This window comes from Petromyzon marinus, chromosome 58, assembly GCF_048934315.1.
Source record: "Petromyzon marinus isolate PM22_M1 ecotype Great Lakes invasive population chromosome 58, UKy_Petmar_22M1.pri1.0, whole genome shotgun sequence".
Classification (NCBI taxonomy): domain Eukaryota; kingdom Metazoa; phylum Chordata; class Hyperoartia; order Petromyzontiformes; family Petromyzontidae; genus Petromyzon; species Petromyzon marinus.
The window spans coordinates 11,084,264-11,228,442 of record NC_133724.1 but is presented as its reverse complement, the minus strand read 5'-3'; positions in this window follow the sequence as shown (position 1 = coordinate 11,228,442).

Below are 144,179 nucleotides of genomic sequence, written 5' to 3'. Positions count from 1 at the left end.
ACATTTATTCGATGCGACGTTTCTTATGGGAATTAATAAGCAAAAACATTTTGACCCCAAACCTAGAGGATTCTGGGATGTTTGCGTTTTTTTGGTAATAACTCTGGAAGGAAACGTCGGAGACCCATCAAGGTGGTACTCGTACTGCTCGCCTCGTCGAGAGGAATCCAAAGATATAAGTGGTTAAGCTATGGGATATGAAATGGACGAGCGACCAATAAAACAACATGTATTAAGGGGTTGAATGCTTTTTGCTATTCACAAAATTAAACAAAAGCAGTCAGGCAAATATCTGATTTAACACAGCACAGCAAAATCAGTTGCACCATTCAATTCCGCTCGTCCAGACGGGGAGCATTCAATCACATTTATTCGATGCGACGTTTCTTATGGGATTTAATAAGCGACAACATTTTGACCCCAAACCGAGAGGATTCTGGGATGTTTGTGGTTTTTTGGTAATAACTCTGGAAGGAAACGTCGCAGACCCATCAAGGTGGTACTCGTACTGCTCGCCTCGTCGAGAGGAATCCAAAGATATGAGTGGTTTAGCTATGGGATATGAAATGGACGGGGGACCAATAAAACAACATGAATTATGGATTGAATGCTTTTTGCTATTCACAAAATTAAACAAAAGCAGTCATGCAAATATCTGATTTAACACAGCACAGCAAAATCAGTTGCACCATTCAATTCCGCTCGTCCAGACGGGGAGCATTCAATCACATATATTTGATGCGACGTTTCCCATGGGATTTAATAAGCGACAACATTTTGACCCCAAACCGAGAGGATTCTGGGATGTTTGTGGCTTTTTGGTAATAACTCTGGAAGGAAACGTCGCAGACCCTTGAAGGTGGTACTCGTACTGCTCGCCTCGTCGAGAGGAATCCATAGATATGAGTGGTTTAGCTATGGGATATGAAATGGACGGTGGACCAATAAAACAACATGAATTATGGATTGAATGCTTTTTGCTATTCACAAAATTAAACAAAAGCAGTCATGCAAATATCTGAATTAACACAGCACAGCAAAATCAGTTGCACCATTCAATTCCTGCTCATCCAGATGGGGAGAATTCAATCACATTCATTCCCAGCGACGTTTCTTATGGGATTTAATAAGCGACAACATTTTGACCCCAAACCAAGAGGATTCTGGGATGTTTGTGTTTTTTTGGTAATAACTCTGGAAGGAAACGTCGGAGACCCATCAAGGTGGTACTCGTACTGCTCGCCTCGTCGAGAGGAATCAAAAGATATGAGTGGTTAAGCTATGGGATATGAAATGGACGAGCGACCAATAAAACAACATCAATTATGGATTGAATGCTTTTTGCTATTCACAAAATTAAAAAAAGCAGTCATGCAAATATCTGAATTAACACAGCACAGCAAAATCAGTTGCACCATTCAATTCCGCTCGTCCAGACGGGGAGCATTCAATCACATTCATTCGATGCGACCTTTCTTATGGGAATTAATAAGCGACAACATTTTAACCCCAAACCGAGAGGATTCTGGGATTTTTGTGGCTTTTTGGTAATAACTCTGGAAGGAAACGTCGCAGACCCATGAAGGTGGTACTCGTACTGCTCGCCTCGTCGAGAGGAATCCAAAGATATGAGTGGTTTAGCTATGGGATATGAAATGGACGGGGGACCAATAAAACAACATGAATTATGGATTGAATGCTTTTTGCTATTCACATAATTAAACAAAAGCAGTCATGCAAATATCTTAATTAACACAGCACAGCAAAATCAGTTGCACCATTCAATTCCTGCTCGTCCAGATGGGGAGAATTCAATCACATTCATTCCCAGCGACGTTTCTTATGGGATTTAATAAGCGACAACATTTTGACCCCAAACCTAGAGGATTCTGGGATGTCTGTGTTGTTTTGGTAATAACTCTGGAAGGAAACGTCGCAGACCCATCACGGTGGTACTCCTACTGCTCGCCTCGTCGAGAGGAATCCAAAGATCTAAGTGGTTAAGCTATGGGATATGAAATGGACGAGTGACCAATAAAACAACATGTATTAAGGGGTTGAATGCTTTTTGCTATTCACAAAATTAAACAAAAGCAGTCATGCAAATATCTGATTTAACACAGCACAGCAAAATCAGTTGCACCATTCAATTCCGCTCGTCCAGACGGGGAGCATTCAATCACATTTATTCGATGCGACGTTTCTTATGGGAATTAATAAGCAAAAACATTTTGACCCCAAACCTAGAGGATTCTGGGATGTTTGCGTTTTTTTGGTAATAACTCTGGAAGGAAACGTCGGAGACCCATCAAGGTGGTACTCGTACTGCTCGCCTCGTCGAGAGGAATCCAAAGATATAAGTGGTTAAGCTATGGGATATGAAATGGACGAGCGACCAATAAAACAACATGTATTAAGGGGTTGAATGCTTTTTGCTATTCACAAAATTAAACAAAAGCAGTCAGGCAAATATCTGATTTAACACAGCACAGCAAAATCAGTTGCACCATTCAATTCCGCTCGTCCAGACGGGGAGCATTCAATCACATTTATTCGATGCGACGTTTCTTATGGGATTTAATAAGCGACAACATTTTGACCCCAAACCGAGAGGATTCTGGGATGTTTGTGGTTTTTTGGTAATAACTCTGGAAGGAAACGTCGCAGACCCATCAAGGTGGTACTCGTACTGCTCGCCTCGTCGAGAGGAATCCAAAGATATGAGTGGTTTAGCTATGGGATATGAAATGGACGGGGGACCAATAAAACAACATGAATTATGGATTGAATGCTTTTTGCTATTCACAAAATTAAACAAAAGCAGTCATGCAAATATCTGATTTAACACAGCACAGCAAAATCAGTTGCACCATTCAATTCCGCTCGTCCAGACGGGGAGCATTCAATCACATATATTTGATGCGACGTTTCCCATGGGATTTAATAAGCGACAACATTTTGACCCCAAACCGAGAGGATTCTGGGATGTTTGTGGCTTTTTGGTAATAACTCTGGAAGGAAACGTCGCAGACCCTTGAAGGTGGTACTCGTACTGCTCGCCTCGTCGAGAGGAATCCATAGATATGAGTGGTTTAGCTATGGGATATGAAATGGACGGTGGACCAATAAAACAACATGAATTATGGATTGAATGCTTTTTGCTATTCACAAAATTAAACAAAAGCAGTCATGCAAATATCTGAATTAACACAGCACAGCAAAATCAGTTGCACCATTCAATTCCTGCTCATCCAGATGGGGAGAATTCAATCACATTCATTCCCAGCGACGTTTCTTATGGGATTTAATAAGCGACAACATTTTGACCCCAAACCAAGAGGATTCTGGGATGTTTGTGTTTTTTTGGTAATAACTCTGGAAGGAAACGTCGGAGACCCATCAAGGTGGTACTCGTACTGCTCGCCTCGTCGAGAGGAATCAAAAGATATGAGTGGTTAAGCTATGGGATATGAAATGGACGAGCGACCAATAAAAAAACATGTATTATGGGGTTGAATGCTTTTTGCTATTCACAAAATTAAACAAAAGCAGTCATGCAAATATCTGATTTAACACAGCACAGCAAAATCAGTTGCACCATTCAATTCCGCTCGTCCAGACGGGAAGCATTCAATCACATTTATTACGATGCGACGTTTCTTATGGGATTTAATAAGCGACAACATTTTGACCCCAAACCGAGAGGATTCTGGGATATTTGTGGTTTTTTGGTAAAAACTCTGGAAGAAAACGTCGCTGACCCATCAAGGTGGTACTCGTACTGCTCGCCTCGTCGAGAGGAATCCAAAGATATGAGTGGTTTAGCTATGGGATATGAAATGGACGGTGGACCAATAAAACAACATGAATTATGGATTGAATGATTTTTGCTATTCACAAAATTAAACAAAAGCAGTCATGCAAATATCTGATTTAACACAGCACAGCAAAATCAGTTGCACCATTCAATTCCTGCTCGTCCAGATGGGGAGAATTCAATCACATTCATTCCCAGCGACGTTTCTTATGGGATTTAATAAGCGACAACATTTTGACCCCAAGCCTAGAGGATTCTGGGATGTTTGTGTTTTTTTGGTAATAACTCTGGAAGGAAACTTCGGAGACCCATCAAGGTGGTACTCGTACTGCTCGCCTCGTCGAGAGGAATCAAAAGATATGAGTGGTTAAGCTATGGGATATGAAATGGACGAGCGACCAATAAAAAAACATGTATTATGGGGTTGAATGCTTTTTGCTATTCACAAAATTAAACAAAAGCAGTCATGCAAATATCTGATTTAACACAGCACAGCAAAATCAGTTGCACCATTCAATTCCGCTCGTCCAGACGGGAAGCATTCAATCACATTTATTACGATGCGACGTTTCTTATGGGATTTAATAAGCGACAACATTTTGACCCCAAACCGAGAGGATTCTGGGATATTTGTGGTTTTTTGGTAAAAACTCTGGAAGAAAACGTCGCTGACCCATCAAGGTGGTACTCGTACTGCTCGCCTCGTCGAGAGGAATCCAAAGATATGAGTGGTTTAGCTATGGGATATGAAATGGACGGTGGACCAATAAAACAACATGAATTATGGATTGAATGATTTTTGCTATTCACAAAATTAAACAAAAGCAGTCATGCAAATATCTGATTTAACACAGCACAGCAAAATCAGTTGCACCATTCAATTCCTGCTCGTCCAGATGGGGAGAATTCAATCACATTCATTCCCAGCGACGTTTCTTATGGGATTTAATAAGCGACAACATTTTGACCCCAAGCCTAGAGGATTCTGGGATGTTTGTGTTTTTTTGGTAATAACTCTGGAAGGAAACTTCGGAGACCCATCAAGGTGGTACTCGTACTGCTCGCCTCGTCGAGAGGAATCAAAAGATATGAGTGGTTAAGCTATGGGATATGAAATGGACGAGCGACCAATAAAAAAACATGTATTATGGGGTTGAATGCTTTTTGCTATTCACAAAATTAAACAAAAGCAGTCATGCAAATATCTGATTTAACACAGCACAGCAAAATCAGTTGCACCATTCAATTCCGCTCGTCCAGACGGGGAGCATTCAATCACATTTATTCGATGCGACGTTTCTTATGGGAATTAATAAGCAAAAACATTTTGACCCCAAACCTAGAGGATTCTGGGATGTTTGCGTTTTTTTGGTAATAACTCTGGAAGGAAACGTCGGAGACCCATCAAGGTGGTACTCGTACTGCTCGCCTCGTCGAGAGGAATCCAAAGATATAAGTGGTTAAGCTATGGGATATGAAATGGACGAGCGACCAATAAAACAACATGTATTAAGGGGTTGAATGCTTTTTGCTATTCACAAAATTAAACAAAAGCAGTCAGGCAAATATCTGATTTAACACAGCACAGCAAAATCAGTTGCACCATTCAATTCCGCTCGTCCAGACGGGGAGCATTCAATCACATTTATTCGATGCGACGTTTCTTATGGGATTTAATAAGCGACAACATTTTGACCCCAAACCGAGAGGATTCTGGGATGTTTGTGGTTTTTTGGTAATAACTCTGGAAGGAAACGTCGCAGACCCATGAAGGTGGTACTCGTACTGCTCGCCTCGTCGAGAGGAATCCAAAGATATGAGTGGTTTAGCTATGGGATATGAAATGGACGGGGGACCAATAAAACAACATGAATTATGGATTGAATGCTTTTTGCTATTCACAAAATTAAACAAAAGCAGTCATGCAAATATCTGATTTAACACAGCACAGCAAAATCAGTTGCACCATTCAATTCCGCTCGTCCAGACGGGGAGCATTCAATCACATATATTTGATGCGACGTTTCCCATGGGATTTAATAAGCGACAACATTTTGACCCCAAACCGAGAGGATTCTGGGATGTTTGTGGCTTTTTGGTAATAACTCTGGAAGGAAACGTCGCAGACCCTTGAAGGTGGTACTCGTACTGCTCGCCTCGTCGAGAGGAATCCATAGATATGAGTGGTTTAGCTATGGGATATGAAATGGACGGTGGACCAATAAAACAACATGAATTATGGATTGAATGCTTTTTGCTATTCACAAAATTAAACAAAAGCAGTCATGCAAATATCTGAATTAACACAGCACAGCAAAATCAGTTGCACCATTCAATTCCTGCTCATCCAGATGGGGAGAATTCAATCACATTCATTCCCAGCGACGTTTCTTATGGGATTTAATAAGCGACAACATTTTGACCCCAAACCAAGAGGATTCTGGGATGTTTGTGTTTTTTTGGTAATAACTCTGGAAGGAAACGTCGGAGACCCATCAAGGTGGTACTCGTACTGCTCGCCTCGTCGAGAGGAATCAAAAGATATGAGTGGTTAAGCTATGGGATATGAAATGGACGAGCGACCAATAAGAAAACATGTATTATGGGGTTGAATGCTTTTTGCTATTCACAAAATTAAACAAAAGCAGTCATGCAAATATCTGATTTAACACAGCACAGCAAAATCAGTTGCACCATTCAATTCCGCTCGTCCAGACGGGAAGCATTCAATCACATTTATTACGATGCGACGTTTCTTATGGGATTTAATAAGCGACAACATTTTGACCCCAAACCGAGAGGATTCTGGGATATTTGTGGTTTTTTGGTAAAAACTCTGGAAGAAAACGTCGCTGACCCATCAAGGTGGTACTCGTACTGCTCGCCTCGTCGAGAGGAATCCAAAGATATGAGTGGTTTAGCTATGGGATATGAAATGGACGGTGGACCAATAAAACAACATGAATTATGGATTGAATGATTTTTGCTATTCACAAAATTAAACAAAAGCAGTCATGCAAATATCTGATTTAACACAGCACAGCAAAATCAGTTGCACCATTCAATTCCTGCTCGTCCAGATGGGGAGAATTCAATCACATTCATTCCCAGCGACGTTTCTTATGGGATTTAATAAGCGACAACATTTTGACCCCAAGCCTAGAGGATTCTGGGATGTTTGTGTTTTTTTGGTAATAACTCTGGAAGGAAACTTCGGAGACCCATCAAGGTGGTACTCGTACTGCTCGCCTCGTCGAGAGGAATCAAAAGATATGAGTGGTTAAGCTATGGGATATGAAATGGACGAGCGACCAATAAAAAAACATGTATTATGGGGTTGAATGCTTTTTGCTATTCACAAAATTAAACAAAAGCAGTCATGCAAATATCTGATTTAACACAGCACAGCAAAATCAGTTGCACCATTCAATTCCGCTCGTCCAGACGGGAAGCATTCAATCACATTTATTACGATGCGACGTTTCTTATGGGATTTAATAAGCGACAACATTTTGACCCCAAACCGAGAGGATTCTGGGATATTTGTGGTTTTTTGGTAAAAACTCTGGAAGAAAACGTCGCTGACCCATCAAGGTGGTACTCGTACTGCTCGCCTCGTCGAGAGGAATCCAAAGATATGAGTGGTTTAGCTATGGGATATGAAATGGACGGTGGACCAATAAAACAACATGAATTATGGATTGAATGATTTTTGCTATTCACAAAATTAAACAAAAGCAGTCATGCAAATATCTGATTTAACACAGCACAGCAAAATCAGTTGCACCATTCAATTCCTGCTCGTCCAGATGGGGAGAATTCAATCACATTCATTCCCAGCGACGTTTCTTATGGGATTTAATAAGCGACAACATTTTGACCCCAAGCCTAGAGGATTCTGGGATGTTTGTGTTTTTTTGGTAATAACTCTGGAAGGAAACTTCGGAGACCCATCAAGGTGGTACTCGTACTGCTCGCCTCGTCGAGAGGAATCAAAAGATATGAGTGGTTAAGCTATGGGATATGAAATGGACGAGCGACCAATAAAAAAACATGTATTATGGGGTTGAATGCTTTTTGCTATTCACAAAATTAAACAAAAGCAGTCATGCAAATATCTGATTTAACACAGCACAGCAAAATCAGTTGCACCATTCAATTCCGCTCGTCCAGACGGGGAGCATTCAATCACATTTATTCGATGCGACGTTTCTTATGGGAATTAATAAGCAAAAACATTTTGACCCCAAACCTAGAGGATTCTGGGATGTTTGCGTTTTTTTGGTAATAACTCTGGAAGGAAACGTCGGAGACCCATCAAGGTGGTACTCGTACTGCTCGCCTCGTCGAGAGGAATCCAAAGATATAAGTGGTTAAGCTATGGGATATGAAATGGACGAGCGACCAATAAAACAACATGTATTAAGGGGTTGAATGCTTTTTGCTATTCACAAAATTAAACAAAAGCAGTCAGGCAAATATCTGATTTAACACAGCACAGCAAAATCAGTTGCACCATTCAATTCCGCTCGTCCAGACGGGGAGCATTCAATCACATTTATTCGATGCGACGTTTCTTATGGGATTTAATAAGCGACAACATTTTGACCCCAAACCGAGAGGATTCTGGGATGTTTGTGGTTTTTTGGTAATAACTCTGGAAGGAAACGTCGCAGACCCATGAAGGTGGTACTCGTACTGCTCGCCTCGTCGAGAGGAATCCAAAGATATGAGTGGTTTAGCTATGGGATATGAAATGGACGGGGGACCAATAAAACAACATGAATTATGGATTGAATGCTTTTTGCTATTCACAAAATTAAACAAAAGCAGTCATGCAAATATCTGATTTAACACAGCACAGCAAAATCAGTTGCACCATTCAATTCCGCTCGTCCAGACGGGGAGCATTCAATCACATATATTTGATGCGACGTTTCCCATGGGATTTAATAAGCGACAACATTTTGACCCCAAACCGAGAGGATTCTGGGATGTTTGTGGCTTTTTGGTAATAACTCTGGAAGGAAACGTCGCAGACCCTTGAAGGTGGTACTCGTACTGCTCGCCTCGTCGAGAGGAATCCATAGATATGAGTGGTTTAGCTATGGGATATGAAATGGACGGTGGACCAATAAAACAACATGAATTATGGATTGAATGCTTTTTGCTATTCACAAAATTAAACAAAAGCAGTCATGCAAATATCTGAATTAACACAGCACAGCAAAATCAGTTGCACCATTCAATTCCTGCTCATCCAGATGGGGAGAATTCAATCACATTCATTCCCAGCGACGTTTCTTATGGGATTTAATAAGCGACAACATTTTGACCCCAAACCAAGAGGATTCTGGGATGTTTGTGTTTTTTTGGTAATAACTCTGGAAGGAAACGTCGGAGACCCATCAAGGTGGTACTCGTACTGCTCGCCTCGTCGAGAGGAATCAAAAGATATGAGTGGTTAAGCTATGGGATATGAAATGGACGAGCGACCAATAAGAAAACATGTATTATGGGGTTGAATGCTTTTTGCTATTCACAAAATTAAACAAAAGCAGTCATGCAAATATCTGATTTAACACAGCACAGCAAAATCAGTTGCACCATTCAATTCCGCTCGTCCAGACGGGAAGCATTCAATCACATTTATTACGATGCGACGTTTCTTATGGGATTTAATAAGCGACAACATTTTGACCCCAAACCGAGAGGATTCTGGGATATTTGTGGTTTTTTGGTAAAAACTCTGGAAGAAAACGTCGCTGACCCATCAAGGTGGTACTCGTACTGCTCGCCTCGTCGAGAGGAATCCAAAGATATGAGTGGTTTAGCTATGGGATATGAAATGGACGGTGGACCAATAAAACAACATGAATTATGGATTGAATGATTTTTGCTATTCACAAAATTAAACAAAAGCAGTCATGCAAATATCTGATTTAACACAGCACAGCAAAATCAGTTGCACCATTCAATTCCTGCTCGTCCAGATGGGGAGAATTCAATCACATTCATTCCCAGCGACGTTTCTTATGGGATTTAATAAGCGACAACATTTTGACCCCAAGCCTAGAGGATTCTGGGATGTTTGTGTTTTTTTGGTAATAACTCTGGAAGGAAACTTCGGAGACCCATCAAGGTGGTACTCGTACTGCTCGCCTCGTCGAGAGGAATCCAAAGATATAAGTGGTTAAGCTATGGGATATGAAATGGACGAGCGACCAATAAAACAACATGTATTAAGGGGTTGAATGCTTTTTGCTATTCACAAAATTAAACAAAAGCAGTCAGGCAAATATCTGATTTAACACAGCACAGCAAAATCAGTTGCACCATTCAATTCCGCTCGTCCAGACGGGGAGCATTCAATCACATTTATTCGATGCGACGTTTCTTATGGGATTTAATAAGCGACAACATTTTGACCCCAAACCGAGAGGATTCTGGGATGTTTGTGGTTTTTTGGTAATAACTCTGGAAGGAAACGTCGCAGACCCATGAAGGTGGTACTCGTACTGCTCGCCTCGTCGAGAGGAATCCAAAGATATGAGTGGTTTAGCTATGGGATATGAAATGGACGGGGGACCAATAAAACAACATGAATTATGGATTGAATGCTTTTTGCTATTCACAAAATTAAACAAAAGCAGTCATGCAAATATCTGATTTAACACAGCACAGCAAAATCAGTTGCACCATTCAATTCCGCTCGTCCAGACGGGGAGCATTCAATCACATATATTTGATGCGACGTTTCCCATGGGATTTAATAAGCGACAACATTTTGACCCCAAACCGAGAGGATTCTGGGATGTTTGTGGCTTTTTGGTAATAACTCTGGAAGGAAACGTCGCAGACCCTTGAAGGTGGTACTCGTACTGCTCGCCTCGTCGAGAGGAATCCATAGATATGAGTGGTTTAGCTATGGGATATGAAATGGACGGTGGACCAATAAAACAACATGAATTATGGATTGAATGCTTTTTGCTATTCACAAAATTAAACAAAAGCAGTCATGCAAATATCTGAATTAACACAGCACAGCAAAATCAGTTGCACCATTCAATTCCTGCTCATCCAGATGGGGAGAATTCAATCACATTCATTCCCAGCGACGTTTCTTATGGGATTTAATAAGCGACAACATTTTGACCCCAAACCAAGAGGATTCTGGGATGTTTGTGTTTTTTTGGTAATAACTCTGGAAGGAAACGTCGGAGACCCATCAAGGTGGTACTCGTACTGCTCGCCTCGTCGAGAGGAATCAAAAGATATGAGTGGTTAAGCTATGGGATATGAAATGGACGAGCGACCAATAAGAAAACATGTATTATGGGGTTGAATGCTTTTTGCTATTCACAAAATTAAACAAAAGCAGTCATGCAAATATCTGATTTAACACAGCACAGCAAAATCAGTTGCACCATTCAATTCCGCTCGTCCAGACGGGAAGCATTCAATCACATTTATTACGATGCGACGTTTCTTATGGGATTTAATAAGCGACAACATTTTGACTCCAAACCGAGAGGATTCTGGGATATTTGTGGTTTTTTGGTAAAAACTCTGGAAGAAAACGTCGCTGACCCATCAAGGTGGTACTCGTACTGCTCGCCTCGTCGAGAGGAATCCAAAGATATGAGTGGTTTAGCTATGGGATATGAAATGGACGGTGGACCAATAAAACAACATGAATTATGGATTGAATGATTTTTGCTATTCACAAAATTAAACAAAAGCAGTCATGCAAATATCTGATTTAACACAGCACAGCAAAATCAGTTGCACCATTCAATTCCTGCTCGTCCAGATGGGGAGAATTCAATCACATTCATTCCCAGCGACGTTTCTTATGGGATTTAATAAGCGACAACATTTTGACCCCAAGCCTAGAGGATTCTGGGATGTTTGTGTTTTTTTGGTAATAACTCTGGAAGGAAACTTCGGAGACCCATCAAGGTGGTACTCGTACTGCTCGCCTCGTCGAGAGGAATCAAAAGATATGAGTGGTTAAGCTATGGGATATGAAATGGACGAGCGACCAATAAAAAAACATGTATTATGGGGTTGAATGCTTTTTGCTATTCACAAAATTAAACAAAAGCAGTCATGCAAATATCTGATTTAACACAGCACAGCAAAATCAGTTGCACCATTCAATTCCGCTCGTCCAGACGGGGAGCATTCAATCACATTTATTCGATGCGACGTTTCTTATGGGATTTAATAAGCGACAACATTTTGACCCCAAACCGAGAGGATTCTGGGATGTTTGTGGTTTTTTGGTAAAAACTCTGGAAGGAAACGTCGCAGACCCATCAAGGTGGTACTCGTACTGCTCGCCTCGTCGAGAGGAATCCAAAGATATGAGTGGTTTAGCTATGGGATATGAAATGGACGGGGGACCAATAAAACAACATCAATTATGGATTGAATGCTTTTTGCTATTCACAAAATTAAAAAAAGCAGTCATGCAAATATCTGAATTAACACAGCACAGCAAAATCAGTTGCACCATTCAATTCCGCTCGTCCAGACGGGGAGCATTCAATCACATTCATTCGATGCGACCTTTCTTATGGGAATTAATAAGCGACAACATTTTAACCCCAAACCGAGAGGATTCTGGGATTTTTGTGGCTTTTTGGTAATAACTCTGGAAGGAAACGTCGCAGACCCATGAAGGTGGTACTCGTACTGCTCGCCTCGTCGAGAGGAATCCAAAGATATGAGTGGTTTAGCTATGGGATATGAAATGGACGGGGGACCAATAAAACAACATGAATTATGGATTGAATGCTTTTTGCTATTCACAAAATTAAACAAAAGCAGTCATGCAAATATCTTAATTAACACAGCACAGCAAAATCAGTTGCACCATTCAATTCCTGCTCATCCAGATGGGGAGAATTCAATCACATTCATTCCCAGCGACGTTTCTTATGGGATTTAATAAGCGACAACATTTTGACCCCAAACCAAGAGGATTCTGGGATGTTTGTGTTTTTTTGGTAATAACTCTGGAAGGAAACGTCGGAGACCCATCAAGGTGGTACTCGTACTGCTCGCCTCGTCGAGAGGAATCAAAAGATATGAGTGGTTAAGCTATGGGATATGAAATAGACGAGCGACCAATAAAAAAACATGTATTATGGGGTTGAATGCTTTTTGCTATTCACAAAATTAAACAAAAGCAGTCATGCAAATATCTGATTTAACACAGCACAGCAAAATCAGTTGCACCATTCAATTCCGCTCGTCCAGACGGGAAGCATTCAATCACATTTATTACGATGCGACGTTTCTTATGGGATTTAATAAGCGACAACATTTTGACCCCAAACCGAGAGGATTCTGGGATATTTGTGGTTTTTTGGTAAAAACTCTGGAAGAAAACGTTGCTGACCCATCAAGGTGGTACTCGTACTGCTCGCCTCGTCGAGAGGAATCCAAAGATATGAGTGGTTTAGCTATGGGATATGAAATGGACGGTGGACCAATAAAACAACATGAATTATGGATTGAATGATTTTTGCTATTCACAAAATTAAACAAAAGCAGTCATGCAAATATCTGATTTAACACAGCACAGCAAAATCAGTTGCACCATTCAATTCCTGCTCGTCCAGATGGGGAGAATTCAATCACATTCATTCCCAGCGACGTTTCTTATGGGATTTAATAAGCGACAACATTTTGACCCCAAGCCTAGAGGATTCTGGGATGTTTGTGTTTTTTTGGTAATAACTCTGGAAGGAAACTTCGGAGACCCATCAAGGTGGTACTCGTACTGCTCGCCTCGTCGAGAGGAATCAAAAGATATGAGTGGTTAAGCTATGGGATATGAAATGGACGAGCGACCAATAAAAAAACATGTATTATGGGGTTGAATGCTTTTTGCTATTCACAAAATTAAACAAAAGCAGTCATGCAAATATCTGATTTAACACAGCACAGCAAAATCAGTTGCACCATTCAATTCCGCTCGTCCAGACGGGGAGCATTCAATCACATTTATTCGATGCGACGTTTCTTATGGGATTTAATAAGCGACAACATTTTGACCCCAAACCGAGAGGATTCTGGGATGTTTGTGGTTTTTTGGTAAAAACTCTGGAAGGAAACGTCGCAGACCCATCAAGGTGGTACTCGTACTGCTCGCCTCGTCGAGAGGAATCCAAAGATATGAGTGGTTTAGCTATGGGATATGAAATGGACGGGGGACCAATAAAACAACATCAATTATGGATTGAATGCTTTTTGCTATTCACAAAATTAAAAAAAGCAGTCATGCAAATATCTGAATTAACACAGCACAGCAAAATCAGTTGCACCATTCAATTCCGCTCGTCCAGACGGGGAGCATTCAATCACATTCATTCGATGCGACCTTTCTTATGGGAATTAATAAGCGACAACATTTTAACCCCAAACCGAGAGGATTCTGGGATTTTTGTGGCTTTTTGGTAATAACTCTGGAAGGAAACGTCGCAGACCCATGAAGGTGGTACTCGTACTGCTCGCCTCGTCGAGAGGAATCCAAAGATATGAGTGGTTTAGCTATGGGATATGAAATGGACGGGGGACCAATAAAACAACATGAATTATGGATTGAATGCTTTTTGCTATTCACAAAATTAAACAAAAGCAGTCATGCAAATATCTTAATTAACACAGCACAGCAAAATCAGTTGCACCATTCAATTCCTGCTCGTCCAGATGGGGAGAATTCAATCACATTCATTCCCAGCGACGTTTCTTATGGGATTTAATAAGCGACAACATTTTGACCCCAAACCTAGAGGATTCTGGGATGTTTGTGTTTTTTTGGTAATAACTCTGGAAGGAAACGTCGCAGACCCATCACGGTGGTACTCGTACTGCTCGCCTCGTCGAGAGGAATCCAAAGATATAAGTGGTTAAGCTATGGGATATGAAATGGACGAGCGACCAATAAAACAACATGTATTAAGGGGTTGAATGCTTTTTGCTATTCACAAAATTAAACAAAAGCAGTCATGCAAATATCTGATTTAACACAGCACAGCAAAATCAGTTGCACCATTCAATTCCGCTCGTCCAGACGGGGAGCATTCAATCACATTTATTCGATGCGACGTTTCTTATGGGAATTAATAAGCAAAAACATTTTGACCCCAAACCTAGAGGATTCTGGGATGTTTGCGTTTTTTTGGTAATAACTCTGGAAGGAAACGTCGGAGACCCACCAAGGTGTACTCGTACTGCTCGCCTCGTCGAGAGGAATCCAAAGATATAAGTGGTTAAGCTATGGGATATGAAATGGACGAGCGACCAATAAAACAACATGTATTAAGGGGTTGAATGCTTTTTGCTATTCACAAAATTAAACAAAAGCAGTCAGGCAAATATCTGATTTAACACAGCACAGCAAAATCAGTTGCACCATTCAATTCCGCTCGTCCAGACGGGGAGCATTCAATCACATTTATTCGATGCGACGTTTCTTATGGGATTTAATAAGCGACAACATTTTGACCCCAAACCGAGAGGATTCTGGGATGTTTATGGTTTTTTGGTAATAACTCTGGAAGGAAACGTCGCAGACCCATCAAGGTGGTACTCGTACTGCTCGCCTCGTCGAGAGGAATCCAAAGATATGAGTGGTTTAGCTATGGGATATGAAATGGACGGGGGACCAATAAAACAACATGAATTATGGATTGAATGCTTTTTGCTATTCACAAAATTAAACAAAAGCAGTCATGCAAATATCTGAATTAACACAGCACAGCAAAATCAGTTGCACCATTCAATTCCTGCTCGTCCAGATGGGGAAAATTCAATCACATTCATTCCCAGCGACGTTTCTTATGGGATTTAATAAGCGACAACATTTTGACCCCAAACCTAGAGGATTCTGGGATGTTTGTGTTTTTTTTGGTAATAACTCTGGAAGGAAACGTCGCAGACCCATCACGGTGGTACTCGTACTGCTCGCCTCGTCGAGAGGAATCCAAAGATATAAGTGGTTAAGCTATGGGATATGAAATGGACGAGCGACCAATAAAACAACATGTATTAAGGGGTTGAATGCTTTTTGCTATTCACCAAATAAAACAAAAGCAGGCAGGCAAATATCTGATTTAACACAGCACAGCAAAATCAGTTGCACCATTCAATTCCACTCGTCCAGACGCGGAGCATTCAATCACATTTATTCGATGCGACGTTTCTTATGGGATTTAATAAGCGACAACATTTTGACCCCAAACCGAGAGGATTCTGGGATGTTTGTGTTTTTTTGGTAATAACTCTGGAAGGAAACTTCGGAGACCCATCAAGGTGGTACTCGTACTGCTCGCCTCGTCGAGAGGAATCCAAAGATATGAGTGGTTAAGCTATGGGATATGAAATGGACGAGCGACCAATAAAAAAACATGTATTATGGGGTTGAATGCTTTTTGCTATTCACAAAATTAAACAAAAGCAGTCATGCAAATATCTGATTTAACACAGCACAGCAAAATCAGTTGCACCATTCAATTCCGCTCGTCCAGACGGGGAGCATTCAATCACATTTATTCGATGCGACGTTTCTTATGGGATTTAATAAGCGACAACATTTTGACCCCAAACCGAGAGGATTCTGGGATGTTTGTGGTTTTTTGGTAAAAACTCTGGAAGGAAACGTCGCAGACTCATCAAAGTGGTACTCGTACTGCTCGCCTCGTCGAGAGGAATCCAAAGATATGAGTGGTTTAGCTATGGGATATGAAATGGACGGGGGACCAATAAAACAACATGAATTATGGATTGAATGCTTTTTGCTATTCACAAAATTAAAAAAAGCAGTCATGCAAATATCTGAATTGACACAGCACAGCAAAATCAGTTGCACCATTCAATTCCGCTCGTCCAGACGGGGAGCATTCAATCACATTCATTCGATGCGACCTTTCTTATGGGAATTAATAAGCGACAACATTTTGACCCCAAACCGAGAGGATTCTGGGATTTTTGTGGCTTTTTGGTAATAACTCTGGAAGGAAACGTCGCAGACCCATGAAGGTGGTACTCGTACTGCTCGCCTCGTCGAGAGGAATCCAAAGATATGAGTGGTTTAGCTATGGGATATGAAATGGACGGGGGACCAATAAAACAACATGAATTATGGATTGAATGCTTTTTGCTATTCACAAAATTAAACAAAAGCAGTCATGCAAATATCTGAATTAACACAGCACAGCAAAATCAGTTGCACCATTCAATTCCTGCTCGTCCAGATGGGGAGCATTCAATCACATTCATTCGATGCGACCTTTCTTATGGGAATTAATAAGCGACAACATTTTGACCCCAAACCGAGAGGATTCTGGGATTTTTGTGGCTTTTTGGTAATAACTCTGGAAGGAAACGTCGCAGACCCATCACGGTGGTACTCGTACTGCTCGCCTCGTCGAGAGGAATCCAAAGATATAAGTGGTTAAGCTATGGAATATGAAATGGACGAGCGACCAATAAAACAACATGTATTAAGGGGTTGAATGCTTTTTGCTATTCACAAAATAAAACAAAAGCAGGCAGGCAAATATCTGATTTAACACAGCACAGCAAAATCAGTTGCACCATTCAATTCCACTCGTCCAGACGGGGAGCATTCAATCACATTTATTCGATGCGACGTTTCTTATGGGATTTAATAAGCGACAACATTTTGACCCCAAACCGAGAGGATTCTGGGATGTTTGTGTTTTTTTGGTAATAACTCTGGAAGGAAACTTCGGAGACCCATCAAGGTGGTACTCGTACTGCTCGCCTCGTCGAGAGGAATCCAAAGATATGAGTGGTTAAGCTATGGGATATGAAATGGACGAGCGACCAATAAAAAAACATGTATTATGGGGTTGAATGCTTTTTGCTATTCACAAAATTAAACAAAAGCAGTCATGCAAATATCTGATTTAACACAGCACAGCAAAATCAGTTGCACCATTCAATTCCGCTCGTCCAGACGGGGAGCATTCAATCACATTTATTCGATGCGACGTTTCTTATGGGATTTAATAAGCGACAACATTTTGACCCCAAACCGAGAGGATTCTGGGATGTTTGTGGTTTTTTGGTAAAAACTCTGGAAGGAAACGTCGCAGACTCATCAAGGTGGTACTCGTACTGCTCGCCTCGTCGAGAGGAATCCAAAGATATGAGTGGTTTAGCTATGGGATATGAAATGGACGGGGGACCAATAAAACAACATGAATTATGGATTGAATGCTTTTTGCTATTCACAAAATTAAAAAAAGCAGTCATGCAAATATCTGAATTGACACAGCACAGCAAAATCAATTGCACCATTCAATTCCGCTCGTCCAGACGGGGAGCATTCAATCACATTCATTCGATGCGACCTTTCTTATGGGAATTAATAAGCGACAACATTTTGACCCCAAACCGAGAGGATTCTGGGATTTTTGTGGCTTTTTGGTAATAACTCTGGAAGGAAACGTCGCAGACCCATGAAGGTGGTACTCGTACTGCTCGCCTCGTCGAGAGGAATCCAAAGATATAAGTGGTTAAGCTATGGGATATGAAATGGACGAGCGACCAATAAAACAACATGAATTATGGATTGAATGCTTTTTGCTATTCACAAAATTAAACAAAAGCAGTCATGCAAATATCTGATTTAACACAGCACAGCAAAATCAGTTGCACCATTCAATTCCGCTCGTCCAGACGGGGAGCATTCAATCACATTTATTCGATGCGACGTTTCTTATGGGAATTAATCAGCAAAAACATTTTGACCCCAAACCTAGAGGATTCTGGGATGTTTGCGTTTTTTTGGTAATAACTCTGGAAGGAAACGTGGCAGACCCATCACGGTGGTACTTGTACTGCTCGCCTCATCGAGAGGAATCCAAAGATATAAGTGGTTAAGCTATGGGATATGAAATGGACGAGCGACCAATAAAACAACATGTATTAAGGGGTTGAATGCTTTTTGCTATTCACAAAATAAAACAAAAGCAGGCAGGCAAATATCTGATTTAACACAGCACAGCAAAATCAGTTGCACCATTCAATTCCACTCGTCCAGACGGGGAGCATTCAATCACATTTATTCGATGCGACGTTTCTTATGGGATTTAATAAGCGACAACATTTTGACCCCAAACCGAGAGGATTCTGGGATTTTTGTGGCTTTTTGGTAATAACTCTGGAAGGAAACGTCGCAGACCCATGAAGGTGGTACTCGTACTGCTCGCCTCGTCGAGAGGAATCCAAAGATATGAGTGGTTTAGCTATGGGATATGAAATGGACGGGGGACCAATAAAACAACATGAATTATGGATTGAATGCTTTTTGCTATTCACAAAATTAAACAAAAGCAGTCATGCAAATATCTGAATTAACACAGCACAGCAAAATCAGTTGCACCATTCAATTCCTGCTCGTCCAGATGGGGAGAATTCAATCACATTCATTCCCAGCGACGTTTCTTATGGGATTTAATAAGCGACAACATTTTGACCCCAAACCTAGAGGATTCTGGGATGTTTGTGTTTTTTTGGTAATAACTCTGGAAGGAAACTTCGGAGACCCATCAAGGTGGTACTCGTACTGCTCGCCTCGTCGAGAGGAATCCAAAGATATGAGTGGTTAAGCTATGGGATATGAAATGGACGAGCGACCAATAAAAAAACATGTATTATGGGGTTGAATGCTTTTTGCTATTCACAAAATTAAACAAAAGCAGTCATGCAAATATCTGATTTAACACAGCACAGCAAAATCAGTTGCACCATTCAATTCCGCTCGTCCAGACGGGGAGCATTCAATCACATTTATTCGATGCGACGTTTCTTATGGGATTTAATAAGCGACAACATTTTGACCCCAAACCGAGAGGATTCTGGGATGTTTGTGGTTTTTTGGTAAAAACTCTGGAAGGAAACGTCGAAGACTCATCAAGGTGGTACTCGTACTGCTCGCCTCGTCGAGAGGAATCCAAAGATATGAGTGGTTTAGCTATGGGATATGAAATGGACGGGGGACCAATAAAACAACATGAATTATGGATTGAATGCTTTTTGCTATTCACAAAATTAAAAAAAGCAGTCATGCAAATATCTGAATTGACACAGCACAGCAAAATCAATTGCACCATTCAATTCCGCTCGTCCAGACGGGGAGCATTCAATCACATTCATTCGATGCGACCTTTCTTATGGGAATTAATAAGCGACAACATTTTGATCCCAAACCGAGAGGATTCTGGGATTTTTGTGGCTTTTTGGTAATAACTCTGGAAGGAAACGTCGCAGACCCATGAAGGTGGTACTCGTACTGCTCGCCTCGTCGAGAGGAATCCAAAGATATGAGTGGTTTAGCTATGGGATATGAAATGGACGGGGGACCAATAAAACAACATGAATTATGGATTGAATGCTTTTTGCTATTCACAAAATTAAACAAAAGCAGTCATGCAAATATCTGATTTAACACAGCACAGCAAAATCAGTTGCACCATTCAATTCCGCTCGTCCAGACGGGGAGCATTCAATCACATTTATTCGATGCGACGTTTCTTATGGGAATTAATCAGCAAAAACATTTTGACCCCAAACCTAGAGGATTCTGGGATGTTTGCGTTTTTTTGGTAATAACTCTGGAAGGAAACGTCGCAGACCCATCACGGTGGTACTCGTACTGCTCGCCTCGTCGAGAGGAATCCAACGATATAAGTGGTTAAGCTATGGGATATGAAATGGACGAGCGACCAATAAAACAACATGTATTAAGGGGTTGAATGCTTTTTGCTATTCACAAAATTAAACAAAAGCAGTCAGGCAAATATCTGATTTAACATAGCACAGCAAAATCAGTTGCACCATTCAATTCCGCTCGTCCAGACGGGGAGCATTCAATCACATTTATTCGATGCGACGTTTCTTATGGGATTTAATAAGCGACAACATTTTGACCCCAAACCGAGAGGATTCTGGGATGTTTGTGGTTTTTTGGTAATAACTCTGGAAGGAAACGTCGCAGACCCATCAAGATGGTACTCGTACTGCTCGCCTCGTCGAGAGGAATCCAAAGATATGAGTAGTTTAGCTATGGGATATGAAATGGACGGGGGACCAATAAAACAACATGAATTATGGATTGAATGCTTTTTGCTATTCACAAAATTAAACAAAAGCAGTCATGCAAATATCTTAATTAACACAGCACAGCAAAATCAGTTGCACCATTCAATTCCTGCTCGTCCAGATGGGGAGAATTCAATCACATTCATTCCCAGCGAGTTTTCTTATGGGATTTAATAAGCGACAACATTTTGACCCCAAACCTAGAGGATTCTGGGATGTTTGTGTTTTTTTGGTAATAACTCTGGAAGGAAACGTCGCAGACCCATCACGGTGGTACTCGTACTGCTCGCCTCGTCGAGAGGAATCCAAAGATATAAGTGGTTAAGCTATGGGATATGAAATGGACGAGCGACCAATAAAAGAACATGTATTAAGGGGTTGAATGCTTTTTGCTATTCACAAAATTAAACAAAAGCAGTCATGCAAATATCTGATTTAACACAGCACAGCAAAATCAGTTGCACCATTCAATTCCGCTCGTCCAGACGGGGAGCATTCAATCACATTTATTCGATGCGACGTTTCTTATGGGAATTAATCAGCAAAAACATTTTGACCCCAAACCTAGAGGATTCTGGGATGTTTGCGTTTTTTTGGTAATAACTCTGGAAGGAAACGTCGGAGACCCATCAAGGTGGTACTCTTACTGCTCGCCTCATCGAGAGGAATCCAAAGATATAAGTGGTTAAGCTATGGGATATGAAATGGACGAGCGACCAATAAAACAACATGTATTAAGGGGTTGAATGCTTTTTGCTATTCACAAAATAAAACAAAAGCAGGCAGGCAAATATCTGATTTAACACAGCACAGCAAAATCAGTTGCACCATTCAATTCCACTCGTCCAGACGGGGAGCATTCAATCACATTTATTCGATGCGACGTTTCTTATGGGATTTAATAAGCGACAACATTTTGACCCCAAACCGAGAGGATTCTGGGATGTTTGTGTTTTTTTGGTAATAACTCTGGAAGGAAACTTCGGAGACCCATCAAGGTGGTACTCGTACTGCTCGCCTCGTCGAGAGGAATCCAAAGATATGAGTGGTTAAGCTATGGGATATGAAATGGACGAGCGACCAATAAAAAAACATGTATTATGGGGTTGAATGCTTTTTGCTATTCACAAAATTAAACAAAAGCAGTCATGCAAATATCTGATTTAACACAGCACAGCAAAATCAGTTGCACCATTCAATTCCGCTCGTCCAGACGGGGAGCATTCAATCACATTTATTCGATGCGACGTTTCTTATGGGATTTAATAAGCGACAACATTTTGACCCCAAACCGAGAGGATTCTGGGATGTTTGTGGTTTTTTGGTAAAAACTCTGGAAGGAAACGTCGCAGACTCATCAAGGTGATACTCGTACTGCTCGCCTCGTCGAGAGGAATCCAAAGATATGAGTGGTTTAGCTATGGGATATGAAATGGACGGGGGACCAATAAAACAACATGAATTATGGATTGAATGCTTTTTGCTATTCACAAAATTAAAAAAAGCAGTCATGCAAATATCTGAATTGACACAGCACAGCAAAATCAGTTGCACCATTCAATTCCGCTCGTCCAGACGGGGAGCATTCAATCACATTCATTCGATGCGACCTTTCTTATGGGAATTAATAAGCGACAACATTTTGACCCCAAACCGAGAGGATTCTGGGATTTTTGTGGCTTTTTGGTAATAACTCTGGAAGGAAACGTCGCAGACCCATGAAGGTGGTACTCGTACTGCTCGCCTCGTCGAGAGGAATCCAAAGATATGAGTGGTTTAGCTATGGGATATGAAATGGACGGGGGACCAATAAAACAACATGAATTATGGATTGAATGCTTTTTGCTATTCACAAAATTAAACAAAAGCAGTCATGCAAATATCTGAATTAACACAGCACAGCAAAATCAGTTGCACCATTCAATTCCTGCTCGTCCAGATGGGGAGAATTCAATCACATTCATTCCCAGCGACGTTTCTTATGGGATTTAATAAGCGACAACATTTTGACCCCAAACCTAGAGGATTCTGGGATGTTTGTGTTTTTTTGGTAATAACTCTAGAAGGAAACGTCGCAGACCCATCACGGTGGTACTCGTACTGCTCGCCTCGTCGAGAGGAATCCAACGATATAAGTGGTTAAGCTATGGGATATGAAATGGACGAGCGACCAATAAAACAACATGTATTAAGGGGTTGAATGCTTTTTGCTATTCACAAAATTAAACAAAAGCAGTCAGGCAAATATCTGATTTAACATAGCACAGCAAAATCAGTTGCACCATTCAATTCCGCTCGTCCAGACGGGGAGCATTCAATCACATTTATTCGATGCGACGTTTCTTATGGGATTTAATAAGCGACAACATTTTGACCCCAAACCGAGAGGATTCTGGGATGTTTGTGGTTTTTTGGTAATAACTCTGGAAGGAAACGTCGCAGACCCATCAAGGTGGTACTCGTACTGCTCGCCTCGTCGAGAGGAATCCAAAGATATGAGTGGTTTAGCTATGGGATATGAAATGGACGGGGGACCAATAAAACAACATGAATTATGGATTGAATGATTTTTGCTATTCACAAAATTAAACAAAAGCAGTCATGCAAATATCTGATTTAACACAGCACAGCAAAATCAGTTGCACCATTCAATTCCTGCTCGTCCAGATGGGGAGAATTCAATCACATTCATTCCCAGCGACGTTTGTTATGGGATTTAATAAGCGACAACATTTTGACCCCAAGCCTAGAGGATTCTGGGATGTTTGTGTTTTTTTGGTAATAACTCTGGAAGGAAACTTCGGAGACCCATCAAGGTGGTACTCGTACTGCTCGCCTCGTCGAGAGGAATCAAAAGATATGAGTGGTTAAGCTATGGGATATGAAATGGACGAGCGACCAATAAAAAAACATGTATTATGGGGTTGAATGCTTTTTGCTATTCACAAAATTAAACAAAAGCAGTCATGCAAATATCTGATTTAACACAGCACAGCAAAATCAGTTGCACCATTCAATTCCGCTCGTCCAGACGGGGAGCATTCAATCACATTCATTCGATGCGACCTTTCTTATGGGAATTAATAAGCGACAACATTTTGACCCCAAACCGAGAGGATTCTGGGATTTTTGTGGCTTTTTGGTAATAACTCTGGAAGGAAACGTCGCAGACCCATGAAGGTGGTACTCGTACTGCTCGCCTCGTCGAGAGGAATCCAAAGATATGAGTGGTTTAGCTATGGGATATGAAATGGACGGGGGACCAATAAAACAACATGAATTATGGATTGAATGCTTTTTGCTATTCACAAAATTAAACAAAAGCAGTCATGCAAATATCTTAATTAACACAGCACAGCAAAATCAGTTGCACCATTCAATTCCTGCTCGTCCAGATGGGGAGAATTCAATCACATTCATTCCCAGCGAGGTTTCTTATGGGATTTAATAAGCGACAACATTTTGACCCCAAACCTAGAGGATTCTGGGATGTTTGTGTTTTTTTGGTAATAACTCTGGAAGGAAACGTCTGAGACCCATCACGGTGGTACTCGTACTGCTCGCCTCGTCGAGAGGAATCCAAAGATATAAGTGGTTAAGCTATGGGATATGAAATGGACGAGCGACCAATAAAACAACATGTATTAAGGGGTTGAATGCTTTTTGCTATTCACAAAATTAAACAAAAGCAGTCATGCAAATATCTGATTTAACACAGCACAGCAAAATCAGTTGCACCATTCAATTCCGCTCGTCCAGACGGGGAGCATTCAATCACATTTATTCGATGCGACGTTTCTTATGGGAATTAATAAGCAAAAACATTTTGACCCCAAACCTAGAGGATTCTGGGATGTTTGCGTTTTTTTGGTAATAACTCTGGAAGGAAACGTCGGAGACCCATCAAGGTGGTACTCGTACTGCTCGCCTCGTCGAGAGGAATCCAAAGATATAAGTGGTTAAGCTATGGGATATGAAATGGACGAGCGACCAATAAAACAACATGTATTAAGGGGTTGAATGCTTTTTGCTATTCACAAAATTAAACAAAAGCAGTCAGGCAAATATCTGATTTAACACAGCACAGCAAAATCAGTTGCACCATTCAATTCCGCTCGTCCAGACGGGGAGCATTCAATCACATTTATTCGATGCGACGTTTCTTATGGGATTTAATAAGCGACAACATTTTGACCCCAAACCGAGAGGATTCTGGGATGTTTGTGGTTTTTTGGTAATAACTCTGGAAGGAAACGTCGCAGACCCATCAAGGTGGTACCCGTACTGCTCGCCTCGTCGAGAGGAATCCAAAGATATGAGTGGTTTAGCTATGGGATATGAAATGGACGGGGGACCAATAAAACAACATGAATTATGGATTGAATGCTTTTTGCTATTCACAAAATTAAAAAAAGCAGTCATGCAAATATCTGAATTGACACAGCACAGCAAAATCAGTTGCACCATTCAATTCCGCTCGTCCAGACGGGGAGCATTCAATCACATTCATTCGATGCGACCTTTCTTATGGGAATTAATAAGCGACAACATTTTGACCCCAAACCGAGAGGATTCTGGGATTTTTGTGGCTTTTTGGTAATAACTCTGGAAGGAAACGTCGCAGACCCATGAAGGTGGTACTCGTACTGCTCGCCTCGTCGAGAGGAATCCAAAGATATGAGTGGTTTAGCTATGGGATATGAAATGGACGGGGGACCAATAAAACAACATGAATTATGGATTGAATGCTTTTTGCTATTCACAAAATTAAACAAAAGCAGTCATGCAAATATCTGAATTAACACAGCACAGCAAAATCAGTTGCACCATTCAATTCCTGCTCGTCCAGATGGGGAGAATTCAATCACATTCATTCCCAGCGACGTTTCTTATGGGATTTAATAAGCGACAACATTTTGACCCCAAACCTAGAGGATTCTGGGATGTTTGTGTTTTTTTGGTAATAACTCTGGAAGGAAACGTCGCAGACCCATCAAGGTGGTACTCGTACTGCTCGCCTCGTCGAGCGGAATCCAAAGATATGAGTGGTTTAGCTATGGGATATGAAATGGACGGGGGACCAATAAAACAACATGAATTATGGATTGAATGATTTTTGCTATTCACAAAATTAAACAAAAGCAGTCATGCAAATATCTGATTTAACACAGCACAGCAAAATCAGTTGCACCATTCAATTCCTGCTCGTCCAGATGGGGAGAATTCAATCACATTCATTCCCAGCGAGGTTTCTTATGGGATTTAATAAGCGACAACATTTTGACCCCAAACCTAGAGGATTCTGGGATGTTTGTGTTTTTTTGGTAATAACTCTGGAAGGAAACGTCGCAGACCCATCACGGTGGTACTCGTACTACTCTCGCCTCGTCGAGAGGAATCCAAAGATATAAGTGGTTAAGCTATGGGATATGAAATGGACGAGCGACCAATAAAACAACATGTATTAAGGGGTTGAATGCTTTTTGCTATTCACAAAATTAAACAAAAGCAGTCATGCAAATATCTGATTTAACACAGCACAGCAAAATCAGTTGCACCATTCAATTCCGCTCGTCCAGACGGGGAGCATTCAATCACATTTATTCGATGCGACGTTTCTTATGGGAATTAATAAGCAAAAACATTTTGACCCCAAACCTAGAGGATTCTGGGATGTTTGCGGTTTTTTGGTAATAACTCTGGAAGGAAACGTCGGATACCCATCAAGGTGGTACTCGTACTGCTCGCCTCGTCGAGAGGAATCCAAAGATATAAGTGGTTAAGCTATGGGATATGAAATGGACGGGGGACCAATAAAACAACATGAATTATGGATTGAATGCTTTTTGCTATTCACAAAATTAAAAAAAGCAGTCATGCAAATATCTGAATTGACACAGCACAGCAAAATCAGTTGCACCATTCAATTCCGCTCGTCCAGACGGGGAGCATTCAATCACATTCATTCGATGCGACCTCTCTTATGGGAATTAATAAGCGACAACATTTTGACCCCAAACCGAGAGGATTCTGGGATTTTTGTGGCTTTTTGGTAATAACTCTGGAAGGAAACGTCGCAGACCCATCAAGGTGGTACTCGTACTGCTCGCCTCGTCGAGAGGAATCCAAAGATATGAGTGGTTTAGCTATGGGATATGAAATGGACGGGGGACCAATAAAACAACATGAATTATGGATTGAATGATTTTTGCTATTCACAAAATTAAACAAAAGCAGTCATGCAAATATCTGAATTAACACAGCACAGCAAAATCAGTTGCACCATTCAATTCCTGCTCGTCCAGATGGGGAGAATTCAATCACATTCATTCCCAGCGACGTTTCTTATGGGATTTAATAAGCGACAACATTTTGACCCCAAACCTAGAGGATTCTGGGATGTTTGTGTTTTTTTTGTAATAACTCTGGAAGGAAACGTCGCAGACCCATCAAGGTGGTACTCGTACTGCTCGCCTCGTCGAGAGGAATCCAAAGATATGAGTGGTTTAGCTATGGGATATGAAATGGACGGGGGACCAATAAAACAACATGAATTATGGATTGAATGATTTTTGCTATTCACAAAATTAAACAAAAGCAGTCATGCAAATATCTGATTTAACACAGCACAGCAAAATCAGTTGCACCATTCAATTCCTGCTCGTCCAGATGGGGAGAATTCAATCACATTCATTCCCAGCGAGGTTTCTTATGGGATTTAATAAGCGACAACATTTTGACCCCAAACCTAGAGGATTCTGGGATGTTTGTGTTTTTTTGGTAATAACTCTGGAAGGAAACGTCGCAGACCCATCACGGTGGTACTCGTACTGCTCGCCTCGTCGAGAGGAATCCAAAGATATAAGTGGTTAAGCTATGGGATATGAAATGGACGAGCGACCAATAAAACAACATGTATTAAGGGGTTGAATGCTTTTTGCTATTCACAAAATTAAACAAAAGCAGTCATGCAAATATCTGATTTAACACAGCACAGCAAAATCAATTGCACCATTCAATTCCGCTCGTCCAGACGGGGAGCATTCAATCACATTTATTCGATGCGACGTTTCTTATGGGAATTAATAAGCAAAAACATTTTGACCCCAAACCTAGAGGATTCTGGGATGTTTGCGTTTTTTTGGTAATAACTCTGGAAGGAAACGTCGGAGACCCATCAAGGTGGTACTCGTACTGCTCGCCTCGTCGAGAGGAATCCAAAGATATAAGTGGTTAAGCTATGGGATATGAAATGGACGAGCGACCAATAAAACAACATGTATTAAGGGGTTGAATGCTTTTTGCTATTCACAAAATTAAACAAAAGCAGTCAGGCAAATATCTGATTTAACACAGCACAGCAAAATCAGTTGCACCATTCAATTCCGCTCGTCCAGACGGGGAGCATTCAATCACATTTATTCGATGCGACGTTTCTTATGGGATTTAATAAGCGACAACATTTTGACCCCAAACCGAGAGGATTCTGGGATGTTTGTGGTTTTTTGGTAATAACTCTGGAAGGAAACGTCGCAGACCCATCAAGGTGGTACTCGTACTGCTCGCCTCGTCGAGAGGAATCCAAAGATATGAGTGGTTTAGCTATGGGATATGAAATGGACGGGGGACCAATAAAACAACATGAATTATGGATTGAATGATTTTTGCTATTCACAAAATTAAACAAAAGCAGTCATGCAAATATCTGAATTAACACAGCACAGCAAAATCAGTTGCACCATTCAATTCCTGCTCGTCCAGATGGGGAGAATTCAATCACATTCATTCCCAGCGACGTTTCTTATGGGATTTAATAAGCGACAACATTTTGACCCCAAGCCTAGAGGATTCTGGGATGTTTGTGTTTTTTTGGTAATAACTCTGGAAGGAAACGTCGCAGACCCATCACGGTGGTACTCGTACTGCTCGCCTCGTCGAGAGGAATCCAACGATATAAGTGGTTAAGCTATGGGATATGAAATGGACCAGCGACCAATAAAACAACATGTATTAAGGGGTTGAATGCTTTTTGCTATTCACAAAATTAAACAAAAGCAGTCAGGCAAATATCTGATTTAACATAGCACAGCAAAATCAGTTGCACCATTCAATTCCGCTCGTCCAGACGGGGAGCATTCAATCACATTTATTCGATGCGACGTTTCTTATGGGATTTAATAAGCGACAACATTTTGACCCCAAACCGAGAGGATTCTGGGATGTTTGTGGTTTTTTGGTAATAACTCTGGAAGGAAACGTCGCAGACCCATCAAGGTGGTACTCGTACTGCTCGCCTCGTCGAGAGGAATCCAAAGATATGAGTGGTTTAGCTATGGGATATGAAATGGACGGGGGACCAATAAAACAACATGAATTATGGATTGAATGATTTTTGCTATTCACAAAATTAAACAAAAGCAGTCATGCAAATATCTGATTTAGCACAGCACAGCAAAATCAGTTGCACCATTCAATTCCTGCTCGTCCAGATGGGGAGAATTCAATCACATTCATTCCCAGCGACGTTTCTTATGGGATTTAATAAGCGACAACATTTTGACCCCAAGCCTAGAGGATTCTGGGATGTTTGTGTTTTTTTGGTAATAACTCTGGAAGGAAACTTCGGAGACCCATCAAGGTGGTACTCGTACTGCTCGCCTCGTCGAGAGGAATCAAAAGATATGAGTGGTTAAGCTATGGGATATGAAATGGACGAGCGACCAATAAAAAAACATGTATTATGGGGTTGAATGCTTTTTGCTATTCACAAAATTAAACAAAAGCAGTCATGCAAATATCTGATTTAACACAGCACAGCAAAATCAGTTGCACCATTCAATTCCGCTCGTCCAGACGGGGAGCATTCAATCACATTTATTCGATGCGACGTTTCTTATGGGATTTAATAAGCGACAACATTTTGACCCCAAACCGAGAGGATTCTGGGATGTTTGTGGTTTTTTGGTAAAAACTCTGGAAGGAAACGTCGCAGACCCATCAAGGTGGTACTCGTACTGCTCGCCTCGTCGAGAGGAATCCAAAGATATGAGTGGTTTAGCTATGGGATATGAAATGGACGGGGGACCAATAAAACAACATCAATTATGGATTGAATGCTTTTTGCTATTCACAAAATTAAAAAAAGCAGTCATGCAAATATCTGAATTAACACAGCACAGCAAAATCAGTTGCACCATTCAATTCCGCTCGTCCAGACGGGGAGCATTCAATCACATTCATTCGATGCGACCTTTCTTATGGGAATTAATAAGCGACAACATTTTGACCCCAAACCTAGAGGAATCTGGGATGTTTGTGTTTTTTTGGTAATAACTCTGGAAGGAAACGTCGCAGACCCATCACGGTGGTACTCGTACTGCTCGCCTCGTCGAGAGGAATCCAAAGATATAAGTGGTTAAGCTATGGGATATGAAATGGACGGGGGACCAATAAAACAACATGAATTATGGATTGAATGCTTTTTGCTATTCACAAAATTTAAAAAAAGCAGTCATGCAAATATCTGAATTAACACAGCACAGCAAAATCAGTTGCACCATTCAATTCCGCTCGTCCAGACGGGGAGCATTCAATCACATTCATTCGATGCGACCTTTCTTATGGGAATTAATAAGCAACAACATTTTGACCCCAAACCGAGAGGATTCTGGGATTTTTGTGGCTTTTTGGTAATAACTATGGAAAGAAACGTCGCAGACCCATGAAGGTGGTACTCGTACTGCTCGCCTCGTCGAGAGGAATCCAAAGATATGAGTGGTTTAGCTATAGGATATGAAATGGACGAGCGACCAATAAAACAACATGTATTAAGGGGTTGAATGCTTTTTGCTATTCACAAAATAAAACAAAAGCAGGCAGGCAAATATCTGATTTAACACAGCACAGCAAAATCAGTTGCACCATTCAATTCCACTCGTCCAGACGGGGAGCATTCAATCACATTTATTCGATGCGACGTTTCTTATGGGATTTAATAAGCGACAACATTTTGACCCCAAACCGAGAGGATTCTGGGATGTTTGTGTTTTTTTGGTAATAACTCTGGAAGGAAACTTCGGAGACCCATGAAGGTGGTACTCGTACTGCTCGCCTCGTCGAGAGGAATCCAAAGATATGAGTGGTTTAGCTATGGGATATGAAATGGACGGGGGACCAATAAAACAACATGAATTATGGATTGAATGCTTTTTGCTATTCACAAAATTAAACAAAAGCAGTCATGCAAATATCTGCATTAACACAGCACAGCAAAATCAGTTGCACCATTCAATTCCACTCGTCCAGACGGGGAGCATTCAATCACATTTATTCGATGCGACGTTTCTTATGGGATTTAATAAGCGACAACATTTTGACCCCAAACCGAGAGGATTCTTGGATGTTTGTGGTTTTTTGGTAAAAACTCTGGAAGGAAACGTCGCTGACCCATCAAGGTGGTACTCGTACTGCTCGCCTCGTCGAGAGGAATCCAAAGATATGAGTGGTTTAGCTATGGGATATGAAATGGACGGGTGACCAATAAAACAACATGAATTATGGATTGAATGCTTTTTGCTATTCACAAAATTAAACAAAAGCAGTCATGCAAATATCTGAATTAACACAGCACAGCAAAATCAGTTGCACCATTCAATTCCGCTCGTCCAGACGGGGAGCATTCAATCACATTCATTCGATGCGACGTTTCTTATGGGAATTAATAAGCGAAAACATTTTGACCCCAAACCTAGAGGATTCTGGGATGTTTGTGTTTTTTGGAAATAACTCTGGAAGGAAACGTCGGAGACCCATCAAGGTGGTACTCGTACTGCTCGCCTCGTCGAGAGGAATCCAAAGATATAAGTGGTTAAGCTATGGGATATGAAATGGACGAGCGACCAATAAAACAACATGTATTAAGGGGTTGAATGCTTTTTGCTATTCACAAAATAAAACAAAAGCAGGCAGGCAAATATCTGATTTAACACAGCACAGCAAAATCAGTTGCACCATTCAATTCCACTCGTCCAAAACGGGGAGCATTCAATCACATTTATTCGATGCGACGTTTCTTATGGGAATTAATAAGCGAAAACATTTTGACCCCAAACCTAGAGGATTCTGGGATGTTTGTGTTTTTTTGGTAATAACTCTGGAAGGAAACGTCGGAGACCCATCAAGGTGGTACTCGTACTGCTCGGCTCGTCGAGAGGAATCCAAATATATAAGTGGTTAAGCTATGGGATATGAAATGGACGAGCGACCAATAAAACAACATGTATTAAGGGGTTGAATGATTTTTGCAATTCACAAAATAAAACAAAAGCAGGCAGGCAAATATCTGATTTAACACAGCACAGCAAAATCAGTTGCACCATTCAATTCCACTCGTCCAAACGGGGAGCATTCAATCACATTTATTCGATGCGACGTTTCTTATGGGATTTAATAAGCGACAACATTTTGACCCCAAACCGAGAGGATTGTGGGATGTTTGTGGTTTTTTGGTAAAAACTCTGGAACGAAACGTCGCAGACCCATCAAGGTGGTACTCGTACTGCTCGCCTCGTCGAGAGGAATCCAAAGATATGAGTGGTTAAGCTATGGGATATGAAATGGACGAGCGACCAATAAAAAAACATGTATTATGGGGTTGAATGCTTTTTGCTATTCACAAAATTAAACAAAAGCAGTCATGCAAATATCTGATTTAACACAGCACAGCAAAATCAGTTGCACCATTCAATTCCGCTCGTCCAGACGGGGAGCATTCAATCACATTTATTCGATGCGACTTTTCTTATGGGATTTAATAAGCGACAACATTTTGACCCCAAACCGAGAGGATTCTGGGATGTTTGTGGTTTTTTGGTAAAAACTCTGGAAGGAAACGTCGCAGACCCATCAAGGTGGTACTCGTACTGCTCGCCTCGTCGAGAGGAATCCAAAGATATGAGTGGTTTAGCTATGGGATATGAAATGGACGGGGGACCAATAAAACAACATGAATTATGGATTGAATGCTTTTTGCTATTCACAAAATTAAAAAAAGCAGTCATGCAAATATCTGAATTGACACAGCACAGCAAAATCAGTTGCACCATTCAATTCCGCTCGTCCAGACGGGGAGCATTCAATCACATTCATTCGATGCGACCTTTCTTATGGGAATTAATAAGCGACAACATTTTGACCCCAAACCGAGAGGATTCTGGGATTTTTGTGGCTTTTTGGTAATAACTCTGGAAGGAAACGTCGCAGACCCATGAAGGTGGTACTCGTACTGCTCGCCTCGTCGAGAGGAATCCAAAGATATGAGTGGTTTAGCTATGGGATATGAAATGGACGGGGGACCAATAAAACAACATGAATTATGGATTGAATGCTTTTTGCTATTCACAAAATTAAACAAAAGCAGTCATGCAAATATCTGAATTAACACAGCACAGCAAAATCAGTTGCACCATTCAATTCCTGCTCGTCCAGATGGGGAGAATTCAATCACATTCATTCCCAGCGACGTTTCTTATGGGATTTAATAAGCGACAACATTTTGACCCCAAACCGAGAGGATTCTGGGATGTTTGTGTTTTTTTGGTAATAACTCTGGAAGGAAACGTCGGAGACCCATCAAGGTGGTACTCGTACTGCTCGCCTCGTCGAGAGGAATCCAAAGATATGAGTGGTTAAGCTATGGGATATGAAATGGACGAGCGACCAATAAAAAACTTGTATTATGGGGTTGAATGCTTTTTGCTATTCACAAAATTAAACAAAAGCAGTCATGCAAATATCTGATTTAACACAGCACAGCAAAATCAGTTCCACCATTCAATTCCGCTCGTCCAGACGGGGAGCATTCAATCACATTTATTCGATGCGACGTTTCCCATGGGATTTAATAAGCGACAACATTTTGACCCCAAACCGAGAGGATTCTGGGATGTTTGTGGCTTTTTGGTAATAACTCTGGAAGGAAACGTCGCAGACCCATGAAGGTGGTACTCGTACTGCTCGCCTCGTCGAGAGGAATCCAAAAATATGAGTGGTTTAGCTATGGGATATGAAATGGACGGGGGACCAATAAAACAACATGAATTATGGATTGAATGATTTTTGCTATTCACAAAATTAAACAAAAGCAGTCATGCAAATATCTGAATTAACACAGCACAGCAAAATCAGTTGCACCATTCAATTTCTGCTCGTCCAGATGGGGAGAATTCAATCACATTCATTCCCAGCGACGTTTCTTATGAGATTTAATAAGCGACAACATTTTGACCCCAAACCTAGAGGATTCTGGGATGTTTGTGTTTTTTTGGTAATAACTCTGGAAGGAAACGTCGGAGACCCATCAAGGTGGTACTCGTACTGCTCGCCTCGTCGAGAGGAATCCAAAGATATGAGTGGTTAAGCTATGGGATATGAAATGGACGAGCGACCAATAAAAAAAACATGTATTATGGGGTTGAATGCTTTTTGCTATTCACAAAATTAAACAAAAGCAGTCATGCAAATATCTGATTTAACACAGCACAGCAAAATCAGTTGCACCATTCAATTCCACTCGTCCAGACGGGGAGCATTCAATCACATTTATTCGATGCGACGTTTCTTATGGGATTTAATAAGCGACAACATTTTGACCCCAAACCGAGAGGATTCTTGGATGTTTGTGGTTTTTTGGTAAAAACTCTGGAAGGAAACGTCACTGACCCATCAAGGTGGTACTCGTACTGCTCGCCTCGTCGAGAGGAATCCAAAGATATGAGTGCTTTAGCTATGGGATATGAAATGGACGGGTGACCAATAAAACAACATGAATTATGGATTGAATGCTTTTTGCTATTCACAAAATTAAAAAAAGCAGTCATGCAAATATCTGAATTAACACAGCACAGCAAAATCAGTTGCACCATTCAATTCCGCTCGTCCAGACGGGGAGCATTCAATCACATTCATTCGATGCGACGTTTCTTATGGGAATTAATAAGCGAAAACATTTTGACCCCAAACCTAGAGGATTCTGGGATGTTTGTGTTTTTTTGGAAATAACTCTGGAAGGAAACGTCGGAGACCCATCAAGGTGGTACTCGTACTGCACGCCTCGTCGAGAGGAATCCAAAGATATAAGTGGTTAAGCTATGGGATATGAAATGGACGAGCGACCAATAAAACAACATGTATTAAGGGGTTGAATGCTTTTTGCTATTCACAAAATAAAACAAAAGCAGGCAGGCAAATATCTGATTTAACACAGCACAGCAAAATCAGTTGCACCATTCAATTCCACTCGTCCAAAACGGGGAGCATTCAATCACATTTATTCGATGTGACGTTTCTTATGGGAATTAATAAGCGAAAACATTTTGACCCCAAACCTAGAGGATTCTGGGATGTTTGTGTTTTTTTGGTAATAACTCTGGAAGGAAACGTCGGAGACCCATCAAGGTGGTACTCGTACTGCTCGGCTCGTCGAGAGGAATCCAAATATATAAGTGGTTAAGCTATGGGATATGAAATGGACGAGCGACCAATAAAACAACATGTATTAAGGGGTTGAATGCTTTTTGCAATTCACAAAATAAAACAAAAGCAGGCAGGCAAATATCTGATTTAACACAGCACAGCAAAATCAGTTGCACCATTCAATTTCTGCTCGTCCAGATGGGGAGAATTCAATCACATTCATTCCCAGCGACGTTTCTTATGAGATTTAATAAGCGACAACATTTTGACCCCAAACCTAGAGGATTCTGGGATGTTTGTGTTTTTTTCGTAATAACTCTGGAAGGAAACGTCGGAGACCCATCAAGGTGGTACTCGTACTGCTCGCCTCGTCGAGAGGAATCCAAAGATATGAGTGGTTAAGCTATGGGATATGAAATGGACGAGCGACCAATAAAAAAACATGTATTATGGGGTTGAATGCTTTTTGCTATTCACAAAATTAAACAAAAGCAGTCATGCAAATATCTGATTTAACACAGCACAGCAAAATCAGTTGCACCATTCAATTCCACTCGTCCAGACGGGGAGCATTCAATCACATTTATTCGATGCGACGTTTCTTATGGGATTTAATAAGCGACAACATTTTGACCCCAAACCGAGAGGATTCTTGGATGTTTGTGGTTTTTTGGTAAAAACTCTGGAAGGAAACGTCGCTGACCCATCAAGGTGGTACTCGTACTGCTCGCCTCGTCGAGAGGAATCCAAAGATATGAGTGCTTTAGCTATGGGATATGAAATGGACGGGTGACCAATAAAACAACATGAATTATGGATTGAATGCTTTTTGCTATTCACAAAATTAAAAAAAGCAGTCATGCAAATATCTGAATTAACACAGCACAGCAAAATCAGTTGCACCATTCAATTCCGCTCGTCCAGACGGGGAGCATTCAATCACATTCATTCGATGCGACGTTTCTTATGGGAATTAATAAGCGAAAACATTTTGACCCCAAACCTAGAGGATTCTGGGATGTTTGTGTTTTTTTGGAAATAACTCTGGAAGGAAACGTCGGAGACCCATCAAGGTGGTACTCGTACTGCACGCCTCGTCGAGAGGAATCCAAAGATATAATTGGTTAAGCTATGTGATATGAAATGGACGAGCGACCAATAAAACAACATGTATTAAGGGGTTGAATGCTTTTTGCTATTCACAAAATAAAACAAAAGCAGGCAGGCAAATATCTGATTTAACACAGCACAGCAAAATCAGTTGCACCATTCAATTCCACTCGTCCAAACGGGGAGCATTCAATCACATTTATTCGATGCGACGTTTCTTATGGGATTTAATAAGCGACAACATTTTGACCCCAAACCGAGAGGATTGTGGGATGTTTGTGGTTTTTTGGTAAAAACTCTGGAAGGAAACGTCGCTGACCCATCAAGGTGGTACTCGTACTGCTCGCCTCGTCGAGAGGAATCCAAAGATATGACTGGTTTAGCTATGGGATATGAAATGGACGGGGGACCAATAAAACAACATGAATTATGGATTGAATGCTTTTTGCTATTCACAAAATTAAACAAAAGCAGTCATGCAAATATTTGAATTAACACAGCACAGCAAAATCAGTTGCACCATTCAATTCCTGCTCGTCCAGATGGGGAGAATTCAATCACATTTATTCGATGCGACGTTTCTTATGGGATTTAATAAGCGACAACATTTTGACCCCAAACCGAGAGGATTCTTGGATGTTTGTGGTTTTTTGGTAAAAACTCTGGAAGGAAACGTCGCTGACCCATCAAGGTGGTACTCGTACTGCTCGCCTCGTCGAGAGGAATCCAAAGATATGAGTGCTTTAGCTATGGGATATGAAATGGACGGGTGACCAATAAAACAACATGAATTATGGATTGAATGCTTTTTGCTATTCACAAAATTAAAAAAAGCAGTCATGCAAATATCTGAATTAACACAGCACAGCAAAATCAGTTGCACCATTCAATTCCGCTCGTCCAGACGGGGAGCATTCAATCACATTCATTCGATGCGACGTTTCTTATGGGAATTAATAAGCGAAAACATTTTGACCCCAAACCTAGAGGATTCTGGGATGTTTGTGTTTTTTTGGAAATAACTCTGGAAGGAAACGTCGGAGACCCATCAAGGTGGTACTCCTACTGCACGCCTCGTCGAGAGGAATCCAAAGATATAAGTGGTTAAGCTATGGGATATGAAATGGACGAGCGACCAATAAAACAACATGTATTAAGGGGTTGAATGCTTTTTGCTATTCACAAAATAAAACAAAAGCAGGCAGGCAAATATCTGATTTAACACAGCACAGCAAAATCAGTTGCACCATTCAATTCCACTCGTCCAAAACGGGGAGCATTCAATCACATTTATTCGATGCGACGTTTCTTATGGGAATTAATAAGCGAAAACATTTTGACCCCAAACCTAGAGGATTCTGGGATGTTTGTGTTTTTTTGGTAATAACTCTGGAAGGAAACGTCGGAGACCCATCAAGGTGGTACTCGTACTGCTCGGCTCGTCGAGAGGAATCCAAATATATAAGTGGTTAAGCTATGGGATATGAAATGGACGAGCGACCAATAAAACAACATGTATTAAGGGGTTGAATGCTTTTTGCAATTCACAAAATAAAACAAAAGCAGGCAGGCAAATATCTGATTTAACACAGCACAGCAAAATCAGTTGCACCATTCAATTCCACTCGTCCAAACGGGGAGCATTCAATCACATTTATTCGATGCGACGTTTCTTATGGGATTTAATAAGCGACAACATTTTGACCCCAAACCGAGAGGATTGTGGGATGTTTGTGGTTTTTTGGTAAAAACTCTGGAACGAAACGTCGCAGACCCATCAAGGTGGTACTCGTACTGCTCGCCTCGTCGAGAGGAATCCAAAGATATGAGTGGTTTAGCTATGGGATATGAAATGGACGGGGGACCAATAAAACAACATGAATTATGGATTGAATGCTTTTTGCTATTCACAAAATTAAACAAAAGCAGTCATGCAAATATTTGAATTAACACAGCACAGCAAAATCAGTTGCACCATTCAATTCCTGCTCGTCCAGATGGGGAGAATTCAATCACATTCATTCCCAGCAACGTTTCTTATGGGATTTAATAAGCGACAACATTTTGACCCCAAACCTAGAGGATTCTGGGATGTTTGTGGTTTTTTGGTAAAAACTCTGGAAGGAAACGTCGCTGACCCATCAAGGTGGTACTCGTACTGCTCGCCTCGTCGAGAGGAATCCAAAGATATGAGTGGTTTAGCTATGGGATATGAAATGGACGGGTGACCAATAAAACAACATGAATTATGGATTGAATGCTATTTGCTATTCACAAAATAAAAAAAAGCAGTCATGCAAATATCTGAATAAACACAGCACAGCAAAATCAGTTGCACCATTCAATTCCGCTCGTCCAGACGGGGAGCATTCAATCACATTCATTCGATGCGACCTTTCTTATGGGAATTAATAAGCGACAACATTTTGACCCCAAACCGAGAGGATTCTGGGATTTTTGTGGCTTTTTGGTAATAACTCTGGAAGGAAACGTCGCAGACCCATGAAGGTGGTACTCGTACTGCTCGCCTCGTCGAGAGGAATCCAAAGATATGAGTGGTTTAGCTATGGGATATGAAATGGACGGGGGACCAATAAAACAACATGAATTATGTATTGAATGCTTTTTGCTATTCACAAAATTAAACAAAAGCAGTCATGCAAATATCTGAATTAACACAGCACAGCAAAATCAGTTGCACCATTCAATTCCTGCTCGTCCAGATGGGGAGAATTCAATCACATTCATTCCCAGCGACGTTTCTTATGGGATTTAATAAGCGACAACATTTTGACCCCAAACCTAGAGGATTCTGGGATGTTTGTGTTTTTTTGGTAATAACTCTGGAAGGAAACGTCGGAGACCCATCAAGGTGGTACTCGTACTGCTCGCCTCGTCAAGAGGAATCCAAAGATATGAGTGGTTAAGCTATGAGATATGAAATGGACGAGCGACCAATAAAAAACTTGTATTATGGGGTTGAATGCTTTTTGCTATTCACAAAATTAAACAAAAGCAGTCATGCAAATATCTGATTTAACACAGCACAGCAAAATCAGTTGCACCATTCAATTCCGCTCGTCCAGACGGGGAGCATTCAATCACATTTATTCGATGCGACGTTTCCCATGGGATTTAATAAGCGACAACATTTTGACCCCAAATCGAGAGGATTCTGGGATGTTTGTGGCTTTTTGGTAATAACTCTGGAAGGAAACGTCGCAGACCCATGAAGGTGGTACTCGTACTGCTCGCCTCGTCGAGAGGAATCCAAAAATATGAGTGGTTTAGCTATGGGATATGAAATGGACGGGGGACCAATAAAACAACATGAATTATGGATTGAATGATTTTTGCTGTTCACAAAATTAAACAAAAGCAGTCATGCAAATATCTGAATTAACACAGCACAGCAAAATCAGTTGCACCATTCAATTCCTGCTCGTCCAGATGGGGAGAATTCAATCACATTAATTCCCAGCGACGTTTCTTATGGGATTTAATAATCGACAACATTTTGACCCCAAACCGAGAGGATTCTGGGATGTTTGTGGTTTTTTGGTAAAAACTCTGGAAGGAAACGTCGCTGACCCATCAAGGTGGTACTCGTACTGCTCGCCTCGTCGAGAGGAATCCAAAGATATGAGTGGTTTAGCTATGGGATATGAAATGGACGGGTGACCAATAAAACAACATGAATAATGGATTGAATGCTTTTTGCTATTCACAAAATTAAAAAAAGCAGTCATGCAAATATCTGAATTAACACATCACAGCAAAATCAGTTGCACCATTCAATTCCGCTCGTCCAGACGGGGAGCATTCAATCACATTCATTCGATGCGACGTTTCTTATGGGAATTAATAAGCGAAAACATTTTGACCCCAAACCTAGAGGATTCTGGGATGTTTGTGTTTTTTTGGAAATAACTCTGGAAGGAAACGTCGGAGACCCATCAAGGTGGTACTCGTACTGCTCGCCTCGTCGAGAGGAATCCAAAGATATAAGTGGTTAAGCTATGGGATATGAAATGGACGAGCGACCAATAAAACAACATGTATTAAGGGGTTGAATGCTTTTTGCTATTCACAAAATAAAACAAAAGCAGGCAGGCAAATATCTGATTTAACACAGCACAGCAAAATCAGTTGAACCATTCAATTCCACTCGTCCAAACAGGGAGCATTCAATCACATTTATTCGATGCGACGTTTCTTATGGGAATTAATAAGCGAAAACATTTTGACCCCAAACCTAGAGGATTCTGGGATGTTTGTGTTTTTTTGGTAATAACTCTGGAAGGAAACGTCGGAGACCCATCAAGGTGGTACTCGTACTGCTCGCCTCGTCGAGAGGAATCCAAAGATATAAGTGGTTAAGCTATGAGATATGAAATGGACGAGCGACCAATAAAACAACATGTATTAAGGGGTTGAATGCTTTTTGCTATTCACAAAATAAAACAAAAGCAGGCAGGCAAATATCTGATTTAACACAGCACAGCAAAATCAGTTGAACCATTCAATTCCACTTGTCCAAACGGGGAGCATTCAATCACATTTATTCGATGCGACCTTTCTTATGGGAATTAATAAGCGACAACATTTTGACCCCAAACCGAGATGATTCTGGGATTTTTGTGGCTTTTTGGTAATAACTCTGGAAGGAAACGTCGCAGACCCATGAAGGTGGTACTCGTACTGCTCGCCTCGTCGAGAGGAATCCAAAGATATGAGTGGTTTAGCTTTGGGATATGAAATGGACGGGGGACCAATAAAACAACATGAATTATGTATTGAATGCTTTTTGCTATTCACAAAATTAAACAAAAGCAGTCATGCAAATATCTGAATTAACACAGCACAGCAAAATCAGTTGCACCATTCAATTCCTGCTCGTCCAGATGGGGAGAATTCAATCACATTCATTCCCAGCGACGTTTCTTATGGGATTTAATAAGCGACAACATTTTGACCTCAAACCTAGAGGATTCTGGGATGTTTGTGTTTTTTTGGTAATAACTCTGGAAGGAAACGTCGCAGACCCATGAAGGTGGTACTCGTACTGCTCGCCTCGTCGAGAGGAATCCAAAGATATGAGTGGTTAAGCTATGGGATATGAAATGGACGAGCGACCAATAAAAAACTTGTATTATGGGGTTGAATGCTTTTTGCTATTCACAAAATTAAACAAAAGCAGTCATGCAAATATCTGATTTAACACAGCACAGCAAAATCAGTTGCACCATTCAATTCCGCTCGTCCAGACGGGGAGCATTCAATCACATTTATTCGATGCGACGTTTCCCATGGGATTTAATAAGCGACAACATTTTGACCCCAAACCTAGAGGAATCTGGGATGTTTGTGGCTTTTTGGTAATAACTCTGGAAGGAAACGTCGCAGACCCATGAAGGTGGTACTCGTACTGCTCGCCTCGTCGAGAGGAATCCAAAAATATGAGTGGTTTAGCTATGGGATATGAAATGGACGGAGGACCAATAAAACAACATGAATTATGGATTGAATGATTTTTGCTGTTCACAAAATTAAACAAAAGCAGTCATGCAAATATCTGAAATAACACAGCACAGCAAAATCAGTTGCACCATTCAATTCCTGCTCGTCCAGATGGGGAGAATTCAATCACATTCATTCCCAGCGACGTTTCTTATGGGATTTATTAAGCGACAACATTTTGACCCCAAACCAAGAGGATTCTGGGATGTTTGTGTTTTTTTGGTAATAACTCTGGAAGGAAACGTCGGAGACCCATCAAGGTGGTACTCGTACTGCTCGCCTCGTCGAGAGGAATCCAAAGATATGAGTGATTAAGCTATGGGATATGAAATGGACGAGCGACCAATAAAAAAAACATGTATTATGGGGTTGAATGCTTTTTGCTATTCACAAAATTAAACAAAAGCAGTCATGCAAATATCTGATTTAACACAGCACAGCAAAATCAGTTGCACCATTCAATTCCGCTCGTCCAGACGGGGAGCATTCAATCACATTTATTCGAAGCGACGTTTCTTATGGGATTTAATAATCGACAACATTTTGACCCAAACCGAGAGGATTCTGGGATGTTTGTGGTTTTTTGGTAAAAACTCTGGAAGGAAACGTCGCTGACCCATCAAGGTGGTACTCGTACTGCTCGCCTCGTCGAGAGGAATCCAAAGATATGAGTGGTTTAGCTATGGGATATGAAATGGACGGGTGACCAATAAAACAACATGAATAATGGATTGAATGCTTTTTGCTATTCACAAAATTAAAAAAAGCAGTCATGCAAATATCTGAATTAACACATCACAGCAAAATCAGTTGCACCATTCAATTCCGCTCGTCCAGACGGGGAGCATTCAATCACATTCATTCGATGCGACGTTTCTTATGGGAATTAATAAGCGACAACATTTTGACCCCAAACCGAGAGGATTCTGGGATTTTTGTGGCTTTTTGGTAATAACTCTGGAAGGAAACGTCGCAGACCCATGAAGGTGGTACTCGTACTGCTCGCCTCGTCGAGAGGAATCCAAAGATATGAGTGGTTAAGCTATGAGATATGAAATGGACGAGCGACCAATAAAAAACTTGTATTATGGGGTTGAATGCTTTTTGCTATTCACAAAATTAAACAAAAGCAGTCATGCAAATATCTGATTTAACACAGCACAGCAAAATCAGTTGCACCATTCAATTCCGCTCGTCCAGACGGGGAGCATTCAATCACATTCATTCGATGCGACGTTTCTTATGGGAATTAATAAGCGAAAACATTTTGACCCCAAACCTAGAGGATTCTGGGATGTTTGTGTTTTTTGGAAATAACTCTGGAAGGAAACGTCGGAGACCCATCAAGGTGGTACTCGTACTGCTCGCCTCGTCGAGAGGAATCCAAAGATATAAGTGGTTAAGCTATGGGATATGAAATGGACGAGCGACCAATAAAACAACATGTATTAAGGGGTTGAATGCTTTTTGCTATTCACAAAATAAAACAAAAGCAGGCAGGCAAATATCTGATTTAACACAGCACAGCAAAATCAGTTGCACCATTCAATTCCACTCGTCCAAAACGGGGAGCATTCAATCACATTTATTCGATGCGACGTTTCTTATGGGAATTAATAAGCGAAAACATTTTGACCCCAAACCTAGAGGATTCTGGGATGTTTGTGTTTTTTTGGTAATAACTCTGGAAGGAAACTTCGGAGACCCATCAAGGTGGTACTCGTACTGCTCGGCTCGTCGAGAGGAATCCAAATATATAAGTGGTTAAGCTATGGGATATGAAATGGACGAGCGACCAATAAAACAACATGTATTAAGGGGTTGAATGATTTTTGCAATTCACAAAATAAAACAAAAGCAGGCAGGCAAATATCTGATTTAACACAGCACAGCAAAATCAGTTGCACCATTCAATTCCACTCGTCCAAACGGGGAGCATTCAATCACATTTATTCGATGCGACTTTTCTTATGGGATTTAATAAGCGACAACATTTTGACTCCAAACCGAGAGGATTCTGGGATGTTTGTGGTTTTTTGGTAAAAACTCTGGAAGGAAACGTCGCAGACCCATCAAGGTGGTACTCGTACTGCTCGCCTCGTCGAGAGGAATCCAAAGATATGAGTGGTTTAGCTATGGGATATGAAATGGACGGGGGACCAATAAAACAACATGAATTATGGATTGAATGCTTTTTGCTATTCACAAAATTAAAAAAAGCAGTCATGCAAATATCTGAATTGACACAGCACAGCAAAATCAGTTGCACCATTCAATTCCGCTCGTCCAGACGGGGAGCATTCAATCACATTCATTCGATGCGACCTTTCTTATGGGAATTAATAAGCGACAACATTTTGACCCCAAACCGAGAGGATTCTGGGATTTTTGTGGCTTTTTGGTAATAACTCTGGAAGGAAACGTCGCAGACCCATGAAGGTGGTACTCGTACTGCTCGCCTCGTCGAGAGGAATCCAAAGATATGAGTGGTTTAGCTATGGGATATGAAATGGACGGGGGACCAATAAAACAACATGAATTATGGATTGAATGCTTTTTGCTATTCACAAAATTAAACAAAAGCAGTCATGCAAATATCTGAATTAACACAGCACAGCAAAATCAGTTGCACCATTCAATTCCTGCTCGTCCAGATGGGGAGAATTCAATCACATTCATTCCCAGCGACGTTTCTTATGGGATTTAATAAGCGACAACATTTTGACCCCAAACCGAGAATATTCTGGGATGTTTGTGTTTTTTTGGTAATAACTCTGGAAGGAAACGTCGGAGACCCATCAAGGTGGTACTCGTACTGCTCGCCTCGTCGAGAGGAATCCAAAGATATGAGTGGTTAAGCTATGGGATATGAAATGGACGAGCGACCAATAAAAAACTTGTATTATGGGGTTGAATGCTTTTTGCTATTCACAAAATTAAACAAAAGCAGTCATGCAAATATCTGATTTAACACAGCACAGCAAAATCAGTTCCACCATTCAATTCCGCTCGTCCAGACGGGGAGCATTCAATCACATTTATTCGATGCGACGTTTCCCATGGGATTTAATAAGCGACAACATTTTGACCCCAAACCGAGAGGATTCTGGGATGTTTGTGGCTTTTTGGTAATAACTCTGGAAGGAAACGTCGCAGACCCATGAAGGTGGTACTCGTACTGCTCGCCTCGTCGAGAGGAATCCAAAAATATGAGTGGTTTAGCTATGGGATATGAAATGGACGGGGGACCAATAAAACAACATGAATTATGGATTGAATGATTTTTGCTATTCACAAAATTAAACAAAAGCAGTCATGCAAATATCTGAATTAACACAGCACAGCAAAATCAGTTGCACCATTCAATTTCTGCTCGTCCAGATGGGGAGAATTCAATCACATTCATTCCCAGCGACGTTTCTTATGAGATTTAATAAGCGACAACATTTTGACCCCAAACCTAGAGGATTCTGGGATGTTTGTGTTTTTTTGGTAATAACTCTGGAAGGAAACGTCGGAGACCCATCAAGGTGGTACTCGTACTGCTCGCCTCGTCGAGAGGAATCCAAAGATATGAGTGGTTAAGCTATGGGATATGAAATGGACGAGCGACCAATAAAAAAACATGTATTATGGGGTTGAATGCTTTTTGCTATTCACAAAATTAAACAAAAGCAGTCATGCAAATATCTGATTTAACACAGCACAGCAAAATCAGTTGCACCATTCAATTCCACTCGTCCAGACGGGGAGCATTCAATCACATTTATTCGATGCGACGTTTCTTATGGGATTTAATAAGCGACAACATTTTGACCCCAAACCGAGAGGATTCTTGGATGTTTGTGGTTTTTTGGTAAAAACTCTGGAAGGAAACGTCGCTGACCCATCAAGGTGGTACTCGTACTGCTCGCCTCGTCGAGAGGAATCCAAAGATATGAGTGCTTTAGCTATGGGATATGAAATGGACGGGTGACCAATAAAACAACATGAATTATGGATTGAATGCTTTTTGCTATTCACAAAATTAAAAAAAGCAGTCATGCAAATATCTGAATTAACACAGCACAGCAAAATCAGTTGCACCATTCAATTCCGCTCGTCCAGACGGGGAGCATTCAATCACATTCATTCGATGCGACGTTTCTTATGGGAATTAATAAGCGAAAACATTTTGACCCCAAACCTAGAGGATTCTGGGATGTTTGTGTTTTTTTGGAAATAACTCTGGAAGGAAACGTCGGAGACCCATCAAGGTGGTACTCGTACTGCACGCCTCGTCGAGAGGAATCCAAAGATATAAGTGGTTAAGCTATGGGATATGAAATGGACGAGCGACCAATAAAACAACATGTATTAAGGGGTTGAATGCTTTTTGCAATTCACAAAATAAAACAAAAGCAGGCAGGCAAATATCTGATTTAACACAGCACAGCAAAATCAGTTGCACCATTCAATTTCTGCTCGTCCAGATGGGGAGAATTCAATCACATTCATTCCCAGCGACGTTTCTTATGAGATTTAATAAGCGACAACATTTTGACCCCAAACCTAGAGGATTCTGGGATGTTTGTGTTTTTTTGGTAATAACTCTGGAAGGAAACGTCGGAGACCCATCAAGGTGGTACTCGTACTGCTCGCCTCGTCGAGAGGAATCCAAAGATATGAGTGGTTAAGCTATGGGATATGAAATGGACGAGCGACCAATAAAAAAACATGTATTATGGGGTTGAATGCTTTTTGCTATTCACAAAATTAAACAAAAGCAGTCATGCAAATATCTGATTTAACACAGCACAGCAAAATCAGTTGCACCATTCAATTCCACTCGTCCAGACGGGGAGCATTCAATCACATTTATTCGATGCGACGTTTCTTATGGGATTTAATAAGCGACAACATTTTGACCCCAAACCGAGAGGATTCTTGGATGTTTGTGGTTTTTTGGTAAAAACTCTGGAAGGAAACGTCGCTGACCCATCAAGGTGGTACTCGTACTGCTCGCCTCGTCGAGAGGAATCCAAAGATATGAGTGATTTAGCTATGGGATATGAAATGGACGGGTGACCAATAAAACAACATGAATTATGGATTGAATGCTTTTTGCTATTCACAAAATTAAAAAAAGCAGTCATGCAAATATCTGAATTAACACAGCACAGCAAAATCAGTTGCACCATTCAATTCCGCTCGTCCAGACGGGGAGCATTCAATCACATTCATTCGATGCGACGTTTCTTATGGGAATTAATAAGCGAAAACATTTTGACCCCAAACCTAGAGGATTCTGGGATGTTTGTGTTTTTTTGGAAATAACTCTGGAAGGAAACGTCGGAGACCCATCAAGGTGGTACTCGTACTGCACGCCTCGTCGAGAGGAATCCAAAGATATAAGTGGTTAAGCTATGGGATATGAAATGGACGAGCGACCAATAAAACAACATGTATTAAGGGGTTGAATGCTTTTTGCAATTCACAAAATAAAACAAAAGCAGGCAGGCAAATATCTGATTTAACACAGCACAGCAAAATCAGTTGCACCATTCAATTTCTGCTCGTCCAGATGGGGAGAATTCAATCACATTCATTCCCAGCGACGTTTCTTATGAGATTTAATAAGCGACAACATTTTGACCCCAAACCTAGAGGATTCTGGGATGTTTGTGTTTTTTTGGTAATAACTCTGGAAGGAAACGTCGGAGACCCATCAAGGTGGTACTCGTACTGCTCGCCTCGTCGAGAGGAATCCAAAGATATGAGTGGTTAAGCTATGGGATATGAAATGGACGAGCGACCAATAAAAAAACATGTATTATGGGGTTGAATGCTTTTTGCTATTCACAAAATTAAACAAAAGCAGTCATGCAAATATCTGATTTAACACAGCACAGCAAAATCAGTTGCACCATTCAATTCCACTCGTCCAGACGGGGAGCATTCAATCACATTTATTCGATGCGACGTTTCTTATGGGATTTAATAAGCGACAACATTTTGACCCCAAACCGAGAGGATTCTTGGATGTTTGTGGTTTTTTGGTAAAAACTCTGGAAGGAAACGTCGCTGACCCATCAAGGTGGTACTCGTACTGCTCGCCTCGTCGAGAGGAATCCAAAGATATGAGTGCTTTAGCTATGGGATATGAAATGGACGGGTGACCAATAAAACAACATGAATTATGGATTGAATGCTTTTTGCTATTCACAAAATTAAAAAAAGCAGTCATGCAAATATCTGAATTAACACAGCACAGCAAAATCAGTTGCACCATTCAATTCCGCTCGTCCAGACGGGGAGCATTCAATCACATTCATTCGATGCGACGTTTCTTATGGGAATTAATAAGCGAAAACATTTTGACCCCAAACCTAGAGGATTCTGGGATGTTTGTGTTTTTTTGGAAATAACTCTGGAAGGAAACGTCGGAGACCCATCAAGGTGGTACTCGTACTGCACGCCTCGTCGAGAGGAATCCAAAGATATAAGTGGTTAAGCTATGTGATATGAAATGGACGAGCGACCAATAAAACAACATGTATTAAGGGGTTGAATGCTTTTTGCTATTCACAAAATAAAACAAAAGCAGGCAGGCAAATATCTGATTTAACACAGCACAGCAAAATCAGTTGCACCATTCAATTCCACTCGTCCAAAACGGGGAGCATTCAATCACATTTATTCGATGCGACGTTTCTTATGGGAATTAATAAGCGAAAACATTTTGACCCCAAACCTAGAGGATTCTGGGATGTTTGTGTTTTTTTGGTAATAACTCTGGAAGGAAACGTCGGAGACCCATCAAGGTGGTACTCGTACTGCTCGGCTCGTCGAGAGGAATCCAAATATATAAGTGGTTAAGCTATGGGATATGAAATGGACGAGCGACCAATAAAACAACATGTATTAAGGGGTTGAATGCTTTTTGCAATTCACAAAATAAAACAAAAGCAGGCAGGCAAATATCTGATTTAACACAGCACAGCAAAATCAGTTGCACCATTCAATTCCACTCGTCCAAACGGGGAGCATTCAATCACATTTATTCGATGCGACGTTTCTTATGGGATTTAATAAGCGACAACATTTTGACCCCAAACCGAGAGGATTGTGGGATGTTTGTGGTTTTTTGGTAAAAACTCTGGAAGGAAACGTCGCTGACCCATCAAGGTGGTACTCGTACTGCTCGCCTCGTCGAGAGGAATCCAAAGATATGACTGGTTTAGCTATGGGATATGAAATGGACGGGGGACCAATAAAACAACATGAATTATGGATTGAATGCTTTTTGCTATTCACAAAATTAAACAAAAGCAGTCATGCAAATATTTGAATTAACACAGCACAGCAAAATCAGTTGCACCATTCAATTCCTGCTCGTCCAGATGGGGAGAATTCAATCACATTTATTCGATGCGACGTTTCTTATGGGATTTAATAAGCGACAACATTTTGACCCCAAACCGAGAGGATTCTTGGATGTTTGTGGTTTTTTGGTAAAAACTCTGGAAGGAAACGTCGCTGACCCATCAAGGTGGTACTCGTACTGCTCGCCTCGTCGAGAGGAATCCAAAGATATGAGTGCTTTAGCTATGGGATATGAAATGGACGGGTGACCAATAAAACAACATGAATTATGGATTGAATGCTTTTTGCTATTCACAAAATTAAAAAAAGCAGTCATGCAAATATCTGAATTAACACAGCACAGCAAAATCAGTTGCACCATTCAATTCCGCTCGTCCAGACGGGGAGCATTCAATCACATTCATTCGATGCGACGTTTCTTATGGGAATTAATAAGCGAAAACATTTTGACCCCAAACCTAGAGGATTCTGGGATGTTTGTGTTTTTTTGGAAATAACTCTGGAAGGAAACGTCGGAGACCCATCAAGGTGGTACTCGTACTGCACGCCTCGTCGAGAGGAATCCAAAGATATAAGTGGTTAAGCTATGGGATATGAAATGGACGAGCGACCAATAAAACAACATGTATTAAGGGGTTGAATGCTTTTTGCAATTCACAAAATAAAACAAAAGCAGGCAGGCAAATATCTGATTTAACACAGCACAGCAAAATCAGTTGCACCATTCAATTTCTGCTCGTCCAGATGGGGAGAATTCAATCACATTCATTCCCAGCGACGTTTCTTATGAGATTTAATAAGCGACAACATTTTGACCCCAAACCTAGAGGATTCTGGGATGTTTGTGTTTTTTTGGTAATAACTCTGGAAGGAAACGTCGGAGACCCATCAAGGTGGTACTCGTACTGCTCGCCTCGTCGAGAGGAATCCAAAGATATGAGTGGTTAAGCTATGGGATATGAAATGGACGAGCGACCAATAAAAAAACATGTATTATGGGGTTGAATGCTTTTTGCTATTCACAAAATTAAACAAAAGCAGTCATGCAAATATCTGATTTAACACAGCACAGCAAAATCAGTTGCACCATTCAATTCCACTCGTCCAGACGGGGAGCATTCAATCACATTTATTCGATGCGACGTTTCTTATGGGATTTAATAAGCGACAACATTTTGACCCCAAACCGAGAGGATTCTTGGATGTTTGTGGTTTTTTGGTAAAAACTCTGGAAGGAAACGTCGCTGACCCATCAAGGTGGTACTCGTACTGCTCGCCTCGTCGAGAGGAATCCAAAGATATGAGTGCTTTAGCTATGGGATATGAAATGGACGGGTGACCAATAAAACAACATGAATTATGGATTGAATGCTTTTTGCTATTCACAAAATTAAAAAAAGCAGTCATGCAAATATCTGAATTAACACAGCACAGCAAAATCAGTTGCACCATTCAATTCCGCTCGTCCAGACGGGGAGCATTCAATCACATTCATTCGATGCGACGTTTCTTATGGGAATTAATAAGCGAAAACATTTTGACCCCAAACCTAGAGGATTCTGGGATGTTTGTGTTTTTTTGGAAATAACTCTGGAAGGAAACGTCGGAGACCCATCAAGGTGGTACTCGTACTGCACGCCTCGTCGAGAGGAATCCAAAGATATAAGTGGTTAAGCTATGGGATATGAAATGGACGAGCGACCAATAAAACAACATGTATTAAGGGGTTGAATGCTTTTTGCAATTCACAAAATAAAACAAAAGCAGGCAGGCAAATATCTGATTTAACACAGCACAGCAAAATCAGTTGCACCATTCAATTTCTGCTCGTCCAGATGGGGAGAATTCAATCACATTCATTCCCAGCGACGTTTCTTATGAGATTTAATAAGCGACAACATTTTGACCCCAAACCTAGAGGATTCTGGGATGTTTGTGTTTTTTTGGTAATAACTCTGGAAGGAAACGTCGGAGACCCATCAAGGTGGTACTCGTACTGCTCGCCTCGTCGAGAGGAATCCAAAGATATGAGTGGTTAAGCTATGGGATATGAAATGGACGAGCGACCAATAAAAAAACATGTATTATGGGGTTGAATGCTTTTTGCTATTCACAAAATTAAACAAAAGCAGTCATGCAAATATCTGATTTAACACAGCACAGCAAAATCAGTTGCACCATTCAATTCCACTCGTCCAGACGGGGAGCATTCAATCACATTTATTCGATGCGACGTTTCTTATGGGATTTAATAAGCGACAACATTTTGACCCCAAACCGAGAGGATTCTTGGATGTTTGTGGTTTTTTGGTAAAAACTCTGGAAGGAAACGTCGCTGACCCATCAAGGTGGTACTCGTACTGCTCGCCTCGTCGAGAGGAATCCAAAGATATGAGTGCTTTAGCTATGGGATATGAAATGGACGGGTGACCAATAAAACAACATGAATTATGGATTGAATGCTTTTTGCTATTCACAAAATTAAAAAAAGCAGTCATGCAAATATCTGAATTAACACAGCACAGCAAAATCAGTTGCACCATTCAATTCCGCTCGTCCAGACGGGGAGCATTCAATCACATTCATTCGATGCGACGTTTCTTATGGGAATTAATAAGCGAAAACATTTTGACCCCAAACCTAGAGGATTCTGGGATGTTTGTGTTTTTTTGGAAATAACTCTGGAAGGAAACGTCGGAGACCCATCAAGGTGGTACTCGTACTGCACGCCTCGTCGAGAGGAATCCAAAGATATAAGTGGTTAAGCTATGTGATATGAAATGGACGAGCGACCAATAAAACAACATGTATTAAGGGGTTGAATGCTTTTTGCTATTCACAAAATAAAACAAAAGCAGGCAGGCAAATATCTGATTTAACACAGCACAGCAAAATCAGTTGCACCATTCAATTCCACTCGTCCAAAACGGGGAGCATTCAATCACATTTATTCGATGCGACGTTTCTTATGGGAATTAATAAGCGAAAACATTTTGACCCCAAACCTAGAGGATTCTGGGATGTTTGTGTTTTTTTGGTAATAACTCTGGAAGGAAACGTCGGAGACCCATCAAGGTGGTACTCGTACTGCTCGGCTCGTCGAGAGGAATCCAAATATATAAGTGGTTAAGCTATGGGATATGAAATGGACGAGCGACCAATAAAACAACATGTATTAAGGGGTTGAATGCTTTTTGCAATTCACAAAATAAAACAAAAGCAGGCAGGCAAATATCTGATTTAACACAGCACAGCAAAATCAGTTGCACCATTCAATTCCACTCGTCCAAACGGGGAGCATTCAATCACATTTATTCGATGCGACGTTTCTTATGGGATTTAATAAGCGACAACATTTTGACCCCAAACCGAGAGGATTGTGGGATGTTTGTGGTTTTTTGGTAAAAACTCTGGAAGGAAACGTCGCTGACCCATCAAGGTGGTACTCGTACTGCTCGCCTCGTCGAGAGGAATCCAAAGATATGACTGGTTTAGCTATGGGATATGAAATGGACGGGGGACCAATAAAACAACATGAATTATGGATTGAATGCTTTTTGCTATTCACAAAATTAAACAAAAGCAGTCATGCAAATATTTGAATTAACACAGCACAGCAAAATCAGTTGCACCATTCAATTCCTGCTCGTCCAGATGGGGAGAATTCAATCACATTTATTCGATGCGACGTTTCTTATGGGATTTAATAAGCGACAACATTTTGACCCCAAACCGAGAGGATTCTTGGATGTTTGTGGTTTTTTGGTAAAAACTCTGGAAGGAAACGTCGCTGACCCATCAAGGTGGTACTCGTACTGCTCGCCTCGTCGAGAGGAATCCAAAGATATGAGTGCTTTAGCTATGGGATATGAAATGGACGGGTGACCAATAAAACAACATGAATTATGGATTGAATGCTTTTTGCTATTCACAAAATTAAAAAAAGCAGTCATGCAAATATCTGAATTAACACAGCACAGCAAAATCAGTTGCACCATTCAATTCCGCTCGTCCAGACGGGGAGCATTCAATCACATTCATTCGATGCGACGTTTCTTATGGGAATTAATAAGCGAAAACATTTTGACCCCAAACCTAGAGGATTCTGGGATGTTTGTGTTTTTTTGGAAATAACTCTGGAAGAAAACGTCGGAGACCCATCAAGGTGGTACTCGTACTGCACGCCTCGTCGAGAGGAATCCAAAGATATAAGTGGTTAAGCTATGGGATATGAAATGGACGAGCGACCAATAAAACAACATGTATTAAGGGGTTGAATGCTTTTTGCTATTCACAAAATAAAACAAAAGCAGGCAGGCAAATATCTGATTTAACACAGCACAGCAAAATCAGTTGCACCATTCAATTCCACTCGTCCAAAACGGGGAGCATTCAATCACATTTATTCGATGCGACGTTTCTTATGGGAATTAATAAGCGAAAACATTTTGACCCCAAACCTAGAGGATTCTGGGATGTTTGTGTTTTTTTGGTAATAACTCTGGAAGGAAACGTCGGAGACCCATCAAGGTGGTACTCGTACTGCTCGGCTCGTCGAGAGGAATCCAAATATATAAGTGGTTAAGCTATGGGATATGAAATGGACGAGCGACCAATAAAACAACATGTATTAAGGGGTTGAATGCTTTTTGCAATTCACAAAATAAAACAAAAGCAGGCAGGCAAATATCTGATTTAACACAGCACAGCAAAATCAGTTGCACCATTCAATTCCACTCGTCCAAACGGGGAGCATTCAATCACATTTATTCGATGCGACGTTTCTTATGGGATTTAATAAGCGACAACATTTTGACCCCAAACCGAGAGGATTGTGGGATGTTTGTGGTTTTTTGGTAAAAACTCTGGAACGAAACGTCGCAGACCCATCAAGGTGGTACTCGTACTGCTCGCCTCGTCGAGAGGAATCCAAAGATATGAGTGGTTTAGCTATGGGATATGAAATGGACGGGGGACCAATAAAACAACATGAATTATGGATTGAATGCTTTTTGCTATTCACAAAATTAAACAAAAGCAGTCATGCAAATATTTGAATTAACACAGCACAGCAAAATCAGTTGCACCATTCAATTCCTGCTCGTCCAGATGGGGAGAATTCAATCACATTCATTCCCAGCAACGTTTCTTATGGGATTTAATAAGCGACAACATTTTGACCCCAAACCTAGAGGATTCTGGGATGTTTGTGGTTTTTTGGTAAAAACTCTGGAAGGAAACGTCGCTGACCCATCAAGGTGGTACTCGTACTGCTCGCCTCGTCGAGAGGAATCCAAAGATATGAGTGGTTTAGCTATGGGATATGAAATGGACGGGTGACCAATAAAACAACATGAATTATGGATTGAATGCTATTTGCTATTCACAAAATAAAAAAAGCAGTCATGCAAATATCTGAATAAACACAGCACAGCAAAATCAGTTGCACCATTCAATTCCGCTCGTCCAGACGGGGAGCATTCAATCACATTCATTCGATGCGACCTTTCTTATGGGAATTAATAAGCGACAACATTTTGACCCCAAACCGAGAGGATTCTGGGATTTTTGTGGCTTTTTGGTAATAACTCTGGAAGGAAACGTCGCAGACCCATGAAGGTGGTACTCGTACTGCTCGCCTCGTCGAGAGGAATCCAAAGATATGAGTGGTTTAGCTATGGGATATGAAATGGACGGGGGACCAATAAAACAACATGAATTATGTATTGAATGCTTTTTGCTATTCACAAAATTAAACAAAAGCAGTCATGCAAATATCTGAATTAACACAGCACAGCAAAATCAGTTGCACCATTCAATTCCTGCTCGTCCAGATGGGGAGAATTCAATCACATTCATTCCCAGCGACGTTTCTTATGGGATTTAATAAGCGACAACATTTTGACCCCAAACCTAGAGGATTCTGGGATGTTTGTGTTTTTTTGGTAATAACTCTGGAAGGAAACGTCGGAGACCCATCAAGGTGGTACTCGTACTGCTCGCCTCGTCAAGAAGAATCCAAAGATATGAGTGGTTTAGCTATGAGATATGAAATGGACGAGCGACCAATACAAAACTTGTATTATGGGGTTGAATGCTTTTTGCTATTCACAAAATTAAACAAAAGCAGTCATGCAAATATCTGATTTAACACAGCACAGCAAAATCAGTTGCACCATTCAATTCCGCTCGTCCAGACGGGGAGCATTCAATCACATTTATTCGATGCGACGTTTCCCATGGGATTTAATAAGCGACAACATTTTGACCCCAAACCGAGAGGATTCTGGGATGTTTGTGGCTTTTTGGTAATAACTCTGGAAGGAAACGTCGCAGACCCATGAAGGTGGTACTCGTACTGCTCGCCTCGTCGAGAGGAATCCAAAAATATGAGTGGTTTAGCTATGGGATATGAAATGGACGGGGGACCAATAAAACAACATGAATTATGGATTGAATGATTTTTGCTGTTCACAAAATTAAACAAAAGCAGTCATGCAAATATCTGAATTAACACAGCACAGCAAAATCAGTTGCACCATTCAATTCCTGCTCGTCCAGATGGGGAGAATTCAATCACATTCATTCCCAGCAACGTTTCTTATGGGATTTAATAAGCGACAACATTTTGACCCCAAACCTAGAGGATTCTGGGATGTTTGTGGTTTTTTGGTAAAAACTCTGGAAGGAAACGTCGCTGACCCATCAAGGTGGTACTCGTACTGCTCGCCTCGTCGAGAGGAATCCAAAGATATGAGTGGTTTAGCTATGGGATATGAAATGGACGGGTGACCAATAAAACAACATGAATTATGGATTGAATGCTATTTACTATTCACAAAATAAAAAAAAGCAGTCATGCAAATATCTGAATAAACACAGCACAGCAAAATCAGTTGCACCATTAAATTCCGCTCGTCCAGACGGGGAGCATTCAATCACATTCATTCGATGCGACCTTTCTTATGGGAATTAATAAGCGACAACATTTTGACCCCAAACCGAGAGGATTCTGGGATTTTTGTGGCTTTTTGGTAATAACTCTGGAAGGAAACGTCGCAGACCCATGAAGGTGGTACTCGTACTGCTCGCCTCGTCGAGCGGAATCCAAAGATATGAGTGGTTTAGCTATGGGATATGAAATGGACGGGGGACCAATAAAACAACATGAATTATGTATTGAATGCTTTTTGCTATTCACAAAATTAAACAAAAGCAGTCATGCAAATATCTGAATTAACACAGCACAGCAAAATCAGTTGCACCATTCAATTCCTGCTCGTCCAGATGGGGAGAATTCAATCACATTCATTCCCAGCGACGTTTCTTATGGGATTTAATAAGCGACAACATTTTGACCCCAAACCTAGAGGATTCTGGGATGTTTGTGTTTTTTTGGTAATAACTCTGGAAGGAAACGTCGGAGACCCATCAAGGTGGTACTCGTACTGCTCGCCTCGTCAAGAGGAATCCAAAGATATGAGTGGTTAAGCTATGAGATATGAAATGGACGAGCGACCAATAAAAAACTTGTATTATGGGGTTGAATGCTTTTTGCTATTCACAAAATTAAACAAAAGCAGTCATGCAAATATCTGATTTAACACAGCACAGCAAAATCAGTTGCACCATTCAATTCCGCTCGTCCAGACGGGGAGCATTCAATCACATTTATTCGATGCGACGTTTCCCATGGGATTTAATAAGCGACAACATTTTGACCCCAAACCGAGAGGATTCTGGGATGTTTGTGGCTTTTTGGTAATAACTCTGGAAGGAAACGTCGCAGACCCATGAAGGTGGTACTCGTACTGCTCGCCTCGTCGAGAGGAATCCAAAAATATGAGTGGTTTAGCTATGGGATATGAAATGGACGGGGGACCAATAAAACAACATGAATTATGGATTGAATGGTTTTTGCTGTTCACAAAATTAAACAAAAGCAGTCATGCAAATATCTGAATTAACACAGCACAGCAAAATCAGTTGCACCATTCAATTCCTGCTCGTCCAGATGGGGAGAATTCAATCACATTCATTCCCAGCGACGTTTCTTATGGGATTTAATAATCGACAACATTTTGACCCCAAACCGAGAGGATTCTGGGATGTTTGTGGTTTTTTGGTAAAAACTCTGGAAGGAAACGTCGCTGACCCATCAAGGTGGTACTCGTACTGCTCGCCTCGTCGAGAGGAATCCAAAGATATGAGTGGTTTAGCTATGGGATATGAAATGGACGGGTGACCAATAAAACAACATGAATTATGGATTGAATGCTATTTGCTATTCACAAAATAAAAAAAGCAGTCATGCAAATATCTGAATAAACACAGCACAGCAAAATCAGTTGCACCATTCAATTCCGCTCGTCCAGACGGGGAGCCTTCATTCACATTCATTCGATGCGACCTTTCTTATGGGAATTAATAAGCGACAACATTTTGACCCCAAACCGAGAGGATTCTGGGATTTTTGTGGCTTTTTGGTAATAACTCTGGAAGGAAACGTCGCAGACCCATGAAGGTGGTACTCGTACTGCTCGCCTCGTCGAGAGGAATCCAAAGATATGAGTGGTTTAGCTATGGGATATGAAATGGACGGGGGACCAATAAAACAACATGAATTATGTATTGAATGCTTTTTGCTATTCACAAAATTAAACAAAAGCAGTCATGCAAATATCTGAATTAACACAGCACAGCAAAATCAGTTGCACCATTCAATTCCTGCTCGTCCAGATGGGGAGAATTCAATCACATTCATTCCCAGCGACGTTTCTTATGGGATTTAATAAGCGACAACATTTTGACCCCAAACCTAGAGGATTCTGGGATGTTTGTGTTTTTTTGGTAATAACTCTGGAAGGAAACGTCGGAGACCCATCAAGGTGGTACTCGTACTGCTCGCCTCGTCAAGAGGAATCCAAAGATATGAGTGGTTAAGCTATGAGATATGAAATGGACGAGCGACCAATAAAAAACTTGTATTATGGGGTTGAATGCTTTTTGCTATTCACAAAATTAAACAAAAGCAGTCATGCAAATATCTGATTTAACACAGCACAGCAAAATCAGTTGCACCATTCAATTCCGCTCGTCCAGACGGGGAGCATTCAATCACATTTATTCGATGCGACGTTTCCCATGGGATTTAATAAGCGACAACATTTTGACCCCAAATCGAGAGGATTCTGGGATTTTTGTGGCTTTTTGGTAATAACTCTGGAAGGAAACGTCGCAGACCCATGAAGGTGGTACTCGTACTGCTCGCCTCGTCGAGAGGAATCCAAAAATATGAGTGGTTTAGCTATGGGATATGAAATGGACGGGGGACCAATAAAACAACATGAATTATGGATTGAATGATTTTTGCTGTTCACAAAATTAAACAAAAGCAGTCATGCAAATATCTGAATTAACACAGCACAGCAAAATCAGTTGCACCATTCAATTCCTGCTCGTCCAGATGGGGAGAATTCAATCACATTAATTCCCAGCGACGTTTCTTATGGGATTTAATAATCGACAACATTTTGACCCCAAACCGAGAGGATTCTGGGATGTTTGTGGTTTTTTGGTAAAAACTCTGGAAGGAAACGTCGGAGACCCATCAAGGTGGTACTCGTACTGCTCGCCTCGTCGAGAGGAATCCAAAGATATAAGTGGTTAAGCTATGGGATATGAAATGGACGAGCGACCAATAAAACAACATGTATTAAGGGGTTGAATGCTTTTTGCTATTCACAAAATAAAACAAAAGCAGGCAGGCAAATATCTGATTTAACACAGCACAGCAAAATCAGTTGAACCATTCAATTCCACTCGTCCAAACAGGGAGCATTCAATCACATTTATTCGATGCGACGTTTCTTATGGGAATTAATAAGCGAAAACATTTTGACCCCAAACCTAGAGGATTCTGGGATGTTTGTGTTTTTTTGGTAATAACTCTGGAAGGAAACGTCGGAGACCCATCAAGGTGGTACTCGTACTGCTCGCCTCGTCGAGAGGAATCCAAAGATATAAGTGGTTAAGCTATGGGATATGAAATGGACGAGCGACCAATAAAACAACATGTATTAAGGGGTTGAATGCTTTTTGCTATTCACAAAATAAAACAAAAGCAGGCAGGCAAATATCTGATTTAACACAGCACAGCAAAATCAGTTGAACCATTCAATTCCACTTGTCCAAACGGGGAGCATTCAATCACATTTATTCGATGCGACCTTTCTTATGGGAATTAATAAGCGACAACATTTTGACCCCAAACCGAGATGATTCTGGGATTTTTGTGGCTTTTTGGTAATAACTCTGGAAGGAAACGTCGCAGACCCATGAAGGTGGTACTCGTACTGCTCGCCTCGTCGAGAGGAATCCAAAGATATGAGTGGTTTAGCTTTGGGATATGAAATGGACGGGGGACCAATAAAACAACATGAATTATGTATTGAATGCTTTTTGCTATTCACAAAATTAAACAAAAGCAGTCATGCAAATATCTGAATTAACACAGCACAGCAAAATCAGTTGCACCATTCAATTCCTGCTCGTCCAGATGGGGAGAATTCAATCACATTCATTCCCAGCGACGTTTCTTATGGGATTTAATAAGCGACAACATTTTGACCTCAAACCTAGAGGATTCTGGGATGTTTGTGTTTTTTTGGTAATAACTCTGGAAGGAAACGTCGCAGACCCATGAAGGTGGTACTCGTACTGCTCGCCTCGTCGAGAGGAATCCAAAGATATGAGTGGTTAAGCTATGGGATATGAAATGGACGAGCGACCAATAAAAAACTTGTATTATGGGGTTGAATGCTTTTTGCTATTCACAAAATTAAACAAAAGCAGTCATGCAAATATCTGAATTAACACATCACAGCAAAATCAGTTGCACCATTCAATTCCGCTCGTCCAGACGGGGAGCATTCAATCACATTCATTCGATGCGACGTTTCTTATGGGAATTAATAAGCGACAACATTTTGACCCCAAACCGAGAGGATTCTGGGATTTTTGTGGCTTTTTGGTAATAACTCTGGAAGGAAACGTCGCAGACCCATGAAGGTGGTACTCGTACTGCTCGCCTCGTCGAGAGGAATCCAAAAATATGAGTGGTTTAGCTATGGGATATGAAATGGACGGGGGACCAATAAAACAACATGAATTATGGATTGAATGCTTTTTGCTGTTCACAAAATTAAACAAAAGCAGTCATGCAAATATCTGAATTAACACAGCACAGCAAAATCAGTTGCACCATTCAATTCCTGCTCGTCCAGATGGGGAGAATTCAATCACATTCATTCCCAGCAACGTTTCTTATGGGATTTAATAAGCGACAACATTTTGACCCCAAACCTAGAGGATTCTGGGATGTTTGTGGTTTTTTGGTAAAAACTCTGGAAGGAAACGTCGCTGACCCATCAAGGTGGTACTCGTACTGCTCGCCTCGTCGAGAGGAATCCAAAGATATGAGTGGTTTAGCTATGGGATATGAAATGGACGGGTGACCAATAAAACAACATGAATTATGGATTGAATGCTATTTACTATTCACAAAATAAAAAAAAGCAGTCATGCAAATATCTGAATAAACACAGCACAGCAAAATCAGTTGCACCATTAAATTCCGCTCGTCCAGACGGGGAGCATTCAATCACATTCATTCGATGCGACCTTTCTTATGGGAATTAATAAGCGACAACATTTTGACCCCAAACCGAGAGGATTCTGGGATTTTTGTGGCTTTTTGGTAATAACTCTGGAAGGAAACGTCGCAGACCCATGAAGGTGGTACTCGTACTGCTCGCCTCGTCGAGCGGAATCCAAAGATATGAGTGGTTTAGCTATGGGATATGAAATGGACGGGGGACCAATAAAACAACATGAATTATGTATTGAATGCTTTTTGCTATTCACAAAATTAAACAAAAGCAGTCATGCAAATATCTGAATTAACACAGCACAGCAAAATCAGTTGCACCATTCAATTCCTGCTCGTCCAGATGGGGAGAATTCAATCACATTCATTCCCAGCGACGTTTCTTATGGGATTTAATAAGCGACAACATTTTGACCCCAAACCTAGAGGATTCTGGGATGTTTGTGTTTTTTTGGTAATAACTCTGGAAGGAAACGTCGGAGACCCATCAAGGTGGTACTCGTACTGCTCGCCTCGTCAAGAGGAATCCAAAGATATGAGTGGTTAAGCTATGAGATATGAAATGGACGAGCGACCAATAAAAAACTTGTATTATGGGGTTGAATGCTTTTTGCTATTCACAAAATTAAACAAAAGCAGTCATGCAAATATCTGATTTAACACAGCACAGCAAAATCAGTTGCACCATTCAATTCCGCTCGTCCAGACGGGGAGCATTCAATCACATTTATTCGATGCGACGTTTCCCATGGGATTTAATAAGCGACAACATTTTGACCCCAAACCGAGAGGATTCTGGGATGTTTGTGGCTTTTTGGTAATAACTCTGGAAGGAAACGTCGCAGACCCATGAAGGTGGTACTCGTACTGCTCGCCTCGTCGAGAGGAATCCAAAAATATGAGTGGTTTAGCTATGGGATATGAAATGGACGGGGGACCAATAAAACAACATGAATTATGGATTGAATGGTTTTTGCTGTTCACAAAATTAAACAAAAGCAGTCATGCAAATATCTGAATTAACACAGCACAGCAAAATCAGTTGCACCATTCAATTCCTGCTCGTCCAGATGGGGAGAATTCAATCACATTCATTCCCAGCGACGTTTCTTATGGGATTTAATAAGCGACAACATTTTGACCCCAAACCTAGAGGATTCTGGGATGTTTGTGTTTTTTTGGTAATAACTCTGGAAGGAAACGTCGGAGACCCATCAAGGTGGTACTCGTACTGCTCGCCTCGTCAAGAGGAATCCAAAGATATGAGTGGTTAAGCTATGAGATATGAAATGGACGAGCGACCAATAAAAAACTTGTATTATGGGGTTGAATGCTTTTTGCTATTCACAAAATTAAACAAAAGCAGTCATGCAAATATCTGATTTAACACAGCACAGCAAAATCAGTTGCACCATTCAATTCCGCTCGTCCAGACGGGGAGCATTCAATCACATTTATTCGATGCGACGTTTCCCATGGGATTTAATAAGCGACAACATTTTGACCCCAAATCGAGAGGATTCTGGGATTTTTGTGGCTTTTTGGTAATAACTCTGGAAGGAAACGTCGCAGACCCATGAAGGTGGTACTCGTACTGCTCGCCTCGTCGAGAGGAATCCAAAAATATGAGTGGTTTAGCTATGGGATATGAAATGGACGGGGGACCAATAAAACAACATGAATTATGGATTGAATGATTTTTGCTGTTCACAAAATTAAACAAAAGCAGTCATGCAAATATCTGAATTAACACAGCACAGCAAAATCAGTTGCACCATTCAATTCCTGCTCGTCCAGATGGGGAGAATTCAATCACATTAATTCCCAGCGACGTTTCTTATGGGATTTAATAATCGACAACATTTTGACCCCAAACCGAGAGGATTCTGGGATGTTTGTGGTTTTTTGGTAAAAACTCTGGAAGGAAACGTCGGAGACCCATCAAGGTGGTACTCGTACTGCTCGCCTCGTCGAGAGGAATCCAAAGATATAAGTGGTTAAGCTATGGGATATGAAATGGACGAGCGACCAATAAAACAACATGTATTAAGGGGTTGAATGCTTTTTGCTATTCACAAAATAAAACAAAAGCAGGCAGGCAAATATCTGATTTAACACAGCACAGCAAAATCAGTTGAACCATTCAATTCCACTCGTCCAAACAGGGAGCATTCAATCACATTTATTCGATGCGACGTTTCCCATGGGAATTAATAAGCGAAAACATTTTGACCCCAAACCTAGAGGATTCTGGGATGTTTGTGTTTTTTTGGTAATAACTCTGGAAGGAAACGTCGGAGACCCATCAAGGTGGTACTCGTACTGCTCGCCTCGTCGAGAGGAATCCAAAGATATAAGTGGTTAAGCTATGGGATATGAAATGGACGAGCGACCAATAAAACAACATGTATTAAGGGGTTGAATGCTTTTTGCTATTCACAAAATAAAACAAAAGCAGGCAGGCAAATATCTGATTTAACACAGCACAGCAAAATCAGTTGAACCATTCAATTCCACTTGTCCAAACGGGGAGCATTCAATCACATTTATTCGATGCGACCTTTCTTATGGGAATTAATAAGCGACAACATTTTGACCCCAAACCGAGATGATTCTGGGATTTTTGTGGCTTTTTGGTAATAACTCTGGAAGGAAACGTCGCAGACCCATGAAGGTGGTACTCGTACTGCTCGCCTCGTCGAGAGGAATCCAAAGATATGAGTGGTTTAGCTTTGGGATATGAAATGGACGGGGGACCAATAAAACAACATGAATTATGTATTGAATGCTTTTTGCTATTCACAAAATTAAACAAAAGCAGTCATGCAAATATCTGAATTAACACAGCACAGCAAAATCAGTTGCACCATTCAATTCCTGCTCGTCCAGATGGGGAGAATTCAATCACATTCATTCCCAGCGACGTTTCTTATGGGATTTAATAAGCGACAACATTTTGACCTCAAACCTAGAGGATTCTGGGATGTTTGTGTTTTTTTGGTAATAACTCTGGAAGGAAACGTCGCAGACCCATGAAGGTGGTACTCGTACTGCTCGCCTCGTCGAGAGGAATCCAAAGATATGAGTGGTTAAGCTATGGGATATGAAATGGACGAGCGACCAATAAAAAACTTGTATTATGGGGTTGAATGCTTTTTGCTATTCACAAAATTAAACAAAAGCAGTCATGCAAATATCTGAATTAACACATCACAGCAAAATCAGTTGCACCATTCAATTCCGCTCGTCCAGACGGGGAGCATTCAATCACATTCATTCGATGCGACGTTTCTTATGGGAATTAATAAGCGACAACATTTTGACCCCAAACCGAGAGGATTCTGGGATTTTTGTGGCTTTTTGGTAATAACTCTGGAAGGAAACGTCGCAGACCCATGAAGGTGGTACTCGTACTGCTCGCCTCGTCGAGAGGAATCCAAAAATATGAGTGGTTTAGCTATGGGATATGAAATGGACGGGGGACCAATAAAACAACATGAATTATGGATTGAATGCTTTTTGCTGTTCACAAAATTAAACAAAAGCAGTCATGCAAATATCTGAATTAACACAGCACAGCAAAATCAGTTGCACCATTCAATTCCTGCTCGTCCAGATGGGGAGAATTCAATCACATTCATTCCCAGCAACGTTTCTTATGGGATTTAATAAGCGACAACATTTTGACCCCAAACCTAGAGGATTCTGGGATGTTTGTGGTTTTTTGGTAAAAACTCTGGAAGGAAACGTCGCTGACCCATCAAGGTGGTACTCGTACTGCTCGCCTCGTCGAGAGGAATCCAAAGATATGAGTGGTTTAGCTATGGGATATGAAATGGACGGGTGACCAATAAAACAACATGAATTATGGATTGAATGCTATTTACTATTCACAAAATAAAAAAAAGCAGTCATGCAAATATCTGAATAAACACAGCACAGCAAAATCAGTTGCACCATTAAATTCCGCTCGTCCAGACGGGGAGCATTCAATCACATTCATTCGATGCGACCTTTCTTATGGGAATTAATAAGCGACAACATTTTGACCCCAAACCGAGAGGATTCTGGGATTTTTGTGGCTTTTTGGTAATAACTCTGGAAGGAAACGTCGCAGACCCATGAAGGTGGTACTCGTACTGCTCGCCTCGTCGAGCGGAATCCAAAGATATGAGTGGTTTAGCTATGGGATATGAAATGGACGGGGGACCAATAAAACAACATGAATTATGTATTGAATGCTTTTTGCTATTCACAAAATTAAACAAAAGCAGTCATGCAAATATCTGAATTAACACAGCACAGCAAAATCAGTTGCACCATTCAATTCCTGCTCGTCCAGATGGGGAGAATTCAATCACATTCATTCCCAGCGACGTTTCTTATGGGATTTAATAAGCGACAACATTTTGACCCCAAACCTAGAGGATTCTGGGATGTTTGTGTTTTTTTGGTAATAACTCTGGAAGGAAACGTCGGAGACCCATCAAGGTGGTACTCGTACTGCTCGCCTCGTCAAGAGGAATCCAAAGATATGAGTGGTTAAGCTATGAGATATGAAATGGACGAGCGACCAATAAAAAACTTGTATTATGGGGTTGAATGCTTTTTGCTATTCACAAAATTAAACAAAAGCAGTCATGCAAATATCTGATTTAACACAGCACAGCAAAATCAGTTGCACCATTCAATTCCGCTCGTCCAGACGGGGAGCATTCAATCACATTTATTCGATGCGACGTTTCCCATGGGATTTAATAAGCGACAACATTTTGACCCCAAACCGAGAGGATTCTGGGATGTTTGTGGCTTTTTGGTAATAACTCTGGAAGGAAACGTCGCAGACCCATGAAGGTGGTACTCGTACTGCTCGCCTCGTCGAGAGGAATCCAAAAATATGAGTGGTTTAGCTATGGGATATGAAATGGACGGGGGACCAATAAAACAACATGAATTATGGATTGAATGGTTTTTGCTGTTCACAAAATTAAACAAAAGCAGTCATGCAAATATCTGAATTAACACAGCACAGCAAAATCAGTTGCACCATTCAATTCCTGCTCGTCCAGATGGGGAGAATTCAATCACATTCATTCCCAGCGACGTTTCTTATGGGATTTAATAATCGACAACATTTTGACCCCAAACCGAGAGGATTCTGGGATGTTTGTGGTTTTTTGGTAAAAACTCTGGAAGGAAACGTCGCTGACCCATCAAGGTGGTACTCGTACTGCTCGCCTCGTCGAGAGGAATCCAAAGATATGAGTGGTTTAGCTATGGGATATGAAATGGACGGGTGACCAATAAAACAACATGAATTATGGATTGAATGCTATTTGCTATTCACAAAATAAAAAAAGCAGTCATGCAAATATCTGAATAAACACAGCACAGCAAAATCAGTTGCACCATTCAATTCCGCTCGTCCAGACGGGGAGCCTTCATTCACATTCATTCGATGCGACCTTTCTTATGGGAATTAATAAGCGACAACATTTTGACCCCAAACCGAGAGGATTCTGGGATTTTTGTGGCTTTTTGGTAATAACTCTGGAAGGAAACGTCGCAGACCCATGAAGGTGGTACTCGTACTGCTCGCCTCGTCGAGAGGAATCCAAAGATATGAGTGGTTTAGCTATGGGATATGAAATGGACGGGGGACCAATAAAACAACATGAATTATGTATTGAATGCTTTTTGCTATTCACAAAATTAAACAAAAGCAGTCATGCAAATATCTGAATTAACACAGCACAGCAAAATCAGTTGCACCATTCAATTCCTGCTCGTCCAGATGGGGAGAATTCAATCACATTCATTCCCAGCGACGTTTCTTATGGGATTTAATAAGCGACAACATTTTGACCCCAAACCTAGAGGATTCTGGGATGTTTGTGTTTTTTTGGTAATAACTCTGGAAGGAAACGTCGGAGACCCATCAAGGTGGTACTCGTACTGCTCGCCTCGTCAAGAGGAATCCAAAGATATGAGTGGTTAAGCTATGAGATATGAAATGGACGAGCGACCAATAAAAAACTTGTATTATGGGGTTGAATGCTTTTTGCTATTCACAAAATTAAACAAAAGCAGTCATGCAAATATCTGATTTAACACAGCACAGCAAAATCAGTTGCACCATTCAATTCCGCTCGTCCAGACGGGGAGCATTCAATCACATTTATTCGATGCGACGTTTCCCATGGGATTTAATAAGCGACAACATTTTGACCCCAAATCGAGAGGATTCTGGGATTTTTGTGGCTTTTTGGTAATAACTCTGGAAGGAAACGTCGCAGACCCATGAAGGTGGTACTCGTACTGCTCGCCTCGTCGAGAGGAATCCAAAAATATGAGTGGTTTAGCTATGGGATATGAAATGGACGGGGGACCAATAAAACAACATGAATTATGGATTGAATGATTTTTGCTGTTCACAAAATTAAACAAAAGCAGTCATGCAAATATCTGAATTAACACAGCACAGCAAAATCAGTTGCACCATTCAATTCCTGCTCGTCCAGATGGGGAGAATTCAATCACATTAATTCCCAGCGACGTTTCTTATGGGATTTAATAATCGACAACATTTTGACCCCAAACCGAGAGGATTCTGGGATGTTTGTGGTTTTTTGGTAAAAACTCTGGAAGGAAACGTCGGAGACCCATCAAGGTGGTACTCGTACTGCTCGCCTCGTCGAGAGGAATCCAAAGATATAAGTGGTTAAGCTATGGGATATGAAATGGACGAGCGACCAATAAAACAACATGTATTAAGGGGTTGAATGCTTTTTGCTATTCACAAAATAAAACAAAAGCAGGCAGGCAAATATCTGATTTAACACAGCACAGCAAAATCAGTTGAACCATTCAATTCCACTCGTCCAAACAGGGAGCATTCAATCACATTTATTCGATGCGACGTTTCTTATGGGAATTAATAAGCGAAAACATTTTGACCCCAAACCTAGAGGATTCTGGGATGTTTGTGTTTTTTTGGTAATAACTCTGGAAGGAAACGTCGGAGACCCATCAAGGTGGTACTCGTACTGCTCGCCTCGTCGAGAGGAATCCAAAGATATAAGTGGTTAAGCTATGGGATATGAAATGGACGAGCGACCAATAAAACAACATGTATTAAGGGGTTGAATGCTTTTTGCTATTCACAAAATAAAACAAAAGCAGGCAGGCAAATATCTGATTTAACACAGCACAGCAAAATCAGTTGAACCATTCAATTCCACTTGTCCAAACGGGGAGCATTCAATCACATTTATTCGATGCGACCTTTCTTATGGGAATTAATAAGCGACAACATTTTGACCCCAAACCGAGATGATTCTGGGATTTTTGTGGCTTTTTGGTAATAACTCTGGAAGGAAACGTCGCAGACCCATGAAGGTGGTACTCGTACTGCTCGCCTCGTCGAGAGGAATCCAAAGATATGAGTGGTTTAGCTTTGGGATATGAAATGGACGGGGGACCAATAAAACAACATGAATTATGTATTGAATGCTTTTTGCTATTCACAAAATTAAACAAAAGCAGTCATGCAAATATCTGAATTAACACAGCACAGCAAAATCAGTTGCACCATTCAATTCCTGCTCGTCCAGATGGGGAGAATTCAATCACATTCATTCCCAGCGACGTTTCTTATGGGATTTAATAAGCGACAACATTTTGACCTCAAACCTAGAGGATTCTGGGATGTTTGTGTTTTTTTGGTAATAACTCTGGAAGGAAACGTCGCAGACCCATGAAGGTGGTACTCGTACTGCTCGCCTCGTCGAGAGGAATCCAAAGATATGAGTGGTTAAGCTATGGGATATGAAATGGACGAGCGACCAATAAAAAACTTGTATTATGGGGTTGAATGCTTTTTGCTATTCACAAAATTAAACAAAAGCAGTCATGCAAATATCTGATTTAACACAGCACAGCAAAATCAGTTGCACCATTCAATTCCGCTCGTCCAGACGGGGAGCATTCAATCACATTTATTCGATGCGACGTTTCCCATGGGATTTAATAAGCGACAACATTTTGACCCCAAACCTAGAGGAATCTGGGATGTTTGTGGCTTTTTGGTAATAACTCTGGAAGGAAACGTCGCAGACCCATGAAGGTGGTACTCGTACTGCTCGCCTCGTCGAGAGGAATCCAAAAATATGAGTGGTTTAGCTATGGGATATGAAATGGACGGAGGACCAATAAAACAACATGAATTATGGATTGAATGATTTTTGCTGTTCACAAAATTAAACAAAAGCAGTCATGCAAATATCTGAAATAACACAGCACAGCAAAATCAGTTGCACCATTCAATTCCTGCTCGTCCAGATGGGGAGAATTCAATCACATTCATTCCCAGCGACGTTTCTTATGGGATTTATTAAGCGACAACATTTTGACCCCAAACCAAGAGGATTCTGGGATGTTTGTGTTTTTTTGGTAATAACTCTGGAAGGAAACGTCGGAGAACCATCAAGGTGGTACTCGTACTGCTCGCCTCGTCGAGAGGAATCCAAAGATATGAGTGATTAAGCTATGGGATATGAAATGGACGAGCGACCAAAAAAAAACATGTATTATGGGGTTGAATGCTTTTTGCTATTCACAAAATTAAACAAAAGCAGTCATGCAAATATCTGATTTAACACAGCACAGCAAAATCAGTTGCACCATTCAATTCCGCTCGTCCAGACGGGGAGCATTCAATCACATTTATTCGAAGCGACGTTTCTTATGGGATTTAATAATCGACAACATTTTGACCCCAAACCGAGAGGATTCTGGGATGTTTGTGGTTTTTTGGTAAAAACTCTGGAAGGAAACGTCGCTGACCCATCAAGGTGGTACTCGTACTGCTCGCCTCGTCGAGAGGAATCCAAAGATATGAGTGGTTTAGCTATGGGATATGAAATGGACGGGTGACCAATAAAACAACATGAATAATGGATTGAATGCTTTTTGCTATTCACAAAATTAAAAAAAGCAGTCATGCAAATATCTGAATTAACACATCACAGCAAAATCAGTTGCACCATTCAATTCCGCTCGTCCAGACGGGGAGCATTCAATCACATTCATTCGATGCGACGTTTCTTATGGGAATTAATAAGCGACAACATTTTGACCCCAAACCGAGAGGATTCTGGGATTTTTGTGGCTTTTTGGTAATAACTCTGGAAGGAAACGTCGCAGACCCATGAAGGTGGTACTCGTACTGCTCGCCTCGTCGAGAGGAATCCAAAGATATGAGTGGTTTAGCTATGGGATATGAAATGGACGGGGGACCAATAAAACAACATGAATTATGTATTGAATGCTTTTTGCTATTCACAAAATTAAACAAAAGCAGTCATGCAAATATCTGAATTAACACAGCACAGCAAAATCAGTTGCACCATTCAATTCCTGCTCGTCCAGATGGGGAGAATTCAATCACATTCATTCCCAGCGACGTTTCTTATGGGATTTAATAAGCGACAACATTTTGACCCCAAACCTAGAGGATTCTGGGATGTTTGTGTTTTTTTGGTAATAACTCTGGAAGGAAACGTCGGAGACCCATCAAGGTAGTACTCGTACTGCTCGCCTCGTCAAGAGGAATCCAAAGATATGAGTGGTTAAGCTATGAGATATGAAATGGACGAGCGACCAATAAAAAACTTGTATTATGGGGTTGAATGCTTTTTGCTATTCACAAAATTAAACAAAAGCAGTCATGCAAATATCTGATTTAACACAGCACAGCAAAATCAGTTGCACCATTCAATTCCGCTCGTCCAGACGGGGAGCATTCAATCACATTTATTCGATGCGACGTTTCCCATGGGATTTAATAAGCGACAACATTTTGACCCCAAACCGAGAGGATTCTGGGATGTTTGTGGCTTTTTGGTAATAACTCTGGAAGGAAACGTCGCAGACCCATGAAGGTGGTACTCGTACTGCTCGCCTCGTCGAGAGGAATCCAAAAATATGAGTGGTTTAGCTATGGGATATGAAATGGACGGGGGACCAATAAAACAACATGAATTATGGATTGAATGCTTTTTGCTGTTCACAAAATTAAACAAAAGCAGTCATGCAAATATCTGAATTAACACAGCACAGCAAAATCAGTTGCACCATTCAATTCCTGCTCGTCCAGATGGGGAGAATTCAATCACATTCATTCCCAGCAACGTTTCTTATGGGATTTAATAAGCGACAACATTTTGACCCCAAACCTAGAGGATTCTGGGATGTTTGTGGTTTTTTGGTAAAAACTCTGGAAGGAAACGTCGCTGACCCATCAAGGTGGTACTCGTACTGCTCGCCTCGTCGAGAGGAATCCAAAGATATGAGTGGTTTAGCTATGGGATATGAAATGGACGGGTGACCAATAAAACAACATGAATTATGGATTGAATGCTATTTGCTATTCACAAAATAAAAAAAGCAGTCATGCAAATATCTGAATAAACACAGCACAGCAAAATCAGTTGCACCATTCAATTCCGCTCGTCCAGACGGGGAGCATTCAATCACATTCATTCGATGCGACCTTTCTTATGGGAATTAATAAGCGACAACATTTTGACCCCAAACCGAGAGGATTCTGGGATTTTTGTGGCTTTTTGGTAATAACTCTGGAAGGAAACGTCGCAGACCCATGAAGGTGGTACTCGTATTGCTCGCCTCGTCGAGAGGAATCCAAAGATATGAGTGGTTTAGCTATGGGATATGAAATGGACGGGGGACCAATAAAACAACATGAATTATGTATTGAATGCTTTTTGCTATTCACAAAATTAAACAAAAGCAGTCATGCAAATATCTGAATTAACACATCACAGCAAAATCAGTTGCACCATTCAATTCCGCTCGTCCAGACGGGGAGCATTCAATCACATTCATTCGATGCGACGTTTCTTATGGGAATTAATAAGCGACAACATTTTGACCCCAAACCGAGAGGATTCTGGGATTTTTGTGGCTTTTTGGTAATAACTCTGGAAGGAAACGTCGCAGACCCATGAAGGTGGTACTCGTACTGCTCGCCTCGTCGAGACGAATCCAAAGATATGAGTGGTTTAGCTATGGGATATGAAATGGACGGGGGACCAATAAAACAACATGAATTATGTATTGAATGCTTTTTGCTATTCACAAAATTAAACAAAAGCAGTCATGCAAATATCTGAATTAACACAGCACAGCAAAATCAGTTGCACCATTCAATTCCTGCTCGTCCAGATGGGGAGAATTCAATCACATTCATTCCCAGCGACGTTTCTTATGGGATTTAATAAGCGACAACATTTTGACCCCAAACCTAGAGGATTCTGGGATGTTTGTGTTTTTTTGGTAATAACTCTGGAAGGAAACGTCGGAGACCCATCAAGGTGGTACTCGTACTGCTCGCCTCGTCAAGAGGAATCCAAAGATATGAGTGGTTAAGCTATGAGATATGAAATGGACGAGCGACCAATAAAAAACTTGTATTATGGGGTTGAATGCTTTTTGCTATTCACAAAATTAAACAAAAGCAGTCATGCAAATATTTGATTTAACACAGCACAGCAAAATCAGTTGCACCATTCAATTCCGCTCGTCCAGACGGGGAGCATTCAATCACATTCATTCCCAGCGACGTTTCTTATGGGATTTAATAAGCGACAACATTTTGACCCCAAACCTAGAGGATTCTGGGATGTTTGTGTTTTTTTGGTAATAACTCTGGAAGGAAACGTCGGAGACCCATCAAGGTGGTCCTCGTACTGCTCGCCTCGTCAAGCGGAATCCAAAGATATGAGTGGTTAAGCTATGGGATATGAAATGGACGGGGGACCAATAAAACAACATGAATTATGGATTGAATGATTTTTGCTGTTCACAAAATTAAACAAAAGCAGTCATGCAAATATCTGAATTAACACAGCACAGCAAAATCAGTTGCACCATTCAATTCCTGCTCGTCCAGATGGGGAGAATTCAATCACATTCATTCCCAGCGACGTTTCTTATGGGATTTAATAATCGACAACATTTTGACCCCAAACCGAGAGGATTCTAGGATGTTTGTGGTTTTTTGGTAAAAACTCTGGAAGGAAACGTCGGTGACCCATCAAGGTGGTACTCGTACTGCTCGCCTCGTCGAGAGGAATCCAAAGATATGAGTGGTTTAGCTATGGGATATGAAATGGACGGGTGACCAATAAAACAACATGAATAATGGATTGAATGCTTTTTGCTATTCACAAAATTAAAAAAAGCAGTCATGCAAATATCTGAATTAACACATCACAGCAAAATCAGTTGCACCATTCAATTCCGCTCGTCCAGACGGGGAGCATTCAATCACATTCATTCGATGCGACGTTTCTTATGGGAATTAATAAGCGAAAACATTTTGACCCCAAACCTAGAGGATTCTGGGATGTTTGTGTTTTTTTGGAAATAACTCTGGAAGGAAACGTCGGAGACCCATCAAGGTGGTACTCGTACTGCTCGCCTCGTCGAGAGGAATCCAAAGATATAAGTGGTTAAGCTATGGGATATGAAATGGACGAGCGACCAATAAAACAACATGTATTAAGGGGTTGAATGCTTTTTGCTATTCACAAAATAAAACAAAAGCAGGCAGGCAAATATCTGATTTAACACAGCACAGCAAAATCAGTTGAACCATTCAATTCCACTCGTCCAAACAGGGAGCATTCAATCACATTTATTCGATGCGACGTTTCTTATGGGAATTAATAAGCGAAAACATTTTGACCCCAAACCTAGAGGATTCTGGGATATTTGTGTTTTTTTGGTAATAACTCTGGAAGGAAACGTCGCAGACCCATGAAGGTGGTACTCGTACTGCTCGCCTCGTCGAGAGGAATCCAAAAATATGAGTGGTTTAGCTATGGGATATGAAATGGACGGGGGACCAATAAAACAACATGAATTATGGATTGAATGATTTTTGCTGTTCACAAAATTAAACAAAAGCAGTCATGCAAATATCTGAAATAACACAGCACAGCAAAATCAGTTGCACCATTCAATTCCTGCTCGTTCAGATGGGGAGAATTCAATCACATTCATTCCCAGCGACGTTTCTTATGGGATTTATTAAGCGACAACATTTTGACCCCAAACCAAGAGGATTCTGGGATGTTTGTGTTTTTTTGGTAATAACTCTGGAAGGAAACGTCGGAGACCCATCAAGGTGGTACTCGTACTGCTCGCCTCGTCGAGAGGAATCCAAAGATATGAGTGATTAAGCTATGGGATATGAAATGGACGAGCGACCAATAAAAAAACATGTATTATGGGGTTGAATGCTTTTTGCTATTCACAAAATTAAACAAAAGCAGTCATGCAAATATCTGATTTAACACAGCACAGCAAAATCAGTTGCACCATTCAATTCCGCTCGTCCAGACGGGGAGCATTCAATCACATTTATTCGAAGCGACGTTTCTTATGGGATTTAATAATCGACAACATTTTGACCCCAAACCGAGAGGATTCTTGGATGTTTGTGGTTTTTTGGTAAAAACTCTGGAAGGAAACGTCGCTGACCCATCAAGGTGGTACTCGTACTGCTCGCCTCGTCGAGAGGAATCCAAAGATATGAGTGGTTTAGCTATGGGATATGAAATGGACGGGTGACCAATAAAACAACATGAATAATGGATTGAATGCTTTTTGCTATTCACAAAATTAAAAAAAGCAGTCATGCAAATATCTGAATTAACACATCACAGCAAAATCAGTTGCACCATTCAATTCCGCTCGTCCAGACGGGGAGCATTCAATCACATTCATTCGATGCGACGTTTCTTATTGGAATTAATAAGCGAAAACATTTTGACCCCAAACCTAGAGGATTCTGGGATGTTTGTGTTTTTTTGGAAATAACTCTGGAAGGAAACGTCGGAGACCCATCAAGGTGGTACTCGTACTGCTCGCCTCGTCGAGAGGAATCCAAAGATATAAGTGGTTAAGCTATGGGATATGAAATGGACGAGCGACCAATCAAACAACATGTATTAAGGGGTTGAATGCTTTTTGCTATTCACAAAATAAAACAAAAGCAGGCAGGCAAATATCTGATTTAACACAGCACAGCAAAATCAGTTGAACCATTCAATTCCACTCGTCCAAACAGGGAGCATTCAATCACATTTATTCGATGCGACGTTTCTTATGGGAATTAATAAGCGAAAACATTTTGACCCCAAACCTAGAGGATTCTGGGATGTTTGTGTTTTTTTGGTAATAACTCTGGAAGGAAACGTCGGAGACCCATCAAGGTGGTATTCGTACTGCTCGCCTCGTCGAGAGGAATCCAAAGATATAAGTGGTTAAGCTATGGGATATGAAATGGACGAGCGACCAATAAAACAACATGTATTAAGGGGTTGAATGCTTTTTGCTATTCACAAAATAAAACAAAAGCAGGCAGGCAAATATCTGATTTAACACAGCACAGCAAAATCAGTTGAACCATTCAATTCCACTGGTCCAAACGGGGAGCATTCAATCACATTTATTCGATGCGACCTTTCTTATGGGAATTAATAAGCGACAACATTTTGACCCCAAACCGAGAGGATTCTGGGATTTTTGTGGCTTTTTGGTAATAACTCTGGAAGGAAACGTCGCAGACCCATGAAGGTGGTACTCGTACTGCTCGCCTCGTCGAGAGGAATCCAAAGATATGAGTGGTTTAGCTATGGGATATGAAATGGACGGGGGACCAATAAAACAACATGAATTATGTATTGAATGCTTTTTGCTATTCACAAAATTAAACAAAAGCAGTCATGCAAATATCTGAATTAACACAGCACAGCAAAATCAGTTGCACCATTCAATTCCTGCTCGTCCAGATGGGGAGAATTCAATCACATTCATTCCCAGCGACGTTTCTTATGGGATTTAATAAGCGACAACATTTTGACCCCAAACCTAGAGGATTCTGGGATGTTTGTGTTTTATTGGTAATAACTCTGGAAGGAAACGTCGCAGACCCATGAAGGTGGTACTCGTACTGCTCGCCTCGTCGAGAGGAATCCAAAAATATGAGTGGTTTAGCTATGGGATATGAAATGGACGGGGGACCAATAAAACAACATGAATTATGGATTGAATGATTTTTGCTGTTCACAAAATTAAACAAAAGCAGTCATGCAAATATCTGAATTAACACAGCACAGCAAAATCAGTTGCACCATTCAATTCCTGCTCGTCCAGATGGGGAGAATTCAATCACATTCATTCCCAGCGACGTTTCTTATGGGATTTAATAAGCGACAACATTTTGACCCCAAACCTAGAGGATTCTGGGATGTTTGTGTTTTTTTGGTAATAACTCTGGAAGGAAACGTCGGAGACCCATCAAGGTGGTACTCGTACTGCTCGCCTCGTCGAGAGGAATCCAAAGATATGAGTGATTAAGCTATGGGATATGAAATGGACGAGCGACCAATAAAAAAACATGTATTATGGGGTTGAATGCTTTTTGCTATTCACAAAATTAAACAAAAGCAGTCATGCAAATATCTGATTTAACACAGCACAGCAAAATCAGTTGCACCATTCAATTCCGCTCGTCCAGACGGGGAGCATTCAATCACATTTATTCGAAGCGACGTTTCTTATGGGATTTAATAATCGACAACATTTTGACCCCAAACCGAGAGGATTCTGGGATGTTTGTGGTTTTTTGGTAAAAACTCTGGAAGGAAACGTCGCTGACCCATCAAGGTGGTACTGGTATTGCTCGCCTCGTCGAGAGGAATCCAAAGATATGAGTGGTTTAGCTATGGGATATGAAATGGACGGGTGACCAATAAAACAACATGAATAATGGATTGAATGCTTTTTGCTATTCACAAAATTAAAAAAAAGCAGTCATGCAAATATCTGAATTAACACAGCACAGCAAAATCAGTTACACCATTCAATTCAGCTCGTCCAGACGGGGAGCATTCAATCACATTCATTCGATGCGACGTTTCTTATGGGAATTAATAAGCGAAAACATTTTGACCCCAAACCTAGAGGATTCTGGGATGTTTGTGTTTTTTTGGAAATAACTCTGGAAGGAAACGTCGGAGACCCATCAAGGTGGTACTCGTACTGCTCGCCTCGTCGAGAGGAATCCAAAGATATAAGTGGTTAAGCTATGGGATATGAAATGGACGAGCGACCAATAAAACAACATGTATTAAGGGGTTGAATGCTTTTTGCTATTCACAAAATAAAACAAAAGCAGGCAGGCAAATATCTGATTTAACACAGCACAGCAAAATCAGTTGCACCATTCAATTCCACTCGTCCAAACGGGGAGCATTCAATCACATTTATTCGATGCGACGTTTCTTATGGGATTTAATAAGCGACAACATTTTGACCCCAAACCGAGAGGATTCTGGGATGTTTGTGGTTTTTTGGTAAAAACTCTGGAACGAAACGTCGCAGACCCATCAAGGTGGTACTCGTACTGCTCGCCTCGTCGAGAGGAATCCAAAGATATGAGTGGTTTAGCTATGGGATATGAAATGGACGGGGGACCAATAAAACAACATAAATTATGGATTGAATGCTTTTTGCTATTCACAAACTTAAACAAAAGCAGTCATGCAAATATTTGAATTAACACAGCACAGCAAAATCAGTTGCACCATTCAATTCCTGCTCGTCCAGATGGGGAGAATTCAATCACATTCATTCCCAGCGACGTTTCTTATGGGATTTAATAAGCGACAACATTTTGACCCCAAACCTAGAGGATTCTGGGATGTTTGTGTTTTTTTGGTAATAACTCTGGAAGGAAACGTCGAAGACCCATCAAGGTGGTACTCGTACTGCTCGCCTCGTCGAGAGGAATCCAAAGATATAAGTGGTTAAGCTATGGGATATGAAATGGACGAGCGACCAATAAAACAACATATATTAAGGGGTTGAATGCTTTTTGCTATTCACAAAATAAAACAAAAGCAGGCAGGCAAATATCTGATTTAACACAGCACAGCAAAATCAGTTGCACCATTCAATTCCACTCGTCCAAACGGGGAGCATTCAATCACATTTATTCGATGCGACGTTTCTTATGGGATTTAATAAGCGACAACATTTTGACCCCAAACCGAGAGGATTCTGGGATGTTTGTGGTTTTTTCGTAAAAACTCTGGAACGAAACGTCGCAGACCCATCAAGGTGGTACTCGTACTGCTCGCCTCGTCGAGAGGAATCCAAAGATATGAGTGGTTTAGCTATGGGATATGAAATGGACGGGGGACCAATAAAACAACATGAATTATGTATTGAATGCTTTTTGCTATTCACAAAATTAAACAAAAGCAGTCATGCAAATATCTGAATTAACACAGCACAGCAAAATCAGTTGCACCATTCAATTCCTGCTCGTCCAGATGGGGAGAATTCAATCACATTCATTCCCAGCGACGTTTCTTATGGGATTTAATAAGCGACAACATTTTGACCCCAAACCTAGAGGATTCTGGGATGTTTGTGTTTTATTGGTAATAACTCTGGAAGGAAACGTCGCAGACCCATGAAGGTGGTACTCGTACTGCTCGCCTCGTCGAGAGGAATCCAAAAATATGAGTGGTTTAGCTATGGGATATGAAATGGACGGGGGACCAATAAAACAACATGAATTATGGATTGACTGATTTTTGCTGTTCACAAAATTAAACAAAAGCAGTCATGCAAATATCTGAATTAACACAGCACAGCAAAATCAGTTGCACCATTCAATTCCTGCTCGTCCAGATGGGGAGAATTCAATCACATTCATTCCCAGCGACGTTTCTTATGGGATTTAATAAGCGACAACATTTTGACCCCAAACCTAGAGGATTCTGGGATGTTTGTGTTTTTTTGGTAATAACTCTGGAAGGAAACGTCGGAGACCCATCAAGGTGGTACTCGTACTGCTCGCCTCGTCGAGAGGAATCCAAAGATATGAGTGATTAAGCTATGGGATATGAAATGGACGAGCGACCAATAAAAAAACATGTATTATGGGGTTGAATGCTTTTTGCTATTCACAAAATTAAACAAAAGCAGTCATGCAAATATCTGATTTAACACAGCACAGCAAAATCAGTTGCACCATTCAATTCCGCTCGTCCAGACGGGGAGCATTCAATCACATTTATTCGAAGCGACGTTTCTTATGGGATTTAATAATCGACAACATTTTGACCCCAAACCGAGAGGATTCTGGGATGTTTGTGGTTTTTTGGTAAAAACTCTGGAAGGAAACGTCGCTGACCCATCAAGGTGGTACTGGTATTGCTCGCCTCGTCGAGAGGAATCCAAAGATATGAGTGGTTTAGCTATGGGATATGAAATGGACGGGTGACCAATAAAACAACATGAATAATGGATTGAATGCTTTTTGCTATTCACAAAATTAAAAAAAAGCAGTCATGCAAATATCTGAATTAACACAGCACAGCAAAATCAGTTACACCATTCAATTCAGCTCGTCCAGACGGGGAGCATTCAATCACATTCATTCGATGCGACGTTTCTTATGGGAATTAATAAGCGAAAACATTTTGACCCCAAACCTAGAGGATTCTGGGATGTTTGTGTTTTTTTGGAAATAACTCTGGAAGGAAACGTCGGAGACCCATCAAGGTGGTACTCGTACTGCTCGCCTCGTCGAGAGGAATCCAAAGATATAAGTGGTTAAGCTATGGGATATGAAATGGACGAGCGACCAATAAAACAACATGTATTAAGGGGTTGAATGCTTTTTGCTATTCACAAAATAAAACAAAAGCAGGCAGGCAAATATCTGATTTAACACAGCACAGCAAAATCAGTTGCACCATTCAATTCCACTCGTCCAAACGGGGAGCATTCAATCACATTTATTCGATGCGACGTTTCTTATGGGATTTAATAAGCGACAACATTTTGACCCCAAACCGAGAGGATTCTGGGATGTTTGTGGTTTTTTGGTAAAAACTCTGGAACGAAACGTCGCAGACCCATCAAGGTGGTACTCGTACTGCTCGCCTCGTCGAGAGGAATCCAAAGATATGAGTGGTTTAGCTATGGGATATGAAATGGACGGGGGACCAATAAAACAACATAAATTATGGATTGAATGCTTTTTGCTATTCACAAAATTAAACAAAAGCAGTCATGCAAATATTTGAATTAACACAGCACAGCAAAATCAGTTGCACCATTCAATTCCTGCTCGTCCAGATGGGGAGAATTCAATCACATTCATTCCCAGCGACGTTTCTTATGGGATTTAATAAGCGACAACATTTTGACCCCAAACCTAGAGGATTCTGGGATGTTTGTGTTTTTTTGGTAATAACTCTGGAAGGAAACGTCGAAGACCCATCAAGGTGGTACTCGTACTGCTCGCCTCGTCGAGAGGAATCCAAAGATATAAGTGGTTAAGCTATGGGATATGAAATGGACGAGCGACCAATAAAACAACATATATTAAGGGGTTGAATGCTTTTTGCTATTCACAAAATAAAACAAAAGCAGGCAGGCAAATATCTGATTTAACACAGCACAGCAAAATCAGTTGCACCATTCAATTCCACTCGTCCAAACGGGGAGCATTCAATCACATTTATTCGATGCGACGTTTCTTATGGGATTTAATAAGCGACAACATTTTGACCCCAAACCGAGAGGATTCTGGGATGTTTGTGGTTTTTTCGTAAAAACTCTGGAACGAAACGTCGCAGACCCATCAAGGTGGTACTCGTACTGCTCGCCTCGTCGAGAGGAATCCAAAGATATGAGTGGTTTAGCTATGGGATATGAAATGGACGGGGGACCAATAAAACAACATGAATTATGGATTGAATGCTTTTTGCTATTCACAAAATTAAACAAAAGCAGTCATGCAAATATTTGAATTAACACAGCACAGCAAAATCAGTTGCACCATTCAATTCCTGCTCGTCCAGATGGGGAGAATTCAATCACATTCATTCCCAGCGACGTTTCTTATGGGATTTAATAAGCGACAACATTTTGACCCCAAACCTAGAGGATTCTGGGATGTTTGTGTTTTTTTGGTAATAACTCTGGAAGGAAACGTCGGAGACCCAGCAAGGTGGTACTGGTACTGCTCGCCTCGTCGAGAGGAATCCAAAGATATGAGTGGTTAAGCTATGGGATATGAAATGGACGAGCGACCAATAAAAAAAAACATGTATTATGGGGTTGAATGCTTTTTGCTATTCACAAAATTAAACAAAAGCAGTCATGCAAATATTTGAATTAACACAGCACAGCAAAATCAGTTGCACCATTCAATTCCTGCTCGTCCAGATGGGGAGAATTCAATCACATTCATTCCCAGCGACGTTTCTTATGGGATTTAATAAGCGACAACATTTTGACCCCAAACCTAGAGGATTCTGGGATGTTTGTGTTTTTTTGGTAATAACTCTGGAAGGAAACGTCGGAGACCCATAAAGGTGGTACTGGTACTGCTCGCCTCGTCGAGAGGAATCCAAAGATATGAGTGGTTAAGCTATGGGATATGAAATGGACGAGCGACCAATAAAAAAAGCATGTATTATGGGGTTGAATGCTTTTTGCTATTCACAAAATTAAACAAAAGCAGTCATGCAAATATTTGAATTAACACAGCACAGCAAAATCAGTTGCACCATTCAATTCCATTCGTCCAGACGGAGAGCATTCAATTACATTCATTCGATGCGACGTTTCTTATGGGAATTAATAAGCGACAACATTTTGACCCCAAACCGAGAGGATTCTGGGATGTTTGTGGCTTTTTGGTAATAACTCTGGAAGGAAACGTCGCAGACCCATGAAGCTGGTACTCGTACTGCTCGCCTCGTCGAGAGGAATCCAAAGATATGAGTGGTTTAGCTATGGGATATGAAATGGACGGGGGACCAATAAATCAACATGAATTATGGATTGAATGCTTTTTGCTATTCACAAAATTAAACAAAAGCAGTCATGCAAATATTTGAATTAACACAGCACAGCAAAATCAGTTGCACCATTCAATTCCTGCTCGTCCAGATGGGGAGAATTCAATCACATTCATTCCCAGCGACGTTTCTTATGGGATTTAATAAGCGACAACATTTTGACCCCAAACCTAGAGGATTCTGGGATGTTTGTGTTTTTTTGGTAATAACTCTGGAAGGAAACGTCGGAGACCCATCAAGGTGGTACTGGTACTGCTCGCCTCGTCGAGAGGAATCCAAAGATATGAGTGGTTAAGCTATGGGATATGAAATGGACGAGCGACCAATAAAAAAAACATGTATTATGGGGTTGAATGCTTTTTGCTATTCACAAAATTAAACAAAAGCAGTCATGCAAATATTTGAATTAACACAGCACAGCAAAATCAGTTGCACCATTCAATTCCATTCGTCCAGACGGAGAGCATTCAATTACATTCATTCGATGCGACGTTTCTTATGGGAATTAATAAGCGACAACATTTTGACCCCAAACCGAGAGGATTCTGGGATGTTTGTGGCTTTTTGGTAATAACTCTGGAAGGAAACGTCGCAGACCCATGAAGCTGGTACTCGTACTGCTCGCCTCGTCGAGAGGAATCCAAAGATATGAGTGGTTTAGCTATGGGATATGAAATGGACGGGGGACCAATAAAACAACATGAATTATGGATTGAATGCTTTTTGCTATTCACAAAATTAAACAAAAGCAGTCATGCAAATATCTGAATTAACACAGCACAGCAAAATCAGTTGAACCATTCAATTCCACTCGTCCAAACGGGGAGCATTCAATCACATTTATTCGATGCGACGTTTCTTATGGGAATTAATAAGCGAAAACATTTTGACCCCAAACCTAGAGGATTCTGGGATGTTTGTGTTTTTTTGGTAATAACTCTGGAAGGAAACGTCGGAGACCCATCAAGGTGGTACTCGTACTGCTCGCCTCGTCGAGAGGAATCCAAAGATATGAGTGGTTAAGCTATGGGATATGAAATGGACGAGCGACCAATAAAAAAAACATGTATTATGGGGTTGAATGCTTTTTGCTATTCACAAAATTAAACAAAAGCAGTCATGCAAATATCTGATTTAACACAGCACAGCAAAATCAGTTGCACCATTCAATTCCGCTCGTCCAGACGGGGAGCATTCAATCACATTTATTCAAAGCGACGTTTCTTATGGGATTTAATAATCGACAACATTTTGACCCCAAACCGAGAGGATTCTGGGATGTTTGTGGTTTTTTGGTAAAAACTCTGGAAGGAAACGTCGCTGACCCATCAAGGTGGTACTCGTACTGCTCGCCTCGTCGAGAGGAATCCAAAGATATGAGTGGTTTAGCTATGGGATATAAAATGGACGGGTGACCAATAAAACAACATGAATTATGGATTGAATGCTTTTTGCTATTCACAAAATTAAAAAAAGCAGTCATGCAAATATCTGAATTAACACAGCACAGCAAAATCAGTTGCACCATTCAATTCCGCTCGTCCAGACGGGGAGCATTCAATCACATTCATTCGATGCGACGTTTCTTATGGGAATTAATAAGCGAAAACATTTTGACCCCAAACCTAGAGGATTCTGGGATGTTTGTGTTTTTTTGGAAATAACTTTGGAAGGAAACGTCGGAGACCCATCAAGGTGGTACTCGTACTGCTCGCCTCGTCGAGAGGAATCCAAAGATATAAGTGGTTAAGCTATGGGATATGAAATGGACGGGGGACCAATAAAACAACATGAATTATGTATTGAATGCTTTTTGCTATTCACAAAATTAAACAAAAGCAGTCATGCAAATATCTGAATTAACACAGCACAGCAAAATCAGTTGCACCATTCAATTCCTGCTCGTCCAGATGGGGAGAATTCAATCACATTCATTCCCAGCGACGTTTCTTATGGGATTTAATAAGCGACAACATTTTGACCCCAAACCTAGAGGATTCTGGGATGTTTGTGTTTTTTTGGTAATAACTCTGGAAGGAAACGTCGGAGACCCATCAAGGTGGTACTCGTACTGCTCGCCTCGTCAAGAGGAATCCAAAGATATGAGTGGTTAAGCTATGGGATATGAAATGGACGAGCGACCAATAAAAAACTTGTATTATGGGGTTGAATGCTTTTTGCTATTCACAAAATTAAACAAAAGCAGTCATGCAAATATCTGATTTAACACAGCACAGCAAAATCAGTTGCACCATTCAATTCCGCTCGTCCAGACGGGGAGCATTCAATCACATTTATTCGATGCGACGTTTCCCATGGGATTTAATAAGCGACAACATTTTGACCCCAAACCGAGAGGAATCTGGGATGTTTGTGGCTTTTTGGTAATAACTCTGGAAGGAAACGTCGCTGACCCATCAAGGTGGTACTCGTACTGCTCGCCTCGTCGAGAGGAATCCAAAAATATGAGTGGTTTGGCTATGGGATATGAAATGGACGGGGGACCAATAAAACAACATGAATTATGGATTGAATGATTTTTGCTGTTCACAAAATTAAACAAAAGCAGTCATGCAAATATCTGAAATAACACAGCACAGCAAAATCAGTTGCACCATTCAATTCCGCTCGTCCAGACGGGGAGCATTCAATCACATTTATTCGAAGCGACGTTTCTTATGGGATTTAATAATCGACAACATTTTGACCCCAAACCGAGAGGATTCTGGGATGTTTGTGGTTTTTTGGTAAAAACTCTGGAAGGAAACGTCGCTGACCCATCAAGGTGGTACTCGTACTGCTCGCCTCGTCGAGAGGAATCCAAAGATATGAGTGGTTTAGCTATGGGATATGAAATGGACGGATGACCAATAAAACAACATGAATAATGGATTGAATGCTTTTTGCTATTCACAAAATTAAAAAAAGCAGTCATGCAAATATCTGAATTAACACATCACAGCAAAATCAGTTGCACCATTCAATTCCGCTCGTCCAGACGGGGAGCATTCAATCACATTCATTCGATGCGACGTTTCTTATGGGAATTAATAAGCGAAAACATTTTGACCCCAAACCTAGAGGATTCTGGGATGTTTGTGTTTTTTTGGAAATAACTTTGGAAGGAAACGTCGGAGACCCATCAAGGTGGTACTCGTACTGCTCGCCTGGTCGAGAGGAATCCAAAGATATAAGTGGTTAAGCTATGGGATATGAAATGGACGAGCGACCAATAAAACAACATGTATTAAGGGGTTGAATGCTTTTTGCTATTCACAAAATAAAACAAAAGCAGGCAGGCAAATATCTGATTTAACACAGCACAGCAAAATCAGTTGAACCATTCAATTCCACTCGTCCAAACGGGGAGCATTCAATCACATTTATTCGATGCGACCTTTCTTATGGGAATTAATAAGCGACAACATTTTGACCCCAAACCGAGAGGATTCTGGGATTTTTGTGGCTTTTTGGTAATAACTCTGGAAGGAAACGTCGCAGACCCATGAAGGTGGTACTCGTACTGCTCGCCTCGTCGAGAGGAATCCAAAGATATGAGTGGTTTAGCTATGGGTATGAAATGGACGGGGGACCAATAAAACAACATGAATTATGTATTGAATGCTTTTTGCTATTCACAAAATTAAACAAAAGCAGTCATGCAAATATCTGAATTAACACAGCACAGCAAAATCAGTTGCACCATTCAATTCCTGCTCGTCCAGATGGGGAGAATTCAATCACATTCATTCCCAGCGACGTTTCTTATGGGATTTAATAAGCGACAACATTTTGACCCCAAACCTAGAGGATTCTGGGATGTTTGTGTTTTTTTGGTAATAACTCTGGAAGGAAACGTCGGAGACCCATCAAGGTGGTACTCGTACTGCTCGCCTCGTCAAGAGGAATCCAAAGATATGAGTGGTTAAGCTATGGGATATGAAATGGACGAGCGACCAATAAAAAACTTGTATTATGGGGTTGAATGCTTTTTGCTATTCACAAAATTAAACAAAAGCAGTCATGCAAATATCTGATTTAACACAGCACAGCAAAAGCAGTTGCACCATTCAATTCCGCTCGTCCAGACGGGGAGCATTCAATCACATTTATTCGATGCGACGTTTCCCATGGGATTTAATAAGCGACAACATTTTGACCCCAAACCGAGAGGAATCTGGGATGTTTGTGGCTTTTTGGTAATAACTCTGGAAGGAAACGTCGCAGACCCATGAAGGTGGTACTCGTACTGCTCGCCTCGTCGAGAGGAATCCAAAGATATGAGTGGTTTAGCTATGGGATATGAAATGGACGGGTGACCAATAAAACAACATGAATTATGGATTGAATGCTTTTTGCTATTCACAAAATTAAAAAAAGCAGTCATGCAAATATCTGAATTAACACAGCACAGCAAAATCAGTTGCACCATTCAATTCCTGCTCGTCCAGATGGGGAGAATTCAATCACATTCATTCCCAGCGACGTTTCTTATGGGATTTAATAAGCGACAACATTTTGACCCCAAACCTAGAGGATTCTGGGATGTTTGTGTTTTTTTGGTAATAACTCCGGAAGGAAACGTCGGAGACCCATCAAGGTGGTACTCGTACTGCTCGCCTCGTTGAGAGGAATCCAAAGATATGAGTGATTAAGCTATGGGATATGAAATGGACGAGCGACCAATAAAAAAACATGTATTATGGGGTTGAATGCTTTTTGATATTCACAAAATTAAACAAAAGCAGTCATGCAAATATCTGATTTAACACAGCACAGCAAAATCAGTTGCACCATTCAATTCCGCTCGTCCAGACGGGGAGCATTCAATCACATTTATTCGAAGCGACGTTTCTTATGGGATTTAATAATCGACAACATTTTGACCCCAAACCGAGAGGATTCTGGGATGTTTGTGGTTTTTTGGTAAAAACTCTGGAAGGAAACGTCGCTGACCCATCAAGGTGGTACTGGTACTGCTCGCCTCGTCGAGCGGAATCCAAAGATATGAGTGGTTTAGCTATGGGATATGAAATGGACGGGTGACCAATAAAACAACATGAATAATGGATTGAATGCTTTTTGCTATTCACAAAATTAAAAAAAAAGCAGTCATGCAAATATCTGAATTAACACAGCACAGCAAAATCAGTTACACCATTCAATTCCGCTCGTCCAGACGGGGAGCATTCAATCACATTCATTCGATGCGACGTTTCTTATGGGAATTAATAAGCGAAAACATTTTGACCCCAAACCTAGAGGATTCTGGGATGTTTGTGTTTTTTTGGAAATAACTCTGGAAGGAAACGTCGGAGACCCATCAAGGTGGTACTCGTACTGCTCGTCTCCTCGAGAGGAATCCAAAGATATAAGTGGTTAAGCTATGGGATATGAAATGGACGAGCGACCAATAAAACAACATGTATTAAGGGGTTGAATGCTTTTTGCTATTCACAAAATAAAACAAAAGCAGGCAGGCAAATATCTGATTTAACACAGCACAGCAAAATCAGTTGAACCATTCAATTCCACTCGTCCAAACAGGGAGCATTCAATCACATGTATTCGATGCGACGTTTCTTATGGGAATTAATAAGCGAAAACATTTTGACCCCAAACCTAGAGGATTCTGGGATGTTTGTGTTTTTTTGGTAATAACTCTGGAAGGAAACGTCGAAGACCCATCAAGGTGGTACTCGTACTGCTCGCCTCGTCGAGAGGAATCCAAAGATATAAGTGGTTAAGCTATGGGATATGAAATGGACGAGCGACCAATAAAACAACATATATTAAGGGGTTGAATGCTTTTTGCTATTCACAAAATAAAACAAAAGCAGGCAGGCAAATATCTGATTTAACACAGCACAGCAAAATCAGTTGCACCATTCAATTCCACTCGTCCAAACGGGGAGCATTCAATCACATTTATTCGATGCGACGTTTCTTATGGGATTTAATAAGCGACAACATTTTGACCCCAAACCGAGAGGATTCTGGGATGTTTGTGGTTTTTTGGTAAAAACTCTGGAACGAAACGTCGCAGACCCATCAAGGTGGTACTCGTACTGCTCGCCTCGTCGAGAGGAATCCAAAGATATGAGTGGTTTAGCTATGGGATATGAAATGGACGGGGGACCAATAAAACAACATGAATTATGGATTGAATGCTTTTTGCTATTCACAAAATTAAACAAAAGCAGTCATGCAAATATTTGAATTAACACAGCACAGCAAAATCAGTTGCACCATTCAATTCCTGCTCGTCCAGATGGGGAGAATTCAATCACATTCATTCCCAGCGACGTTTCTTATGGGATTTAATAAGCGACAACATTTTGACCCCAAACCTAGAGGATTCTGGGATGTTTGTGTTTTTTTGGTAATAACTCTGGAAGGAAACGTCGGAGACCCATCAAGGTGGTACTGGTACTGCTCGCCTCGTCGAGAGGAATCCAAAGATATGAGTGGTTAAGCTATGGGATATGAAATGGACGAGCGACCAATAAAAAAAACATGTATTATGGGGTTGAATGCTTTTTGCTATTCACAAAATTAAACAAAAGCAGTCATGCAAATATTTGAATTAACACAGCACAGCAAAATCAGTTGAACCATTCAATTCCATTCGTCCAGACGGAGAGCATTCAATTACATTCATTCGATGCGACGTTTCTTATGGGAATTAATAAGCGACAACATTTTGACCCCAAACCGAGAGGATTCTGGGATGTTTGTGGCTTTTTGGTAATAACTCTGGAAGGAAACGTCGCAGACCCATGAAGCTGGTACTCGTACTGCTCGCCTCTTCGAGAGGAATCCAAAGATATGAGTGGTTAAGCTATGGGATATGAAATGGACGAGCGACCAATAAAAAAAACATGTATTATGGGGTTGAATGCTTTTTGCTATTCACAAAATTAAACAAAAGCAGTCATGCAAATATCTGATTTAACACAGCACAGCAAAATCAGTTGCACCATTCAATTCCGCTCGTCCAGACGGGGAGCATTCAATCACATTTATTCAAAGCGACGTTTCTTATGGGATTTAATAATCGACAACATTTTGACCCCAAACCGAGAGGATTCTGGGATGTTTGTGGTTTTTTGGTAAAAACTCTGGAAGGAAACGTCGCTGACCCATCAAGGTGGTACTCGTACTGCTCGCCTCCTCGAGAGGAATCCAAAGATATAAGTGGTTAAGCTATGGGATATGAAATGGACGAGCGACCAATAAAACAACATGTATTAAGGGGTTGAATGCTTTTTGCTATTCACAAAATAAAACAAAAGCAGGCAGGCAAATATCTGATTTAACACAGCACAGCAAAATCAGTTGAACCATTCAATTCCACTCGTCCAAACAGGGAGCATTCAATCACATGTATTCGATGCGACGTTTCTTATGGGAATTAATAAGCGAAAACATTTTGACCCCAAACCTAGAGGATTCTGGGATGTTTGTGTTTTTTTGGTAATAACTCTGGAAGGAAACGTCGAAGACCCATCAAGGTGGTACTCGTACTGCTCGCCTCGTCGAGAGGAATCCAAAGATATAAGTGGTTAAGCTATGGGATATGAAATGGACGAGCGACCAATAAAACAACATATATTAAGGGGTTGAATGCTTTTTGCTATTCACAAAATAAAACAAAAGCAGGCAGGCAAATATCTGATTTAACACAGCACAGCAAAATCAGTTGCACCATTCAATTCCACTCGTCCAAACGGGGAGCATTCAATCACATTTATTCGATGCGACGTTTCTTATGGGATTTAATAAGCGACAACATTTTGACCCCAAACCGAGAGGATTCTGGGATGTTTGTGGTTTTTTGGTAAAAACTCTGGAAGGAAACGTCGCAGACCCATCAAGGTGGTACTCGTACTGCTCGCCTCGTCGAGAGGAATCCAAAGATATGAGTGGTTTAGCTATGGGATATGAAATGGACGGGGGACCAATAAAACAACATGAATTATGGATTGAATGCTTTTTGCTATTCACAAAATTAAACAAAAGCAGTCATGCAAATATTTGAATTAACACAGCACAGCAAAATCAGTTGCACCATTCAATTCCTGCTCGTCCAGATGGGGAGAATTCAATCACATTCATTCCCAGCGACGTTTCTTATGGGATTTAATAAGCGACAACATTTTGACCCCAAACCTAGAGGATTCTGGGATGTTTGTGTTTTTTTGGTAATAACTCTGGAAGGAAACGTCGGAGACCCATCAAGGTGGTACTGGTACTGCTCGCCTCGTCGAGAGGAATCCAAAGATATGAGTGGTTAAGCTATGGGATATGAAATGGACGAGCGACCAATAAAAAAAACATGTATTATGGGGTTGAATGCTTTTTGCTATTCACAAAATTAAACAAAAGCAGTCATGCAAATATTTGAATTAACACAGCACAGCAAAATCAGTTGCACCATTCAATTCCATTCGTCCAGACGGAGAGCATTCAATTACATTCATTCGATGCGACGTTTCTTATGGGAATTAATAAGCGACAACATTTTGACCCCAAACCGAGAGGATTCTGGGATGTTTGTGGCTTTTTGGTAATAACTCTGGAAGGAAACGTCGCAGACCCATGAAGCTGGTACTCGTACTGCTCGCCTCTTCGAGAGGAATCCAAAGATATGAGTGGTTAAGCTATGGGATATGAAATGGACGAGCGACCAATAAAAAAAACATGTATTATGGGGTTGAATGCTTTTTGCTATTCACAAAATTAAACAAAAGCAGTCATGCAAATATCTGATTTAACACAGCACAGCAAAATCAGTTGCACCATTCAATTCCGCTCGTCCAGACGGGGAGCATTCAATCACATTTATTCAAAGCGACGTTTCTTATGGGATTTAATAATCGACAACATTTTGACCCCAAACCGAGAGGATTCTGGGATGTTTGTGGTTTTTTGGTAATAACTCTGGAAGGAAACGTCGAAGACCCATCAAGGTGGTACTCGTACTGCTCGCCTCGTCGAGAGGAATCCAAAGATATAAGTGGTTAAGCTATGGGATATGAAATGGACGAGCGACCAATAAAACAACATATATTAAGGGGTTGAATGCTTTTTGCTATTCACAAAATAAAACAAAAGCAGGCAGGCAAATATCTGATTTAACACAGCACAGCAAAATCAGTTGCACCATTCAATTCCACTCGTCCAAACGGGGAGCATTCAATCACATTTATTCGATGCAACGTTTCTTATGGGATTTAATAAGCGACAACATTTTGACCCCAAACCGAGAGGATTCTGGGATGTTTGTGGTTTTTTGGTAAAAACTCTGGAACGAAACGTCGCAGACCCATCAAGGTGGTACTCGTACTGCTCGCCTCGTCGAGAGGAATCCAAAGATATGAGTGGTTTAGCTATGGGATATGAAATGGACGGGGGACCAATAAAACAACATGAATTATGGATTGAATGCTTTTTGCTATTCACAAAATTAAACAAAAGCAGTCATGCAAATATTTGAATTAACACAGCACAGCAAAACCAGTTGCACCATTCAATTCCTGCTCGTCCAGATGGGGAGAATTCAATCACATTCATTCCCAGCGACGTTTCTTATGGGATTTAATAAGCGACAACATTTTGACCCCAAACCTAGAGGATTCTGGGATGTTTGTGTTTTTTTGGTAATAACTCTGGAAGGAAACGTCGGAGACCCATCAAGGTGGTACTGGTACTGCTCGCCTCGTCGAGAGGAATCCAAAGATATGAGTGTTTAAGCTATGGGATATGAAATGGACGAGCGACCAATAAAAAAAACATGTATTATGGGGTTGAATGCTTTTTGCTATTCACAAAATTAAACAAAAGCAGTCATGCAAATATTTGAATTAACACAGCACAGCAAAATCAGTTGCACCATTCAATTCCATTCGTCCAGACGGAGAGCATTCAATTACATTCATTCGATGCGACGTTTCTTATGGGAATTAATAAGCGACAACATTTTGACCCCAAACCGAGAGGATTCTGGGATGTTTGTGGCTTTTTGGTAATAACTCTGGAAGGAAACGTCGCAGACCCATGAAGCTGGTACTCGTACTGCTCGCCTCTTCGAGAGGAATCCAAAGATATGAGTGGTTAAGCTATGGGATATGAAATGGACGAGCGACCAATAAAAAAAACATGTATTATGGGGTTGAATGCTTTTTGCTATTCACAAAATTAAACAAAAGCAGTCATGCAAATATCTGATTTAACACAGCACAGCAAAATCAGTTGCACCATTCAATTCCGCTCGTCCAGACGGGGAGCATTCAATCACATTTATTCAAAGCGACGTTTCTTATGGGATTTAATAATCGACAACATTTTGACCCCAAACCGAGAGGATTCTGGGATGTTTGTGGTTTTTTGGTAAAAACTCTGGAAGGAAACGTCGCTGACCCATCAAGGTGGTACTCGTACTGCTCGCCTCGTCGAGAGGAATCCAAAGATATGAGTGGTTTAGCTATGGGATATGAAATGGACGGGTGACCAATAAAACAACATGAATTATGGATTGAATGCTTTTTGCTATTCACAAAATTAAAAAAAGCAGTCATGCAAATATCTGAATTAACACAGCACAGCAAAATCAGTTGCACCATTCAATTCCGCTCGTCCAGACGGGGAGCATTCAATCACATTTATTCGATGCGACGTTTCTTATGGGATTTAATAAGCGACAACATTTTGACCCCAAACCGAGAGGATTCTGGGATGTTTGTGGTTTTTTGGTAAAAACTCTGGAACGAAACGTCGCAGACCCATCAACGTGGTACTCGTACTGCTCGCCTCGTCGAGAGGAATCCAAAGATATGAGTGGTTTAGCTATGGGATATGAAATGGACGGGGGACCAATAAAACAACATGAATTATGGATTGAATGCTTTTTGCTATTCACAAAATTAAACAAAAGCAGTCATGCAAATATTTGAATTAACACAGCACAGCAAAATCAGTTGCACCATTCAATTCCTGCTCGTCCAGATGGGGAGAATTCAATCACATTCATTCCCAGCGACGTTTCTTATGGGATTTAATAAGCGACAACATTTTGACCCCAAACCTAGAGGATTCTGGGATGTTTGTGTTTTTTTGGTAATAACTCTGGAAGGAAACGTCGGAGACCCATCAAGGTGGTACTGGTACTGCTCGCCTCGTCGAGAGGAATCCAAAGATATGAGTGGTTAAGCTATGGGATATGAAATGGACGAGCGACCAATAAAAAAAACATGTATTATGGGGTTGAATGCTTTTTGCTATTCACAAAATTAAACAAAAGCAGTCATGCAAATATTTGAATTAACACAGCACAGCAAAATCAGTTGCACCATTCAATTCCATTCGTCCAGACGGAGAGCATTCAATTACATTCATTCGATGCGACGTTTCTTATGGGAATTAATAAGCGACAACATTTTGACCCCAAACCGAGAGGATTCTGGGATGTTTGTGGCTTTTTGGTAATAACTCTGGAAGGAAACGTCGCAGACCCATGAAGCTGGTACTCGTACTGCTCGCCTCTTCGAGAGGAATCCAAAGATATGAGTGGTTAAGCTATGTGATATGAAATGGACGAGCGACCAATAAAAAAAACATGTATTATGGGGTTGAATGCTTTTTGCTATTCACAAAATTAAACAAAAGCAGTCATGCAAATATCTGATTTAACACAGCACAGCAAAATCAGTTGCACCATTCAATTCCGCTCGTCCAGACGGGGAGCATTCAATCACATTTATTCAAAGCGACGTTTCTTATGGGATTTAATAATCGACAACATTTTGACCCCAAACCGAGAGGATTCTGGGATGTTTGTGGTTTTTTGGTAAAAACTCTGGAAGGAAACGTCGCTGACCCATCAAGGTGGTACTCATACTGCTCGCCTCGTCGAGAGGAATCCAAAGATATGAGTGGTTTAGCTATGGGATATGAAATGGACGGGTGACCAATAAAACAACATGAATTATGGATTGAATGCTTTTTGCTATTCACAAAATTAAAAAAAGCAGTCATGCAAATATCTGAATTAACACAGCACAGCAAAATCAGTTGCACCATTCAATTCCGCTCGTCCAGACGGGGAGCATTCAATCACATTCATTCGATGCGACGTTTCTTATGGGAATTAATAAGCGAAAACATTTTGACCCCAAACCTAGAGGATTCTGGGATGTTTGTGTTTTTTTGGTAATAACTCTGGAAAGAAACGTCGGAGACCCATCAAGGTGGTACTCGTACTGCTCGCCTCGTCGAGAGGAATCCAAAGATATAAGTGGTTAAGCTATGGGATATGAAATGGACGAGCGACCAATAAAACAACATATGTTAAGGGGTTGAATGCTTTTTGCTATTCACAAAATAAAACAAAAGCAGGCAGGCAAATATCTGATTTAACACAGCACAGCAAAATCAGTTGCACCATTCAATTCCACTCGTCCAAACGGGGAGCATTCAATCACATTTATTCGATGCGACGTTTCTTATGGGATTTAATAAGCGACAACATTTTGACCCCAAACCGAGAGGATTCTGGGATGTTTGTGGTTTTTTGGTAAAAACTCTGGAACGAAACGTCGCAGACCCATCAAGGTGGTACTCGTACTGCTCGCCTCGTCGAGAGGAATCCAAAGATATGAGTGGTTTAGCTATGGGATATGAAATGGACGGGGGACCAATAAAACAACATGAATTATGGATTGAATGCTTTTTGCTATTCACAAAATTAAACAAAAGCAGTCATGCAAATATTTGAATTAACACAGCACAGCAAAATCAGTTGCACCATTCAATTCCTGCTCGTCCAGATGGGGAGAATTCAATCACATTCATTCCCAGCAACGTTTCTTATGGGATTTAATAAGCGACAACATTTTGACCCCAAACCTAGAGGATTCTGTGATGTTTGTGTTTTTTTGGTAATAACTCTGGAAGGAAACGTCGGAGACCCATCAAGGTGGTACTGGTACTGCTCGCCTCGTCGAGAGGAATCCAAAGATATGAGTGGTTAAGCTATGGGATATGAAATGGACGAGCGACCAATAAAAAAAACATGTATTATGGGGTTGAATGCTTTTTGCTATTCACAAAATTAAACAAAAGCAGTCATGCAAATATTTGAATTAACACAGCACAGCAAAATCAGTTGCACCATTCAATTCCATTCGTCCAGACGGAGAGCATTCAATTACATTCATTCGATGCGACGTTTCTTATGGGAATTAATAAGCGACAACATTTTGACCCCAAACCGAGAGGATTCTGGGATGTTTGTGGCTTTTTGGTAATAACTCTGGAAGGAAACGTCGCAGACCCATGAAGCTGGTACTCGTACTGCTCGCCTCGTCGAGAGGAATCCAAAGATATGAGTGGTTTAGCTATGGGATATGAAATGGACGGGGGACCAATAAAACAACATGAATTATGGATTGAATGCTTTTTGCTATTCACAAAATTAAACAAAAGCAGTCATGCAAATATCTGAATTAACACAGCACAGCAAAATCAGTTGAACCATTCAATTCCACTCGTCCAAACGGGGAGCATTCAATCACATTTATTCGATGCGACGTTTCTTACGGGAATTAATAAGCGAAAACATTTTGACCCCAAACCTAGAGGATTCTGGGATGTTTGTGTTTTTTTGGTAATAACTCTGGAAGGAAACGTCGGAGACCCATCAAGGTGGTACTCGTACTGCTCGCCTCGTCGAGAGGAATCCAAAGATATGAGTGGTTAAGCTATGGGATATGAAATGGACGAGCGACCAATATAAAAAAACATGTATTATGGGGTTGAATGCTTTTTGCTATTCACAAAATTAAACAAAAGCAGTCATGCAAATATCTGATTTAACACAGCACAGCAAAATCAGTTGCACCATTCAATTCCGCTCGTCCAAACGGGGAGCATTCAATCACATTTATTCGATGCGACGTTTCTTATGGGAATTAATAAGCGAAAACATTTTGACCCCAAACCTAGAGGATTCTGGGATGTTTGTGTTTTTTTGGTAATAACTCTGGAAAGAAACGTCGGAGACCCATCAAGGTGGTACTCGTACTGCTCGCCTCGTCGAGAGGAATCCAAAGATATAAGTGGTTAAGCTATGGGATATGAAATGGACGAGCGACCAATAAAACAACATATGTTAAGGGGTTGAATGCTTTTTGCTATTCACAAAATAAAACAAAAGCAGGCAGGCAAATATCTGATTTAACACAGCACAGCAAAATCAGTTGCACCATTCAATTCCACTCGTCCAAACGGGGAGCATTCAATCACATTTATTCGATGCGACGTTTCTTATGGGATTTAATAAGCGACAACATTTTGACCCCAAACCGAGAGGATTCTGGGATGTTTGTGGTTTTTTCGTAAAAACTCTGGAACGAAACGTCGCAGACCCATCAAGGTGGTACTCGTACTGCTCGCCTCGTCGAGAGGAATCCAAAGATATGAGTGGTTTAGCTATGGGATATGAAATGGACGGGGGACCAATAAAACAACATGAATTATGGATTGAATGCTTTTTGCTATTCACAAAATTAAACAAAAGCAGTCATGCAAATATTTGAATTAACACAGCACAGCAAAATCAGTTGCACCATTCAATTCCTGCTCGTCCAGATGGGGAGAATTCAATCACATTCATTTCCAGCGACGTTTCTTATGGGATTTAATAAGCGACAACATTTTGACCCCAAACCTAGAGGATTCTGGGATGTTTGTGTTTTTTTGGTAATAACTCTGGAAGGAAACGTCGGAGACCCATCAAGGTGGTACTGGTACTGCTCGCCTCGTCGAGAGGAATCCAAAGATATGAGTGGTTAAGCTATGCGATATGAAATGGACGAGCGACCAATAAAAAAAACATGTATTATGGGGTTGAATGCTTTTTGCTATTCACAAAATTAAACAAAAGCAGTCATGCAAATATTTGAATTAACAGAGCACAGCAAAATCAGTTGCACTATTCAATTCCATTCGTCCAGACGGAGAGCATTCAATTACATTCATTCGATGCGACGTTTCTTATGGGAATTAATAAGCGACAACATTTTGACCCCAAACCGAGAGGATTCTGGGATGTTTGTGGCTTTTTGGTAATAACTCTGGAAGGAAACGTCGCAGACCCATGAAGCTGGTACTCGTACTGCTCGCCTCGTCGAGAGGAATCCAAAGATATGAGTGGTTTAGCTATGGGATATGAAATGGACGGGGGACCAATAAAACAACATGAATTATGGATTGAATGCTTTTTGCTATTCACAAAATTAAACAAAAGCAGTCATGCAAATATCTGAATTAACACAGCACAGCAAAATCAGTTGAACCATTCAATTCCACTCGTCCAAACGGGGAGCATTCAATCACATTTATTCGATGCGACGTTTCTTATGGGAATTAATAAGCGAAAACATTTTGACCCCAAACCTAGAGGATTCTGGGATGTTTGTGTTTTTTTGGTAATAACTCTGGAAGGAAACGTCGGAGACCCATCAAGGTGGTACTCGTACTGCTCGCCTCGTCGAGAGGAATCCAAAGATATGAGTGGTTAAGCTATGGGATATGAAATGGACGAGCGACCAATAAAAAAACATGTATTATGGGGTTGAATGCTTTTTGCTATTCACAAAATTAAACAAAAGCAGTCATGCAAATATCTGATTTAACACAGCACAGCAAAATCAGTTGCACCATTCAATTCCGCTCGTCCAGACGGGGAGCATTCAATCACATTTATTCAAAGCGACGTTTCTTATGGGATTTAATAATCGACAACATTTTGACCCCAAACCGAGAGGATTCTGGGATGTTTGTGGTTTTTTGGTAAAAACTCTGGAAGGAAACGTCGCTGACCCATCAAGGTGGTACTCGTACTGCTCGCCTCGTTGAGAGGAATCCAAAGATATGAGTGGTTAAGCTATGGGATATGAAATGGACGAGCGACCAATAAAAAAACATGTATTATGGGGTTGAATGCTTTTTGCTATTCACAAAATTAAACAAAAGCAGTCATGCAAATATCTGATTTAACACAGCACAGCAAAATCAGTTGCACCATTCAATTCCGCTCGTCCAGACGGGGAGCATTCAATCACATTTATTCAAAGCGACGTTTCTTATGGGATTTAATAATCGACAACATTTTGACCCCAAACCGAGAGGATTCTGGGATGTTTGTGGTTTTTTGGTAAAAACTCTGGAAGGAAACGTCGCTGACCCATCAAGGTGGTACTCGTACTGCTCGCCTCGTCGAGAGGAATCTAAAGATATGAGTGGTTAAGCTATGGGATATGAAAAGGACGAGCGACCAATAAAAAAAACATGTATTATGGGGTTGAATGCTTTTTGCTATTCACAAAATTAAACAAAAGCAGTCATGCAAATATTTGAATTAACACAGCACAGCAAAATCAGTTGCACCATTCAATTCCATTCGTCCAGACGGAGAGCATTCAATTACATTCATTCGATGCGACGTTTCTTATGGGAATTAATAAGCGAAAACATTTTGACCCCAAACCTAGAGGATTCTGGGATGTTTGTGTTTTTTTGGTAATAACTCTGGAAAGAAACGTCGGAGACCCATCAAGGTGGTACTCGTACTGCTCGCCTCGTCGAGAGGAATCCAAAGATATAAGTGGTTAAGCTATGGGATATGAAATGGACGAGCGACCAATAAAACAACATATGTTAAGGGGTTGAATGCTTTTTGCTATTCACAAAATAAAACAAAAGCAGGCAGGCAAATATCTGATTTAACACAGCACAGCAAAATCAGTTGCACCATTCAATTCCACTCGTCCAAACGGGGAGCATTCAATCACATTTATTCGATGCGACGTTTCTTATGGGATTTAATAAGCGACAACATTTTGACCCCAAACCGAGAGGATTCTGGGATGTTTGTGGTTTTTTCGTAAAAACTCTGGAACGAAACGTCGCAGACCCATCAAGGTGGTACTCGTACTGCTCGCCTCGTCGAGAGGAATCCAAAGATATGAGTGGTTTAGCTATGGGATATGAAATGGACGGGGGACCAATAAAACAACATGAATTATGGATTGAATGCTTTTTGCTATTCACAAAATTAAACAAAAGCAGTCATGCAAATATTTGAATTAACACAGCACAGCAAAATCAGTTGCACCATTCAATTCCTGCTCGTCCAGATGGGGAGAATTCAATCACATTCATTTCCAGCGACGTTTCTTATGGGATTTAATAAGCGACAACATTTTGACCCCAAACCTAGAGGATTCTGGGATGTTTGTGTTTTTTTGGTAATAACTCTGGAAGGAAACGTCGGAGACCCATCAAGGTGGTACTGGTACTGCTCGCCTCGTCGAGAGGAATCCAAAGATATGAGTGGTTAAGCTATGCGATATGAAATGGACGAGCGACCAATAAAAAAAACATGTATTATGGGGTTGAATGCTTTTTGCTATTCACAAAATTAAACAAAAGCAGTCATGCAAATATTTGAATTAACAGAGCACAGCAAAATCAGTTGCACTATTCAATTCCATTCGTCCAGACGGAGAGCATTCAATTACATTCATTCGATGCGACGTTTCTTATGGGAATTAATAAGCGACAACATTTTGACCCCAAACCGAGAGGATTCTGGGATGTTTGTGGCTTTTTGGTAATAACTCTGGAAGGAAACGTCGCAGACCCATGAAGCTGGTACTCGTACTGCTCGCCTCGTCGAGAGGAATCCAAAGATATGAGTGGTTTAGCTATGGGATATGAAATGGACGGGGGACCAATAAAACAACATGAATTATGGATTGAATGCTTTTTGCTATTCACAAAATTAAACAAAAGCAGTCATGCAAATATCTGAATTAACACAGCACAGCAAAATCAGTTGAACCATTCAATTCCACTCGTCCAAACGGGGAGCATTCAATCACATTTATTCGATGCGACGTTTCTTATGGGAATTAATAAGCGAAAACATTTTGACCCCAAACCTAGAGGATTCTGGGATGTTTGTGTTTTTTTGGTAATAACTCTGGAAGGAAACGTCGGAGACCCATCAAGGTGGTACTCGTACTGCTCGCCTCGTCGAGAGGAATCCAAAGATATGAGTGGTTAAGCTATGGGATATGAAATGGACGAGCGACCAATAAAAAAACATGTATTATGGGGTTGAATGCTTTTTGCTATTCACAAAATTAAACAAAAGCAGTCATGCAAATATCTGATTTAACACAGCACAGCAAAATCAGTTGCACCATTCAATTCCGCTCGTCCAGACGGGGAGCATTCAATCACATTTATTCAAAGCGACGTTTCTTATGGGATTTAATAATCGACAACATTTTGACCCCAAACCGAGAGGATTCTGGGATGTTTGTGGTTTTTTGGTAAAAACTCTGGAAGGAAACGTCGCTGACCCATCAAGGTGGTACTCGTACTGCTCGCCTCGTTGAGAGGAATCCAAAGATATGAGTGGTTAAGCTATGGGATATGAAATGGACGAGCGACCAATAAAAAAACATGTATTATGGGGTTGAATGCTTTTTGCTATTCACAAAATTAAACAAAAGCAGTCATGCAAATATCTGATTTAACACAGCACAGCAAAATCAGTTGCACCATTCAATTCCGCTCGTCCAGACGGGGAGCATTCAATCACATTTATTCAAAGCGACGTTTCTTATGGGATTTAATAATCGACAACATTTTGACCCCAAACCGAGAGGATTCTGGGATGTTTGTGGTTTTTTGGTAAAAACTCTGGAAGGAAACGTCGCTGACCCATCAAGGTGGTACTCGTACTGCTCGCCTCGTCGAGAGGAATCTAAAGATATGAGTGGTTAAGCTATGGGATATGAAAAGGACGAGCGACCAATAAAAAAAACATGTATTATGGGGTTGAATGCTTTTTGCTATTCACAAAATTAAACAAAAGCAGTCATGCAAATATTTGAATTAACACAGCACAGCAAAATCAGTTGCACCATTCAATTCCATTCGTCCAGACGGAGAGCATTCAATTACATTCATTCGATGCGACGTTTCTTATGGGAATTAATAAGCGACAACATTTTGACCCCAAACCGAGAGGATTCTGGGATGTTTGTGGCTTTTTGGTAATAACTCTGGAAGGAAACGTCGCAGACCCATGAAGCTGGTACTCGTACTGCTCGCCTCGTCGAGAGGAATCCAAAGATATGAGTGGTTTAGCTATGGGATATGAAATGGACGGGGGACCAATAAAACAACATGAATTATGGATTGAATGCTTTTTGCTATTCACAAAATTAAACAAAAGCAGTCATGCAAATATCTGAATTAACACAGCACAGCAAAATCAGTTGAACCATTCAATTCCACTCGTCCAAACGGGGAGCATTCAATCACATTTATTCGATGCGACGTTTCTTATGGGAATTAATAAGCGAAAACATTTTGACCCCAAACCTAGAGGATTCTGGGATGTTTGTGTTTTTTTGGTAATAACTCTGGAAGGAAACGTCGGAGACCCATCAAGGTGGTACTCGTACTGCTCGCCTCGTCGAGAGGAATCCAAAGATATGAGTGGTTAAGCTATGGGATATGAAATGGACGAGCGACCAATAAAAAAACATGTATTATGGGGTTGAATGCTTTTTGCTATTCACAAAATTAAACAAAAGCAGTCATGCAAATATCTGATTTAACACAGCACAGCAAAATCAGTTGCACCATTCAATTCCGCTCGTCCAGACGGGGAGCATTCAATCACATTTATTCAAAGCGACGTTTCTTATGGGATTTAATAATCGACAACATTTTGACCCCAAACCGAGAGGATTCTGGGATGTTTGTGGCTTTTTGGTAATAACTCTGGAAGGAAACGTCGCAGACCCATGAAGCTGGTACTCGTACTGCTCGCCTCGTCGAGAGGAATCCAAAGATATGAGTGGTTTAGCTATGGGATATGAAATGGACGGGGGACCAATAAAACAACATGAATTATGGATTGAATGCTTTTTGCTATTCACAAAATTAAACAAAAGCAGTCATGCAAATATCTGAATTAACACAGCACAGCAAAATCAGTTGAACCATTCAATTCCACTCGTCCAAACGGGGAGCATTCAATCACATTTATTCGATGCGACGTTTCTTACGGGAATTAATAAGCGAAAACATTTTGACCCCAAACCTAGAGGATTCTGGGATGTTTGTGTTTTTTTGGTAATAACTCCGGAAGGAAACGTCGGAGACCCATCAAGGTGGTACTCGTACTGCTCGCCTCGTCGAGAGGAATCCAAAGATATGAGTGGTTAAGCTATGGGATATGAAATGGACGAGCGACCAATAAAAAAAACATGTATTATGGGGTTGAATGCTTTTTGCTATTCACAAAATTAAACAAAAGCAGTCATGCAAATATCTGATTTAACACAGCACAGCAAAATCAGTTGCACCATTCAATTCCGCTCGTCCAAACGGGGAGCATTCAATCACATTTATTCGATGCGACGTTTCTTATGGGAATTAATAAGCGAAAACATTTTGACCCCAAACCTAGAGGATTCTGGGATGTTTGTGTTTTTTTGGTAATAACTCTGGAAAGAAACGTCGGAGACCCATCATGGTGGTACTCGTACTGCTCGCCTCGTCGAGAGGAATCCAAAGATATAAGTGGTTAAGCTATGGGATATGAAATGGACGAGCGACCAATAAAACAACATATGTTAAGGGGTTGAATGCTTTTTGCTATTCACAAAATAAAACAAAAGCAGGCAGGCAAATATCTGATTTAACACAGCACAGCAAAATCAGTTGCACCATTCAATTCCACTCGTCCAAACGGGGAGCATTCAATCACATTTATTCGATGCGACGTTTCTTATGGGATTTAATAAGCGACAACATTTTGACCCCAAACCGAGAGGATTCTGGGATGTTTGTGGTTTTTTCGTAAAAACTCTGGAACGAAACGTCGCAGACCCATCAAGGTGGTACTCGTACTGCTCGCCTCGTCGAGAGGAATCCAAAGATATGAGTGGTTTAGCTATGGGATATGAAATGGACGGGGGACCAATAAAACAACATGAATTATGGATTGAATGCTTTTTGCTATTCACAAAATTAAACAAAAGCAGTCATGCAAATATTTGAATTAACACAGCACAGCAAAATCAGTTGCACCATTCAATTCCTGCTCGTCCAGATGGGGAGAATTCAATCACATTCATTCCCAGCGACGTTTCTTATGGGATTTAATAAGCGACAACATTTTGACCCCAAACCTAGAGGATTCTGGGATGTTTGTGTTTTTTTGGTAATAACTCTGGAAGGAAACGTCGGAGACCCATCAAGGTGGTACTGGTACTGCTCGCCTCGTCGAGAGGAATCCAAAGATATGAGTGGTTAAGCTATGGGATATGAAATGGACGAGCGACCAATAAAAAAAACATGTATTATGGGGTTGAATGCTTTTTGCTATTCACAAAATTAAACAAAAGCAGTCATGCAAATATTTGAATTAACACAGCACAGCAAAATCAGTTGCACCATTCAATTCCATTCGTCCAGACGGAGAGCATTCAATTACATTCATTCGATGCGACGTTTCTTATGGGAATTAATAAGCGACAACATTTTGACCCCAAACCGAGAGGATTCTGGGATGTTTGTGGCTTTTTGGTAATAACTCTGGAAGGAAACGTCGCAGACCCATGAAGCTGGTACTCGTACTGCTCGCCTCGTCGAGAGGAATCCAAAGATATGAGTGGTTTAGCTATGGGATATGAAATGGACGGGGGACCAATAAAACAACATGAATTATGGATTGAATGCTTTTTGCTATTCACAAAATTAAACAAAAGCAGTCATGCAAATATCTGAATTAACACAGCACAGCAAAATCAGTTGAACCATTCAATTCCACTCGTCCAAACGGGGAGCATTCAATCACATTTATTCGATGCGACGTTTCTTATGGGAATTAATAAGCGAAAACATTTTGACCCCAAACCTAGAGGATTCTGGGATGTTTGTGTTTTTTTGGTAATAACTCTGGAAGGAAACGTCGGAGACCCATCAAGGTGGTACTCGTACTGCTCGCCTCGTCGAGAGGAATCCAAAGATATGAGTGGTTAAGCTATGGGATATGAAATGGACGAGCGACCAATAAAAAAACATGTATTATGGGGTTGAATGCTTTTTGCTATTCACAAAATTAAACAAAAGCAGTCATGCAAATATCTGATTTAACACAGCACAGCAAAATCAGTTGCACCATTCAATTCCGCTCGTCCAGACGGGGAGCATTCAATCACATTTATTCAAAGCGACGTTTCTTATGGGATTTAATAATCGACAACATTTTGACCCCAAACCGAGAGGATTCTGGGATGTTTGTGGTTTTTTGGTAAAAACTCTGGAAGGAAACGTCGCTGACCCATCAAGGTGGTACTCGTACTGCTCGCCTCGTCGAGAGGAATCTAAAGATATGAGTGGTTTAGCTATGGGATATGAAATGGACGGGTGACCAATAAAACAACATGAATTATGGATTGAATGCTTTTTGCTATTCACAAAATTAAACAAAAGCAGTCATGCAAATATCTGATTTAACACAGCACAGCAAAATCAGTTGCACCATTCAATTCCGCTCGTCCAGACGGGGAGCATTCAATCACATTTATTCAAAGCGACGTTTCTTATGGGATTTAATAATCGACAACATTTTGACCCCAAACCGAGAGGATTCTGGGATGTTTGTGGTTTTTTGGTAAAAACTCTGGAAGGAAACGTCGCTGACCCATCAAGGTGGTACTCGTACTGCTCGCCTCGTCGAGAGGAATCTAAAGATATGAGTGGTTTAGCTATGGGATATGAAATGGACGGGTGACCAATAAAACAACATGAATTATGGATTGAATGCTTTTTGCTATTCACAAAATTAAAAAAAGCAGTCATGCAAATATCTGAATTAACACAGCACAGCAAAATCAGTTGCACCATTCAATTCCGCTCGTCCAGACAGGGAGCATTCAATCACATTCATTCGATGCGACGTTTCTTATGGGAATTAATAAGCGAAAACATTTTGACCCCAAACCTAGAGGATTCTGGGATGTTTGTGTTTTTTTGGAAATAACTCTGGAAGGAAACGTCGGAGACCCATCAAGGTGGTACTCGTACTGCTCGCCTCGTCGAGAGGAATCCAAAGATATAAGTGGTTAAGCTATGGGATATGAAATGGACGAGCGACCAATAAAACAACATGTATTAAGGGGTTGAATGCTTTTTGCTATTCACAAAATAAAACAAAAGCAGGCAGGCAAATATCTGATTTAACACAGCACAGCAAAATCAGTTGAACCATTCAATTCCACTCGTCCAAACAGGGAGCATTCAATCACATTTATTCGATGCGACGTTTCTTATGGGAATTAATAAGCGAAAACATTTTGACCCCAAACCTAGAGGATTCTGGGATGTTTGTGTTTTTTTGGTAATAACTCTGGAAGGAAACGTCGGAGACCCATCAAGGTGGTACTCGTACTGCTCGCCTCGTCGAGAGGAATCCAAAGATATAAGTGGTTAAGCTATGGGATATGAAATGGACGAGCGACCAATAAAACAACATATGTTAAGGGGTTGAATGCTTTTTGCTATTCACAAAATAAAACAAAAGCAGGCAGGCAAATATCTGATTTAACACAGCACAGCAAAATCAGTTGCACCATTCAATTCCACTCGTCCAAACGGGGAGCATTCAATCACATTTATTCGATGCGACGTTTCTTATGGGATTTAATAAGCGACAACATTTTGACCCCAAACCGAGAGGATTCTGGGATGTTTGTGGTTTTTTGGTAAAAACTCTGGAACGAAACGTCGCAGACCCATCAAGGTGGTACTCGTACTGCTCGCCTCGTCGAGAGGAATCCAAAGATATGAGTGGTTTAGCTATGGGATATGAAATGGACGGGGGACCAATAAAACAACATGAATTATGGATTGAATGCTTTTTGCTATTCACAAAATTAAACAAAAGCAGTCATGCAAATATTTGAATTAACACAGCACAGCAAAATCAGTTGCACCATTCAATTCCTGCTCGTCCAGATGGGGAGAATTCAATCACATTAATTCCCAGCGACGTTTCTTATGGGATTTAATAAGCGACAACATTTTGACCCCAAACCTAGAGGATTCTGAGATGTTTGTGTTTTTTTGGTAATAACTCTGGAAGGAAACGTCGGAGACCCATCAAGGTGGTACTGGTACTGCTCGCCTCGTCGAGAGGAATCCAAAGATATGAGTGGTTAAGCTATGGGATATGAAATGGACGAGCGACCAATAAAAAAAACATGTATTATGGGGTTGAATGCTTTTTGCTATTCACAAAATTAAACAAAAGCAGTCATGCAAATATTTGAATTAACACAGCACAGCAAAATCAGTTGCACCATTCAATTCCGCTCGTCCAGACGGAGAGCATTCAATTACATTCATTCGATGCGACGTTTCTTATGGGAATTAATAAGCGACAACATTTTGACCCCAAACCGAGAGGATTCTGGGATGTTTGTGGCTTTTTGGTAATAACTCTGGAAGGAAACGTCGCAGACCCATGAAGCTGGTACTCGTACTGCTCGTCTCGTCGAGAGGAATCCAAAGATATGAGTGGTTTAGCTATGGGATATGAAATGGACGGGGGACCAATAAAACAACATGAATTATGGATTGAATTATTTTTGCTATGCACAAAATTAAACAAAAGCAGTCATGCAAATATCTGAATTAACACAGCACAGCAAAATCAGTTGAACCATTCAATTCCACTCGTCCAAACGGGGAGCATTCAATCACATTTATTCGATGCGACGTTTCTTATGGGAATTAATAAGCGAAAACATATTGACCCCAAACCTAGAGGATTCTGGGATGTTTGTGTTTTTTTGGTAATAACTCTGGAAGGAAACGTCGGAGACCCATCAAGGTGGTACTCGTACTGCTCGCCTCGTCGAGAGGAATCCAAAGATATGAGTGGTTAAGCTATGGGATATGAAATGGACGAGCGACCAATAAAAAAAACATGTATTATGGGGTTGAATGCTTTTTGCTATTCACAAAATTAAACAAAAGCAGTCATGCAAATATCTTATTTAACACAGCACAGCAAAATCAGTTGCACCATTCAATTCCGCTCGTCCAGACGGGGAGCATTCAATCACATTTATTCAAAGCGACGTTTCTTATGGGATTTAATAATCGACAACATTTTGACCCCAAACCGAGAGGATTCTGGGATGTTTGTGGTTTTTTGGTAAAAACTCTGGAAGGAAACGTCGCTGACCCATCAAGGTGGTACTCGTACTGCTCGACTCGTCGAGAGGAATCCAAAGATATGAGTGGTTTAGCTATGGGATATGAAATGGACGGGTGACCAATAAAACAACATGAATTATGGATTGAATGCTTTTTGCTATTCACAAAATTAAAAAAAGCAGTCATGCAAATATCTGAATTAACACAGCACAGCAAAATCAGTTGCACCATTCAATTCCGCTCGTCCAGACGGGGAGCATTCAATCACATTCATTCGATGCGACGTTTCTTATGGGAATTAATAAGCGAAAACATTTTGACCCCAAACCTAGAGGATTCTGGGATGTTTGTGTTTTTTTGGAAATAACTCTGGAAGGCAACGTCGGGAACCCATCAAGGTGGTACTCGTACTGCTCGCCTCGTCGAGAGGAATCCAAAGATATAAGTGGTTAAGCTATGGGATATGAAATGGACGAGCGACCAATAAAACAACATGAATTAAGGGGTTGAATGCTTTTTGCTATTCACAAAATAAAACAAAAGCAGGCAGGCAAATATCTGATTTAACACAGCACAGCAAAATCAGTTGAACCATTCAATTCCACTCGTCCAAACGGGGAGCATTCAATCACATTTATTCGATGCGACGTTTCTTATGGGAATTAATAAGCGAAAACATTTTGACCCCAAACCTAGAGGATTCTGGGATGTTTGTGTTTTTTTGGTAATAACTCTGGAAGGAAACGTCGGAGACCCATCAAGGTGGTACTCGTACTGCTCGCCTCGTCGAGAGGAATCCAAAGATATAAGTGGTTAAGCTATGGGATATGAAATGGACGAGCGACCAATAAAACAACATATATTAAGGGGTTGAATGCTTTTTGCTATTCACAAAATAAAACAAAAGCAGGCAGGCAAATATCTGATTTAACACAGCACAGCAAAATCAGTTGCACCATTCAATTCCACTCGTCCAAACGGGGAGCATTCAATCACATTTATTCGATGCGACGTTTCTTATGGGATTTAATAAGCGACAACATTTTGACCCAAAACCGAGAGGATTCTGGGATGTTTGTGGTTTTTTGGTAAAAACTCTGGAACGAAACGTCGCAGACCCATCAAGGTGGTACTCGTACTGCTCGCCTCGTCGAGAGGAATCCAAAGATATGAGTGGTTTAGCTATGGGATATGAAATGGACGGGGGACCAATAAAACAACATGAATTATGGATTGAATTATTTTTGCTATGCACAAAATTAAACAAAAGCAGTCATGCAAATATCTGAATTAACACAGCACAGCAAAATCAGTTGAACCATTCAATTCCACTCGTCCAAACGGGGAGCATTCAATCACATTTATTCGATGCGACGTTTCTTATGGGAATTAATAAGCGAAAACATATTGACCCCAAACCTAGAGGATTCTGGGATGTTTGTGTTTTTTTGGTAATAACTCTGGAAGGAAACGTCGGAGACCCATCAAGGTGGTACTCGTACTGCTCGCCTCGTCGAGAGGAATCCAAAGATATGAGTGGTTAAGCTATGGGATATGAAATGGACGAGCGACCAATAAAAAAAACATGTATTATGGGGTTGAATGCTTTTTGCTATTCACAAAATTAAACAAAAGCAGTCATGCAAATATCTTATTTAACACAGCACAGCAAAATCAGTTGCACCATTCAATTCCGCTCGTCCAGACGGGGAGCATTCAATCACATTTATTCAAAGCGACGTTTCTTATGGGATTTAATAATCGACAACATTTTGACCCCAAACCGAGAGGATTCTGGGATGTTTGTGGTTTTTTGGTAAAAACTCTGGAAGGAAACGTCGCTGACCCATCAAGGTGGTACTCGTACTGCTCGACTCGTCGAGAGGAATCCAAAGATATGAGTGGTTTAGCTATGGGATATGAAATGGACGGGTGACCAATAAAACAACATGAATTATGGATTGAATGCTTTTTGCTATTCACAAAATTAAAAAAAGCAGTCATGCAAATATCTGAATTAACACAGCACAGCAAAATCAGTTGCACCATTCAATTCCGCTCGTCCAGACGGGGAGCATTCAATCACATTCATTCGATGCGACGTTTCTTATGGGAATTAATAAGCGAAAACATTTTGACCCCAAACCTAGAGGATTCTGGGATGTTTGTGTTTTTTTGGAAATAACTCTGGAAGGCAACGTCGGGAACCCATCAAGGTGGTACTCGTACTGCTCGCCTCGTCGAGAGGAATCCAAAGATATAAGTGGTTAAGCTATGGGATATGAAATGGACGAGCGACCAATAAAACAACATGAATTAAGGGGTTGAATGCTTTTTGCTATTCACAAAATAAAACAAAAGCAGGCAGGCAAATATCTGATTTAACACAGCACAGCAAAATCAGTTGAACCATTCAATTCCACTCGTCCAAACGGGGAGCATTCAATCACATTTATTCGATGCGACGTTTCTTATGGGAATTAATAAGCGAAAACATTTTGACCCCAAACCTAGAGGATTCTGGGATGTTTGTGTTTTTTTGGTAATAACTCTGGAAGGAAACGTCGGAGACCCATCAAGGTGGTACTCGTACTGCTCGCCTCGTCGAGAGGAATCCAAAGATATAAGTGGTTAAGCTATGGGATATGAAATGGACGAGCGACCAATAAAACAACATATATTAAGGGGTTGAATGCTTTTTGCTATTCACAAAATAAAACAAAAGCAGGCAGGCAAATATCTGATTTAACACAGCACAGCAAAATCAGTTGCACCATTCAATTCCACTCGTCCAAACGGGGAGCATTCAATCACATTTATTCGATGCGACGTTTCTTATGGGATTTAATAAGCGACAACATTTTGACCCAAAACCGAGAGGATTCTGGGATGTTTGTGGTTTTTTGGTAAAAACTCTGGAACGAAACGTCGCAGACCCATCAAGGTGGTACTCGTACTGCTCGCCTCGTCGAGAGGAATCCAAAGATATGAGTGGTTTAGCTATGGGATATGAAATGGACGGGGGACCAATAAAACAACATGAATTATGGATTGAATGCTTTTTGCTATTCACAAAATTAAACAAAAGCAGTCATGTAAATATTTGAATTAACACAGCACAGCAAAATCAGTTGCACCATTCAATTCCTGCTCGTCCAGATGGGGAGAATTCAATCACATTCATTCCCAGCGACGTTTCTTATGGGATTTAATAAGCGACAACATTTTGACCCCAAACCTAGAGGATTCTGGGATGTTTGTGTTTTTTTGGTAATAACTCTGGAAGGAAACGTCGGAGACCCATCAAGGTGGTACTGGTACTGCTCGCCTCGTCGAGAGAAATCCAAAGATATGAGTGGTTTAGCTATGGGATATGAAATGGACGGGGGACCAATAAAACAACATGAATTATGGATTGAATTATTTTTGCTATGCACAAAATTAAACAAAAGCAGTCATGCAAATATCTGAATTAACACAGCACAGCAAAATCAGTTGAACCATTCAATTCCACTCGTCCAAACGGGGAGCATTCAATCACATTTATTCGATGCGACGTTTCTTATGGGAATTAATAAGCGAAAACATTTTGACCCCAAACCTAGAGGATTCTGGGATGTTTGTGTTTTTTTGGTAATAACTCTGGAAGGAAACGTCGGAGACCCATCAAGGTGGTACTCGTACTGCTCGCCTCGTCGAGAGGAATCCAAAGATATGAGTGGTTAAGCTATGGGATATGAAATGGACGAGCGACCAATAAAAAAAACATGTATTATGGGGTTGAATGCTTTTTGCTATTCACAAAATTAAACAAAAGCAGTCATGCAAATATCTGATTTAACACAGCACAGCAAAATCAGTTGCACCATTCAATTCCGCTCGTCCAGACGGGGAGCATTCAATCACATTTATTCAAAGCGACGTTTCTTATGGGATTTAATAATCGACAACATTTTGACCCCAAACCGAGAGGATTCTGGGATGTTTGTGGTTTTTTGGTAAAAACTCTGGAAGGAAACGTCGCTGACCCATCAAGGTGGTACTCGTACTGCTCGACTCGTCGAGAGGAATCCAAAGATATGAGTGGTTTAGCTATGGGATATGAAATGGACGGGTGACCAATAAAACAACATGAATTATGGATTGAATGCTTTTTGCTATTCACAAAATTAAAAAAAGCAGTCATGCAAATATCTGAATTAACACAGCACAGCAAAATCAGTTGCACCATTCAATTCCGCTCGTCCAGACGGGGAGCATTCAATCACATTCATTCGATGCGACGTTTCTTATGGGAATTAATAAGCGAAAACATTTTGACCCCAAACCTAGAGGATTCTGGGATGTTTGTGTTTTTTTGGAAATAACTCTGGAAGGCAACGTCGGGAACCCATCAAGGTGGTACTCGTACTGCTCGCCTCGTCGAGAGGAATCCAAAGATATAAGTGGTTAAGCTATGGGATATGAAATGGACGAGCGACCAATAAAACAACATGAATTAAGGGGTTGAATGCTTTTTGCTATTCACAAAATAAAACAAAAGCAGGCAGGCAAATATCTGATTTAACACAGCACAGCAAAATCAGTTGAACCATTCAATTCCACTCGTCCAAACAGGGAGCATTCAATCACATTTATTCGATGCGACGTTTCTTATGGGAATTAATAAGCGAAAACATTTTGACCCCAAACCTAGAGGATTCTGGGATGTTTGTGTTTTTTTGGTAATAACTCTGGAAGGAAACGTCGGAGACCCATCAAGGTGGTACTCGTACTGCTCGCCTCGTCGAGAGGAATCCAAAGATATAAGTGGTTAAGCTATGGGATATGAAATGGACGAGCGACCAATAAAACAACATATATTAAGGGGTTGAATGCTTTTTGCTATTCACAAAATAAAACAAAAGCAGGCAGGCAAATATCTGATTTAACACAGCACAGCAAAATCAGTTGCACCATTCAATTCCACTCGTCCAAACGGGGAGCATTCAATCACATTTATTCGATGCGACGTTTCTTATGGGATTTAATAAGCGACAACATTTTGACCCAAAACCGAGAGGATTCTGGGATGTTTGTGGTTTTTTGGTAAAAACTCTGGAACGAAACGTCGCAGACCCATCAAGGTGGTACTCGTACTGCTCGCCTCGTCGAGAGGAATCCAAAGATATGAGTGGTTTAGCTATGGGATATGAAATGGACGGGGGACCAATAAAACAACATGAATTATGGATTGAATGCTTTTTGCTATTCACAAAATTAAACAAAAGCAGTCATGTAAATATTTGAATTAACACAGCACAGCAAAATCAGTTGCACCATTCAATTCCTGCTCGTCCAGATGGGGAGAATTCAATCACATTCATTCCCAGCGACGTTTCTTATGGGATTTAATAAGCGACAACATTTTGACCCCAAACCTAGAGGATTCTGGGATGTTTGTGTTTTTTTGGTAATAACTCTGGAAGGAAACGTCGGAGACCCATCAAGGTGGTACTGGTACTGCTCGCCTCGTCGAGAGAAATCCAAAGATATGAGTGGTTTAGCTATGGGATATGAAATGGACGGGGGACCAATAAAACAACATGAATTATGGATTGAATTATTTTTGCTATGCACAAAATTAAACAAAAGCAGTCATGCAAATATCTGAATTAACACAGCACAGCAAAATCAGTTGAACCATTCAATTCCACTCGTCCAAACGGGGAGCATTCAATCACATTTATTCGATGCGACGTTTCTTATGGGAATTAATAAGCGAAAACATTTTGACCCCAAACCTAGAGGATTCTGGGATGTTTGTGTTTTTTTGGTAATAACTCTGGAAGGAAACGTCGGAGACCCATCAAGGTGGTACTCGTACTGCTCGACTCGTCGAGAGGAATCCAAAGATATGAGTGGTTTAGCTATGGGATATGAAATGGACGGGTGACCAATAAAACAACATGAATTATGGATTGAATGCTTTTTGCTATTCACAAAATTAAAAAAAGCAGTCATGCAAATATCTGAATTAACACAGCACAGCAAAATCAGTTGCACCATTCAATTCCGCTCGTCCAGACGGGGAGCATTCAATCACATTCATTCGATGCGACGTTTCTTATGGGAATTAATAAGCGAAAACATTTTGACCCCAAACCTAGAGGATTCTGGGATGTTTGTGTTTTTTTGGAAATAACTCTGGAAGGCAACGTCGGGAACCCATCAAGGTGGTACTCGTACTGCTCGCCTCGTCGAGAGGAATCCAAAGATATAAGTGGTTAAGCTATGGGATATGAAATGGACGAGCGACCAATAAAACAACATGAATTAAGGGGTTGAATGCTTTTGCTATTCACAAAATAAAACAAAAGCAGGCAGGCAAATATCTGATTTAACACAGCACAGCAAAATCAGTTGAACCATTCAATTCCACTCGTCCAAACGGGGAGCATTCAATCACATTTATTCGATGCGACGTTTCTTATGGGAATTAATAAGCGAAAACATTTTGACCCCAAACCTAGAGGATTCTGGGATGTTTGTGTTTTTTTGGTAATAACTCTGGAAGGAAACGTCGGAGACCCATCAAGGTGGTACTCGTACTGCTCGCCTCGTCGAGAGGAATCCAAAGATATAAGTGGTTAAGCTATGGGATATGAAATGGACGAGCGACCAATAAAACAACATATATTAAGGGGTTGAATGCTTTTTGCTATTCACAAAATAAAACAAAAGCAGGCAGGCAAATATCTGATTTAACACAGCACAGCAAAATCAGTTGCACCATTCAATTCCACTCGTCCAAACGGGGAGCATTCAATCACATTTATTCGATGCGACGTTTCTTATGGGATTTAATAAGCGACAACATTTTGACCCAAAACCGAGAGGATTCTGGGATGTTTGTGGTTTTTTGGTAAAAACTCTGGAACGAAACGTCGCAGACCCATCAAGGTGGTACTCGTACTGCTCGCCTCGTCGAGAGGAATCCAAAGATATGAGTGGTTTAGCTATGGGATATGAAATGGACGGGGGACCAATAAAACAACATGAATTATGGATTGAATGCTTTTTGCTATTCACAAAATTAAACAAAAGCAGTCATGTAAATATTTGAATTAACACAGCACAGCAAAATCAGTTGCACCATTCAATTCCTGCTCGTCCAGATGGGGAGAATTCAATCACATTCATTCCCAGCGACGTTTCTTATGGGATTTAATAAGCGACAACATTTTGACCCCAAACCTAGAGGATTCTGGGATGTTTGTGTTTTTTTGGTAATAACTCTGGAAGGAAACGTCGGAGACCCATCAAGGTGGTACTGGTACTGCTCGCCTCGTCGAGAGAAATCCAAAGATATGAGTGGTTTAGCTATGGGATATGAAATGGACGGGGGACCAATAAAACAACATGAATTATGGATTGAATTATTTTTGCTATGCACAAAATTAAACAAAAGCAGTCATGCAAATATCTGAATTAACACAGCACAGCAAAATCAGTTGAACCATTCAATTCCACTCGTCCAAACGGGGAGCATTCAATCACATTTATTCGATGCGACGTTTCTTATGGGAATTAATAAGCGAAAACATTTTGACCCCAAACCTAGAGGATTCTGGGATGTTTGTGTTTTTTTGGTAATAACTCTGGAAGGAAACGTCGGAGACCCATCAAGGTGGTACTCGTACTGCTCGCCTCGTCGAGAGGAATCCAAAGATATGAGTGGTTAAGCTATGGGATATGAAATGGACGAGCGACCAATAAAAAAAACATGTATTATGGGGTTGAATGCTTTTTGCTATTCACAAAATTAAACAAAAGCAGTCATGCAAATATCTGATTTAACACAGCACAGCAAAATCAGTTGCACCATTCAATTCCGCTCGTCCAGACGGGGAGCATTCAATCACATTTATTCAAAGCGACGTTTCTTATGGGATTTAATAATCGACAACATTTTGACCCCAAACCGAGAGGATTCTGGGATGTTTGTGGTTTTTTGGTAAAAACTCTGGAAGGAAACGTCGCTGACCCATCAAGGTGGTACTCGTACTGCTCGACTCGTCGAGAGGAATCCAAAGATATGAGTGGTTTAGCTATGGGATATGAAATGGACGGGTGACCAATAAAACAACATGAATTATGGATTGAATGCTTTTTGCTATTCACAAAATTAAAAAAAGCAGTCATGCAAATATCTGAATTAACACAGCACAGCAAAATCAGTTGCACCATTCAATTCCGCTCGTCCAGACGGGGAGCATTCAATCACATTCATTCGATGCGACGTTTCTTATGGGAATTAATAAGCGAAAACATTTTGACCCCAAACCTAGAGGATTCTGGGATGTTTGTGTTTTTTTGGAAATAACTCTGGAAGGCAACGTCGGGAACCCATCAAGGTGGTACTCGTACTGCTCGCCTCGTCGAGAGGAATCCAAAGATATAAGTGGTTAAGCTATGGGATATGAAATGGACGAGCGACCAATAAAACAACATGAATTAAGGGGTTGAATGCTTTTTGCTATTCACAAAATAAAACAAAAGCAGGCAGGCAAATATCTGATTTAACACAGCACAGCAAAATCAGTTGAACCATTCAATTCCACTCGTCCAAACGGGGAGCATTCAATCACATTTATTCGATGCGACGTTTCTTATGGGAATTAATAAGCGAAAACATTTTGACCCCAAACCTAGAGGATTCTGGGATGTTTGTGTTTTTTTGGTAATAACTCTGGAAGGAAACGTCGGAGACCCATCAAGGTGGTACTCGTACTGCTCGCCTCGTCGAGAGGAATCCAAAGATATAAGTGGTTAAGCTATGGGATATGAAATGGACGAGCGACCAATAAAACAACATATATTAAGGGGTTGAATGCTTTTTGCTATTCACAAAATAAAACAAAAGCAGGCAGGCAAATATCTGATTTAACACAGCACAGCAAAATCAGTTGCACCATTCAATTCCACTCGTCCAAACGGGGAGCATTCAATCACATTTATTCGATGCGACGTTTCTTATGGGATTTAATAAGCGACAACATTTTGACCCAAAACCGAGAGGATTCTGGGATGTTTGTGGTTTTTTGGTAAAAACTCTGGAACGAAACGTCGCAGACCCATCAAGGTGGTACTCGTACTGCTCGCCTCGTCGAGAGGAATCCAAAGATATGAGTGGTTTAGCTATGGGATATGAAATGGACGGGGGACCAATAAAACAACATGAATTATGGATTGAATGCTTTTTGCTATTCACAAAATTAAACAAAAGCAGTCATGTAAATATTTGAATTAACACAGCACAGCAAAATCAGTTGCACCATTCAATTCCTGCTCGTCCAGATGGGGAGAATTCAATCACATTCATTCCCAGCGACGTTTCTTATGGGATTTAATAAGCGACAACATTTTGACCCCAAACCTAGAGGATTCTGGGATGTTTGTGTTTTTTTGGTAATAACTCTGGAAGGAAACGTCGGAGACCCATCAAGGTGGTACTGGTACTGCTCGCCTCGTCGAGAGAAATCCAAAGATATGAGTGGTTAAGCTATGGGATATGAAATGGACGAGCGACCAATAAAAAAAACATGTATTATGGGGTTGAATGCTTTTTGCTATTCACAAAATTAAACAAAAGCAGTCATGCAAATATTTGAATTAACACAGCACAGCAAAATCAGTTGCACCATTCAATTCCGCTCGTCCAGACGGGAAGCATTCAATTACATTCATTCGATGCGACGTTTCTTATGGGAATTAATAAGCGACAACATTTTGACCCCAAACCGAGAGAATTCTGGGATGTTTGTGGCTTTTAGGTAATAACTCTGGAAGGAAACGTCGCAGACCCATGAAGCTGGTACTCGTACTGCTCGCCTCGTCGAGAGGAATCCAAAGATATGAGTGGTTTAGCTATGGGATATGAAATGGACGGGGGACCAATAAAACAACATGGATTATGGATTGAATGCTTTTTGCTATTCACAAAATTAAACAAAAGCAGTCATGCAAATATCTGAATTAACACAGCACAGCAAAATCAGTTGCACCATTCAATTCCTGCTCGTCCAGATGGGGAGAATTCAATCACATTCATTCCCAGCGACGTTTCTTATGGGATTTAATAAGCGACAACATTTTGACCCCAAACCGAGAGGATTCTGGGATGTTTGTGTTTTTTTGGTAACAACTCTGGAAGGAAACGTTGGAGACCCATCAAGGTGGTACTCGTACTGCTCGCCTCGTCGAGAGGAATCCAAACATATAAGTGGTTAAGCTATGGGATATGAAATGGACGAGCGACTAATAAAACAACATGTATTAAGGGGTTGAATGCTTTTTGCTATTCACAAAATAAAACAAAAGCAGGCAGGCAAATATCTGATTTAACACAGCACAGCAAAATCAGTTGCACCATTCAATTCCACTCGTCCAGACGGGGAGCATTCAATCACATTTATTCGATGCGACGTTTCTTATGGGATTTAATAAGCGACAACATTTTGACCCCAAACCGAGAGGATTCTGGGATGTTTGTGGTTTTTTGGTAATAACTCTGGAAGGAAACGTCGCAGACCCATGAAGGTGGTACACGTACTGCTCGTCTCGTCGAGAGGAATCCAAAGATATGAGTGGTTAAGCTATGGGATATGAAATGGACGAGCGACCAATAAAAAACTTGTATTATGGGGTTGAATGCTTTTTGCTATTCACAAAATTAAACAAAAGCAGTCATGCAAATATTTGAATTAACACAGCACAGCAAAATCAGTTGCACCATTCAATTCCGCTCGTCCAGACGGGGAGCATTCAATTACATTCATTCGATGCGACGTTTCTTATGGGAATTAATAAGCGACAACATTTTGACCCCAAACCGAGAGGATTCTGGGATGTTTGTGGCTTTTAGGTAATAACTCTGGAAGGAAACGTCGCAGACCCATGAAGCTGGTACTCGTACTGCTCGAATCGTCGAGAGGAATCCAAAGATATGAGTGGTTTAGCTATGGGATATGAAATGGACGGGGGACCAATAAAACAACATGAATTATGGATTGAATGCTTTTTGCTATTCACAAAATTAAACAAAAGCAGTCATGCAAATATCTGAATTAACACAGCACAGCAAAATCAGTTGCACCATTCAATTCCTGCTCGTCCAGATGGGGAGAATTCAATCACATTCATTCCCAGCGACGTTTCTTATGGGATTTAATAAGCGACAACATTTTGACCCCAAACCGAGAGGATTCTGGGATGTTTGTGTTTTTTTGGTAATAACTCTGGAAGGAAACGTCGGAGACCCATCAAGGTGGTACTCGTACTGCTCGACTCGTCGAGAGGAATCCAAAGATATGAGTGGTTTAGCTATGGGATATGAAATGGACGGGTGACCAATAAAACAACATGAATTATGGATTGAATGCTTTTTGCTATTCACAAAATTAAAAAAAGCAGTCATGCAAATATCTGAATTAACACAGCACAGCAAAATCAGTTGCACCATTCAATTCCGCTCGTCCAGACGGGGAGCATTCAATCACATTCATTCGATGCGACGTTTCTTATGGGAATTAATAAGCGAAAACATTTTGACCCCAAACCTAGAGGATTCTGGGATGTTTGTGTTTTTTTGGAAATAACTCTGGAAGGCAACGTCGGGAACCCATCAAGGTGGTACTCGTACTGCTCGCCTCGTCGAGAGGAATCCAAAGATATAAGTGGTTAAGCTATGGGATATGAAATGGACGAGCGACCAAAATAAAACAACATGAATTAAGGGGTTGAATGCTTTTTGCTATTCACAAAATAAAACAAAAGCAGGCAGGCAAATATCTGATTTAACACAGCACAGCAAAATCAGTTGAACCATTCAATTCCACTCGTCCAAACGGGGAGCATTCAATCACATTTATTCGATGCGACGTTTCTTATGGGAATTAATAAGCGAAAACATTTTGACCCCAAACCTAGAGGATTCTGGGATGTTTGTGTTTTTTTGGTAATAACTCTGGAAGGAAACGTCGGAGACCCATCAAGGTGGTACTCGTACTGCTCGCCTCGTCGAGAGGAATCCAAAGATATAAGTGGTTAAGCTATGGGATATGAAATGGACGAGCGACCAATAAAACAACATATATTAAGGGGTTGAATGCTTTTTGCTATTTACAAAATAAAACAAAAGCAGGCAAACAAATATCTGATTTAACACAGCACAGCAAAATCAGTTGCACCATTCAATTCCACTCGTCCAAACGGGGAGCATTCAATCACATTTATTCGATGCGACGTTTCTTATGGGATTTAATAAGCGACAACATTTTGACCCAAAACCGAGAGGATTCTGGGATGTTTGTGGTTTTTTGGTAAAAACTCTGGAACGAAACGTCGCAGACCCATCAAGGTGGTACTCGTACTGCTCGCCTCGTCGAGAGGAATCCAAAGATATGAGTGGTTTAGCTATGGGATATGAAATGGACGGGGGACCAATAAAACAACATGAATTATGGATTGAATGCTTTTTGCTATTCACAAAATTAAACAAAAGCAGTCATGTAAATATTTGAATTAACACAGCACAGCAAAATCAGTTGCACCATTCAATTCCTGCTCGTCCAGATGGGGAGAATTCAATCACATTCATTCCCAGCGACGTTTCTTATGGGATTTAATAAGCGACAACATTTTGACCCCAAACCTAGAGGATTCTGGGATGTTTGTGTTTTTTTGGTAATAACTCTGGAAGGAAACGTCGGAGACCCATCAAGGTGGTACTGGTACTGCTCGCCTCGTCGAGAGAAATCCAAAGATATGAGTGGTTTAGCTATGGGATATGAAATGGACGGGGGACCAATAAAACAACATGAATTATGGATTGAATTATTTTTGCTATGCACAAAATTAAACAAAAGCAGTCATGCAAATATCTGAATTAACACAGCACAGCAAAATCAGTTGAACCATTCAATTCCACTCGTCCAAACGGGGAGCATTCAATCACATTTATTCGATGCGACGTTTCTTATGGGAATTAATAAGCGAAAACATTTTGACCCCAAACCTAGAGGATTCTGGGATGTTTGTGTTTTTTTGGTAATAACTCTGGAAGGAAACGTCGGAGACCCATCAAGGTGGTACTCGTACTGCTCGCCTCGTCGAGAGGAATCCAAAGATATGAGTGGTTAAGCTATGGGATATGAAATGGACGAGCGACCAATAAAAAAAACATGTATTATGGGGTTGAATGCTTTTTGCTATTCACAAAATTAAACAAAAGCAGTCATGCAAATATCTGATTTAACACAGCACAGCAAAATCAGTTGCACCATTCAATTCCGCTCGTCCAGACGGGGAGCATTCAATCACATTTATTCAAAGCGACGTTTCTTATGGGATTTAATAATCGACAACATTTTGACCCCAAACCGAGAGGATTCTGGGATGTTTGTGGTTTTTTGGTAAAAACTCTGGAAGGAAACGTCGCTGACCCATCAAGGTGGTACTCGTACTGCTCGACTCGTCGAGAGGAATCCAAAGATATGAGTGGTTTAGCTATGGGATATGAAATGGACGGGTGACCAATAAAACAACATGAATTATGGATTGAATGCTTTTTGCTATTCACAAAATTAAAAAAAGCAGTCATGCAAATATCTGAATTAACACAGCACAGCAAAATCAGTTGCACCATTCAATTCCGCTCGTCCAGACGGGGAGCATTCAATCACATTCATTCGATGCGACGTTTCTTATGGGAATTAATAAGCGAAAACATTTTGACCCCAAACCTAGAGGATTCTGGGATGTTTGTGTTTTTTTGGAAATAACTCTGGAAGGCAACGTCGGGAACCCATCAAGGTGGTACTCGTACTGCTCGCCTCGTCGAGAGGAATCCAAAGATATAAGTGGTTAAGCTATGGGATATGAAATGGACGAGCGACCAATAAAACAACATGAATTAAGGGGTTGAATGCTTTTTGCTATTCACAAAATAAAACAAAAGCAGGCAGGCAAATATCTGATTTAACACAGCACAGCAAAATCAGTTGAACCATTCAATTCCACTCGTCCAAACGGGGAGCATTCAATCACATTTATTCGATGCGACGTTTCTTATGGGAATTAATAAGCGAAAACATTTTGACCCCAAACCTAGAGGATTCTGGGATGTTTGTGTTTTTTTGGTAATAACTCTGGAAGGAAACGTCGGAGACCCATCAAGGTGGTACTCGTACTGCTCGCCTCGTCGAGAGGAATCCAAAGATATAAGTGGTTAAGCTATGGGATATGAAATGGACGAGCGACCAATAAAACAACATATATTAAGGGGTTGAATGCTTTTTGCTATTCACAAAATAAAACAAAAGCAGGCAGGCAAATATCTGATTTAACACAGCACAGCAAAATCAGTTGCACCATTCAATTCCACTCGTCCAAACGGGGAGCATTCAATCACATTTATTCGATGCGACGTTTCTTATGGGATTTAATAAGCGACAACATTTTGACCCAAAACCGAGAGGATTCTGGGATGTTTGTGGTTTTTTGGTAAAAACTCTGGAACGAAACGTCGCAGACCCATCAAGGTGGTACTCGTACTGCTCGCCTCGTCGAGAGGAATCCAAAGATATGAGTGGTTTAGCTATGGGATATGAAATGGACGGGGGACCAATAAAACAACATGAATTATGGATTGAATGCTTTTTGCTATTCACAAAATTAAACAAAAGCAGTCATGTAAATATTTGAATTAACACAGCACAGCAAAATCAGTTGCACCATTCAATTCCTGCTCGTCCAGATGGGGAGAATTCAATCACATTCATTCCCAGCGACGTTTCTTATGGGATTTAATAAGCGACAACATTTTGACCCCAAACCTAGAGGATTCTGGGATGTTTGTGTTTTTTTGGTAATAACTCTGGAAGGAAACGTCGGAGACCCATCAAGGTGGTACTGGTACTGCTCGCCTCGTCGAGAGAAATCCAAAGATATGAGTGGTTAAGCTATGGGATATGAAATGGACGAGCGACCAATAAAAAAAACATGTATTATGGGGTTGAATGCTTTTTGCTATTCACAAAATTAAACAAAAGCAGTCATGCAAATATTTGAATTAACACAGCACAGCAAAATCAGTTGCACCATTCAATTCCGCTCGTCCAGACGGGAAGCATTCAATTACATTCATTCGATGCGACGTTTCTTATGGGAATTAATAAGCGACAACATTTTGACCCCAAACCGAGAGAATTCTGGGATGTTTGTGGCTTTTAGGTAATAACTCTGGAAGGAAACGTCGCAGACCCATGAAGCTGGTACTCGTACTGCTCGCCTCGTCGAGAGGAATCCAAAGATATGAGTGGTTTAGCTATGGGATATGAAATGGACGGGGGACCAATAAAACAACATGGATTATGGATTGAATGCTTTTTGCTATTCACAAAATTAAACAAAAGCAGTCATGCAAATATCTGAATTAACACAGCACAGCAAAATCAGTTGCACCATTCAATTCCTGCTCGTCCAGATGGGGAGAATTCAATCACATTCATTCCCAGCGACGTTTCTTATGGGATTTAATAAGCGACAACATTTTGACCCCAAACCGAGAGGATTCTGGGATGTTTGTGTTTTTTTGGTAACAACTCTGGAAGGAAACGTTGGAGACCCATCAAGGTGGTACTCGTACTGCTCGCCTCGTCGAGAGGAATCCAAACATATAAGTGGTTAAGCTATGGGATATGAAATGGACGAGCGACTAATAAAACAACATGTATTAAGGGGTTGAATGCTTTTTGCTATTCACAAAATAAAACAAAAGCAGGCAGGCAAATATCTGATTTAACACAGCACAGCAAAATCAGTTGCACCATTCAATTCCACTCGTCCAGACGGGGAGCATTCAATCACATTTATTCGATGCGACGTTTCTTATGGGATTTAATAAGCGACAACATTTTGACCCCAAACCGAGAGGATTCTGGGATGTTTGTGGTTTTTTGGTAATAACTCTGGAAGGAAACGTCGCAGACCCATGAAGGTGGTACACGTACTGCTCGTCTCGTCGAGAGGAATCCAAAGATATGAGTGGTTAAGCTATGGGATATGAAATGGACGAGCGACCAATAAAAAAATTGTATTATGGGGTTGAATGCTTTTTGCTATTCACAAAATTAAACAAAAGCAGTCATGCAAATATTTGAATTAACACAGCACAGCAAAATCAGTTGCACCATTCAATTCCGCTCGTCCAGACGGGGAGCATTCAATTACATTCATTCGATGCGACGTTTCTTATGGGAATTAATAAGCGACAACATTTTGACCCCAAACCGAGAGGATTCTGGGATGTTTGTGGCTTTTAGGTAATAACTCTGGAAGGAAACGTCGCAGACCCATGAAGCTGGTACTCGTACTGCTCGAATCGTCGAGAGGAATCCAAAGATATGAGTGGTTTAGCTATGGGATATGAAATGGACGGGGGACCAATAAAACAACATGAATTATGGATTGAATGCTTTTTGCTATTCACAAATTAAACAAAAGCAGTCATGCAAATATCTGAATTAACACAGCACAGCAAAATCAGTTGCACCATTCAATTCCTGCTCGTCCAGATGGGGAGAATTCAATCACATTCATTCCCAGCGACGTTTCTTATGGGATTTAATAAGCGACAACATTTTGACCCCAAACCGAGAGGATTCTGGGATGTTTGTGTTTTTTTGGTAACAACTCTGGAAGGAAACGTTGGAGACCCATCAAGGTGGTACTCGTACTACTCGCCTCGTCGAGAGGAATCCAAACATATAAGTGGTTAAGCTATGGGATATGAAATGGACGAGCGACTAATAAAACAACATGTATTAAGGGGTTGAATGCTTTTTGCTATTCACAAAATAAAACAAAAGCAGGCAGGCAAATATCTGATTTAACACAGCACAGCAAAATCAGTTGCACCATTCAATTCCACTCGTCCAGACGGGGAGCATTCAATCACATTTATTCGATGCGACGTTTCTTATGGGATTTAATAAGCGACAACATTTTGACCCCAAACCGAGAGGATTCTGGGATGTTTGTGGTTTTTTGGTAATAACTCTGGAAGGAAACGTTGCAGACCCATGAAGGTGGTACACGTAATGCTCGCCTCGTCGAGAGGAATCCAAAGATATGAGTGGTTAAGCTATGGGATATGAAATGGACGAGCGACCAATAAAACAACATGAATTATGGATTGAATGCTTTTTGCTATTCACAAAATTAAAAAAAGCAGTCATGCAAATATCTGAATTAACACAGCACAGCAAAATCAGTTGCACCATTCAATTCCGCTCGTCCAGACGGGGAGCATTCAATCACATTCATTCGATGCGACGTTTCTTATGGGAATTAATAAGCGACAACATTTTGACCCCAAACCGAGAGGATTCTGGGATGTTTGTGGCTTTTTGGTAATAACTCTGGAAGGAAACGTCGCAGACCCATGAAGGTGGTACTCGTACTGCTCGCCTCGTCGAGAGGAATCCAAAGATATGAGTGGTTTAGCTATGGGATATGAAATGGACGGGGGACCAATAAAACAACATGAATTATGGATTGAATGCTTTTTGCTATTCACAAAATTAAACAAAAGCAGTCATGCAAATATTTGAATTAACACAGCACAGCAAAATCAGTTGCACCATTCAATTCCTGCTCGTCCAGATGGGGAAAATTCAATCACATTCATTCCCAGCGACGTTTCTTATGGGATTTAATAAGCGACAACATTTTGACCCCAAACCTAGAGGATTCTGGGATGTTTGTGTTTTTTTGGTAATAACTCTGGAAGGAAACGTCGGAGACCCATCAAGGTGGTACTGGTACTGCTCGCCTCGTCGAGAGGAATCCAAAGATATGAGTGGTTAAGCTATGGGATATGAAATGGACGAGCGACCAATAAAAAAAACATGTATTATGGGGTTGAATGCTTTTTGCTATTCACAAAATTAAACAAAAGCAGTCATGCAAATATTTGAATTAACACAGCACAGCAAAATCAGTTGCACCATTCAATTACATTCGTCCAGACGGAGAGCATTCAATTACATTCATTCGATGCGACGTTTCTTATGGGAATTAATAAGCGACAACATTTTGACCCCAAACCGAGAGGATTCTGGGATGTTTGTGGCTTTTTGGTAATAACTCTGGAAGGAAACGTCGCAGACCCATGAAGCTGGTACTCGTACTGCTCGCCTCGTCGAGAGGAATCCAAAGATATGAGTGGTTTAGCTATGGGATATGAAATGGACGGGGGACCAATAAAACAACATGAATTATGGATTGAATGCTTTTTGCTATTCACAAAATTAAACAAAAGCAGTCATGCAAATATCTGAATTAACACAGCACAGCAAAATCAGTTGAACCATTCAATTCCACTCGTCCAAACGGGGAGCATTCAATCACATTTATTCGATGCGACGTTTCTTATGGGAATTAATAAGCGAAAACATTTTGACCCCAAACCTAGAGGATTCTGGGATGTTTGTGTTTTTTTGGTAATAACTCTGGAAGGAAACGTCGGAGACCCATCAAGGTGGTACTCGTACTGCTCGCCTCGTCGAGAGGAATCCAAAGATATGAGTGGTTAAGCTATGGGATATGAAATGGACGAGCGACCAATAAAAAAAAACATGTATTATGGGGTTGAATGCTTTTTGCTATTCACAAAATTAAACAAAAGCAGTCATGCAAATATCTGATTTAACACAGCACAGCAAAATCAGTTGCACCATTCAATTCCGCTCGTCCAAACGGGGAGCATTCAATCACATTTATTCGATGCGACGTTTCTTATGGGAATTAATAAGCGAAAACATTTTGACCCCAAACCTAGAGGATTCTGGGATGTTTGTGTTTTTTTGGTAATAACTCTGGAAAGAAACGTCGGAGACCCATCAAGGTGGTACTCGCACTGCTCGCCTCGTCGAGAGGAATCCAAAGATATAAGTGGTTAAGCTATGGGATATGAAATGGACGAGCGACCAATAAAACAACATATGTTAAGGGGTTGAATGCTTTTTGCTATTCACAAAATAAAACAAAAGCAGGCAGGCAAATATCTGATTTAACACAGCACAGCAAAATCAGTTGCACCATTCAATTCCACTCGTCCAAACGGGGAGCATTCAATCACATTTATTCGATGCGACGTTTCTTATGGGATTTAATAAGCGACAACATTTTGACACCAAACCGAGAGGATTCTGGGATGTTTGTGGTTTTTTCGTAAAAACTCTGGAACGAAACGTCGCAGACCCATCAAGGTGGTACTCGTACTGCTCGCCTCGTCGAGAGGAATCCAAAGATATGAGTGGTTTAGCTATGGGATATGAAATGGACGGGGGACCAATAAAACAACATGAATTATGGATTGAATGCTTTTTGCTATTCACAAAATTAAACAAAAGCAGTCATGCAAATATTTGAATTAACACAGCACAGCAAAATCAGTTGCACCATTCAATTCCTGCTCGTCCAGATGGGGAGAATTCAATCACATTAATTCCCAGCGACGTTTCTTATGGGATTTAATAAGCGACAACATTTTGACCCCAAACCTAGAGGATTCTGGGATGTTTGTGTTTTTTTGGTAATAACTTTGGAAGGAAACGTCGGAGACCCATCAAGGTGGTACTGGTACTGCTCGCCTCGTCGAGAGGAATCCAAAGATATGAGTGGTTAAGCTATGGGATATGAAATGGACGAGCGACCAATAAAAAAAACATGTATTATGGGGTTGAATGCTTTTTGCTATTCACAAAATTAAACAAAAGCAGTCATGCAAATATTTGAATTAACACAGCACAGCAAAATCAGTTGCACCATTCAATTCCGCTCGTCCAGACGGAGAGCATTCAATTACATTCATTCGATGCGACGTTTCTTATGGGAATTAATAAGCGACAACATTTTGACCCCAAACCGAGAGGATTCTGGGATGTTTGTGGCTTTTTGGTAATAACTCTGGAAGGAAACGTCGCAGACCCATGAAGCTGGTACTCGTACTGCTCGCCTCGTCGAGAGGAATCTAAAGATATGAGTGGTTTAGCTATGGGATATGAAATGGACGGGGGACCAATAAAACAACATGAATTATGGATTGAATTATTTTTGCTATGCACAAAATTAAACAAAAGCAGTCATGCAAATATCTGAATTAACACAGCACAGCAAAATCAGTTGAACCATTCAATTCCACTCGTCCAAACGGGGAGCATTCAATCACATTTATTCGATGCGACGTTTCTTATGGGAATTAATAAGCGAAAACATTTTGACCCCAAACCTAGAGGATTCTGGGATGTTTGTGTTTTTTTGGTAATAACTCTGGAAGGAAACGTCGGAGACCCATCAAGGTGGTACTCGTACTGCTCGCCTCGTCGAGAGGAATCCAAAGATATGAGTGGTTAAGCTATGGGATATGAAATGGACGAGCGACCAATAAAAAAAACATGTATTATGGGGTTGAATGCTTTTTGCTATTCACAAAATTAAACAAAAGCAGTCATGCAAATATCTGATTTAACACAGCACAGCAAAATCAGTTGCACCATTCAATTCCGCTCGTCCAGACGGGGAGCATTCAATCACATTTATTCAAAGCGACGTTTCTTATGGGATTTAATAATCGACAACATTTTGACCCCAAACCGAGAGGATTCTGGGATGTTTGTGGTTTTTTGGTAAAAACTCTGGAAGGAAACGTCGCTGACCCATCAAGGTGGTACTCGTACTGCTCGACTCGTCGAGAGGAATCCAAAGATATGAGTGGTTTAGCTATGGGATATGAAATGGACGGGTGACCAATAAAACAACATGAATTATGGATTGAATGCTTTTTGCTATTCACAAAATTAAAAAAAAGCAGTCATGCAAATATCTGAATTAACACAGCACAGCAAAATCAGTTGCACCATTCAATTCCGCTCGTCCAGACGGGGAGCATTCAATCACATTCATTCGATGCGACGTTTCTTATGGGAATTAATAAGCGAAAACATTTTGACCCCAAACCTAGAGGATTCTGGGATGTTTGTGTTTTTTTGGAAATAACTCTGGAAGGCAACGTCGGGAACCCATCAAGGTGGTACTCGTACTGCTCGCCTCGTCGAGAGGAATCCAAAGATATAAGTGGTTAAGCTATGGGATATGAAATGGACGAGCGACCAATAAAACAACATGAATTAAGGGGTTGAATGCTTTTTGCTATTCACCAAATAAAACAAAAGCAGGCAGGCAAATATCTGATTTAACACAGCACAGCAAAATCAGTTGAACCATTCAATTCCACTCGTCCAAACGGGGAGCATTCAATCACATTTATTCGATGCGACGTTTCTTATGGGAATTAATAAGCGAAAACATTTTGACCCCAAACCTAGAGGATTCTGGGATGTTTGTGTTTTTTTGGTAATAACTCTGGAAGGAAACGTCGGAGACCCATCAAGGTGGTACTCGTACTGCTCGCCTCGTCGAGAGGAATCCAAAGATATAAGTGGTTAAGCTATGGGATATGAAATGGACGAGCGACCAATAAAACAACATATATTAAGGGGTTGAATGCTTTTTGCTATTCACAAAATAAAACAAAAGCAGGCAGGCAAATATCTGATTTAACACAGCACAGCAAAATCAGTTGCACCATTCAATTCCACTCGTCCAAACGGGGAGCATTCAATCACATTTATTCGATGCGACGTTTCTTATGGGATTTAATAAGCGACAACATTTTGAACCAAAACCGAGAGGATTCTGGGATGTTTGTGGTTTTTTGGTAAAAACTCTGGAACGAAACGTCGCAGACCCATCAAGGTGGTACTCGTACTGCTCGCCTCGTCGAGCGGAATCCAAAGATATGAGTGGTTTAGCTACGGGATATGAAATGGACGGGGGACCAATAAAACAACATGAATTATGGATTGAATGCTTTTTGCTATTCACAAAATTAAACAAAAGCAGTCATGTAAATATTTGAATTAACACAGCACAGCAAAATCAGTTGCACCATTCAATTCCTGCTCGTCCAGATGGGGAGAATTCAATCACATTCATTCCCAGCGACGTTTCTTATGGGATTTAATAAGCGACAACATTTTGACCCCAAACCTAGAGGATTCTGGGATGTTTGTGTTTTTTTGGTAATAACTCTGGAAGGAAACGTCGGAGACCCATCAAGGTGGTACTGGTACTGCTCGCCTCGTCGAGAGAAATCCAAAGATATGAGTGGTTAAGCTATGGGATATGAAATGGACGAGCGACCAATAAAAAAAACATGTATTATGGGGTTGAATGCTTTTTGCTATTCACAAAATTAAACAAAAGCAGTCATGCAAATATTTGAATTAACACAGCACAGCAAAATCAGTTGCACCATTCAATTCCGCTCGTCCAGACGGGGAGCATTCAATTACATTCATTCGATGCGACGTTTCTTATGGGAATTAATAAGCGACAACATTTTGACCCCAAACCGAGAGAATTCTGGGATGTTTGTGGCTTTTAGGTAATAACTCTGGAAGGAAACGTCGCAGACCCATGAAGCTGGTACTCGTACTGCTCGCCTCGTCGAGAGGAATCCAAAGATATGAGTGGTTTAGCTATGGGATATGAAATGGACGGGGGACCAATAAAACAACATGAATTATGGATTGAATGCTTTTTGCTATTCACAAAATTAAACAAAAGCAGTCATGCAAATATCTGAATTAACACAGCACAGCAAAATCAGTTGCACCATTCAATTCCTGCTCGTTCAGATGGGGAGAATTCAATCACATTCATTCCCAGCGACGTTTCTTATGGGATTTAATAAGCGACAACATTTTGACCCCAAACCGAGAGGATTCTGGGATGTTTGTGGTTTTTTGGTAATAACTCTGGAAGGAAACGTCGCAGACCCATGAAGGTGGTACACGTACTGCTCGCCTCGTCGAGAGGAATCCAAAGATATGAGTGGTTAAGCTATGGGATATGAAATGGACGAGCGACCAATAAAAAACTTGTATTATGGGGTTGAATGCTTTTTGCTATTCACAAAATTAAACAAAAGCAGTCATGCAAATATCTGATTTAACAAAGCACAGCAAAATCAGTTGCACCATTCAATTCCACTCGTCCAGACGGGGAGCATTCAATCACATTTATTCGATGCGACGTTTCCCATGGGATTTAATAAGCGACAACATTTTGACCCCAAACCGAGAGGATTCTGGGATGTTTGTGGCTTTTTGGTAATAACTCTGGAAGGAAACGTCGGAGACCCATCAAGGTGGTACTCGTACTGCTCGCCTCGTCGAGAGGAATCCAAAGATATGAGTGGTTAAGCTATGGGATATGAAATGGACGAGCGACCAACAAAAAAAACATGTATTATGGGGTTGAATGCTTTTTGCTATTCACAAAATTAAAAAAAAGCAGTCATGCAAATATCTGATTTAACACAGCACAGCAAAATCAGTTGCACCATTCAATTCCGCTCGTCCAGACGGGGAGCATTCAATCACATTTATTCGATGCGACGTTTCCCATGGGATTTAATAAGCGACAACATTTTGACCCCAAACCGAGAGGATTCTGGGATGTTTGTGGCTTTTTGGTAATAACTCTGGAAGGAAACGTCGGAGACCCATCAAGGTGGTACTCGTACTGCTCGCCTCGTAGAGAGGAATCCAAAGATATGAGTGGTTTAGCTATGGGATATGAAATGGACGGGGGACCAATAAAACAACATGAATTATGGATTGAATGCTTTTTGCTATTCACAAAATTAAAAAAAGCAGTCATGCAAATATCTGAATTAACACAGCACAGCAAAATCAGTTGCACCATTCAATTCCGCTCGTCCAGACGGGGAGCATTCAATCACATTCATTCGATGCAACGTTTCTTATGGGAATTAATAAGCGACAACATTTTGACCCCAAACCGAGAGGATTCTGGGATGTTTGTGGCTTTTTGGTAATAACTCTGGAAGGAAACGTCGCAGACCCATGAAGGTGGTACTCGTACTGCTCGCCTCGTCGAGAGGAATCCAAAGATATGAGTGGTTTAGCTATGGGATATGAAATGGACGGGGGACCAATAAAACAACATGAATTATAGATTGAATTATTTTTGCTATTCACAAAATTAAACAAAAGCAGTCATGCAAATATCTGAATTAACACAGCACAGCAAAATCAGTTGCACCATTCAATTCCTGCTCATCCAGATGGGGAGAATTCAATCACGTTCATTCCCAGCGACGTTTCTTGTGGGATTTAATAAGCGACAACATTTTGACCCCAAACCTAGAAGATTCTGGGATGTTTGTGTTTTTTTGGTAATAACTCTGGAAGGAAACGTCGGAGACCCATCAAGGTGGTACTCGTACTGTTCGCCTCGTCGAGAGGAATCCAAAGATATGAGTGGTTAAGCTATGGGATATGAAATGGACGAGCGACTAATAAAACAACATGTATTAAGGGGTTGAATGCTTTTTGCTATTCACAAAATAAAACAAAAGCAGGCAGGCAAATATCTGATTTAACACAGCACAGCAAAATCAGTTGCACCATTCAATTCCACTCGTCCAGACGGGGAGCATTCAATCACATTTATTCGATGCGACGTTTCCCATGGGATTTAATAAGCGACAACATTTTGACCCCAAACCGAGAGGATTCTGGGATGTTTGTGGCTTTTTGGTAATAACTCTGGAAGGAAACGTCGGAGACCCATCAAGGTGGTACTCGTACTGCTCGCCTCGTCGAGAGGAATCCAAAGATATGAGTGGTTAAGCTATGGGATATGAAATGGACGAGCGACCAACAAAAAAAACATGTATTATGGGGTTGAATGCTTTTTGCTATTCACAAAATTAAAAAAAAGCAGTCATGCAAATATCTGATTTAACACAGCACAGCAAAATCAGTTGCACCATTCAATTCCGCTCGTCCAGACGGGGAGCATTCAATCACATTTATTCGATGCGACGTTTCCCATGGGATTTAATAAGCGACAACATTTTGACCCCAAACCGAGAGGATTCTGGGATGTTTGTGGCTTTTTGGTAATAACTCTGGAAGGAAACGTCGGAGACCCATCAAGGTGGTACTCGTACTGCTCGCCTCGTAGAGAGGAATCCAAAGATATGAGTGGTTTAGCTATGGGATATGAAATGGACGGGGGACCAATAAAACAACATGAATTATGGATTGAATGCTTTTTGCTATTCACAAAATTAAAAAAAGCAGTCATGCAAATATCTGAATTAACACAGCACAGCAAAATCAGTTGCACCATTCAATTCCGCTCGTCCAGACGGGGAGCATTCAATCACATTCATTCGATGCAACGTTTCTTATGGGAATTAATAAGCGACAACATTTTGACCCCAAACCGAGAGGATTCTGGGATGTTTGTGGCTTTTTGGTAATAACTCTGGAAGGAAACGTCGCAGACCCATGAAGGTGGTACTCGTACTGCTCGCCTCGTCGAGAGGAATCCAAAGATATGAGTGGTTTAGCTATGGGATATGAAATGGACGGGGGACCAATAAAACAACATGAATTATAGATTGAATTATTTTTGCTATTCACAAAATTAAACAAAAGCAGTCATGCAAATATCTGAATTAACACAGCACAGCAAAATCAGTTGCACCATTCAATTCCTGCTCATCCAGATGGGGAGAATTCAATCACGTTCATTCCCAGCGACGTTTCTTGTGGGATTTAATAAGCGACAACATTTTGACCCCAAACCTAGAAGATTCTGGGATGTTTGTGTTTTTTTGGTAATAACTCTGGAAGGAAACGTCGGAGACCCATCAAGGTGGTACTCGTACTGTTCGCCTCGTCGAGAGGAATCCAAAGATATGAGTGGTTAAGCTATGGGATATGAAATGGACGAGCGACTAATAAAACAACATGTATTAAGGGGTTGAATGCTTTTTGCTATTCACAAAATAAAACAAAAGCAGGCAGGCAAATATCTGATTTAACACAGCACAGCAAAATCAGTTGCACCATTCAATTCCACTCGTCCAGACGGGGAGCATTCAATCACATTTATTCGATGCGACGTTTCTTATGGGATTTAATAAGCGACAACATTTTGACCCCAAACCGAGAGGATTCTGGGATGTTTGTGGTTTTTTGGTAATAACTCTGGAAGGAAACGTCGCAGACCCATGAAGGTGGTACACGTACTGCTCGCCTCGTCGAGAGGAATCCAAAGATATGAGTGGTTAAGCTATGGGATATGAAATGGACGAGCGACCAATAAAAAACTTGTATTATGGGGTTGAATGCTTTTTGCTATTCACAAAATTAAACAAAAGCAGTCATGCAAATATCTGATTTAACAAAGCACAGCAAAATCAGTTGCACCATTCAATTCCACTCATCCAGACGGGGAGCATTCAATCACATTTATTCGATGCGACGTTTCCCATGGGATTTAATAAGCGACAACATTTTGACCCCAAACCGAGAGGATTCTGGGATGTTTGTGGCTTTTTGGTAATAACTCTGGAAGGAAACGTCGGAGACCCATCAAGGTGGTACTCGTACTGCTCGCCTCGTCGAGAGGAATCCAAAGATATGAGTGGTTAAGCTATGGGATATGAAATGGACGAGCGACCAACAAAAAAAACATGTATTATGGGGTTGAATGCTTTTTGCTATTCACAAAATAAAAAAAAAGCAGTCATGCAAATATCTGATTTAACACAGCACAGCAAAATCAGTTGCACCATTCAATTCCGCTCGTCCAGACGGGGAGCATTCAATCACATTTATTCGATGCGACGTTTCCCATGGGATTTAATAAGCGACAACATTTTGACCCCAAACCGAGAGGATTCTGGGATGTTTGTGGCTTTTTGGTAATAACTCTGGAAGGAAACGTCGGAGACCCATCAAGGTGGTACTCGTACTGCTCGCCTCGTAGAGAGGAATCCAAAGATATGAGTGGTTTAGCTATGGGATATGAAATGGACGGGGGACCAATAAAACAACATGAATTATGGATTGAATGCTTTTTGCTATTCACAAAATTAAAAAAAGCAGTCATGCAAATATCTGAATTAACACAGCACAGCAAAATCAGTTGCACCATTCAATTCCGCTCGTCCAGACGGGGAGCATTCAATCACATTCATTCGATGCGACGTTTCTTATGGGAATTAATAAGCGACAACATTTTGACCCCAAACCGAGAGGATTCTGGGATGTTTGTGGCTTTTTGGTAATAACTCTGGAAGGAAACGTCGCAGACCCATGAAGGTGGTACTCGTACTGCTCGCCTCGTCGAGAGGAATCCAAAGATATGAGTGGTTTAGCTATGGGATATGAAATGGACGGGGGACCAATAAAACAACATGAATTATGGATTGAATGCTTTTTGCTATTCACAAAATTAAACAAAAGCAGTCATGCAAATATCTGAATTAACACAGCACAGCAAAATCAGTTGCACCATTCAATTCCTGCTCATCCAGATGGGGAGAATTCAATCACGTTCATTCCCAGCGACGTTTCTTGTGGGATTTAATAAGCGACAACATTTTGACCCCAAACCTAGAAGATTCTGGGATGTTTGTGTTTTTTTGGTAATAACTCTGGAAGGAAACGTCGGAGACCCATCAAGGTGGTACTCGTACTGTTCGCCTCGTCGAGAGGAATCCAAAGATATGAGTGGTTAAGCTATGGGATATGAAATGGACGAGCGACCAATAAAAAACTTGTATTATGGGTTTGAATGCTTTTTGCTATTCACAAAATTAAACAAAAGCAGTCATGCAAATATCTGATTTAACACAGCACAGCAAAATCAGTTGCACCATTCAATTCCGTTCGTCCAGACGGGGAGCATTCAATCACATTCATTCGATGCGACGTTTCTTATGGGAATTAATAAGCGAAAACATTTTGACCCCAAACCGAGAGGATTCTGGGATGTTTGTGTTTTTTTGGTAACAACTCTGGAAGGAAACGTTGGAGACCCATCAAGGTGGTACTCGTACTGCTCGCCTCGTCGAGAGGAATCCAAACATATAAGTGGTTAAGCTATGGGATATGAAATGGACGAGCGACTAATAAAACAACATGTATTAAGGGGTTGAATGCTTTTTGCTATTCACAAAATAAAACAAAAGCAGGCAGGCAAATATCTGATTTAACACAGCACAGCAAAATCAGTTGCACCATTCAATTCCACTCGTCCAGACGGGGAGCATTCAATCACATTTATTCGATGCGACGTTTCTTATGGGATTTAATAAGCGACAACATTTTGACCCCAAAACCGAGAGGATTCTGGGATGTTTGTGGTTTTTTGGTAATAACTCTGGAAGGAAACGTCGCAGACCCATGAAGGTGGTACACGTACTGCTCGCCTCGTCGAGAGGAATCCAAAGATATGAGTGGTTAAGCTATGGGATATGAAATGGACGAGCGACCAATAAAAAACTTGTATTATGGGGTTGAATGCTTTTTGCTATTCACAAAATTAAACAAAAGCAGTCATGCAAATATCTGATTTAACACAGCACAGCAAAATCAGTTGCACCATTCAATTCCACTCGTCCAGACGGGGAGCATTCAATCACATTTATTCGATGCGACGTTTCCCATGGGATTTAATAAGCGACAACATTTTGACCCCAAACTGAGAGGATTCTGGGATGTTTGTGGCTTTTTGGTAATAACTCTGGAAGGAAACGTCGGAGACCCATCAAGGTGGTAATCGTACTGCTCGCCTCGTCGAGAGGAATCCAAATATATGAGTGGTTAAGCTATGGGATATGAAATGGACGAGCGACCAATAAAAAAAACATGTATTATGGGGTTGAATGCTTTTTGCTATTCACAAAATTAAACAAAAGCAGTCATGCAAATATCTGATTTAACACAGCACAGCAAAATCAGTTGCACCATTCAATTCCGCTCGTCCAGACGGGGAGCATTCAATCACATTTATTCGATGCGACGTTTCCCATGGGATTTAATAAGCGACAACATTTTGACCCCAAACCGAGAGGATTCTGGGATGTTTGTGGCTTTTTGGTAATAACTCTGGAAGGAAACGTCGCAGACCCATGAAGGTGGTACTCGTACTGCTCGCCTCGTCGAGAGGAATCCAAAGATATGAGTGGTTTAGCTATGGGATATGAAATGGACGGGGGACCAATAAAACAACATGAATTATGGATTGAATGCTTTTTGCTATTCACAAAATTAAACAAAAGCAGTCATGCAAATATCTGAATTAACACAGCACAGCAAAATCAGTTGCACCATTCAATTCCTGCTCATCCAGATGGGGAGAATTCAATCACGTTCATTCCCAGCGACGTTTCTTGTGGGATTTAATAAGCGACAACATTTTGACCCCAAACCTAGAAGATTCTGGGATGTTTGTGTTTTTTTGGTAATAACTCTGGAAGGAAACGTCGGAGACCCATCAAGGTGGTACTCGTACTGTTCGCCTCGTCGAGAGGAATCCAAAGATATGAGTGGTTAAGCTATGGGATATGAAATGGACGAGCGACCAATAAAAAACTTGTATTATGGGTTTGAATGCTTTTTGCTATTCACAAAATTAAACAAAAGCAGTCATGCAAATATCTGATTTAACACAGCACAGCAAAATCAGTTGCACCATTCAATTCCGTTCGTCCAGACGGGGAGCATTCAATCACATTCATTCGATGCGACGTTTCTTATGGGAATTAATAAGCGAAAACATTTTGACCCCAAACCGAGAGGATTCTGGGATGTTTGTGTTTTTTTGGTAACAACTCTGGAAGGAAACGTTGGAGACCCATCAAGGTGGTACTCGTACTGCTCGCCTCGTCGAGAGGAATCCAAACATATAAGTGGTTAAGCTATGGGATATGAAATGGACGAGCGACTAATAAAACAACATGTATTAAGGGGTTGAATGCTTTTTGCTATTCACAAAATAAAACAAAAGCAGGCAGGCAAATATCTGATTTAACACAGCACAGCAAAATCAGTTGCACCATTCAATTCCACTCGTCCAGACGGGGAGCATTCAATCACATTTATTCGATGCGACGTTTCTTATGGGATTTAATAAGCGACAACATTTTGACCCCAAAACCGAGAGGATTCTGGGATGTTTGTGGTTTTTTGGTAATAACTCTGGAAGGAAACGTCGCAGACCCATGAAGGTGGTACACGTACTGCTCGCCTCGTCGAGAGGAATCCAAAGATATGAGTGGTTAAGCTATGGGATATGAAATGGACGAGCGACCAATAAAAAACTTGTATTATGGGGTTGAATGCTTTTTGCTATTCACAAAATTAAACAAAAGCAGTCATGCAAATATCTGATTTAACACAGCACAGCAAAATCAGTTGCACCATTCAATTCCACTCGTCCAGACGGGGAGCATTCAATCACATTTATTCGATGCGACGTTTCCCATGGGATTTAATAAGCGACAACATTTTGACCCCAAACTGAGAGGATTCTGGGATGTTTGTGGCTTTTTGGTAATAACTCTGGAAGGAAACGTCGGAGACCCATCAAGGTGGTAATCGTACTGCTCGCCTCGTCGAGAGGAATCCAAATATATGAGTGGTTAAGCTATGGGATATGAAATGGACGAGCGACCAATAAAAAAAACATGTATTATGGGGTTGAATGCTTTTTGCTATTCACAAAATTAAACAAAAGCAGTCATGCAAATATCTGATTTAACACAGCACAGCAAAATCAGTTGCACCATTCAATTCCGCTCGTCCAGACGGGGAGCATTCAATCACATTTATTCGATGCGACGTTTCCCATGGGATTTAATAAGCGACAACATTTTGACCCCAAACCGAGAGGATTCTGGGATGTTTGTGGCTTTTTGGTAATAACTCTGGAAGGAAACGTCGGAGACGCATCAAGGTGGTACTCGTACTGCTCGCCTCGTCGAGAGGAATCCAAAGATATGAGTGGTTAAGCTATGGGATATGAAATGGACGAGGGACCAATAAAACAACATGAATTATGGATTGAATGCTTTTTGCTATTCACAAAATTAAACAAAAGCAGTCATGCAAATATCTGATTTAACACAGCACAGCAAAATCAGTTGCACCATTCAATTCCGCTCGTCCAGACGGGGAGCATTCAATCACATTTATTTTGACGCGACGATTCTCATGGGATTTAATAAGCGACAACATTTTGACCCCATACCGAGATGATTCTGGGATGTGTGTGGTTTTTTGGTAATAACTCTGGAAGGAAACGTCGCAGACCCATTAAGGTGGTACTCGTACTGCTCGCCTCGTCGAGAGGAATCCAAAGTAATAAGTGGTTAAGCTATGGGATATGAAATGGACGAGCGACCAATAAAACAACATGAATTATGGATTGAATGCTTTTTGCTATTCACAAAATAAAACAAAAGCAGTCATGCAAATATCTGATTTAACACAGCACAGCAAAATCAGTTGCACCATTCAATTCCGCTCGTCCAGACGGGGAGAATTCAATCACATTCATTCGATGCGACGTTTCTTATGGGATTTAATAAGCAACAACATTTTGACCCCAAACCGAGAGAATTCCGGAAAGTTTGTGTTTTTTTGGTAATAACTCTGGAAGGAAACGTCGCAGCCCCATCAAGCTGGTACTCATACTGCTCGCCTCGTCGAGAGGAATCCAAAAATTTGAGTGGTTATGCTATGGGATATGAAATGGACGAGCGACCAATAAAACAACATGTATTATGGGGTTGAATGCTTTTTGCTATTCACAAAATTAAACAAAAGCAGTCATGCAAATGTCTGATTTAACACAGCACCGCAAAATCAGTTGCACCATTCAATTCCTGCTCGTCCAGATGGGGAGAATTCAATCACATTCATTCGATGCGACGTTTCTTATGGGATTTAATAAGCGACAACATTTTGACCCCAAACCTATAGGATTCTGGGATGTTTGTGTTTTTTTGGTAATAACTCTGGAAGGAAACGTCTGAGACCCATCAAGGTGGTACTCGTACTGCTCGCCTCGTCGAGAGGAATCCAAAGATATGAGTGGCTAAGCTATATGATATGAAATGGACGAGCGACCAATAAAAAAACATGTATTATGGGGTTGAATGCTTTTTGCTATTCACAAAATTAAACAAAAGCAGTCATGCAAATATCTGATTTAACACAGCACAGCAAAATCAGTTGCACCATTCAATTCCGCTCGTCCAGACGGGGAGCATTCAATCACATTTATTCGATGCGACGTTTCTTATGGGATTTAATAAGCGACAACATTTTGACCCCAAACCGAGAGGATTCTGGGATGTTTGTGTTTTTTTGGTAATAACTCTGGAAGGAAACGTCTGAGACCCATCAAGGTGGTACTCGTACTGCTCGCCTCGTCGAGAGGAATCCAAAGATATGAGTGGCTAAGCTATATGATATGAAATGGACGAGCGACCAATAAAAAAACATGTATTATGGGGTTGAATGCTTTTTGCTATTCACAAAATTAAAAAAAGCAGTCATGCAAATATCTGATTTAACACAGCACAGCAAAATCAGTTGCACCATTCAATTCCGCTCGTCCAGACGGGGAGCATTCAATCACATTTATTCGATGCGACGTTTCTTGTGGGATTTAATAAGCGACAACATTTTGACCCCAAACCTAGAAGATTCTGGGATGTTTGTGTTTTTTTGGTAATAACTCTGGAAGGAAACGTCGGAGACCCATCAACGTGGTACTCGTACTGTTCGCCTCGTCGAGAGGAATCCAAAGATATGAGTGGTTAAGCTATGGGATATGAAATGGACGAGCGACTAATAAAACAACATGTATTAAGGGGTTGAATGCTTTTTGCTATTCACAAAATAAAACAAAAGCAGGCAGGCAAATATCTGATTTAACACAGCACAGCAAAATCAGTTGCACCATTCAATTCCACTCGTCCAGACGGGGAGCATTCAATCACATTTATTCGATGCGACGTTTCTTATGGGATTTAATAAGCGACAACATTTTGACCCCAAACCGAGAGGATTCTGGGATGTTTGTGGTTTTTTGGTAATAACTCTGGAAGGAAACGTCGCAGACCCATGAAGGTGGTACACGTACTGCTCGCCTCGTCGAGAGGAATCCAAAGATATGAGTGGTTAAGCTATGGGATATGAAATGGACGAGCGACCAATAAAAAACTTGTATTATGGGGTTGAATGCTTTTTGCTATTCACAAAATTAAACAAAAGCAGTCATGCAAATATCTGATTTAACAAAGCACAGCAAAATCAGTTGCACCATTCAATTCCACTCGTCCAGACGGGGAGAATTCAATCACATTTATTCGATGCGACGTTTCCCATGGGATTTAATAAGCGACAACATTTTGACCCCAAACCGAGAGGATTCTGGGATGTTTGTGGCTTTTTGGTAATAACTCTGGAAGGAAACGTCGGAGACCCATCAAGGTGGTACTCGTACTGCTCGCCTCGTCGAGAGGAATCCAAAGATATGAGTGGTTAAGCTATGGGATATGAAATGGACGAGCGACCAACAAAAAAAACATGTATTATGGGGTTGAATGCTTTTTGCTATTCACAAAATTAAAAAAAAGCAGTCATGCAAATATCTGATTTAACATAGCACAGCAAAATCAGTTGCACCATTCAATTCCGCTCGTCCAGACGGGGAGCATTCAATCACATTTATTCGATGCGACGTTTCCCATGGGATTTAATAAGCGACAACATTTTGACCCCAAACCGAGAGGATTCTGGGATGTTTGTGGCTTTTTGGTAATAACTCTGGAAGGAAACGTCGGAGACCCATCAAGGTGGTACTCGTACTGCTCGCCTCGTAGAGAGGAATCCAAAGATATGAGTGGTTTAGCTATGGGATATGAAATGGACGGGGGACCAATAAAACAACATGAATTATGGATTGAATGTTTTTGCTATTCACAAAATAAAAAAAAGCAGTCATGCAAATATCTGAATTAACACAGCACAGCAAAATCAGTTGCACCATTCAATTCCGCTCGTCCAGACGGGGAGCATTCAATCACATTCATTCGATGCGACGTTTCTTATGGGAATTAATAAGCGACAACATTTTGACCCCAAACCGAGAGGATTCTGGGATGTTTGTGGCTTTTTGGTAATAACTCTGGAAGGAAACGTCGCAGACCCATGAAGGTGGTACTCGTACTGCTCGCCTCGTCGAGAGGAATCCAAAGATATGAGTGGTTTAGCTATGGGATATGAAATGGACGGGGGACCAATAAAACAACATGAATTATGGATTGAATTATTTTTGCTATTCACAAAATTAAACAAAAGCAGTCATGCAAATATCTGAATTAACACAGCACAGCAAAATCAGTTGCACCATTCAATTCCTGCTCATCCAGATGGGGAGAATTCAATCACGTTCATTCCCAGCGACGTTTCTTGTGGGATTTAATAACCGACAACATTTTGACCCCAAACCTAGAAGATTCTGGGATGTTTGTGTTTTTTTGGTAATAACTCTGGAAGGAAACGTCGGAGACCCATCAAGGTGGTACTCGTACTGTTCGCCTCGTCGAGAGGAATCCAAAGATATGAGTGGTTAAGCTATGGGATATGAAATGGACGAGCGACCAATAAAAAACTTGTATTATGGGTTTGAATGCTTTTTGCTATTCACAAAATTAAACAAAAGCAGTCATGCAAATATCTGATTTAACACAGCACAGCAAAATCAGTTGCACCATTCAATTCCGTTCGTCCAGACGGGGAGCATTCATTCACATTCATTCGATGCGACGTTTCTTATGGGAATTAATAAGCGAAAACATTTTGACCCCAAACCGAGAGGATTCTGGGATGTTTGTGTTTTTTTGGTAACAACTCTGGAAGGAAACGTTGGAGACCCATCAAGGTGGTACTCGTACTGCTCGCCTCGTCGAGAGGAATCCAAACATATAAGTGGTTAAGCTATGGGATATGAAATGGACGAGCGACTAATAAAACAACATGTATTAAGGGGTTGAATGCTTTTTGCTATTCACAAAATAAAACAAAAGCAGGCAGGCAAATATCTGATTTAACACAGCACAGCAAAATCAGTTGCACCATTCAATTCCACTCGTCCAGACGGGGAGCATTCAATCACATTTATTCGATGCGACGTTTCTTATGGGATTTAATAAGCGACAACATTTTGACCCCAAAACCGAGAGGATTCTGGGATGTTTGTGGTTTTTTGGTAATAACTCTGGAAGGAAACGTCGCAGACCCATGAAGGTGGTACACGTACTGCTCGCCTCGTCGAGAGGAATCCAAAGATATGAGTGGTTAAGCTATGGGATATGAAATGGACGAGCGACCAAAAAAAAACTTGTATTATGGGGTTGAATGCTTTTTGCTATTCACAAAATTAAACAAAAGCAGTCATGCAAATATCTGATTTAACACAGCACAGCAAAATCAGTTGCACCATTCAATTCCACTCGTCCAGACGGGGAGCATTCAATCACATTTATTCGATGCGACGTTTCCCATGGGATTTAATAAGCGACAACATTTTGACCCCAAACTGAGAGGATTCTGGGATGTTTGTGGCTTTTTGGTAATAACTCTGGAAGGAAACGTCGGAGACCCATCAAGGTGGTAATCGTACTGCTCGCCTCGTCGAGAGGAATCCAAAGATATGAGTGGTTAAGCTATGGGATATGAAATGGACGAGCGACCAATAAAAAAAACATGTATTATGGGGTTGAATGCTTTTTGCTATTCACAAAATTAAACAAAAGCAGTCATGCAAATATCTGATTTAACACAGCACAGCAAAATCAGTTGCACCATTCAATTCCGCTCGTCCAGACGGGGAGCATTCAATCACATTTATTCGATGCGACGTTTCCCATGGGATTTAATAAGCGACAACATTTTGACCCCAAACCGAGAGGATTCTGGGATGTTTGTGGCTTTTTGGTAATAACTCTGGAAGGAAACGTCGGAGACGCATCAAGGTGGTACTCGTACTGCTCGCCTCGTCGAGAGGAATCCAAAGATATGAGTGGTTAAGCTATGGGATATGAAATGGACGAGGGACCAATAAAACAACATGAATTATGGATTGAATGCTTTTTGCTATTCACAAAATTAAACAAAAGCAGTCATGCAAATATCTGATTTAACACAGCACAGCAAAATCAGTTGCACCATTCAATTCCGCTCGTCCAGACGGGGAGCATTCAATCACATTTATTTTGACGCGACGATTCTCATGGGATTTAATAAGCGACAACATTTTGACCCCATACCGAGATGATTCTGGGATGTGTGTGGTTTTTTGGTAATAACTCTGGAAGGAAACGTCGCAGACCCATTAAGGTGGTACTCGTACTGCTCGCCTCGTCGAGAGGAATCCAAAGTAATAAGTGGTTAAGCTATGGGATATGAAATGGACGAGCGACCAATAAAACAACATGAATTATGGATTGAATGCTTTTTGCTATTCACAAAATAAAACAAAAGCAGTCATGCAAATATCTGATTTAACACAGCACAGCAAAATCAGTTGCACCATTCAATTCCGCTCGTCCAGACGGGGAGAATTCAATCACATTCATTCGATGCGACGTTTCTTATGGGATTTAATAAGCAACAACATTTTGACCCCAAACCGAGAGAATTCCGGAAAGTTTGTGTTTTTTTGGTAATAACTCTGGAAGGAAACGTCGCAGCCCCATCAAGCTGGTACTCAT